General features: G+C 45.0%; 6 protein-coding genes, 1 long non-coding RNA gene and 9 other non-coding genes across 23 annotated transcripts in view; 5 read left to right on the forward strand and 11 right to left on the reverse strand.

Moving 5' to 3' along the window:
* Positions 1–21,535: 21,535 nt before the first annotated feature.
* Positions 21,536–21,607, reverse strand: TRNAP-UGG. The gene has a single exon. It is a non-coding gene; the product is annotated as a tRNA-Pro (tRNA).
* Positions 21,608–24,097: 2,490 nt separating this feature from the next.
* TRNAT-UGU lies at positions 24,098–24,170 on the reverse strand. Its single transcript has one exon. It is a non-coding gene; the product is annotated as a tRNA-Thr (tRNA).
* A 2,837-nt stretch (positions 24,171–27,007) lies between these two features.
* On the reverse strand, positions 27,008–35,374 carry TRIM7 (tripartite motif containing 7). Of its 3 annotated transcripts, XM_039224550.1 has the most exons (8): positions 34,752–35,374; positions 34,372–34,491; positions 33,781–33,876; positions 32,660–32,890; positions 31,110–31,132; positions 30,700–30,815; positions 30,015–30,050; positions 27,008–28,612 (listed from the first exon to the last, which is right to left on the reverse strand). In XM_039224550.1, the coding sequence occupies exons 1-8, from the start codon at positions 35,256–35,258 to the stop codon at positions 28,101–28,103; spliced, it is 1,641 nt and encodes a 546-aa protein (XP_039080481.1). In that variant the 5' UTR covers positions 35,259–35,374; the 3' UTR covers positions 27,008–28,100. The 3 variants fall into 3 exon arrangements, with proteins under 3 accessions (XP_039080481.1, XP_039080483.1, XP_039080484.1); XM_039224552.1 differs by lacking the exon at positions 34,372–34,491; XM_039224553.1 differs by lacking the exons at positions 34,372–34,491; positions 34,752–35,374 and adding an exon at positions 34,670–34,685.
* A 2,448-nt stretch (positions 35,375–37,822) lies between these two features.
* TRNAA-UGC lies at positions 37,823–37,894 on the forward strand. Its single transcript has one exon. It is a non-coding gene; the product is annotated as a tRNA-Ala (tRNA).
* A 435-nt stretch (positions 37,895–38,329) lies between these two features.
* On the forward strand, positions 38,330–38,402 carry TRNAK-CUU. The gene has a single exon. It is a non-coding gene; the product is annotated as a tRNA-Lys (tRNA).
* A 6,584-nt stretch (positions 38,403–44,986) lies between these two features.
* Positions 44,987–45,059, reverse strand: TRNAV-AAC. The gene has a single exon. It is a non-coding gene; the product is annotated as a tRNA-Val (tRNA).
* Positions 45,060–48,738: 3,679 nt separating this feature from the next.
* TRNAK-CUU lies at positions 48,739–48,811 on the reverse strand. The gene has a single exon. It is a non-coding gene; the product is annotated as a tRNA-Lys (tRNA).
* Positions 48,812–49,477: 666 nt separating this feature from the next.
* TRNAV-CAC lies at positions 49,478–49,550 on the reverse strand. The gene has a single exon. It is a non-coding gene; the product is annotated as a tRNA-Val (tRNA).
* A 1,534-nt stretch (positions 49,551–51,084) lies between these two features.
* TRIM41 (tripartite motif containing 41) lies at positions 51,085–61,368 on the forward strand. 3 transcript variants are annotated; one of them, XM_039224547.1, is made up of 6 exons: positions 51,085–52,178; positions 56,737–56,832; positions 58,864–59,127; positions 59,689–59,711; positions 59,912–60,039; positions 60,497–61,368. In XM_039224547.1, the coding sequence occupies exons 1-6, from the start codon at positions 51,369–51,371 to the stop codon at positions 61,096–61,098; spliced, it is 1,923 nt and encodes a 640-aa protein (XP_039080478.1). In that variant the 5' UTR covers positions 51,085–51,368; the 3' UTR covers positions 61,099–61,368. The 3 variants fall into 3 exon arrangements, with proteins under 3 accessions (XP_039080478.1, XP_039080479.1, XP_039080480.1); XM_039224548.1 differs by having other exon boundaries at positions 58,897–59,127; XM_039224549.1 differs by lacking the exons at positions 59,689–59,711; positions 60,497–61,368 and having other exon boundaries at positions 59,912–59,997.
* A 1,580-nt stretch (positions 61,369–62,948) lies between these two features.
* Positions 62,949–67,456, reverse strand: LOC120226360 (receptor of activated protein C kinase 1). The gene is made up of 8 exons (XM_039224554.1): positions 67,236–67,456; positions 66,034–66,205; positions 65,353–65,500; positions 65,010–65,105; positions 64,510–64,620; positions 63,947–64,087; positions 63,458–63,568; positions 62,949–63,059 (listed from the first exon to the last, which is right to left on the reverse strand). The coding sequence occupies exons 1-8, from the start codon at positions 67,342–67,344 to the stop codon at positions 62,994–62,996; spliced, it is 954 nt and encodes a 317-aa protein (XP_039080485.1). The 5' UTR covers positions 67,345–67,456; the 3' UTR covers positions 62,949–62,993.
* LOC120226367 lies at positions 65,650–65,728 on the reverse strand. Its single transcript, XR_005527001.1, has one exon. It is a non-coding gene; the product is annotated as a small nucleolar RNA SNORD96 family (small nucleolar RNA).
* LOC120226368 lies at positions 66,872–66,939 on the reverse strand. The gene has a single exon (XR_005527002.1). It is a non-coding gene; the product is annotated as a small nucleolar RNA SNORD95 (small nucleolar RNA).
* Positions 67,457–67,730: 274 nt separating the features above from the next.
* On the forward strand, positions 67,731–83,782 carry LOC120226362. The gene is made up of 3 exons (XR_005527000.1): positions 67,731–67,849; positions 81,970–82,174; positions 83,048–83,782. It is a non-coding gene; the product is annotated as an uncharacterized LOC120226362 (long non-coding RNA).
* On the reverse strand, positions 69,270–81,976 carry TRIM52 (tripartite motif containing 52). Of its 3 annotated transcripts, none has more exons than XM_039224556.1 (2): positions 80,864–81,976; positions 69,270–70,008 (listed from the first exon to the last, which is right to left on the reverse strand). In XM_039224556.1, exons 1-2 carry the CDS (start codon positions 81,674–81,676, stop codon positions 69,967–69,969), a joined length of 855 nt encoding a protein of 284 aa, XP_039080487.1. In that variant the 5' UTR covers positions 81,677–81,976; the 3' UTR covers positions 69,270–69,966. The 3 variants fall into 3 exon arrangements, with proteins under 3 accessions (XP_039080487.1, XP_039080488.1, XP_039080486.1); XM_039224557.1 differs by lacking the exon at positions 69,270–70,008 and adding an exon at positions 76,568–77,569; XM_039224555.1 differs by lacking the exon at positions 69,270–70,008 and adding an exon at positions 76,568–77,958.
* A 7,273-nt stretch (positions 83,783–91,055) lies between the features above and the next one.
* Positions 91,056–106,029, reverse strand: LOC120226363 (H-2 class I histocompatibility antigen, Q10 alpha chain-like). 2 transcript variants are annotated; one of them, XM_039224559.1, is made up of 9 exons: positions 105,976–106,028; positions 105,579–105,751; positions 102,444–102,551; positions 96,034–96,294; positions 94,661–94,936; positions 92,472–92,747; positions 92,251–92,358; positions 91,922–91,954; positions 91,056–91,661 (listed from the first exon to the last, which is right to left on the reverse strand). In XM_039224559.1, the coding sequence occupies exons 2-9, from the start codon at positions 105,625–105,627 to the stop codon at positions 91,597–91,599; spliced, it is 1,176 nt and encodes a 391-aa protein (XP_039080490.1). In that variant the 5' UTR covers positions 105,628–105,751; positions 105,976–106,028; the 3' UTR covers positions 91,056–91,596. The 2 variants fall into 2 exon arrangements, with proteins under 2 accessions (XP_039080490.1, XP_039080489.1); XM_039224558.1 differs by having other exon boundaries at positions 105,579–106,029.
* A 33,275-nt stretch (positions 106,030–139,304) lies between these two features.
* Positions 139,305–140,073, forward strand: part of LOC120226356 (immunity-related GTPase family M protein-like) — a 10,264-nt gene continuing 9,495 nt past the window's right edge. The window contains exon 1 of the mRNA XM_039224545.1: positions 139,305–139,584. The gene's annotated coding sequence lies outside the window, so the exon portion shown is untranslated. The remainder of the gene's footprint in view (positions 139,585–140,073) is intronic.

A 140,073-nucleotide genomic window follows, 5' to 3' on the forward strand; every position in this document is an offset into this window, starting at 1 on the left:
TTAGTCGGTTAAGCGTCCGACTTTCGCTTAGGTCATGATCTCGTGGTTCGTGGGTTCGAGCCCCGCGTCGGGCTCTGTGCTGACTGCCAGCTCAGAGCCTGGAGCCTATTTCAGAGTCTGTATCTCCCTCTCTCTCTGACCCTCCCCTGCTCACTCTCTCTCTCTCTCCTAGAAATAAAGATATTTAAAACAAAAAAACAAAATTCAACATAGTAAATTTGAAAATTTATTGGTTTTGGGGTGCCTGGGTGGCTCAGTCAGTTCAGCGTCCCACTTCAGCTCAGGTCATGATCTTGTGGTTCGTGAGATCAAGCCCTACATCCGGCTCTGTGCTGACAGCTAGCTCAGAGCCTGGAGCCTGCTTCAGATTCTGTGTCTCCCTCTCTCTTTGACCCTCCCTGCTCACGCTGTCTCTCTCTCTCTCTCTCTCTCTCTCTCTCTCTCTCTGTCAGAAATAAATAAAAAAACATTTTTAACAATTTTTGAAAATTTATTCGTTTTATTCCACAATTCATGAAGTGGGCAGCACCCCATCTTAGCATATAGAAAGAAGCTCTGAGGAACTGTACAAAATGGAAAGCTTTTATAGGCAGAAGGTGGTAGAAAAAGGAAGTTTCTATCAAAGGACATATTGTTTCAGACAGAGTCACCTTCCTTTGAGGGAAGTCAGAGGTCTATCAGGCAAATTATCTCAGTAATGCTGACCAGGTAATTCCAGATTGACTGGCTAAAGGTTATATTCCTGTAGGAATGAAACTAGGTTTAGTGTAAGTATTAAGTCTTCATTTGCCAATGGAGGACTTAGCACAAGTGACTCCATTTGTGGCCTATTATTTATTTTTTAACATTAATCACAGAGTTGCCCTGGATTTTTGACAATATCTAATCCAGAGCACCTGGGCCTGGAGTCTGGCATGCTATACCACTCCTGCACTCTGACCTTCCCATGTTCTTGGGATCTTGTCTTTCTCCCTTCGCAGCTGCCTGCCTCTTCAGCCTCTGCTTACTTGTTTCTCAATCTGAACGGATGTCTTGTCCATGAGTCCATGAGTTAACTCCTTGAGGGCAGGAATCTTTGTACCCTTAGGATCTAGACCAGGACATACCAGAGAGATGAGCAGGTCACATAAATGTTTGCTGAATAAATGAATAAGTGAAAAGTAAATAATGATGATGATGATAGGCAGTAATAATTTTTATTCAAAAAGCAAAACTTTGGGGGCCATGGACCCCTTGGGAAATCTGGTGAAAGTTATCAATGTCTTCTCAGAATGTTTTTATGTGTACAAAATACATAGGATTACAAAGTAATCAAAGATATTTTTAAGAATCAATCTGCAACATAGAAATAAATGTGCTGCTATGGGGCGCCTGGGTGGCGTAGTCGGTTAAGCGTCCGACTTTCGCTTGGGTCATGATCTCGCGGTTAGTGGGTTCGTGCCCCGCGTCGGGCTCTGTGCTGACTGCCAGCTCAGAGCCTGGAGCCTGTTTCAGTCTGTGACTCCCCCTCTCTCTCTGACCCTCCCCTGCTCACGCTGTCTCTCTCTCTCTCTCCTAGAAATAAATAAAAAATATTTAAAAAAAAAAAAGAAATAAATGTGCTGCTTTATTGGCACACTTAACAAGATATAGAAGCTTATCTAATAATTACAATAATTTTCTAAATACTAAGGGGCATAAATGGTAATTCAAGGTATCTACATCAACTATGATGTGATATGAAAACTTCTGAGGTTTCTACCAGCAATGAAGTTACAATTCCTGTTAATCTTACAAGGATCTGTAGCTTGCATTCATAATAAAAGACTTGATTTAAGTTAGTGATCAGGAAAAATATGAATTCTGTTATTTTGTCTCATCCAGGTAAACAGACCCCATGACTGTTAGTGATCACCCCCAGAAAAAGCAAACCTCTCTACCTGTTACTTGGGTGAGTCTTTCACTTCCAATGCTGCAACCACCACCTGTTCACAGTAGAGAGCGCCAAAACCAAGATGCTCCCTTGCAGGTCAGAAATAGGATCTCAAATAACTGGCAGCATTAGTTAGAGCCTGCAGGCTGTGATTGAAGATTGGTTGTATTTTATGAAATATGTGCATCGAGATAGTAAATTATTCACAAGGTATGGAGGGATTAAGTCTGTCCACACAGCTGCCCCCTGCTCTGTCCAGGCAAGAGGGTGTGCAGTGCCTGCTCTTTGCTTACTTATTACCTTCTGGTTTCCCCTTGTTTCCTAGCACTCATCATGAGTGTCTATTCTGTTTTATTTCTCACTACAAATTCTGGGGTTTTCTCATGCATCCCTTTGGACTTGGTTAATGGAGCAAGCACAGAAGAAATGACACCTTTCTGATGTGCTGGTGGTAGGGAGTGTGAGAGTCCTGACTAGAGGGGGTGCCAATAATCCTGGAGAGAGATGATTGTGGCAGTGGAGTTGTACAGAGCTACCTGGTGGGCATGAAAAGCCAGGAGCACGCTGGTATCATTTCCAGAAAGCGGGGTGGAGGAAAGGAGGAGCTGTTTGGAGAGGGCATGCGTTTATTCTGGTGTGGATCTGGAGCTTGTGGGCTGGGAGAGACTTGGAGTGAAAATGAAAGAGGAAGCCAGGTGATAGATCTGAGCTGGAGTTAAAAATCAAAAGGTGTTGATCCTACTGGCAGCCATGTCAGGGGGCATGAGAAAGAGTAGAGAACCAGACCCTTGTCCTGCAGAATCCCAACAAGAGGAGAAGAGTCAGACACAGAGTCTCAGGAGGTGAGACAAAACCAGATGTGGTCTCATACTACAAATTCAGTGTGTTGATTCTTCAGAGAATTGAAAAAGATGGTGACTAAATAGTGTTCATGGCTTTTACTGTATGGAGGTCACTGGCAACTGTTGTGAAAGGTGTAATGTATATTGGGTGATTCCCTCATCAACCAACAGGGATGCTACTGCTTCCACCCTGCCTGAACTTAGGGTTACAAGATGATCCAGTAATTCCACTTCTAGAAACATAACCAAAGAAAATATAATAAGTATTTTGAGAGATATCTGCGCCCCCCCCCCAACTTCATTGCAGCATTATTTGTAGAGGCTGCTTTTAGGCAATAAAATTTTATTGAGCAATAAAATACAGACAGGCCCATTAGGGAACCCACCTCAAAATATCGATACGTCCTAACTAACCAGTGGGCTACTTACAACTAGGCGCAGTTACCAAAAAAGGGAGCATTCCATAGGTCACCTTACCTACACAGCTTCCCTCTTTAAGAATGGTACCCACCCACTGCCTCCTTCCAGACAGCCTCTCTGCTGCTGACCTGCCCACAGCTTCCCTGCAGTGTGTCCAATAAATTCTATCTCCTTTTTTCTGCCTCAGGTGAATTCTTTCACCTCCATGCCATTGGTTTCCACCTGATCATTGTCCCACATTTGGGTGGACTCCACAATTATCCAATTGAGAGACACCATATTTGGTGGCCAGCACAGAGAGACTTTGTGTCCAACATCTGGAAGAACCCCACATGAGGAGTTTTGGCCAGTCTGGGACTCCCCCCAATTCTCTGGGAATTTCCCTGGACTTTTCTCAGTGGACCTACTCTAGTTCTCTTTGGGGAACTGATGACCTGCCTCTGAGGTTACTTTTGGGTAAGCATTCAAAGCCCCAAGCAGGAACCAGCCTGCCCCAAAGGGTGAGGGATCTCCCTTTTGCCCTTGCAGGGACTCCTCCCTCACTCTCTTTTCTCTTTCTGGCTCTTCAGCAGTTTAACCCTAGTACCTCACAAACAATGAAGGCCTCCAGCCAGGGCGACATCCGGTGTGGCCTAAAGGCTGATAGGTGAACAGGACTGACAGTACCTTATGATGAGGATGAAGAACCCCCTTCCTCTTCTTTCTCACTCCATCCACTGAAGTCTGCTCCCAGAGTCCAGCACAACTAGCAGCTTGCCCAAGGCAACTCTGCACACATGACACACTAGGTCAGGACCCTTTCCAGAGGCTAGGTGCTCTCAGCTGCCTCACTGTTTTGGGCCTCTGCCTCTTTTCCTCTGTTCCTGCAGATCCAGCCACCATTTTGATCTCTAGGCAAGCAAGTTCCCACCCATCTGAGTGGTAAGTCCTCACCTGACTTTTTCTGACCAGGTCTGGCAGAACTACTGTCTAGCTCTCCCTGGTGCTAGGGGACACCCCAACAGGAAGTGGTATGCCATTTGCAGTGACCCTCTTCTGGTGGACCCTCCTGCCCCCAACTGGGTGGGATGCCCTAAGAATCAGTTTCCCTGTATCTGCTATGACTCTCTTGGTGGGACACCCCAAAAGAGTCAGTCCCCTTATATAGATCCAGTCTTTTTTCAGGTCAGTGGGATGTCCTGAGCGAAATCGTGACCACCAGTTGGAGCTCCATTCCCTTTGGCAATCAACAGTGGGTCTTACTATGGAACCCCCTCTCTTCCTTCCACCTCACCCTTGGACTGTTTTCTTAAAATCTGGGACAAATTAAACTCCCAGATTAAGAGGTGTCGCCCTCTCAGGGAACTCTCTCTCTTGTAATACTAATTTCCAGCTTGCCCCCCTTTGCTGGAACTCCTCCAAATAGTGGGAAGTCCCACCTTTGTTTTGCTTAGTTTCATGGCCCTAAATCAGGACCCTGACTTAAGAGCCTCTTAAGGAAGTTGCTTGACCACTAATTAGGCTAAATAAAACTCCTCCTGACATATTGGAGGCTCTCTCACTGTTCCTTCTCCTAAGAGACCCAGGTTACTCTTGCTGTATGTCAGGCTTTTTCCTCATTCATTTCCTGGGTTAATATGCTACAATAATTGGAGCCAACTGTCTTTGGTTAGTTCTACCAGGGGAAGGGGACTCTATGGGATAATCCCAAGCAGCTGCACAGAGCCGGCATGGGGCTCGAACCCACGAACTGGAGATCATGGCCTTAGTTGAAGTCAGAGGTTTAACGGACTGAGCCACCAATGCCCCCAAATTGACTGACCCATAATTCAGTATTTAAACTAACTGAAACTTTTTTTTTAATTTTTTTTTTTTTTTATTTCTAGGAGAGAGAGAGACAGCGTGATCAGGGGAGGGTCAGAGAGAGAGGGAGTCACAGACTGAAACAGGCTCCAGGCTCTGAGCTGGCAGGCAGCACAGAGCCCGACGCGGGGCTCGAACCCACGAACCGCAAGATCATGACCTAAGCGAAAGTCGGACGCTTAACCGACTAAGCCACCCAGGCGCCCCTAAACTAACTGAAACTTTTACTCTACCAAGGTTTACTAATGGTCAAAAATAAGATTGTATCTGTGTTACAATTTGTCAGCAAAAAGATGACCTGGGGCACCTAGGTGGCTCAGTTGGTTAACCGTCCAACTCTTGATTTCGGCTCAGGCCATGATCTCATGGTTCGTGAGATCCAACTCCATATCCGGCTCCTCACTGACAGCAAGGAGCCTGCTTGGGATTCTCTCCCTCTCTGCCTCTCTCTCCGCCCCTACTCTGCTCAGACACACACACACTCTCTCTCTCAAAACAAATAAACAAACATTAAAAAAAAAAAAAAGATGACCTAAAATGATGGTTAATTTTATTTGTCTCAAAATTTTCGTGGGTGATTGTTAAGATAGTCTTTGCTTACCTGAAACTTTAAACTTTTGCTGGATGATAAATTGGGATTGAATTCATAGGAAATCTAAGTCTTTTCCAAATAAGATTAAATACAAAATCACTGATTACTGAACATAGGTTTGTGCTTTTCACTTCTTATTGCAGAGAAAGTAAGGATATTTGAGTCTGCTGTTACTATGTTTTGTGCTTAATTGATTCATAAATTTGTCATCTAAAGAAATCTGGGGTAACAGTTTACAACAGGCTACTACTTAGTTTTCACTGGCAACTAAGGTTTCTAGGAGTTAGGACTGAAGAGAATAAGGGAAGCAACTCTGTATGTAGGAAAGTGGGAGATACGTTAGAAAGGTGTAAGGAATGGGAATACATTTTTGTTGAAGGTAAGTAATTTTGTCCTAAAATGAGACCAATTGCTTGGAGAGAAATGGCTTGGGATAAAATCTAATTGCAAAAGAAAGTTGTAGAAAGTTTGTGAAGGGAAACCTTTGGAAAGAAATTTTATGCTGTCAGGACAGTCTAAGGTTAAAATGAATGGATTTTAAAAGTACGCTGGTATAAGATTAAAATTATACTTTTCCCTCTATTAAAAAGATAAAGTTTTCTTGTATCATTGGTCTGTTTTTGATAAGAAAATATAAACAAGGTTGTTTCTCTTTTTTCATCTGCCCAGAAAAACAAATTTTTACATTTTTTTCCTTATCAGGTCTTTGATTTTATCTGTAATCCTATTCAGGCATGTGCTTTAAAACTTTCTAGGGTTTATAACAAATTTCCCTGAGATTTAAATAGTAATCAAGTCTCTTTGAATAGCTAGGCTTGTTTATTTGGTATTTTAGTTTCAGATATAAGGTCATCACTTGATATTCTGATTTTTTAAGTATTATGTGTCACACAATAACCAAATTCCTTTGTCAGCTACTTCATAATGAACTCTCATATCAAATCATTAACAACGTCCCTTTCTGAGTTTTTGTCACTTGTAGTTATTGTTCTGATGCTCTTACAAAAGGAGTTTTGTCTTCAAGGAGATTCATGAAAAGGACTTTTTTTTTTTTTAACAAACACAGGTATTTGATATCTTTAAGATTGTAAAAGTGAAATGGGTAAAAATCTCCAGACCTAAACTAAAAAAGTTACATTCAAACTGAACAAAAATTAGTAACATAGTACTAAATGAACTAGAAGATGATTATAGTTTTGTCACTCTTGTTTGAAATGTTGCTGGTTTCTTTTTTTTTTTTAATTTTTTTTTAAAATGTTTTTATTTATTTCTAGGAGAGAGAGAGACAGCATGAGCAGGGGAGGGTCAGAGAGAGAGGGAGTCACAGACTGAAACAGGCTCCAGGCTCTGAGCTGGCAGTCAGCACAGAGCCCGACGCGGGGCCCAAACCCACCAACCGCGAGATCATGACCTAAGCAAAAGTCGGACGCTTAACCGACTAAGCCACCCAGGCGCCCCGAAATGTTGCTGGTTTCTAATGTTCTTCCAGATTAAGGAAATTTTCTCATAAGGTAACTGTGACTTACAAAAATGTGATAAGTATTCATTTTGTGAATTGGAGCATTTAGCTTTTCTCTACCTGAAACCCCTAAAATTCAAAAAGTCTCTGTATTTCTTCTTCCACATCCATAGATTCAGATATGACCAGACAGCTTTAAGGAACTAAGGTTAACTTTATGAAACATGGAGCCATAAAGCCTCTTGGAAATGTTGTCCTGATACCTTGCTGACAGAGTTCCTAGCAGCCTTACCGGGTGAGCAAATAATGTCACTTTCTGGTAGGTGCAGGAGCCTCAGGATGTTTGGGGGACCTTGAGAAGAGAAATTCACCCAAATCTGAAGGTATTGCAGGCATGTCTAATGTCAGGTGTTTGGTTTGGCTTCTGGTCTAGAAAGACTACTAAAAGTTCAATTGAGATTCCTTATAAAAAGTTCTAACAAAGCAAATTTTATTTTTTAAGTTTATTTATTATTATTATTATTATTTATTGAGAGAGAGAGACAGAGAGAGAGCGCAGGGGAGGGGCAGACAGAGGGAAAGAAAGAGGATCCCAAGCAGGTTTCATGCTAACAGTGGGAATCCAAGTTGGGGCTTGAACCCACTGTGAGATCATGACCTGAGCCAAAACCAAGAGTCAGATGCTTAACTGACTGAGCCACCCAGGTACTCCTCCAGCAAAGCAAATTTTAAAAGATCTATATGGCTAATCACTGTTCAGCTGAGCTTATGTAAATAATCGGGCCAAGTTTATTAAAACTGCATGGTTTTACAAGCATCTCAATTTGGCTATCTCTGGAAATAAGGGTGATTTTAGAGAGAAAAAAATATGCTTTGGGGTGCATGGGTGACTCCGTCGGTTAAGCTTCTGACTCTTGGTTTCAGCTCAAGTCATGATATCACAGGTTGGTAGTTTGAGCCCCCGATTGGGCTCTGTGATGACAGCGGCAGAGCCTTCCTGGGATTCTGTCTCCCTCCCTCTCTGCCCCCCCCACACTGAGTGTCTCTATCTCTCAAACAAACATTTATTTTTAAAAAATTTTTAATGTTTTTTTTTTTTTTGAGAGACAGCAAGCAGGGGAGGGACAGAGAGAGAGAGAGACACAGGATCTGAAGCAGGCTCCAGGCTCTGAGCTAGCTGTAAGCACAGAGCTCGACACGGAGCTCAAACCCACGAACCGTGAGATCATGACCTGAGCCGAAGTTGGGCGCTTAACTGACTGAACCACACAGGCACCCCTCAAACAAACATTTAAAAAAAATAATAAAATATATGTTTCAGGAAGGGGGCAAGATGGCGGAGAAGTAGGGAGCTCCATGCACTGCACTCGCCCCCATATCTCACACGGAAAAAGATCTGAAGCCATAGGAAACCTTACAGAACCCAAGAGATTGGGAGAGAAAGGACGCCGAATCCACTGAGAAAGCCTTCTAACGTGAGTGCGAACTGGGGAAGATAAAATCGGGCAGGGATCGGAGACTGGAGGGACTGGGCCATCCATCTCTGTGGGGAGTGAGATGGGAAAAAGATAGTCTGAAACTACTCAAGATACAGGCCCTGCCGCTAGGAAACAGAAAAACCTCCGCTCGGGGCATAGAAGGACGGTGCGCGCCAAATCCACTCATGGCATCTCATCCGAGAGCGGCTGCGAGCTTGTGGGCACAGCTCCTTTGTTCCTTTGTATTCCCAGTGCGGCTGGATTCCTGGAGGAGCCGTGCGTGAACCTCCTCACTCTGAGCTGGCTGGAACTTTAGAGGGAAGGCGAAGGGCTTGAAACTGGGAGATTTGCCTGCGAGCTCATGTTTTGGGTGACAAGACACAGAGGGACCTGATTTCCCTCTCTCCAGTGGGCCAGACGTGCCCTGCAGACAAGCCCCCACCCATGCTCACCAACCCGACCTGGAGAAACAGGAGCAGCGGCTTCTAGCTCCACCCCCAGGGCTAGACAAGAGGCTTGGAATTGCTCTGAGGTGATTACCTGCCAGGTTGTGGCTGCCACGGTTTCAGTCAGGGGCACAGACTGCACTTGGAAACTAGCTGGCCTGGGTTAAAGAGCACGACCCATCCCGCATGGGAGTTTACACACCCAAAAGAGCGAGGTGCAGCGCTTGGTTCAAGAAGGGACAGGTGCACCGCCACTCTCCTCATCACAACCGCTAAGACAGAACTCCCCCCTGAAGCATTGGATCACACCACGCCCATCCCTGCTAGAGAGCGGAACTCCTCCTTTTTTTTTTTTTTTTTTTTTTTTTACCCTTTCTCCCAGAACACTGACCCAATTAACTTAGGTCACCGGCTTGCTTAAACAGGCACAACTAGTCCATTCTGTAGATGTAAATTTTACACCTACCGACAATTTCATCTCTTTCTCACAGGAGTAATTAGACTATATAGTTTCTCTGGATAACACCGGCGTCCTTCTCTCGCCTATCCAACCATATTCCACCCCTTAGCTCTTTGAAAAAAGCTTCTTATCCCTTCTGCCTGTACATTCTATTTCCAATTTTGCCTCATCTCCCCCGCACCCCCTGTCTTCTCTATCTCTATGCTCTTCAACCAGCACTGCATACACACGGCATTTTAACTGTAGCTGGGAAATCTGGTTATATGCTTTAAACCGTTCTTTGTCCACCAGTTTTTTTCTTTTTTCCTTTTCCTTCCTTCTTTTTGACTCTTGTATGTATTTTTTACTCTCTATTATTCGCTCTCCCTCCTCCATCTTTTCTCTTGACTTTTTCATTATCCCTCTCGGTTTGCACGTTAGTTGAATTTGTCTGTGCGTTTGTGTGCTCCTACTCCCTATGTGTTTGTTTGTCTGTTCTCTTCTCCAGGGCTACCTCAAGAAATAAGCCAGAGTACACAAGGTGGAGAGTCCCAAATATCACTACGAGTAGAAAATAAAATAACCAAGGTCCCAACAAGAGACACCAAGAGATACCATTCAAAAAACACTCTCTAAGGATAGGCCCTGGACAGTCAAAGAGTCTTCTTGGATACAGCGGCGTTCATAGGTGCAGAGAGCATGACAAGTGTTAAAATCTAACAAGATCCAGAGAGCTAACTAAAATGATGAAACGAAAGAGCTCTCCTCCAAAGAAACTCCAAGAAGAAATGTCAGCTAATGAACTGCTCAAAACAGATATAACAGCATAACTGAACAAGATTTTAGAATAATAATGGTAAAATTAATAGCTAGGCTTGAAAAAAGTATAGAGGACATCAAAGAAACTATGGCTACAGACAGAATGGAAAATAAAAATAGGCATGAAGAATTTTAAAAAATGCGATAAATGAGATACATAATAAATTAGAGGCCTCCAGGGGCACCTGGGTGGCTTAGTCGTTTAAGCGTCTGACTTTTGCTTAGGTCATGATCTCGCGGTTCGTGGGTTCGAGCCCCGCGTGGGTCTCTGTGCTGACTGCCAGCTCAGAGCCTGGAACCTGTTTCAGTCTGTGACTCCCTCTCTCTCTGACCCTCCCCTGCTCACACTGTCTCTCTCTCTCTCTCTCTCTCCTAGAAATAAATAAAACATTAAAAAAAATTTTTAAAAAAATTAGAGGCCTCCAGTGCACGGACTGAAGAGACAGAGAGGAGAATAAACGATTTAGAAGACACCGTTATAGAAAACAAGAAGCTGACCAAAAAAGAGACAAACTGATCCAGGAACAGGAAAGAAGAGTTCGAGAATTCAGCGATAGGGTCAAACGCAACAATATCCGTATCACAGGAATCCCAGAAGAGGAAGAGAGAGGGAAAGATGCTGAGGGAGTCCTGGAACAAATTCTAGCAGAGAACTTCCTCAACCTGGGAAAGGAAGTAAATGTTGAAATAAAAGAGGCCAGGAGGACTCCCCTCAGACATAACTTGAATTGATCTTCTGCACGGCATATCATAGTGAAAATGGCAAAATACAAGGACAAAGAGAGAATTCTGAAAGGAGCTAGGGAGAAAAGGGCCCTAACATACAAAAGAAAACCTATCAGAGTGGTGACAGACCTATCTACTGAAACGAGGCAGGCCAAAAAGGAATGGCAGGAGATCTTCAATGTGATGAACAGAAAAAATATGCAGCCAAAATTCCTCTATCCAGCAAGCCTGTCATTCAAAATAGAAGGAGAGATAAATATCTTTCCAAATAAACAGAAATTTAAAGAATTTGTCACCACTAAGCCAGCCCTACAAGAAATCCTGAGGGGGACGCTCTGAAGGAAAGGTTGCAAGGAACAAAGATACCAGAGACACCACCACAAACATGAACCCTACAAAAGATACAAAGACTCTAAACCCACATATTTCAATAATAACACTGAATGTAAATGCGCTGAATGCTCCAATCAAAAGACATAGGGTAGCAGAATGGATAAAAAAACAAAATCCATCTATATGCTGTCTACAAGAAACTCATTTTAGACTGGAAGATACCTTCAGATTAAAAGTAAGGGGATGGAGAAATATATATCATGCTACTGGAAATCAAAAGAAAGCCAGGGTAGCTAAACCTTTATCAGAAAAAACTGGACTTTAAATTAAAGACAATAACAAGAGATGAAGAAGGGCATTACATAATAATTATACGGTCCATCCATCAGGAAGAACTATCATAAATGTCTATGCACCGAATATGGGAGCACCTAAATATCTAAAACAATTAATCACAAACAGAAACAAGCTTATAGATAAGAAAGTGCTAATAGCAAGAGACTTTAATACCCTGCTTACAGCAATGGATAGGTCAACCAGACAGAAAATCACCAAAAAAATAATGGACTTGAAAGACACATTGGACCAGATGGATCTGACGGATATATTTAGAACTTTACATCCTGAAGCCAGGGAATTTACTTTCTTCTCAAGTGCGCATGGCACATTCTCCAAGATAGATCACATACTGGGACATAAAGCAGCCCTCAATAAATATAAAAGAATAGAGATCATACCATGCACACTGTCAGATCACAATGCTTTGAAACTTGAAATCAATTACAGGAAGAAGTCTGGAAAACCTCCAAAAACATGGAGGTTAAAGAACACCCTTCTAAAGAATGAATGGGCCAATCAGGCAATTAGAGATGAAATTAAAAAATATATGGAAACAAATGAAAATGAAAACACAACAATTCAAAATCTATGGGATGCGGCCAAGGCAGTCCTAAGAGGAAAGTACATTGCTCTCCAGGCCTATTTCAAGAGATTAGAAAAAGCGCAAGTCCAAAATCTAACAGCTCACCTAAAGGAGCTAGAGGCAGAGCAACAAGAACGCCCTAAACCCAGTAGAAGAAGAGAAATAGTAAAAATTAGAGCAGAAATAAACAACATAGAGACCAAAGAAACAATTGAACAGATCAATGAAACCAAGAGTTGGTTTTTTGAAAAAGTAAACAAAATTGACAAACCTCTAGCCAGGCTTATCAAAAAGAAAAGAGAGAGCACCCAAATAGACAAAATTATGAATGAAAATGGACTTATTACAACCAACCCCTCAGAAATACAAGCAATTATCAGGGAATACTATGAAAAATTATATGCCAACAAATTGGACAACTTAGAAGAAATGGACAAATTCCTAAACACACACTCACTACCAAAATTCACACGGGAAGAAATAGAAAACCTGAACAGACCCATAACGAGTGAAGAAATCGAATCAGTGATCAAAAATCTCCCAACAAATAAGAGCCCTGGACCTGATGGTTTCCCTGGGGAATTCTACCAGACATTTAAAACAGAATTAATCCCAATTCTTCTCAAGCTATTCCAAAAAATAGAAGTCGAAGGAAAACTCCCGGACTCATTTTATGAAGCCAGCATCACTCTGATTCCCAAGCCAGACAGAGATCCAGCAAAAAAAGAGAACTATAGGCCAATATCCTTGATGAATACGGATGCAAAAATTCTCAACAAGATCCTTGCAAATCGAATCCAGCAGCATATCAAAAGAATCATCCACCAAGATCAAGTGGGATTCATTCCTGGGTTACAGGGCTGGTTCAACATTCGCAAATCAATCAATGTGATACATCATATCAATAAAAGAAAAGATAAAAACCATATGATCCTGTCAATAGATGCAGAAAAAGCATTTGACAAAATACAGCATCCCTTCTTAATAAAGACTCTCGAGAAAGTTGGGATAGAAGGAACCTACTTAAACATCATCAAAGCCATCTATGAGAAGCCTTCAGCTAACATCATCCTCAACGGGGAAAAACTGAGAGCTTTCCCCCTGAGATCAGGAACACGACAGGGATGTCCACTCTCACCACTGTTGTTTAACATAGTGCTGGAAGTCCTAGCATCAGCCATCAGACAACAAAAGGAAATCAAAGGCATCAGAATTGGCAAAGAGGAAGTCAAACTTTCACTCTTCGCAGATGACATGATACTCTACATAGAAAACCCGACAGACTCCACCAGAAGCCTACTAGAACTGATCCAAGAATTCAGCCAAGTTGCAGGGTACAAAATCAACGTACAGAAATCGGTTGCATTTTTATACACCAATAATGAAGCAACAGAAAGAGAAATCAAGAAACTGATCCCATTCACAATTGCACAAAAAACCATAAAATACCTCGGAATAAACCTAACCAAGGATACAAGAGATCTGTATGATGAAAACTATAGAAAACTTATGAAGGAAATTGAAGAAGACACAAAGAAATGGAAAAACATTCCATGCTCATGGATAGGAAGAATAAATATAGTTAAGATGTCATTACTACCTAAAGCACTCTACACATTCAATGCAATTCCAATCAAAATTGCACCAGCATACTTCTCAAAACTAGAACAAACTATCCAAAAATTTGTATGGAACCACAAAAGACCCCGAATAGCCAAAGTAATACTGAAAAATAAAACCAAAACGGGAGGTATCACCATCCCAGACTTCAGCCTCTACTACAAAGCTGTCATCCTCAAGACAGTATGGTATTGGCACAAAAACAGACACATAGACCAATGGAACAGAATTGAGAACTCAGAAGTGGACCCAAAAGTATACAGCCAACTGATCTTTGACAAAGCAGGAAAGAATATCCAATGGAAAAAAGACAGCCTTTTTAACAGATGGTGTTGGGAGAACTGGACAGCAACATGCAGAAGAATGAAACTAGATCATTTTCTCACACCATGCACAAAAATCAACTCAAAATGGATAAAGGACCTGAACGTGAGACAGGAAACTATCAACACCCTAGAGGAGAAAGCAGGAAACAACCTCCTTGACCTCCACCGCAGCAACTTCTTACTTGACACATCCCCAAAAGCAAGGGAATCAAGAGCAAAAATAAACTGTTGGGACCTCATCAAGATTAAAAGCTTCTGCACAGCCAAGGAAACAACCCAGAAAATTAATAGGCAACCAACGGAATGGGAAAAGATAGTTGCAAATGACATATCAGATAAAGGGTTAATATCCAGAATCTATAAGGAACTCACCAAACTACACGCCCGAAAAACAAACAACCCAGTGAAGAAATGGGCAGAAGACATGAACAGACACTTCTCCAAAGAGGACATCCAGATGGCCAACAGACACATGAAACGATGCTCAGCATCCCTCCTCATCAGGGAAATACAAATCAAAACCACACTGAGATACCACCTCACGCCAGTCAGAGTGGCTAAAATGAGCAAATCAGAGAACTCTAGATGCTGGCGAGGATGTGGAGAAACGGGCACCCTCCTACACTGTTGGTGGGAATGTAAACTGGTACAGCCCCTCTGGAAAACAGTGTGGAGGTTCCTCAGGAAACTAACAATAGAACTCCCTTATGACCCAGCAATAGCACTGCTAGGAATTTACCCAAGGGATACAGAAATGCTGAGGCATAGGAGCACATGTACCCCAATGTTCATAGCAGCACTCTCCACAATAGCTAAAACATGGAAAGAGCCTAAGTGTCCATCAACAGATGAATGGATCAAGAAGATGTGGTTTATCTATACCATGGAATACTACATGGCAATGAGAAACAATGAAATCTGGCCATGTGTAGCAACATGGATGGACCTTGAGGGTGTTATGCTGAGCGAAATAAGTCAGGCAGAGAAGGACAAATATCATATGTTTGCACGTATAGGAGGATTAGGAGGAACTTGACGGAGGAACAAGGGGGAGAAGAAGGGCGGAAATGGTGGGGGAAAGGGAGAGAGGCAAACCATGAGAGACTCTTGAATGCTGACAAAAACTGAGGACTGATGGATGTGGGGGGGAGGGGGGGATGGGCATGGAGGAGGGCACTTTGGGGATGAGCACTGAGTGTTATGTAGAAACTAATTTGACAATAAACTATTTGTAAAAAAAAAAAATCAATGTAATTCACCATATTGACTAAAAAAGAAAAACCATCAGATTATCTAATAAATTCAGAAGAAGCATTTGACAAACTCTAATATCCTATTTTTAGGGATATTTAAAAATGGGCTTTACTTATTCTCCAGTAGAAACTTACATAATGTTTATGATTAAACAACAAATTATATAGTTTACGCAAAACGTTTTCTGGATTCGTAACTTTTTTATTGAGGTACAATTGACTTATAAGAGTATATTCAAGTGTACAACATAATTTTTTAAAGTTTTTTTAAATGTTTATTTCTTTTTGAGACAGAGAGAGACAATGTGAGCAAGGGAGGGGCAGAGAGAAAGAGAGACACAGAATCTGAAACAGGCTCCAGGCTCTGAGCTGTCAGCACAGAACCCAGTTCGGGGCTTGAACCCACAGACCTTGAGATCATGACCTGAGCTGAAGTCAGAGGCTTAATCCGAATGAGTCACCCAGGCGCCCCCAAGTGTACAACATAATGATTTGATATTTGTATATTTGATAATGTAGTAGATATTACATCAGTACCTGTTTTCATTAACCAAAAGAAATCCAAAGAAGATTTCATTTTTAAAGAAAAAGCTGTGACCATACTAGTCCAGGTCTTTCGTAAAAGCAAAGTAGTGTAACTTGAACTTTCAGAAAGTGGGCAGTACTCTCCACTTTATGCCAGTTAGGTTTACAAAGGTCTCATAGGAATGTTCTACTTTCTTTTTTTTTCTCCCCCAAAGAAGGACAAGGATTTCCATGCACTTCTATTTAGGATTTTTCAAAAAATTTTATTCAGATTTTGAGACAGAGCGTGAGCAGGGAAAGGGCAGAGAGAGAGGGAAACACAGCATTTGAAGCAGGCTCCAGGCTCTGAGCTGTCAGCACAGAGCCCGATGCGTGGGCTCAAATCCACAAACTGTGAGATGGTGCCCTGAGCCAGAGTCAGGCGCTTAACCAACTGAGCCATCCAGGAAACCCTACTTGAGATTGTTTTAAACATTCTAGCTGGTGCAACAAGGTGAGAAAAGTATTTAAAGGCATCCAGATTGGAAAGGAAGAAGTACAATTTTCATTTGTCACAATGATGTAGTATCTGTGGGGAAAATCCAACAGAATCTCCACACATACACAAAAATACTGGAACTAAATGTGTTAGCAAAGTTGCAAGATACATCACTGATAGCTAACATAAATTGCATTTCTATATACTAGACATGAATAATTGGAAATTGTTTTGTATTTAAAAAATAAACTGCTAAATTCTGTTGTATTCCTTTTAGACATAGCTGAGAAACAAAAGTTGTGTGTAATTTCTGAAGAATTATAATGAGGAAAGTGGTGCAGACAAGATCTGCATTTCACAAGCATTACAGAGTTACAGCATACCTCAACAGCTGAGTACTCACAGTTTGGTTTGTTTCTTGGAGAAAACCGGAAATAAATGAATCATTTCCCCATAAGCTCAGTCAGCCCATTCAAGGCAAGCTCTACACTTGGATAGCCTCCAGCTAAGCAGGTTACCAATGAGAAAAAGTTCTTTTTTAAGACTGGCTGAGATGTTTCTCTCCTTTCTCTTCTCTTTCTCTTATAAATCCTACATGTGCCTTTATTTGAGAAAATCAGACAGTTGATTGGTCTCTGTCATGCTCATGTGCAAGGGGATCTCAACAAGTGAGTTTTGGAGCTATCTCCTGACTCTTCACACAGCCCCTGCTAACAGGTTGCAGTAATTCCTTTAACTAACCTCTGGGTAAAAGGTGGAAGGCTTCTTTTAAAGCCACTTGAAGTTTCTTAGAAGGAGCTGTGGACAAGTACAAAATAACATGGTTTTTTTTCTTTCAGTTTTTATTTAAATTCCAGTTGGCTTAGAGTGTAGTATTAGTTTCAGCTATGCAATATAGTGATTCAATGCTTTTATACAACACCCACCAGGTGCTCATCACAGCAAGTGGACTCCTTAATCCCCATGACCTATTTAACACATTCCCCCCACCCCCTGCCCATCTCCTTTCTGGTAACCATCTGTTCTCTACAGTTAAGAATCTATTTCTTGGCTTGCCTCTCTCTCTTTTTCCCTTTGCTTATTTGTTTTTTTCTTAAATTCCACATATGAGTGAAAATAAACAAACAAACAGAATTAAGAAAAATTCCTCATATGAGTGAAATCATATGGTATTTGTCTCTCTCTGACTGGCTTACCAAGAGGACATATGTAAATGAGCTTCTTTGGTTTAATTCCTAAGAGCTACACCTGCCCCACCTCCTTTGCCTATTGCTCTCTGTTTAAAATTTCATAAAAGTAGGGTGAAATGGCAGGAATTTATGGCATAAAAGTATAATAATTACACTTCCTGAGTATTTTTACAAAGGAAGTTACAAGACAGTGCAAACCATTTTTGTTAAAATAGTGTGTGTATTGAAATATGCATGAAAAGAATCTGAAAAGCTCTAAAGCAAAATATTAACAATTGGGTGGCATGGTTGAAGGTGATTTTCATTTTCTTTATGCTTCTTTATGCTAATTATTCTTATGCCTGTCTAATTTTTCTATACTGTGCACATATTTATGGAGTAATTCTTTTTTTTATTTTTTAATGTTTTATTTATTTCTAGGAGAGCAGCGTGAGCAGGGGAGGAAGTTGACCACCCACATGACACAAGCAGCAGGGACAGCGCCAAGGTGCCTCTGTTTCTGCCCACTTCGGTGCAGTGTAACAGCAAGTGCATTTAGTCTCATGTTGCCAAATGAAAACAGAAAGTTAGCCTTGACACACGGGAAGGAGGGAAAGCCAGAACTCCTTCTCTTCACTGCAGGGTAACGTTTTTAACAAGTTACTAAAATGAAAAGACTGAAGGAACTTGGAAAGGTTCTTTTTTTCTGGGGGATGTTTCCATATCTGGTTCTTGTGTCTGTAACTGTGGCAGGCAGAATTCAAAGATGGGCCCCAAGTTTCCCATGCTGGTGTACCCTGGATACTCCCCTTCCCTTGAGTGAACATGAAGGGATAGCATGCCCATGATCATGATATATTTTATGGAAGAAGAAATTTTGCAGATGTAATTAAGTCACTGGTCAGTTGACATTGAATGAATCCAAAGGCAAATCATGATGTATTGGCCTGGCTTAATCAGGTGAAACCTTCAGACAAAAGTAAAGTACTAGAGGAGGCTACACTCTTGGCCTCAAGGGAAAAGTAAACTGTCCTATTGTGAAAGGGCCAGTGAGCCAACAAGGGAGTTCTGAGAGCAGTAGCATCCAACCAACAGCCAGCAAAGCAATGGGGATTTCAGTCCTACAACCACAAGGAACTAGATTCTGCCTACAGCTAGTAAGGTTGGGAAAGAATCCTGAGCCTCAGAGAATATGGCAGCAATGGGCAACATCATGATTTCACCTGGTGAAACATGAGGAAAGAACCTTGCTAACTTGTCCCCAGACTCCTGACCCACCAAAACTGTATAATGATAAATTTGTGTTGTTCTAAGCCACTATATTTGTGGTAATTTGTTATGCAGCAATAAAAAACTAATACAATGACCTTTTGAATTAATGAGCTCATCTTTTAAAAAACTTGTTATTGGGAGTAGGGGAGAGGGGAAAGGGGTGATGGGCATGGAGGAGGGCACTTGTTGGGATGAGCACTGGGTGTTATATGGAAACCAACTTGACAATAAACTATGAAAGAAAAAAAAGAAAAACTTGTTATTGTGGAAAAGTATCTTTGTTGTACAAATATTTTTATATGTGCAAAGATCTTAAGTACACAACTAAGTGAATACATACACACACGTGCCCATCACCCAGATCAGGCAGTATGTTCCCAGTACCTGAAAATGTTTCCTCCTGTCGCTCTGCAGTCAGTATCTGTACTTTTTCCCCCCGAGGTAACACCATTTCTAACTTCTATCAGCAGAGTTTTGCTCATGGTTGAATGTCTTAAGTATGCAATCAACAGAAAATAGGATCTTTAATGCCTGACTTCGTTTGTTCAGTATTAATGTCAGTGAAATCTGTTGATGTTTTTAACAGTAAACTCGTTGAAGTCTGTTCGAGCTGCTGTAACAGAATACATGATTCGAATCTGTATCTACAGCAGGTAGGCTTACTGGTGCAAGAAAAATTAATGGAAAATATTGATACTGATCACCAAGTATTTCGGGTTTTCTGGTGAATTTTTTTTCTAAATTTTTTCTGGATTTGCTGAGGTGGTTTTATTTTTTTTTTAATGGATTTTTATAGTGGGGAGGGAACGGAGGATTCCCTGTATAGAATTCCATCTAGCATGTTTTCTCAAGATCCACACCTCCAGCCCGAACCCTTGTTTAAAAGGTATGGAATCGGGGCATTCACTTTCGAATGTCCCCTCTCTGTAAAGAGAGCTTTCCTACTATCCTTACTTTCTAATCTTGTACTCTAATAAACTTTTGCGTGCTGTTATTAATTAATTAATTAATTAAAAATAAAAATAAAAGGAGGAAAATCTCAGGTAGTAGAGTTGCACAGGTGGAGGCCTCTAAGATCTCGGCCACTTCTGAAAGTGCTAGTATTACTGCCAACCAAAAAGTGTTATTTATTTTTTTTAAATTAAGAGGGGGTGCAAGGTTCTTCTCATTTATTTAATTTCTGAAAATAATACACACAGTTTAATTCAAAAAAAATTTAAAAACAAGGTGAGATTATAGAAGGCCTCCCCTGCGTTCAGGCCCATCCCCCAAAGTGAAAGGTGGGCGTGACTTGTTGAGTGTCTTTCCCAAAACCAAGTCCTGGGGTGCTTCGCGTATCCTTCTCTGTCAGCGTTCGTGGAGCCTAGATTCTATGCCTGTGGCTCTGGTTAAACTAATCCTGAAAGTCGGGATATGGTTCTACTCTAACCTGTAAATTTTCCTGAATACTTTCTTTTCCTCAAAAACCCTTGAAAAGTTATCAGCGGTGAAAGAAGACACCCAAGAGTACTCCAAAGCGAGGTAGTGTAGCTGAGCGGTTTAAAGCGCTGGATCAAGGCTCCAGTCTCTTCGAGGGCGTGGGTTTGGATCCCATCGCTACTAACTTTCTAACATTGTTTATGCTACTTTGCTTTGGGTCACAAAAGAGGAATCCGAGACAGAATTGGGAGCGCTCCATCCTCAGTGTCTAGGATTCCGTTTTAGCCCCGTAAGGCTAAGGAATGTTAGGTGCTCTGTGCGGTCTCTATGTGCTCTGGTGTCCTAGACAGTAAGTGGGTTGGGATCAGGTATTTACAGGCGTACGTGGCTGAGGTGGAAAAACGGCTCTCCATCTTGGAAGAGCGCGCATCTCTGTACAAGCAGAAGTGATGTCGAAGTCCTGAAATGGAGCTAGGTATGTCTCAAGAGTCTCCAGGGGCGCCTGGGTGGCTTAGTCGGTTAAGCGTCCGACTTTCGCTTAGGTCATGATCTCGCGGTTCGTGGGTTCGAGCCCCGCGTCGGGCTCTGTGCTGACTGCCAGCTCAGAGCCTGGAGCCTGTTTCAGTCTGTGACTCCCTCTCTCTCTGACCCTCCCCTCCTCACGCTGCCTCTCTCTCTCTCCTAGAAATAAATAAAACATTAAAAAAAATATATTTAAAAAAAAAAAAAGAGTCTCCAAACGTACCTCCAAGTAATACATATCAAATAGTAGATGATGGTGGATATTCTAAACAGGGACCAAATTTGATTCATAGTCTCCAAATTTTAATAAGAAAAAGAAAATGAAGCGGCCTATGTTGTCTCCACCCGGTTTCGAACCGGGGACCATTAACCGTGTTAGGCGAACTTGATAACCACTAGACTACGGTAAACTTGTGTCAATAGTCTCCCTGTAAAGTTCTTGATTGTGAAGAAAGCCCCCGTGACTACACTACATGTGAAGTTCTACGGCTGAGAAATGACAATAACAGGTCCCATTATCTACGTAAAACAACCATGAGCGGCTCTGCACCCAATGTTTCACCTGCCACCCTCAGTTCTAGCGCGGTTCACTCACTCTTCTACCTGTTGTTCTTCCCAAACCCCAAGCCATCCGGGACTCTTGGGCCAACTGCCTGTTCAAGACCATAAGCGTCCACGTTAAGAAGAAACCTAGCCAGAAAGTTAGTGGAATTGAAAAAGTGGGCTCGTCCGGGATTTGAACCCGGGACCTCTCGCACCCAAAGCGAGAATCATACCCCTAGACCAACGAGCCACCCGACGTCTTTTCTTATTGTCAGTCTATAATCTGACTCTCCAAGGACTAGTTCCATCACCGCTAGGGACTTTTCTTTTTGACATACTGAAACTACTTTCTGGATCTGAGTCTCCCACGACCGACCTACCCCGGCTCCACAGTCTCGGCATCCGCCATTAATCTCATCCGTAGGCAGCTCTCCCAGTTTAAACGGTCAGTGTCCCTTTGTCCCTCTGTAATCTAGAATCCAAAGCGGCTTACTGGCAGCAGGCAGGGTCGTCTTTCCGCTTTGGGGACCGGGAGCCCCTGCCCAAGGGAGCCCAAGCAAGTCACAAGTCTGGAGCCCCAGGGTCGGGGCGCAGAGGCCGGGAGGAACCCCAGGGCTCCTGGAGAGAACCGTGCGCCGAGTTTGGAGGGGACGCGAGCGGGACGGACTGAGTCCTGAGCCGCGACAGAGAAATGAAGTCGAGGTAGTCCCTTCTGGTGTGGCGCCTGGTAAAAGGGCGAGAGCTTTTCTTTTTTTGTTTTATGAAAATATGAAAAGCAACACACACTTATTTGTAAAAGCTTCACAAAATGTAGGAAGTGTATGCAGAAACAAGATGACTAGAAACACCGCTCCCTTGGTGTGACTGGCTGCGGTTGTGGGTGCGCAGCCCGGGAGGCTCGCACTAGAGCGCGCAAGCACACTGGCCACGAAGGCTGAGTGCCCGGATCTTCGTCCTCGCGCTTTGTCCCGAGATTGCACTGGAGCAGCCATCCGCTCCCACCGAACCAGGGACCTGGGATGTGCGGGCGCTGCCCGCCCTCGTCTCAGGCTTGCTTTCCCTAAAAGAGCTTTAATCGCACTGGGTTATTCAGTAGTAAAAACAAAAACAAAAGCAAAAAACACAAAAACAAACAAAAACAACAGTGATTCTGATTCCCTGCATTAAAATTCACGAAAATCCACTCAGCGCTGGTCCAAAGGTTTATTTTTGTGCAGCCAGCAGAGAAATTTCCTACACAATGGAAGTTATAAAAAAGGAGTGAGAGACGAATGGTGGTTAAATTATTCCAAGGTTAAAAAAAAAGTGCTAATTTCTCTACTGCCACTCCACAATCTTGCTCATCTCTCAGCATTGACCCCCCTCCATTAGCCGCTCCTCTCGGCCTTTTTCTTAGAAAACACGATGCTAACCCGCCTCTTCGACACTCGGCGTTGGCGTTGTCCTCATCTCCTTTCGCACGCACAAAGCGTTAGATGGGCTCTCTTCTGTCCTAGGCCACCGTGTTTCCTTGGCCTCCATTACTACCAGCTCAGTGTTGTAAGCATTTGCTTCTCTTTATGGAATTGTATAAAGAAAATGCGAACAAACGTCCACAATTAGTAACACCTGCCCTAGAGACTTCCTGTCGCATTTACTTCTGGTCTTTTAACCATTTAGTTTTTCTTTTAAACAAAACAATAAAAACACAGAACTGCTGACTTTCTGAGTTTTATTTATTTATGCTGTTAAAGGAAGTCAAGTGTACAAAATGAATCTAAATCCCCAGTGAACAACGGGGCGCTGCCCGATAGGCAGAGGGGTTCTGGGGCATCCACGGGCCTTCGACCCGACTAGGCAGCCTTGGCTCAGGCAGAGGCGTGACCATGCCTCGCCGCGCTATCCCAGCCCGCAGGAGTCCTCTCCAGGTCAAACGGGACCTTCAGAAAGGTCCCCACGTGGAAGCGCGGCTGACTCCTGGCAGCGCTCTAGAGCCATTCGGGTTTCGAAAACAACCCCGGTCCGGTGCAACAGAGTGGAGAAAACCACTTTGCGGAAACCTGGGTAGATGCTGGAGAAGAGGTGAAGGGAGTAGGTGGGGATCTTGATGGGTGGGGGCCACAGGTCTTTGCACCAGCCCTCTCCCATCCGAAGAGCCAAGAGTTTTTCAAGACCCGGACAGACACGCCCAGGATAGACAGGGAGCTCACCGGCACCTTCCTGCACCTGCGCGTCCCGGGCTCCTGGGATTCATTGACCCCTATGTGCCTGCCCTACTGGACTACCACCTCACTATGGAAGCTAGATTGTGGAGACCAATGGCGAGCTAAAACTAAGGCTTAAACCTAGTGCCCTCCAGACTAAAACAGATTCCCAGGGTGCGTTGTTGAGAGGTGGGCACAGACAGGTGGTCCGCACGTAACCAAGAAGATAGAGAGACTAGGGCGAGTCCCTGGCCTGAGTGGATGAGAGGAGGGAGGCAGAAAGACCTGCCAGGAACTCGCAGAGAGCGCGCGAAGGATACGAGCGAAGGACCAATGTGGCGAAGGCGCGCGGAGCCAACGGAGCCTGTGATGGCAATACGGACGCAGTGGGCCTGGCTCTTCAAGAAGTAGAGCCGCTTCTAGTCGGTGGACATCTAAAAGTCAAGGAACAGGCAGCTCAGCCTAAGGCCTGGCCTCCCAGAAAGGCTGAAATTCGTATCTGCTCAAGTGTCTTCCGCTTTTCCACCTTTCAGAAAAGGATGGAAAAACAGGTGCGTAGGCCCCAGCGAGATTTGAACTCGCGACCCCTGGTTTACAAGACCAGTGCTCTAACCCCTGAGCTATGGAGCCAGCCATGACGCCTACTTTTGCGCAAGGATAGTTGATACAGTCACCGTCTGCCGCGCAGCCGCAATGAACCATAGGGAGGGGCTAAGCAGTAGGAGGCAGGCCGGAATCTCTCCGCCTAGAATCCAGTCCGGCCCTCGCTGCCTCCCCGGCGACATAAAATAGTGTCGGTACCGCAGGCCAAGCCGCAAATCCTGGGAGATAGGTCAGATCTTGTGCTCCCTCTGGCTGTAAGAGATATAGGGTGAAAGCACTACGGGACGTGGACGGGGGCGGGGCCTCCAGTGGGCGCAGCAGTCTCCCCCGGGCTTGGGAGTCTGGTGCAAAGTCCTGTTGGATAGAGAGGGCCAAGGCTTATCGTGTTTGAGAATGAGAGTCCGAGGTTAGGGTAAGGGTTTCAGTAGGCCTGTTCGGAAGGAATCCAGGTCCTGGCTGGTAAGGTGGGCTATCTGTGTGCAGTGAGTGAGAGGCTGAGGAGTGTGTTGGAGAAATCAGAAGGTCACGGTTTGAGGAGGTGGTGGTGGGAATAGGACTGGATCAGGGTTTGGGGGGGGCCCTAGCCCCTGCGGGACCTTTAGGCAAGTTAGGAAAAGGCAACCTTTGGGGCCCACCTTAACTCTGGAGGTGCTGGTTCTGTAAGAGTCCCTAAAGGCCGAGGAGATAGAGGGTTGGGGGAGAGTCCAGGTTAGAGACAGGAACTCTAGGCCTGCAAGGTCAGAAAGTGGTGGCTGTACAAAACATGGAAACAGCCCAAATGTCCATCATTGATGAATAAAAAAGAAGTGGTATATATATATATATATATATATACACACTATATATATAGTATAATGTATTATTATATACTATATATATAGTATATACTATATAGTATTATTGTATTATATTGTACTATATTGTATTATTGTATTATCTATGTATTATTATACTATATAGTATAGATATACTATATACTATATATATACTATAGTATTATAGTATAATAGTATATATATATATATATAACAATGGAAATTTATTCAGCCATAGAAAGTAATGAAATTTTGCCACTTGCAAGGACATGGATGGAACTAGAGAGTATAATGCTAAGTGAAATAAGTCAGAGAAAGACAAATACCATATGATTTCACTCATGTGTTGAATATAAGAAACAAAACAGATGAGCAAAGGGAAAAATTAAGAGATCAAGAAAAAGACTCTTAACTATAGAGAGTGAATTGATGGTTATCAGAGGGAAGGGGATGGGAGGATGGGTTAAATAGGTGATGGGGATTAAAGAGTAAACCTGTCATGATGAATACAGGGTGATGTATGGTCGTGTTGAACTACTGTACTGTACACCTGAAACCAATATAACACTATGTGAACTAACTCGAATTAAAATAAAAACTTAAATTTAAAAAAAAGATGGTGGCTGCTGTAAGTGATGGACTTTGATCTAGTGGCCCACCCTGCTTTATGGTTCCTGCAAGATCAGGTGACTTAGGTCCACAGGTACCCTCCAGTCTGTAAGCTGAGAAGCTATTTGAGGGTCTGTTGTCAGGGCACAGGCTCATGCAACTCACAAGCATATGGGACTAATGGGTGGGGTCAGAAGGATCCAAGTTAAGCCAGGCATTGCTTTCAGAGACCCGAACACCTAACAAACCTTAGGATCCCAAATGATGGGAGAGAAAATTACATACAATCACACATATCCTCACACCAGCATTGTGACATCCAAAGTCACTGCACTGCCTTGTTGACCAAAAGAGAATATCTCAATGTGTGATGGTTACTGTAACTTTTGTTATATTTCTTCAGATATGTAGATGTCTATGTAGTTATTTAACTCTGCAAACACACATACTTTAATAGACACACAATCACATTCACAAACACAAAAGCTGAAAATATACACACAGTCACTCGCACGTACAGTCCCCAAACCTGGCCCTACAGGCATCTCCACTAGACACCCACCTTATGTAACCTATAATATGTGTTGCAATACTTCAGCACAGTTGTGTGACCTTAAAGGGACCTGTGATACTCAATCCAAAAGCCATAGAAACCCAGATAATATCAGGGCTTGATGATAACATTAGGCAATCTATTTAGCAAGTGAATGTTAAAAAAAAAGTGGGGTGGGGGACTTGTGGAAATGAGTAGTATTCAAATACGTGGATTGGCTGCAGTGTTGTACACCTTCTCCACGTATGAACCCAACATAGGATTCACCCTCTGGAGTGATACAATGATACGGTAGGCTGGACATTTATATGATCCTGACCCCAGCCCATAGGACTTTGGATTCGGACTGCCTGGTGCTATGTCCACTGGGTCTGCTTCTAGAACAGTGTCATGCCTCTGCTGTAAGACCCCTGTATGCAAAGTGTGCTTGAAGCATCTCAGGGACAGAGCACAGAAACTCTATGATGCTTGCAGACCAAGCTATTCAATTGTCACTGTCCCCACACGCCAACATATCTGTCTAAACAGGACAGAATTAGGTCTGAGACCGGCTTTCATCTAGCCAGTTAGTTAGGCAGTGGGGGAGGGAAACTATGACCCTTACCTAATTATGGAGTGGCTAATATTTAACAACAAATGAAAAATAGGGTATTACCAAATTGACCTAGGTCTGTTTGCAATACCTAAACCTATGCACGTGCTGATAAAAGTTTTCCAAAATACACACACACACACCTGTCCCCTCAATCTGAAATATAAACACATGTGCACACATTTCTCACACACTTAAACACACCTGATCACTTAGTCTAGCAGAAAGCTTTACTTTTACTTGTGCTCTTGCACTCAGACTGGAGGAGTCAAGAATGAGCTAAGCCACCTAGAAATGAGCTCAGAGATTGTATTTCCATCTCCTCATCCCCCTTCCCTGGGGAGAACTAAACAGGAAATTGCCCACAACTGCCTCCCAAGAGCCTCCCAAAAAGAAGCTGGGGAACAATTAGCCAAGGGAATTACACCCCACCAGGGCACAGGCTGAGCAGACCTTGGCACCAGGGTTCTCTGCTGTTGGCACACATTTGGCAAGTTCCAGAAAGGGTATGTCAGGGGCATGTTTGTGCTCTGTGCATTCCCATGCTGATGTTAGTTGCATATGTAAAATTATAAGTGCTGTATCATGTTTCAAAATTCCATATCCTTTGGTCTTCTAACTCAAGGGAGACTATATTTTGGCATTTGAAAGGGGTTTAGGCATGTGTGAGAACACATGGCTGTCACTGTGGCAGAGGATGTATGTATCACTCTGTATCTGTATCAACATTAAGGGGTATTGGAAGGTAGCCATGACAAATGCCATTGTCTTGGGCTTTCCTTTCACGTACAGGTCAAGAATCTCCTTCCAGTTCTGTCCCAGGCTGTTCTCTGACCTGAGAGTACAGTACTCCTCCCTGAGTAAATGACCTCAGCTCCGCTGGATCCAGGTGTCTAAAGGAAGGGCTGGCAGCTGACAAGAAGGCGAAGCAGAAGTGGTCATGAACCTGGCTGGCTGGGCTTGAATTTTCCCCCTTATGCCTGAGACAGCACTAGACTTGGTATTGCTTCAGAACCAGAGGCCCTGCTAAGTCCAGGTAGTAAGCCCCAGTGATGGTAAACAGCTCTGTCAATAGCTGGACTCCTGTCTTCACCCACCTCCAAGTCCTCACAGCTCAGGCTAAATCCACATGTCAACAACAGGCAGAGGATGGCGCCACAGGTCCAAGGCATCTCCTTCCCCGCTCAGCTGACCACGGAAGACTTTTCCACAATCACTTGTTCTCTCCAATGTTGTGGTCTGCAGGAGCTGGGGCCAGTCTGGAGGGTAGGCCCACAGTAACCAGGAGGCTCCAACGGAGCGCAACATTGCTTCCCATGGGCAGCCAGGAGGGAGAGGCATTCACCCTCGAATGATTTCACCCTCTCTGGGAAGCCAGACAAAGACTCTCATGGCCAGATTCGCAAGTAGGTGCCAGTGGAGCAGACGGAGAAAAGGGGGAACACGCGCTCGTGGAAGTTGACGCGGAAGGTGTAGAGATGGCGCATGTCCTCCACGGCGAAGAAGGACACGGCCCCCACCTCCAGATCCAGGGCCACCCGCACGCGGGACAGGTGGCCACAGCTGAGGGGCGTCCGTTCCGGGCTAGTGACCGCCCAGTACTTCCCGCTGTTGAGCTGCAGCGCCCAGACGCCCTCCTCAGGGGTGAAGGGCGTGAGGCCCTTGCGGCGCACGCTTTCTCGCGCCACGCCGAAGGCCCAGCCGTCCTTGGAGCCCACTTCCACCTCCCAGTGGTGCCGCCCAGAGGAGAAGCCGCAGGACGCCAGGACTCGCGTGTTGGTGTCAAAGCGGCGTGGGTGGCACGGCAAGTCCTGCGCCCGCTGTCCCAGGCGTACGCTCTTAAGGTCCAGAGAGAGGATGAGGCGGGGGTTGGCAGTGTCGGGATCCAAGGTCAGCTCCACTGTAGGCAGAGACAGGGAGAGACGTCCCATGCAAACCACCTGCCCAGTTCCCATCAGTTACTTCTCCCCCACCGTCCCCCCAACACATGTACAAGTTGAAGCCAAACAAATGGAATATGTGAACCTAATTTGGATCACAATTTGAACAGATAGACAATACAATTTAAAAGACAATTGGAGAATGTCAAACACTAGCTATTGGAAAGCATCATTACTTTTTCTAATTGTGATCATGGTTTTGTGGTTATCTTTTAAGTCTATCTTTAGAAAGAACATGCTGATATTTATGGAAATAACTTATTCATGATTTACTTCCAAATAATCCAGTGGGAAGAAGTGGGTAGGGGTGTTTATGAAAAATATCAGCTGAAGATGTATGATGAGAACATAATATTCATTATGATCTTCTCTCTACTTTTGTGTATATTTAAATTTTCATAATAAAAACATAAAATATACACACTTGTCATAAGTACTATGTTCTAGGACTGCTCTAGGCCCTGGGAATCCCACAGTTCAGTATCCCTGACCTCCTGTAGCTTCCTTTCTTGGGGGAAGGGAGGAGAGACAATAAATGGTAAACAGGGACAATGAGAGGAGTCAGGAGAGAAGGCTGTAATTTCAATTAGAGTGGCCAGGGAAGGTGAAAGGCCTCAGTATGCATTTGATCAAATACATAAAGGAGGTGAGGAAGCCAGGTATGTAGCTGTCTAGAAGAAGCATATTCGAGGCTGAGGCCCAGCCAATGCAGTGCAAATGCCCTGAGGTGGGGGTGTGCTTAGTGCATTTCAGGAGCAGCAAAGAGCACATGTTGTGGCTGCACAGAGTAAGCCAGGGGAAGAGTGTGCAGTGAGGTCAAAGCCTGTGAAGCCTAGAAGTCTATAAGAAGGACTTTATTGAGGAAGAGGGCTGTCCTAGGGTTCTGTGCAGAGGAGGGTCATGATCTAACTTGGTTTAGATTCTTCCAAGGTAAATTCTGACATAGCTTGGCCAGTCATCATCATCAGGAATATGTGCCCTCGTCTGCCCTCCTGCAGGGTTGGATCCCACTCACCCCAGACCTCTGGAGTAGTAAGAGCCTCCTCCCTTCCTGTCTTCAATCTCCTTTTGCTTTGCCTGACCCCTGTACACAAGGCCTCTCCCCAGGAGAGATCTCTGTCCGTCTATAGTGGAGGGATGGGGAGAGAGGTGCATCCAGGTGTCTGGCCCACAACTTATAGGCCTACACGTCCCACTGAGACCTGAGGGAGCCAGAACTGGGAGGCAAGGATGAGGGGAGGGCAGAGGCAGGTAGGTAGAAGGAACCAGTCATGCACAAAACCCAGAGAAATAGTCATGGGCGGGGGTAGATTCTCTACATGGCCAAATAATGTGAACTCACTATCACAAGAACCATCTTACCTTTCTCTTCTTTCTCTAGCTCTCCCCGAAGATCCTCTGAGGAGGAGAAACAAAGCAGGGTATTCATAAATGATTTAGGACATTGTCTATCTGGCAATGACGATGAATACCATCTCCTCTGACATTTATAGCTCGACTGGCTCACTCACTCCCCAGATACTCCAAAGGCTGAGAATTGATGTTCAGACACTGCATCAAGTGTGAGAGGTCAGGAAGGGAGAGTATCCTAGGTCTACCTTTTCCACTTCCCTCTCGTTTGCCTGAGCTAGTCTGAGCTGAGCTCTTCCTCCTCATCCCTCTCTTTTCTCCAGTAGTCCTCTACCCTGATTATCCCTGGGGGAAATCTTTGTCCTCTGGGGGGCAAGGGCTGCTGAATGGATTTGCCACCACCATCTCCCTGCACCAATCTGGCCTTGACACACCCTACCTCCTATTTTCTTTTCTTTTCTTTTTTTTTTTTTTTTTTTTTTTTTTTTTTTTTTTTTTTTTTTTTTTTTTTTTTTTTTTACAAATAGTTTGTTGTCAAGCTGGTTTCCATATAACACCCAGTGCTCATCCCCACAAGTGCCTACCTCCTATTTTCTAACAAACCTTCTGGAAAGACATATTCCTGGGCCCCCAAACTATCAGAAACACACCATGGCCACCAGCACTGCATGGCCCAGCCCCAAGCACAGTCCCCTACCTTTGAACTTCTTGAGCAGCCCCTTTAAGACAAAGGTCTTGAGGGAAACATTCCAGACTTTATTCTTCATCTCAGAAGAGACTGTGGTTGGCTTGGGGCCAGGCACATTGCTGCATCTACAGGACAAAGACCCTGAGGAAGGCCCACAAACACTGTCCCACTCCCACCAGGCTGTGACAATTAGGATGGCAAGGTCCTCTTGGTGGGGAGAGCTAAGAAAAAAAGAGGCTGATCTTGCAACAGAATATCCATAGCCAGGCTGGTGGACTTTTGCTTTAGAAGGTACATAGGTAAGGCAGTGTGGGAGTTAAGAGTGAGAGGTCAGGGGTAAGGGGATGAAGAGAGAGAGCTCGGTGGAAAAGGAGAAGAACCAGCTTGGAAAGACCTAAGGAACTCTTAGGTCCACTCACCTGCTTAGTGTGTTTTTGAATTCCTGTTAAGAAAGATGAAAGAAAGCCAAATCAGCACCAGGTAACCTCCAGTTAATTTTGAGAAAATAAAGTGACCCATTGCCCTGCTTCCAGAGGAATATGCAACTTTTTTTTTTATTTTAATTTTTATTTTTAGTAGGCTCCACAAGCAGCTTGGAGCCCAAAGTGGGGCTTGAACTCACAACCCTGAGATCAAGACCTGATGTGAGATCAAGACCTGATCTTGGGGCATCTGGGTGGCTTAGTCGGTTGAGCGTCCGACTTTCGCTTAGGTCATGATCTTGTGGCTTGTGGGTTCGGGCCCCGCGTCGGGCTCTGTGCTGACTGCCAGCTCAGAGCCTGGAGCCTGTTTCAGAGTCTGTGACTCCCTCTCTCTCTGACCCTCCCCTGCTCAAGCTGTCTCTCTCTCTCCTAGAAATAAATAAAACATTAAAAAAAATTAAAAAAAAAAAAAGACCTGATCTGAGATCAAGAGCCAGAGGCTTAGCCAACCAAGTCGCCCAGGTACCCAGGGATCTACGTACTCTCAGAGGAAAAAGCAATAAGGTGCTTTTTCCCTACCACCTTTACGGGCCCAGGTGGCAATGGCTTCCTGCTGTGGCTGGTTTCTGGGTGTCTTATCAACTCCCTGCCCACAGCTTTGCAAATGCTCCCTTCATTACAGAGTCATCACTGGAGCCTTGTGCTGGGATCCAGTGTTGTCTCCCCTCTCTACACCACCCCAGATAAGTCACTGCTCTTATGTAATGACTGGTTACCCATACCAGCATCTTTCAAATGCCTATCTTGACCCATATGTGGATTGTGACTATTTTATTTTTTTAAGTTTATTTATTTATTTTGAGAGAGTGCATGAGTAAGTGGGGGAAGGACAGAGAGGGAGGGAGGGAAAAAGAGAATCCCAAGCAAGATCCTTGCTGTCAGTGCAGTGTTCCACACCAGACTCAATCCCACAAACCATGAGATCATGACCTGAGCTGAAATCAAGAGTCTGACGCTTAACCAGCTGAGCCACTCAGCGTCCCTTTTTAAATTTTATCAATAATTTATTAGTAATATTAATAAGTATTATTGAGAGAGAGAGAGAGAATGAGTGGGGGAAGGACAGAGAGAGGGAGAAAGTGTGACTATTTCTTTTAAAAGGAAGTAGAATAGAAAATGTCAAAGTGCATCCCATGTACTAAAGTTTTATTTTTCTGAGACTTTTGTCACAAACTTTATATACTGGAATATGATGTAAGACTTGCATATAGCTCTTTGGGACTCCTTTCTGTCTGCTATATTGGATGCTGCTCAATACATGAATCATTGAGTAAAGCCAGTAAGATCTTTATTGTGACTCAAGATCAAGAAAGCTTTATCACATCATTTTAGACCTTTAACCCCAGAAGAATCAGGGCAGTTGTCTCCAGTCTCCTTCTGCTCAAGTATGTGATTCTACTAAACCCACAGGATCTAACTCTGTTCTCACTTGCTGTTTATGATGTCTTAGGATAAATGATCCATATCTCTGGCCAAGCCAGACTCACCTGGAGAAAGTCTAGATCAGGCTTTCGAGATGTCTCCTGAATCTGGCTGCTGAGCTTGGAGAGCTGGGTGATTTCACCCTCGAGCTGAGCTATGTTCTCATTCTGCTTCTGTGTCACCTCCCGTGACAGCTCCTCCAGGCGGCCCAGAAGTCGGCCCTCCTGTTCCACCAGGAAGGCCCGCAGTGCCTGGAACTCTGCACCCACCTTCTCTCGCTCAGCTGCCATCTGCTTCTGTCTCAGGAGAGAAAGTTGGAGAGACAATGGGACACGGGCATCAAGATGTGGCATTTGGACAGTAGACTCTGAGCCATCCTACAGGACAGAGTTCCAACCCCCTCACTTGGTCAGGTGTCAGAGGCCCACCTACACATACCCAACCAAGCACATCCTGTAATTTAAATATCCCGCCTCTGAGCACAGAGCAGCTTCAACACATGCTCTTTCATCCCCTGTCACAGATGTGCTCTCCCATCAATCTAGGGCAACTTATACTTGGCCCAGAACCACCCTGGACGCAGTTTCCTCATTGGAAAAGTACTTTTATTAAAAAATAAATTAGTGCCTCCCAGAGCCACTGCAGGAATTAAACTGAGGTCACTCCCTCCCACCCCTGAATGCATTTATTTTGAGTTAAAAAACAAACAGGCCCAAAATGGAGTCACTCACACTAAGTTCCCCATCAGGAAACAGAGACTTAATTACAGTTTCAGTTCTCCCAGAAATAGAAACTTAAACCAGCCAATCAGGAGTCACCTGATCAGCATTAGTTGGGAAACTGCCTGATAAACAGGGAAAGTAATCTTCCAATTATCAATCTGCTTTTTGGCCCAGTATAACTTCCTTGTTCCTGCTCCCTAACTGCCTATAAAATCTCTTGCCTTGCATAGCTTTTCAGAGCTCTTTTTCTGTCTGCTAGATGGAATGTTGCCCGATTCATGAATCATTGAATAAAGCCAATAAGAACTGCAAATTTTACTCGAATTTTGTCCTTTAACATTTGTCACGCCTCCAATTTTCACTCTTCACTTTACTTCTTTTTAAAGACTGCACGCACAGTTCCAGGATGGTGGGGTCCTCTGTTGTCACCCAGAACGGGCCCACCTGGAAAGTGCCTTGCTCACCAGGAGCTCCTTGCTCTCCTTCTCTTCAGTGGAACGAAACACCTCATAGTCTTCCAGATCCTTCCTCAAGACCTTCAGCCTGGACTCCAGGAGTTCCTGCAGGAGGGTGAGAAGAGGACTCTGGAAACCCCTACATATGCCTTCCGGGAGCCATCTAGGAGAACGAGAAGGCCATCTTCATTGAAGAGGAGGAGGCAGGGTTGAAGGCCTATCTGGATACCGGGATGGCTTATAGCCTGCACAGACACACATAGGAGTACAGAGCAATTGAAGGGTGACTCCAAAGGCTTCAAGGTCTCATTCCCCCAAGACCATCTCTGTGCACAATCCAGGCAGAAATGCAGACCCTTTAGCAGCCCAAACTGCCTAGTTTTGTCCTCTAATTTCCTAATCACCATCAGAAGGACGTCTGGGAGGGAGTGCTGGGGAGGATTAAGGAGTAAAGAAAAACTGGGGGTAGTGTGTCTGAAGCCTCCGTGCACACACAAGTAAGGAAGCAGGAAAGAGAGGTGTCCCAAACCCATATCTTTTGACAGAGCTGAAGACAGCTTTTGGTGCTCTGTTCCACCCAGGAGTCACCCACTGCCTTACCTCAACCTTTTGGGAAGGTCGTCCCGTTTGGCCCCAGGACGTGGGGACGTTGCACAGAGCCACGCCCAGGGAAAGGGCTGAGAGTGGGCGCAGAGGAAATGTGGTGTGACGGAGACACCGCTAGAAGCAAAAAGAAAATCGCGAAGTCTGGGGACATTAATAAGGCAATCCAGTAGGGAGCCCAGAGGGAAGCTCGAGGTGGGTGGGAGGATGGTCCTGGTGGTGTGTGGGTGACACAACGAGTGCTGGAATCAGTCCCAGAGCCAGTGGAACAGTAAGAAAGTAGGGTCTGTCTCACCTGGGCATCCTGCCTGCCTGCGCGGGAAGACAGGACCCGAACTGGGGTCCTGGGAATCTGCATGGGTGGGACCGGCCCTCACCTTAGCTTCCTGCACAGCCTCGTCTAGCGGCAACACTGCGTGCGCTCGGTGTTCGCGGGCGCGGTCGCACACCACGCAAATGGCTCGTCCGTCGTCCTGGCAGTAGAGCTTGAGCGGTTCGCCATGCTGTACGCACCCGGCCACCGCCGCCTCCGGGGGCCAGTGTTCTCCTGGCGCGGCCGCAGGCAGGCTGAAGCGCCGCAGCAGTGTGGCCACTGAGGCCAGCTGCCTGTTGGGCCGCAGCTGGCCGGGACGCACGGGTTCTCTGCACTGTGGGCAGGGCAGCGGACAAGGCAGCGCGCGCGGTACCGCCGTGGTTCCTGTGCTGGGACGCTCCCAGCAGCGGGCGATACAGGCGCGGCAGAAGCTGTGACCGCACTCAACGGACACGGGCTCGCGGAAGAGCTCCAGGCAGATAGAGCATGTGGCCTCGCCCTGCAGCTCTGCCGCCAGCGCCAACGCCTCGGCCCCGGAGCCAGCGCCAGTTCGCGGTCCCACCGCAGCCATGCGCGCCCTTAGCGCACAAAGTCTGGCGGTGCTTGAAGAGCCGAGGGACCTGACAGTATGTGGCTCGGAGTGGGGAGGCCCGACTGGGCCTCCGAGCACCCACTGGTAGAAGAAGGGCGGGGCTGACGCCCGGCTAGCTGAGACTTGAGCTAAGGCCTGGCTGGGCAGGGAAGGGAGAGGGAAATGAGAGAGTTGTGGGCGGGCCAGACCTCACTGCTAAATCGGATCCAAGTGCCTGCTAGCGCCGAGCGCCTCGGCTCTGGGCCGCTTAATCACTGGATTTGGTCTGCGGCCTCCTCGGTCCCCGGGCGCCCTCTGTCAGTCGCCCTCTTCCCCTGCCCTCCTCAGCCCCGCAGCAGGCCTGTCTACTCTAGACCACCCCCAGCCTGGCCCAGTCAGCCGAGGGAAACGGGCCTGGACAGGTGGGAGCACACACCCAAGCCGGGCTCCACGCCTAGTTGCCGCCTAAGACTGACCCAGCACGCCCGGCCCATGGGCCTAGCGCCCAGGCTACAGTGTCAAGTTCCCGGAGAGCAGGTTTGTCCTGGTCCTGTGCTGAGCTAAATTTAGTGTCTGGAACCTGGCTCTTGTCCCCACCACCAAGCCTGGCATAGTGTCCATTTCTCACTGGTGTTCTCCCTTTCGTTTATTCTTTATTTAATTTTTGGCTTCGAATAAATAATGCATTTACAATGAATTTTCCCAGTTTAATCTCCCTCCCAAATCACCCAACCTTCTACTGTTCCTCCAGAACTGCCTGGAGTATTTGCTTCCACCCCCTTTCCTCATTCCCTCTGGAGGCCACTCAGGGCAGGCTTTAGCCACCACTCTCCTCAGAAACCGCTGTTGTCAAGGTCACCAGTGACCTCAGCCATCCTAACCTAAAGGCATAGGCTACTTCTCAGGCTTCGCCTCACCTGCCCTCTTCTCTGATGCTTCCTCCTTGGTGACACTCTTTCCTATCGCCTTCTAGTATACTGTACTCTCTGGTTCACCACCCACATCCGTGGCCTCCTGCCCTTTTCTTGGTCTCTGTCTAGTCTCCTCCTCCTCTCCCTGCACTTGCTCAGCCCTTAGACCTCTGTGTATCCTCACTTCTGATCTCTTCCATTTTCTTGGTTTGAAATACCCTCTCCTTGTGGATGCCACAGTACACATCCCTACCCAGGTTCCCTTAGGATGCCTAGCTCCCACATGCAACTCCTGGGAACGTATTTTAAGGGATATCACTCCACATTCACTGTATCCACAACTGTACTTCTAATTTGCTTCTCCAGTTGTTCCTTCCACAGTCTTCCCCACCCCACCCCATTTAATAGTGGCTCCATCCCTTCAAGTGCTAAGGCCAAACTGGGGAGTCCTCTCTGACTCCCAATAGGAAAACATTGCACACTCCACCCTCAGTCCTCAGTGTGTCCTCACTCTCTCATGTCCTCCACTGCACCATTTCCAATGATCTGATGATCACAACAATTCTCTCCCTTTCTGTCACGCTGTTATACCTTGTCTTCACCCAGCCATGAGAACAGTCCTGTTAAAATGTTAAGTCAGATCAATATTAAGTTCTCCTCTGCTCAAACCCTCCATTGGCTCCCACTTCTCAAAGTAAAAGTCCAAGTCTTTACAGTCGTCTAAAGGCCCTATCCATTCTTTGACCCCATACCCTGCACCCAGCCTCTCTATGGCATCTCCTATCACTCTCCCCTGTTGCCTTCTCTTTTTCCACATGGACCTCCTTGCTATTCCTGCAACGTGCCAGCAAGATCCTATCTCAGGGCCTTTGAACTGGCTTTTACCATTACTTTGACTTCTCTTTTCCTATACTTGCATGGCTTACTTCCCACCTCCTTCAAGCTTTGTTTCAAATAACCTCTCAGCCAAGCCTGCCCCGACCACACTGTTTAAAATCGCGCCTTACCGCACTCTAATCTTCAACGCTTGCTCTATTTTCTAACACTCTACCTCTTTCCTCTGGAATTTGAGCTGTTAGAGGGGATGACTGTGTCATTTTTGTTCCCGGCTGGACCCCCAGATATCTAGAGCAGTTCTTGGCACATAGTAAGGGATCGGTAAAGTTTTCTTGGAATGAACTGACTTAAACGTGGTTCAAAATTCAGATATACAGAGCAGTACACAGCGAAAAGTGTGTCCACGGACTACGCTCCAGTCTGTTCCCCATTCCAAGCGATCAACTTTGCAATTCTGAATGCTATTTTATACAAATATTATGTATTTTACTACACTCCCTTTCTTTTTGTTTAACAAACTTAGCAGTCTGCGTACGGTCTTCCTTACTTCACTTTTTCGGATCACAATTCATTTTGGGCATTGTGCCCAATGACTTCCCCCTGCCTTCAGGTATTTATTCCAGCCCTGTTCTTCCAACGAACGTCCCCTCCTTGGAGATCCACTTGCCTAGAGTCAGTAGAAGACTCTGAAATACAGCTCCAAGCGCTACAGGACCAGTTTTGCAATATCTGAGTTAGCTCCTTCGGCCGTACGTGCAGCCGCTCTCCGTGCTATTACACAGCCAAGGGAGCATGTAGAGACTTCCCCGGAAAGGTGGGGATGTAGCTCAGTGGTAGAGCGCATGCTTTGCATGTATGAGGCCCCGGGTTCGATCCCCGGCATCTCCAGCGCAGGCCTGCGATTACGTTTTTCCACCAAGTTTTGAAGCCTGGCGTGTTTGCAAATCCTGGGAAATAAACTTCCTATCTTGGAGTTTGTTCAGGTTAGATGAAGAGGCAGCGGGACCCACGGACTCGAATTCCCAGATACTACCTCTGAACTCGTGATTAAAATATCACAGGGAGAGCCCGTCCGTACCACAGTATGATCGCTTATTCCGTCCTTCGCGTCCTGCGTTTTCCGGGAATGGAAAAAGTTTAGGTCGCTGACAGAAGAAAACAGACCTAGGCAGGAGGGCAGTCAGGCACGATCTGCAGAGTTTGAGTTCAGCGGGCTGCCAAGCCGCCCGATCAGATTGCAACTAACCCAACCTTTAAATTTGGAACCACAGATAGTCAGAATATTACTTTGAAGTAAGAATTATTGAAAAGTCATTAACGGGTGCCCGGCTAGCTCAGTCGGTAGAGCATGAGACTCTTAATCTCAGGGTCGTGGGTTCGAGCCCCACGTTGGGCGTGTGTTTCGATTTTTTTTTTTTTGTACTTCAATTAAAAATTGATTCACTACCTCGATCTCTCTGAGACAAAAAAAACAAAAACAAAAAACAAAAAAACACACACAAAAAAACACACCTCGTTCTGGAAATTTCCTGTGTGCAGTAGTCACTGGGCCTTTTTTTCTAGCTACACCTTTGTTCATGGATTGATTTATCCTTTACTGCTAGCAAAGTGAATTTTATATAAGTATATGTAAATTAGTAGTTTTAAAAATTGTTAAAGTATGCAAAATAAACTTTACCATTTCAATAATTTTTACATGTACAGTTCTGGAGCTTTACACACATTCACACTGTTGTGCAACCATCACCGCCATCTACCTCCAGAACTTTTTCATCTTTTCTAACTGCAACTCTACCCAGGAACTACCGTCTCCATTCTCTCCTTTCTCCAGCCCTTGGCAACCACCATTCCACCATCTCTATGACTACTCTAAGGACCTAATACATATATTTGTTCTTTTGTGACTGGCTTATTTCACTTAGCTCAGTGCCTTCAAGTTTCATTCATGTGTGTCAAAATTTCTTTCTTTCCATCATATGCTGCATTATTATTAACTATTCATCAGTCTATAAACAGTTGGTTACATTCCTTCCACTTTTTGGCTATTCTGAATAATGCAGCTATTAGCATGGGTGTGCAAATATCTGAGTTCCTGTTTCCACTTTTGTTGGGGATATACCTACAAGTGGAATTGCTTATCATACGGTATTTCTTTTTTTCTTTTTAATTTTAGCTCCAGTATTATAACTTATGGTATTTCTATGTTTAATATTTTTGAAGAATCACCATACCATTCTCCATAGAATTACACAAATAAGTTTTTAAATATCTTTTGAGTAGGCTACACACTGGTTAAAAAATTGAACCATATATAAAAGAATTCAGTGAAAACTGTCTGTCATCTTCTCTCCTTAGGTAACAACTTTTGTACCTGTGTATATATTCTTCCACAGTTACATATTTTTTGATACAAATACTTTTCTATTTTCCTCTATTTTATACAAAAAGATAACTACAACTTTTATATTTGGAGATCTTTCCATCTCAATACATAGTATATTTTCTAAATCTTTTTTTTCTTTTTTTGCAGCTGCATCATATTCCCCTGTAGACAAATCACAGTTTATTTAACAAATCACCTGCTGATGGACATTGATGTTGTTTCCAACCTCTTATTATTATAATCAATTCTGCAGTTAATAAGTATGTTGTGTTGTTTTGCACTTTTGCACTCATATCTGTGGGGCAAATTCCTAGAAGTGAGATTGCTGGGTCAAAGCTTAAATGTGACTGTAATTTTATAGAAGTAGACAAATCACTGGACTGTGGATCTTAGAGGCTGATATTCTTTCCTACCAGCCATGAATCAGGTTGCCTGTCTCTCCACTGCTTTTGTGGCAATGGACTGCTTTAACAAATCTAACATGACTCCACTCCCATTAAAATTGCCAGGGTCCCTCACTACCTGTCCTAGATAAGATGACACCCATTGCAGGGCCTCCAGGGCACTGCCTGACAGGAACAGGGACCCTCCTTTTACCTCTCAGAGGAGCACAGTGTCAATCTCTTTATGGCTTTTAATACAGTTCTATAGGACAACATTATTTTTTCTTTTTCAGGCCTGGTTCTGTGAAGGATATTATGTTTCCTTCATTTGCAAAGCGACAACATCTTTGGAAAGGCAAATTTGGTTATTTCTTACTCTGCAAACTTTCTCCCTTGGACAGGAAGAATCCAACCAAACATAAGAAATTAAATTTGTATGTGACTTTCTGTTTGGTCTTGGTGTCACATGGGGCATGTATAAATTATTACATCATGGGGGTGCCTGGGTGAGTTAAGCATCCAACTTCACCTTAGGGCATGAGCTCACAGTCTGTGGGTTCAGGCCCTGCCTTGGGTTCTATGCTCAGAGCCTGGGGCCTGCTTCACATTCTATGTCTCCCACTCTCTTTGCCCCTCCCCCATTCATGCTTTCTCTCTCTCTCTCCCTCAAAAATAAATTTTAAAAAATTATTAGATCATGCAACTTGTGGTCTACAATAATAATTATATACAATTTATATATAAAGTATTAATTCACCATCCACTTGAATATTTTTATCTAAAACCTCATTTGAAACAGAAAGTTATCTCCGGGTTTAAAGTATTTATGGTTATTTTCTAACTAGTCTCAAAATTACTCCAGTATCAGCTCTTTCTTTAACAGTCAGTGATTTCCCTTTACTAGCTTGACAAAGTCATTCTCCTAGGGTCTGTGTAGCATCAGGAAAAATGGCTCAACCACCATCAAATGCTACCCTGTTATTTCATTGCTGTTTATATTATATCACATTTGTTAAGGGTACAAAGTCCCCTAAATAAAAGCCAGGTCTCAGTCACATGCTGGTGTCCTGGGGAATGTGCATTTGGGATCAGTAGGAAGACAAAATGTCAATCAGAGCAACCTAATTCTGGAAGACTGCATGCCAGAGGAAAAGTGGCCAAATAAATGACCCAGAATGACCTGCTCCTCCATTTTGTGACAGGACCAACTGGCTTAAAATCACCAGGTATTTTGGGAAACTCTCTGCTGTCATTTGAGATGTTTAATGTCTAAGGACTAGGGAGGCTTTTGAATATGGAAAAGAATACATACTTGTTCTGTGATTAATATTCAATGTATTACAGTTGTCAATGTTAAAGCCTAGTTTTTCTAAAGGTTTTAAATTCAACTTATAAATATTGTTGTTTTTCTTATAAAGCTAGCAAATTTTGGAACAAGAAAATCACTAAGTCCTTTCACTAGTTACTTCCTAGTGCCTTCATGAATTGTGGTTATCGAGAAAGGCATCTTCCCAAACATCTCAGCCACTGGTGATATTTTCTTTTAGACATTTCAGGTAACAGTTGTGGATGTAGCCATCTGAACCCTCATTGAGTGTGGAGGTAAGGGAGGCACCGATTAGATCACAGGTGCAGTGTAGAGCCAATACCTGAACCCTGGTTGCTGCTGCAATCTCCCTGCTTTAACCACCAACTCATAGCAGTTAGAAGCCCTTAAGTGCATTGTCTATTTGCAGTCTTCTGAATGAGCCTATGTGTTGTTCATTCATCTGTCCTTAGAAACTCCACATTAAGGTCCTACTGTATTTCTCATTAGCCTGAGAGTCCTCTAAGACTACAGATCTAGTGTCCTCCATACCTTTTTCTATCCACTTGTAAACAAAAACAGCTACTGGTATGGATGGAATAATCAGAATGCAGAGCCAAGGAGGTATAGCTGTGGCTCCTTATACTCCAGGTCCCAGGTCTTCCTTCCCTCACTGGATCCACCAAGCACACTCCTACTTCAGAGACTTTTAACCCTCTGTCCCCTCTCCCAAAGGCCTCTTCCCAAGATCTTTGAAAGGTTGGCTCTTTGTATCTCTGGACTCAGCTTATTGTCACCTCTTTTTTTTTTTTCTTTTTCTTTTTTTTAAATTTAAATCCAAGTTAGTTAACATATAGTGTAATAATGATTTCAGGAATAGAATTTAGTGATTTAGCACTTACATATGACACTTAGTGCTCATCCCAGCAAGTGTCCTCCTCAATGCCCCTCAAATGTTTAGCCCATCCCCCCACCCAGCACCCCACCAGCAATGCTCAGTAGCCCATCTCTGTTTGCTTACCACTCAATCAGATCTCTCTCATTAATTTTTTCACAGTCCTTATCACCCTCTGAGATAGAGACAGTGGGGTGGGAAGTGATAGAGATAGAGATAAAACTGGAATTGTGGAAGAGAGGAAATTGTTGAAGCTGGGTGATAGGTATTTGGGTTTCATAATACCAGTGTCTCTACTTTAAATTTTCTAATAAAAATTTTTAACAAATAAAGCAAAAGGGAATATAATTACTTATGAGTGAGAGATTAAAACTTAAGGCAGATAATTTTGTAGAGTAATGATGTTGAGGCTTATTTGAAGAAATGTAAAGATCTAGCAAAGTGACAATTAAATAGAACCCTCAGTGTTAAATCATATCCTTTAAACTATTTCCTTGGGGTACATGGAAGCAGGGAAGCCAGAAACTTGAGCTTCATGCACTGTCCTGGCACCTAGATTTGGCTTTTTTCTTTCACTTTTCACTGAAAAAAAAAAAAAAAAAAGGAAGGTCCCTAATCATTCTCTTGTGTCGTAAGGAAAAATTACAGATGGGTCCAAAGCGTGAGTAGCTTCCAGGAAACAAGAATGCTTTCAAACGGTCAGGGCAATGCTGAACAGATAAAGGGACCAATGTGAAGGGACTCCCACCGACAAGAAGCTACAATTTAAGCATCAAAAAGAGAATGATAATTAACATTAATTTAAACAAGAAGAGCCTAGGGAAGCTTTTAAAACCATGATGACAAGTTAGCATTAATTGTAACCCAAAAGAAATATGACTCAAAGCAGACAGCTTCCTGCACAGCTTGTTGTCCGGCCCAGCTGGGTTTTTAGTGTTCATTGTGTTGCTTTGGATTTGTTTACTATCGCCACAAGGAACAGGAATGAAAACTCTTAGATTAGCTGAGGCATAAATCAAAATTCTCCTTGTGAAGAGTGACTGAGTGATGGTACTGGCCTCCCAGAGTCCTGGGGCCACCAAGAAGATCAGTTTGGGGGGGATGGTTTTTGAGTGCAGGAGACACTCTAGCAGTGTAGAGCCTCGAGTGAGGAGCATGTACTAACTCGCCTCAAATCAGTCGGTAAAACATGAAAAAAAAAAAAAAAGAAAGAAAGGAGGAGAGAGAGAAAGAGGAAGAGGAAGAGGAAGAGGAAAGGAAAGGAAAGGAAAGGAAAGGAAAGGAAAGGAAAGGGAAGGGAAGGGAAGGAAAGAAAAGAAAGGAAAGGAAAGGAAAGGAAAGGAAAGGAAAGGAAAGGAAAGGAAAGGAAAGGAAAGGAAAGGAAAGGAAAGGAAAGGAAAGGAAAGGAAAGGAAAGGAAAGGAAAGGAATAAAGAAATGGGATCAGCAGGGGAAGGAGAAGCTTTCTCCCAGGTTTGATCCAGAAACCTTCACTCTTCACTTCTCTGAGTCTCTAAGTTCCAAGGCTGGGCTTTAGCCTTCTTGGTTGGGTGAGTGCATCTGTAAGTTCTGGGAAGGTATGTAAATAAGTATGAAAGAGAAATGATAAAGAAATAGGCAAGATATTGATCTTTTTCTTATGCTATTTTTGGTTATGCTTTGTCTGCACTTAAGATACGTGAAACTTTAAAAACAATTTGATTTACAACTTTGATGTTTTATTTGTCTTTCCAGTTTGACAAAAGTGCTGGGAAAGAAGTTGCTTGTCAAATATTTAAGCGGGTTCCATCAGGTATGAAAGCGTGAACCGTATTTTCCAGGGCATGAAAACAGGCTGTGCTGCAGAGGTCCACAAAGTGTGCATCTCTACCGACATCCCTCAAGTCTGAAACACTGGTCTGGGGGCCCAGAGCATTGGTGGACTGCTTCTCTGAAGCCTTTTCCCCCTTGACCTCTTGAGCCTGCTTCCCAACTGTGAGGCGTCTGTGAGGCGTCTGTCTCACAGGATCAAGGCTGATGAGCTGCAAGTGAGGATCCGTGAAGAGGGCGGCTGACCAAGACATCTTTTGACTGCTCTCCGCCACTGAGGACACACTGGACAGTGGGAGGAATGCAGGGTAGATACCAGGTGGGTCTGCATGAGGGGTCACGCTGGAAGCAAGGGTAAGGTGCCACTTGGAGAAGAGGAGGTGGCCCCAGTCAGGACAGGTGGATGCGGAGGCCCCAAGCTGGAAATGAAGCGAGTCAGCGTAGAACTGTTAGTGGCAGCGTCCATAGTGTGGATGGTGCAGCCATTGTCTTTGGTTCCACCTGGCCAATCACTAACGGTCCGCTGGCAGAACCAACGCGGCTTCCTCGCCTGTGCCTACTTAAATTTCTCCAAGTGCCCTGTTTGTTTTCCTCTTTTCCATTCTTTAGTTCAGACTTCTATTTCCTCTACCTCACGATTCCTCATCTTATGTGATGTGTCTGTGGCTCAGAAGCGTGACGTGTAAACTGGGAACAACAATATTAAGTACCTCGCAGGATTGTTAGGTTCCTCTCAGGCAGACGCCTGCTCTTAGGCAGACACCTAAAACAGGTATGGACATTGCAACACAACACATTGTAGGTGGTGTGGTCGTTACCACCTCAACGATCTTCCCTGTGAATACTTTTCCCTGACTTGACTTCCACCAGGCATTTCCAGCTCATTCCTTTTTGCAGTTTTCAATATTTCATTTGTGGTTGCGTCGCATTCTTTCCCTATTTTTGTCTTTTAACCGATCAGGCTTGTAAGTTCTCCGAAGGAAGGTCTAAAGACATAGACCACCTTCTTTGTACCACAGATCTAGAGATCTGAACTGCATTGGTTGAAGCGAACTGGTCATGAATTGGAAAAGACAAGAGTACATGAAAACTATGGTAACGTTTGTATACATATGTGCACATATATTCCAAGGCCAAATGACTGAAATAGAAAAATTCACTCAAACTGTTGAGCTAATTAAAAAAGCAAAAGATACCGCCACTTGTGTTTCCGCCCGGTTTCGAACCGGGGACCTTTCGCGTGTTAGGCGAACGTGATAACCACTACACTACGGAAACGCACGATGTTAGAGCTGTTCCATGCTTCCCCTAAGAAGTATGGTCATGTGAACTGTCCCGGTCTCTGCGCGGAAACCGCAAGGCAGAGCCCTTGGAATCCTTTTTTCCTGGTTTACCAAAGCCTCTCACCGCCACCGTGGCCCTGCGTAATAGTACTAACTACGGAGCGCGCGACCTTTTAGTAAGTCTTGAAACCAGTCACATTTTGCAATTAAAAAACCCGAAACAGCAGTGAATGAAAGCAGCGGGCCTCTCAAGAAGGAAGGTAAACGTGGCTTCGGATGTTTGATACTAGGTAACTCACTCCATTTTGTCTCTTTCTTCTAGGGAGACAGCGGGAGGGTTTAAATTCTGACTCAATTGGTGCTGGATTAAGACTAAAGATTTAAAAGATTAAAGAAATACTAAATGCATTCAAAGAATACGAGACTTGAATATATTTCGTTAAAATGTAAATATAAACAAGCCAAAAATAAAATTGGTTTTACATTATGCTTTCAAAATAATTGTTTAAATTATGTAAAATTATCTGTTAAAAATAAAGGGGAAATTGAAATTATAAATGTAAAGTTTTAACTCAATGTTATTTAAATAAAGTTGAATATTTAATTAAATTTTGAAATGTAATGAAATCTTATAAGTATTTTATAAAAATAAAACTAATCAGTTCTAGCATCCAACATCCAGAATTGAGATGAGGCTTAATGCAAGTATAGGTAGATCTATATACATGCAAATGTAAGAGCAGTATAGGTTAATATTGCAAAATGGTTTGTTTTGTTTTGTTTTGTTTTGTTTTGTTTTGGTAGCCTAAGCTGATTCTAGAAGACCTTCGGAGCCAGGAATTGGAACGGAATCTGAGTCCTGAGTCAGGATCCTTGAGTTGTCAGCAACAAATAAGCCTCTCTTCACCAGAGCACAAAGTGGAGTCCCTCTTGTCCAAGTCTAACTCTCGGATCAAGGTCACCAGGGGCCTGCTGGTAGCCCAATCCAATGTTTTACTGCCTTCCCTTACTAGAACATGTATGGAACTTGACTCTACCGATCTGTCCCTCCTTTTTTGCAACTCCCTTGGCCTCAGTGGAAGCTTCGCTGCTAGCTTTACTCCTATTTCGACTCTTCTCCATCTACAGAAGGCCATCTCTCTATAGAGTCACGTCCCGATTGACAGTTTGACTCAGCCTCTACCCCTACGTCTATGGCTCCAGCAATGACCACTCTCCCCAAGTTTCAAATCCACATGTTTTGGGGGCACCTGGGTGGCTCAGTCCGTTGAGCGTCGGACTTTGGGTCAGGTCATGATTTCACGGCTCGTGGTTTCAAGCCCCGCGTCGGGCTCTGTGTTGACAGCCCGCTTGGAGCCTGGAGCCTACTTCAGATTCTGTATCTCTTTCTCTCTTTGACCCTCCCCTGCTCACGCTGTCTCTCTCTTAGAAATAAATAAAAATATTTAAAAATAAAAAAAAAAAACAGCAAAGAAACCCCCACAAATCCACTTCTTGGACAAGACCTTTTAGACATCTCCCAACCTGTTCGAGACTGAACTTATTACTTCCAGCTCACCCACCCCACCCCACTCCTCAGTGTTAGAAGGTTAAAAGTCAGTACAAGCATCCTCTAAATTGAGAAGGCACATTAAGATGGAAAAAAGGAAGCAAGCTATTCCATTACTGCTTTCACAGAGTTTTATTCAGAGTAACTTACTGAAAGGGAGAATGGCTGAGCACAGACCACCCAGGCCATACCAGGCTATTCTTCGTCCACATTCTCCACAGCTATACTTCACCCAGTCCAGACCTTAATCCCTAGATTTTATGTTGTGAGGGACATGGCAGTAAGGTCATAGGGTAGTTATCTAAATTGATGCCTTCTGTGTGCCACTTCAGGGAAGATCAGAACAGGCTTTCCCGAATTCCAGTCAGGGAATACATTAACCTCCAGGGCAGTGGAACACGTAGTGGGAGGGAAGTCATTGCCTGGTTTGAAGAGGGTGGAGGGCTAAAGGTGGGGTCAGTGTTGCCAGTACTTTTACACACGGTCTCTGTACTAAACCATCTAAAGCAGAAAACTGGGAGCTCCCTCTCCTGTCCAAATATAAACAATGCACCTCCTTGATGCTTCTCCTTTCTGGCTGCTGCTTTGCCACTGCCAGGCCAGCCACTTCCTTTCTAGACCATGGCTGTGTCCGTCCAGTTCCTCTATCTAATGCAGTCTTATTCCTGTCACACGTCCTGGTCATCATTCCTAAAGGAATCCTTCTGGAATGTAAACCAGAGTGAATCCTTCTGCCTCTATGGCCTCCATAGCCAAGGAGAAAAAAGACCAAAGATCCTACTAGCATTCCTTTTGTTTGCTGTATTTTTGAACTGATGAACATTTGACTCCTTTGTACTACGAGTAGCCTGGATCACCTATCTGAGGGCATTCCAAACCAGGCCTGGCTGGAGAGGCAGCAGTGGAAAGGGTGGAGAGGAGAGAAAAGGAGGAATCGTAGCAAAAAGCTTGGAAGGGTGTGGTGCCAGTTGTTGGGAGATGGGCCAAGAAGCCTGTCCACCTGGGCTTCCCTTTAATGAAAAGCCAGGATTTTTAAGGAATGTTTTCCATTTCCAGTGAAGATGGCTTAAACAAACAAACAAACAAACAAACCTGAAACCATAATTTGCAAACAAATCCATACTTGTATAAGAGAAAATGTCAAAGTTGAAACTCTTGGGACACAATTTGATTTAGACCCATTAATTCCAAGATAAGACCATAGTAGGAGTAACTCTCCAGGAAGGCATGAATGAGCTAGGACTGTACCAGCAAATCTACCTATTTTACAAACTTTGACCAACTCCTGTCCAGACTGTCCTTATAGGGTGTCATGTGAAACCCTCCCTAATTCCCACATACTTCTGAGACTGAAGGCCATTCAATCATTTGCTTAGTCAGTAAACCAGCTTTACATGATCAGCAGACTTCTCTTGTGGTCTGGCGTGTACGTGAAGGAGACTTCTATGTCCAGAAAACAGAAAATAGGCTGAATTTGTGTGACTAAAAAAACCCAATTAACAATTGAAATAATTTCAATTGAAGCTAAGGAAGAACTTCATGACAAGTAAACTGAGGATGTTCATGTTGGAGTGTTCCAAAATAAAGGATATTTTTACATTCCCCTCTGTGTGGGGCAATATTTAAAAGATGGACCCTTAAGAAGAGAATATGCTGAAGATGAGTGTCTCAGATTGGGAAGAGAACCTCTTTCCTGACGAAAACAAACATAAAAACCGGTGGTGTCAAAAGCTCGAGAATACCAGCTTTTAAGTCACTTAGGTGATCACCACTCTGGTGGCCCTCAGGCCCCCACCCCCTATCTCCCCCCGCAGCTTCCGAAGCCACGCTGTAACCTTCCCTCCCTGCGCAGCTTGCCCTGGACACCAGACGCTTTTTTACCATGGGCGGGCGAATTTCAGCAAAGTGGTGGCCTGAGGAACAGGTCCCCAGGGAATTTGTACACCAGCACCCAGCCCTCACTCGCTCCCTTTTGGCCAGCGAGGGTCCTATGGCTGGGGCATTCTTATGTTGCGTTACTGCTTGGCCAAGGATGCGGAGGCCCACTTGGTGTGGGAACTGGAGAGAACCTTGCTGCCTGCCTTTGCATCAAAGGTTCTTCCTTTTTCCCCTTCAAAAGAAGCTACGCCCAACGTGGGGCTCGAACCCACGACCCTGAGATTAAGAGTCTCATGCTCTACCGACTGAGCTAGCTGGGCACATGACTGCTTCTTGGGTTCTATCTTAGAAAACTGAAATCCAAATGCAGAGATGATGTTACACTTTATTTATTATTTATTTATTTATTTATTTATTTTATTTATTTATTTTTTAAAATAGTATTATTTATTTATTTATTTATTTTTTAAAATAGTTTATTGTCAAGTGGGTTTCCATATAACACCCAGTACTCATCCCCACAAGTGCCCTCCTCCATGCCCATCACCCCCCTTCCCCTCCCCTCCATACCCATCAGTCCTCAGTTTATTCTCAGCATTCAAGAGTCTCTCATGGTTTGGATGGCACACTTTAGAAAGTAACTGCATAAGTATTATGGAGCAGCTACTGTATGTCTGATTATCCTAGAGACTAGGAAGATGATCGGAAGCCTAGGATCCCTGAACCTGGGAGAAGTGGCCCCATGGTCTTCCCTGGGGAAGGGCAAGACTGTTGAGGTGCCAGACCTCAATATACATTGGAGCATTTGTGGAGGGCCTGCTGTGAGCTCCGTCCTGCTGGGGTCCGGCTTCACGAGCATCTCCTAGAATGAGAAATAGACATACTCATGTTCCTCTCTCTCTGAGAGGGTAGCGCTTTCTCCTCCAGAGACAGAAGCGTGGACAAATAGGTGACCCTCCAAACCAAAGGGAGGCTAAAAGAGCTACTGTTTCCGCCCGGTTTCGAACCGGGGACCTTTCGCGTGTGAGGCGAACGTGATAACCACTACACTACGGAAACTCATGCCCCTGGTATGTAACTAATACCATCTAGAAGCTATACTGGGGAGATTACAGGGTTGAATGAGACCAGATTTGCGTGTGACAGTCGTTCCCTTGGCTGCCGGCTGAGCTGTGTTCAGGTCTCGTAGCCACACTTCTTTTGAAATGGCCTCGTACAGTTGTTTACCCACGAGGATTCGTGGTTTTGGGGTGTTCAGGCTACCACTCCGAGGAAGCAGGTGTTCACTCGGAGTTTCCCCACTAGGTGGGAAGCGTCTCGAGAACAGGGTGAGTTCTGCCTGCGCAGCCCTGGCATCCCGCAGCGCCCCGCACTCATTGGGAATTCTGTACATGAATTACGTTCCTGTAACTACCCCCGCAGTTTTCTTTTCTTAAAAAAAAAAAAGAAGCCTCAAGTATTATTTCAATCACCCAAATAATCTATTTCAGAGATGCTCTACGTACCAAAGTGGCATCTTTAGTGACAGTTCTACAGCCTGGATGAAATTTAAAAAAAAAAAGAAATTAATGCCACAAACCCAATTTGAGCCCATGCTCTTACACTGAGACTCCATGAAGACAGACCTCGAGGTGGTCTGGACGCAGAGCATGCATGGTGCCCACTCTGAAAGTGCTGAATGACTTAACTATCTGTTAAGTAAGATAGCTTTGAAACTGTGTTAACTCTTATTTCACAAAACCCTCTGATGGCAACTATTTTATACGAGTAAACACAGGACTGCAAAGATATCAAATACCTTTTTAACATCCTCCTCTTTTTCTACACTTTTCATCACCTTGCTTTTCTCACTTCAGAGTACATTGTGAAGGATTCCCTTTTTACAGCTAAACAGTGTTCCACTGTGTGAATGTTTATGTAATGATTTCACTATTCCTTTATTGATAGGCAGTTAGAAAAGTTCATCTAAACGATACGAGAGTGACCAGGCGGCAGTTTCTAAAATGCGTGCAGAAATACCAACTATAGCAGGGAATTTGGGGAAGATCTCCGGTCGCCTTCCAGATTCCTCTCCGAGGAATTCTGAATTCCCAAACAACTAAGTCTTCAGCCTAGAAGGGCCGGAAGTACTTGAGGGCGCACACCGGGACCCGCCCCTCCGCTTCCGGCATCGGCTGTGGGGAGTCCCTGGCGCTGTCCTCCTTGTCCGGTTAGTAGGATGGCGCCGGGCCGACGCGGTCATACCGCCGAGAACGGACGGCCGTTAAGAGCCTCCACCTTCCCCCAAAGTTTATTCCCAGTGGCGGGGGATGGGGGAGGCCGGTCTTTCCAGGTCGTCCGCGTTCCCTGCTCCTTCGTATTACAGAGACGTGGGCCTCCATCGTTCTAGCCCTCCCGTCCTGTTCCCGTGTGCCTGCTAGAGCGTCTCCTCGCCGTTTCCTGTCGCCCAGGGGCCCGGGAGGAAAGAAAGGGGCGTAGCGCCGCCGCGGAGGGAACTCGCGAGCTTGGGTGACTCGCAGACACCGGAAGTGTTGAAGGGGTGGCCGGAAGTGAGGGGGCGGGGCCAGGAAGTGAGGAGGGGCGGGGGTTTATGAGGAGGCCAAGGGAGCGTTGGGACAGATTTGCACTCAGGGCCACCTGAGGGACTTGGCTGTAGCGGTCAGCTCTGTCCCGTCCCCTCGCAGAGACACGGTTGTCGTCTAGGAGTAGGGAACTCTGGAGGGGTGGGTTGTCGGGCGGAGCTTTCTGTGTCTGCGATTGAGGAAAGGTGTGGAGGGGTGGGGTGGGGGTGGGGCAGGGTCGTCAGGGCATCTGAGTGGGAAGACCCCCGCCCCCACCCCCCCACCGCCCATCTACACTGGCTGACTGGACACTAAGATGGCTGCCGTTGCCATGGCACCCAACCCTGTGCAGACCCTTCAGGAGGAGGCGGTGTGCGCCATCTGCCTCGATTACTTCACGGACCCCGTGTCCATCGGCTGCGGGCACAACTTCTGCCGAGTGTGTGTAACCCAGTTGTGGGGAGGGGAGGATGAGGAGGACAGGGATGAGTTAGACCGGGAGGAGGAAGAGGAGGACGGAGAGGAGGAGGAGGTGGAGGCTGTGGGGGCCGGTGGGGGGTGGGATACCCCCATGAGGGATGAAGACTATGAGGGCGACATGGAGGAGGAGGTCGAGGAGGAAGAGGAGGGTGTGTTCTGGACCAGTGGCATGGGCGGGTCCAACTGGGACAACATGGACTACGTGTGGGAGGAGGAGGACGAGGAGGAAGATTTGGACTACTACTTGGGGGACATGGAGGAGGACCTGAGAGGGGAGGACGAGGAGGACGAGGAGGAAGTGCTGGAGGAGGACGAGGAAGAGGAGCTAGACCCCGTCACCCCACTGCCCCCGCCTCCAGCCCCTCGGAGGTGCTTCACCTGCCCCCAGTGCCGAAAGAGCTTTCCCAGGAGGAGTTTCCGCCCCAACCTGCAGCTGGCCAACATGGTCCAGGTGATTCGACAGATGCACCCAACTCCTGGTCGAGGGAGCCGTGGGAACGAGCAGGGCATTTGTCCCAAACACCAGGAAGCCCTGAAGCTCTTCTGCGAGGTGGATGAAGAGGCCATCTGTGTGGTGTGCCGAGAATCCAGGAGCCACAAACAGCACAGTATGGTGCCATTGGAGGAGGTGGTGCAGGAATACAAAGTGAGAGAAGTAAAAGATGGGAGTTTATTGGGAGTGGAGAGGAACTGGGAAAAGGAAATATGTCCCATCCCACTCCCCAGGACTTCATGCACTGATGAGCTGATTCTCCTTTTCTAAGCATTTACTGGCATCAAGGTGGTTTGGAGTGAGAAGGATCCTGTACACAGACAAAGCAGACCTGTGTAGAAGATAAGGGAAGACCCACTTCCTCAAAAAATTTGGGCAAGGCTGGGGATGCTGTATCACTGGGCTGCATCTCTTGGGGAAAGCCACTGCTGTTTCACACTTCCGTTGTCCCTAAGTGTAGGAGTACAGGTGACAGGCCCCTCAGTCTTTACCATCAGTCTCATTTTCCTCTGGGTGAGTCTTCAGTCTCTTCTTGACTCAGACCCCTAAAGATGGGAAGGGCTTGGGGCCTCAACAGCAAAGGGCCCCAAGGAGCAGAAGTTTAGGAATGACTACTAGTGTCAGACCCACATGCCCTGCAGTTGTCTTTTAATGGGTTTTCACCTACCCCATGATATGGCTTGGTTCTGTCCCTGAGGACTTTTATTAGGTCTGCATCAGTCTGATGTACTGACAAGAGGCTCTTACCTTTCCTGAGAATGCAGATAAAAGGGAGCAGCTTTTAAGTCAGAAGACCAGGCTCTGCACTTACTCACCTAGGCATCTCTAACTTTAATTTCACCAGGATTAAAAGTTAATATTTACCGAACAGGTAACTTACTATGTACACCAGGCACTGTACTAAGCATTTTTCATGAACTATCTCATTTAAAACTTCAAACAATCCTGTAAGTTTGATACGATTTCTGTCCCTGTTTTACAGGTTAGGAAATAGAATTAAGTAATACACACAGGGCCACATAGCTATTAGTAGGTGATGGACTTGGTTATGACCTGCCCCCATGCCCTTGCATGCTGTTAACAGTGTCACCACCATATAGATGTCTGTTGTAGACTTTCCTGACATGTGACTTCTTGGAGTCTGATTCTAGTTTGGTTAATACTTTGCACCTTACTTCTGGCTCTTACTCCTTTGGGATATAGGTAAAGAAGATTGGTCTGTGAGACAGCCAACACAAATAGCACCACTTAGTGAAGCCTGGTTTGGGTTTGAAACAGTGGGACCAGGAGAAATAGAGGGTAGCTCCTATGTGGTCAGTGCATTACCCCAATTGTAGAGTAACTCTAAATTTAGAGTAACATAGCTTAGAAGCAATGAGTAGTACAGCTAAGACAATCTTACATCCTCTTATGACAAGTCACTATCCAACTAAGGGAGTTTTCATAAGTACAGTGGGCCCTGCCACTAGAAATTCTGAGTCAGAGACAGGGAGAGTAACTTTAAGAAAGCCCAGCCTAGCATTGGAATCACTGCATTGGTAACATTACCTGTTGTTTAAGCTCTGGTTATTAGGTGAGGTTGTGATTTCCTTTTGTCCTTTTTTTAAATCTCCTTTTGGCTCCTATTTAACTCTACTCATCAATGGGCAGTTTGTTAATTAAATGTTGGGATGGACTATTCATGGGCATTCCACCCTTTTTCACCGTCCTCCTATAGGACTCTTCTGAAGGGCTTCTGAAACTGGATTTTAATATGTGAATTTGTGTTAGCCACATCTGTTGTATGCCAGTCTCGTAGGGCTCTGCAATTTGAGGAGGTCACATAGATGCAAATAATCTAGCGTTAACTTATCAGCAAATGTAAATACATAAATTTTATTATTTAGAACTAATTTGAGTGATTCTTTTTTTTTAACTTACAGGTTACTTTATAAGTAGATAGTTTATTCCTTTCAAATATGTACACTAACTAGTGCTAGTTTGGAACAGTGTTGTTTTGTAGAAATATTTCTTTATTGAATAGGTAATTATATGGATGTATAAATAAAGCTCCTAAAAAGGTGAAAGCGCTTGAAAATTTCTCTTAAATAGTATTGTTTGGATTTGTGCTTATAAATTTGCCAGTAATTTATGAAAAATATTAAATGGTAAACTAAATATTCTGAATAGGGTTGGAGAAAAATAGAAGATAATATCAAAAGCAAAAGTTTTTGTAGTTTATGCTACTTTCATGTTAGGGAGTGATTATAATATTATTAATGTAATTTTTTCTAGAACCACTCATCCTGTGTACAACAACCATTGCCTTTTGTACTCTCTCTGGGTCAGTAACCTCTTTAGTTCAAGGGTCGTTATCAGGTTGTCACTGGCAGTTTAGACATAGGTAGAGAATACTAGATAACATTTATTGATCTTTACCATGTGCCAGACATTGTGTGAAGTGTACTGTCCATAATATGCATTCTGTTATTCCCAATTCCCATGTAAGATAAGGAAATTGGAAGTGTTACTTGCTTCAGGTCACATGGCTACATTCAGGTTTAGATTGGAGTTTAGGCTTGAGTTCTTCTGCTCTGTATCACCCCTAAAGGAAAAAGGCAGTAGTCATAGGAGACATAAAAAAAAAAAAAGAAAGAAATCAGCTTGGGCCTATTTCTGGTCCCAAAGAAAAAGATTCTGGGGGTGCCTGGGCAGTTCATTTGGGTAAGCCTCCTGAGTCTTGATTTCAGCTCAGGTCAAGATCTCCCTGTTCATGAGATAGAGCCCCACGTCTGGGGGCAGGGAAGCTGCTTAGGATTCTCTTTCTCTCTCTGTCTGCCCCTCCCTTGCTCACGCTCTCTCACAAAATAAATAAACATTTTAAAAAGGAAAAGAGGGGCGCCTGGGTGGCTCAGTTGGTTAAGCGTCCGACTTCGGCTCAGGTCATGATCTCGCGGTTCGTGGGTTCGATGCTGTCAGCATCGGGCTCTCTGCTGACAGCCAGCTCAGAGCCTGGAGCCTGTTTCAGATTCTGTGTCTCCCTCTCTTTCTGACCCTCCCATGCTCACGCTGTCTCTCTCTCTCAGAAATAAATAAAACATTAAAAAAATTAAAAAGAAAAAAAAAAGGAAAAGATACCCTTACAAGGGATTGGAACATAGAGCTCAAGTGCATATTTACTGTGAAGGTTAAAGTCTTAGGAAGAGAGAGTTTTGTTTTCCCTTTATATTTATTTAAAAATAATTGAAATGTTTTTTTAATGTGTATTTACCTTTGAGAGAGAGAGAGAGAGACAGAGTGTGAGCAGGGAAGGGGGAGAGACACACATACAGAATCCGAAGCAGGCTCCAGGCTCTAAGCTGTCAGCACAGCATTCAGCTAGGGAGCAGTGAGATCATGACTTGAGGTGAAGTTGGACATTCAACCAACTGAACCACCCAGGTGCCCCAGTAATAATTTTCTTTTTATTTATTTATTTAAATTTTTTTTTAAAACTCCTTCATTTATTTTGAGAGAGAGAAACAGCATGAGCAGGGGAGGGTCGGAGAGAGAGGGAGACAGAATCCGAAGACAGGCTCCAGGCTCTGATCTGTCAGCACCAGAGCCCAATGCGGGGGCTCGAACCCATGAACTGTGAGATCATGACCTGAGCCAAAGCCGGATGCTCAACCAACTGAGCCACCCAGGTGCCCTAATAATTTTCTTTTTAAAGTTTATTTATTTTGAGAGAGATCTTGTGCTGGGGTGAGGCAGGGAGAGGGGGAGAGAGAGAATCCAAAGTAGGCCCTGTGCTCTACTCAGGACTTGAACCACAAACTGAGATCATGATCTGAACCAAAACCAAGAGTCCGATGCTTAACTGACTGAGCCACCCAGGTGCCCCTTATTTCCCATTTAGTAAGTAATTGAATGAGAGAGAAAGCATATGGACAGGCATAGAAATTAAAATATGTAAAGTGGCGCCCTTGCCCCATAAGGAGCCATTGTGTTCTGGCAGAGACATACTGAAAAATCATTATAGTGTTTAGGAAGTATTGTAAATGTCCCTTGGGATGACGGAAGAAGTTGGGGGCAGGGAGAACCATGGTACTAGGTAGCTAGTATTTTAAAGGAAGACTGCCCTGGGCCAGGTGGAGAAAGGAAATGCCAGGAAGAGAAAACAGCCTGGATGAAGATAATGGAATTACACTCAAGAAAAGACAGGAATTTTTTTGTGGCTAAAACTAAGAGTCTAGGTCAGAAGAGGTAAATGTAGTAGAGGAGGCTAGAAATGTAGAGGGAATGAGAGCACCTCATATTTTGTAGGTGGTGGAGAACCACTGAAAGATCTTTAGCACAGGTACAAAATCATCAGAGAAGTATTTAGAAACGAAAGTTATGAGGAAGATTACTGATAAGGGCTGGAACATTCATATGGAAGGACCTTATATGGTGAGGGGCTCAAGCCAGGTCCACCCCAGCTCCGGGTATGGGGCTCTGTAGTCATCAGGATCCTACCTATAGATAACACACTCAGGGCTTCTTTATATGAATGCAGGCAGAGGGTTGGAGGCCTTTGTCATCATCTGAAGAGAAGGAAGGGGAGGAAGAGAGTATGATGCTCGTCTGATACTTGTGATGGGGATCAGGCTTTGAGCCCTAACCCAATGCAGAGAGGGTGGGGGAAGTGGGCACTGAAAGCAGGTGCCTCTCCTGTCCCAGGCTTCTAACCTTCCTTTTCTCACTCCCTCAGGCCAAACTGCAGGGGCATGTGGAACCACTGAGGAAGCATCTAGAGGCTGTGCAGAAGATGAAGGCCAAGGAGGAGAGGCGGGTGACAGAACTGAAGGTGGGTGAATGTCCTTGATAGGGCTTACTGGCTCTGTGATCAGGGCAGGGAAGATGGGCTGCCTACTTTCACAGGTGGTGACAAGATTCCCTGAAGAGGAGCCTGGGAGAGAGGTAGACACATTCCCAGGGTCCTGAAGAGTGAGGGGCCTTAGAGGGTCAGGGGGCATGTTTGTTCCTAAGTTCCAAAATGGAATAGAAATAGTTCTAGTGCGGAGAGGTTGGGTCCTTGGCCCAAGGCTGCAGAACAGGCTTCCCACCCCAGACACCTCACTTCAAGGTGTGTGCCCACCAGGCTGGATAGCACAGAAGGCAGAAGTGGGCAAGGCAAAATCCACATAACAGCCATCAGAGAAGCTCCAGGTCCCAGGACGGATGGTAGGTGGTAGGCAGAGCAGCCGTGAGCCTGACAGGAGGTTGGGGGGCATGGTATTTAGTGGAGGATAGGAACTTGTGAAAGTTACAGAGACCTGGTCTTCTCTAGTCCAATGTTTCTCAGTTGTTTTTCTTAATTGATCACCTCTCCCCAAGGATTATTTTTAGATATTTTTTCTGTAATACCATCAGCTCAACCCCCAACTCTACCTGTTTTTGTAAGATCAGCAGAAACTGGAATGGCCTGGCTTTGGACACCAAGCCAGGATAGCTTTCTTGTCCGACCTCTTCCCTCATCTTTCCCACGCCTACCACCCTGGCCAGTGGGTGGGTCTTGCCACTTCCCAAAGCTTGTGATTATTTTTTTTTGCCACCTACACATTAGGGACTCTACTGCTGGCAATTGTCACACATTGAGTGGAATCTGGGTCTAGGAGTCAGAGAGTCCTCTTAGCCAGATGCTCAGATTGAGACTTCTGGGGTCCTGGGATGCAGAGAGATGTCAGGATATGAGTGTCACTGGGACAGAGAGTAAAGCTGACTTTCCTTCACCTACTTGGCCAGTCAGAACTTCCTTCTCCACTCTGGCCTGTCCCTCTTTGTTCCAAGAATGTCTCTAGCTGATGATACCTAGGTGAAAAGCATGCTCACTATCTGGGATTGTCCAGGCCAGGCAAATGGGTTGAGAGTAGGCAGAAGTTTTCTCTGATTATGCATAAAGTACCTACACAATGGTATCCATGATTTAGCCTCTTGGCTTTTAAAGTGTAAAGTAACATTTGGCCATTTGCAGAGAAAGTTTGCTAGACTCCTGATCTAGAAGGATTAGGTGACTTTTCCAAGGTCATTAGTGGTATAGTCAAGACCCTAACTTCATATCTTTATTCCTGAATTTTTAATTTATTCATTGCAAAAAAAACCTCTTAACTAAGTATTGGTGGTGTTCTGGGGTCTGAGGACCCTGTGGCAAACAGCTTATGCAGTGGTGGAAAAGGATGTTAAAAGATACTTAAATGTAAACTACATTTCAAATAGATGTTAATGCCATTAAGACATATATTGATATTTATGAAAGATACGATATTTATGGGGGTGGTTCTGATTTAGATCTGGCGGGGAGGGAAGGCTTCTCTCAGGGAATTAAAAAAAATTTTTTTTTAAAACGTTCATTTATTATCGAGAGACAGAGAGAGACAGAGCATGAGCGTGGGAGGGGCAGAGAGAGGGGGAGACACAGAATCTGAAGCAGGCTCCAGGCTTTGAGCCGTCAGCACAGAGCCCAACACAGGGCTTGAACTCACAAACCATAAGATCACAACCTGAGCCAAAGTTGAATGCTTAACCAACTAAATTTAAAAATACTCCCTGAGAGGAGTATTTTTAATACTCAGGCTACCCAGGCACCACTCTCAGGGAGTGTTTTTAAATTTAGACCTGAAGAATGAATCAAGTTAGGTAGCCAGGGTGGAGATAAGTTGCAGGCAGAAGTTAGCAAGTTTGAGACCAGTGTGCTTGGGAGTGTGGGAATGGTGCCTGGTAAGGCTGGGAGGTTGGGGAAGGGATAGGGGCCTCTTTCCATTTGGGATGCAGAGCTCCATTACCTTGGACTGTGGGGCAGCAGTTGCAAAATTGGAAGTTTATGTTTCTGTGTGTTGAGGTGGTATCCACCATCCCCTTTGCATCATCCCAGAGCCAGATGAAGTCAGAGCTGGCAGCTGTGGCCTCGGAGTTCGGGCGGCTGACACGGTTTCTGGCTGAAGAGCAGGCAGGGTTGGAGCGGCGCCTCCGAGAGATGCACGAAGCCCAGCTAGGGCGTGCAGGAGCAGCGGCCAGCCGCCTGGCGGAGCAGGCTGCCCAGCTGAGCCGCCTGCTGGCAGAGGCCCAGGAGCGGAGCCAGCAGGGGGGACTGCGGCTGCTCCAGGTGAGCAGTTCCCCCTCCCCTGTCTCTCCCCACCTGCCCCCCAGCACCCTGTATTTGCTCTGTCAGGCAGTGCTTACCAAACGTCTGTCCAGAGCTGCCTCTCTTCTCATTGGGAGGACCGATGATAATTTAACCTAAGACCAAAGGGTTTTTTGAGGCTGGAGACACGGTTAATGCCAAATGTTGGTGTGTGTGATTATACCCAGTGAAAAGAAAGAAATTCAGTTGCATAAAGAGGGTTTTAAAGTAGAGTCCAGGGAAGAATTTTTGACAGACATCCTGAGAAAGATGCCCAAGTTATGTTGTGAAAATCCTTTTACTGGGGTTGAAAATTCCATTATTGGTCTCACAGCAGGATGAGATAAGTGTGCTAGGGCATAGGGATGATTGAGATGGATACACACTTATTGAGGGTCTTGAGGGTGCTTTTTCTTACTCCCTGTTCAAGTTCAGTCCTTTCTCTGGCTGGAATCATATTGGGAGAAAGGAGCTGTCTCTGTGCAGCTGACTCTCTCTTTGTCTCTTTTTCCCTCTCCCTCTTTTTGTTTCTGTTATTCCCAGGACATCAAGGAGACTTTCAATAGGTGTGTTGCCACCCTTTATCCTTTGTGACCCAGTGGCATCTGGTTCCCCATCCCTACCTCTCTTGGATATCCCGTTCCTTTCCTTCCTTCCCCAGGACCCGAGTTTCTGCCTCCTGGACCCTCCTCTCCTTCCCCTCAGCTTCTGCTCTTCCCTCTGGGAATATCATGGTCCCACCCCCTGCCCGGTCCCCTTCCTCCAGGTGTGAAGAGGTACAGCTGCAACCCCCAGAGGTCTGGTCCCCTGACCCGTGTCAACCCCATAGCCATGACTTCTTGACAGATGCCATCGTGAGGAAAATGAGCCGGATGTTCTGTCAGGCTGCTCGAGGTAGGGAGGTCACCTGTACGACCTTCCTTTTCCTTTCCCTTCACAGACCTGAGATTGGGTTCTGGGGGGAAGTTGGGCCTGGGGCAGGGGTGGGGGACGGGGGGGAGATTGTGTCTGAGGTGGAGCAGGATACAGGTAGGCCGCTTGGGGCTTCAAGCCAAGAGTAGTTTTTGTCCTAGCCCAGGTAGGTGTTGATGGTGGGAATGGAGGGTGGATAGCAAGAGCCAGGGCCAGAGGGAAGACCTGTCTAGTGTCCTGAAAACAAGAGTGGGGAAAGAGTTGGAGCCCATAGGAACTGAAGTCTGGCCTCTAAGATGGGGTGGGGTGAGGACCACTGGAAGGCAGGAAGGGAGGGAGACAAAGGGGAGGGCATCAGGAAAGGCTGAATCTTGGAGTTGGCTACTGATGGGGAACAGTTGTTCCAGCCCTGGCATATTTGTCCTCCCCCCTCCCCAAGTGGACCTGACGCTGGACCCTGACACAGCTCACCCGGCTCTGATGCTCTCCCCTGACCGCCGGGGGGTCCGCCTTGCAGAGCGGCGGCAGGAGGTTGCTGACCATTCCAAGCGCTTTTCAGCTGACTGCTGCGTATTGGGGGCCCAAGGCTTCCGCTCTGGCCGGCACTACTGGGAGGTAGAGGTGGGCGGGCGGCGGGGTTGGGCAGTGGGCGCTGCCCGTGAATCGACCCATCATAAGGAGAAGGTTGGCTCTGGGGGGTCCTCTGTGGGCAGTGGGGATGCCAGCTCCTCGCGCCATCACCATCGCCGCCGCCGGCTCCACCTACCCCAACAGCCCCTGCTCCAGCGGGAAGTGTGGTGTGTGGGCACCAACGGCAAACGCTACCAGGCCCAGAGCTCAACGGAGCAGACACTGCTGAGCCCAAGTGAGAAACCGCGGCGCTTTGGCGTGTACCTGGACTATGAGGCTGGGCGCCTGGGCTTCTACAATGCGGAGACTCTAGCCCATGTGCATACCTTCTCAGCTGCTTTCCTGGGCGAGCGTGTCTTCCCTTTCTTTCGGGTGCTCTCCAAGGGCACCCGTATCAAGCTCTGCCCTTGATTAGCCTGCCACCCGCAGGGGCCCCTCTGATTAGCACTTGAGGGGCGGGTGGTGGTGGAGGGTGTCCCATAAGTTTGGGGGCTCAAAGGCTCCTTCCACTGTTTGTTGTTCCCCGCTTCCCTTTGACTCGAGGCCCACTTCTCCCTCTAGGAGCCTAAAGAACCCTCCTGGCCTCCAGCTCGGCCTTCTCTCACCTGCAATGTCTGTCCAACAGGTCTGCATGGGTCCCTGACGAGAACAGCTGCCTGGTTTTTTTTCCCTGTCCACCCAGGGTCCGAGTTTTGAGTAAGGGTGGAGGGGAAATTTAACTCCATTATTTAACTTCCCTTTCCCTGCCCCTACTTTTCACCGTGTCAATTCTCAGGCTGGGATATTTGGGCAAGACTCCTGTCTGTCCCCATTCCAATTCCATTTTCTGATGCAAATTTTAGCTAAGGGATTTGGAAGCTTTTGGGGGAGGCAGGTTAGGCAAAAGGGTAGAGCTGAGTAATAAATGTCTACTCTCTGGGGAAGTAGGAGGGATTCTAGACTCCTTTCATCCCCAACTTCTACCTCCATAGACTGGCCAGAATTTAGCTTGAGATCTGGAATGGTCGACATGATTGAAACTACATACCATTGTATTACCCAATAAATTATTTTCTCCCTCATCCTTCTTCCAGCACTCACACTAGGAGTAAAGCTCACCCCACCCAGCCCCTCCAGATCTTTTCACTGCCAGGCTCCTTTCCCCTTTGTCCAATGAAGTTCCTTGTGTCAGTATCCAGCCTCATGTCTTTAGTTCTCTCCATCTGGTGATCCCTGACTGGAGCCTGGGGACAGGGGTTTGGATCCCCAGGAGAGCCTTGGGTATAATCTATTTTTCTAGTAACCCCTTGCCTTCTGTCACTTGTCAGCTTTTGTCCTTTGCTTTGATGGCGGAGGTCAACTTCTGTTATGGGGGAAAGGGAAGACGGGTTGTGTTGTGGCAATAAAAAGATTATTTGCTTCTTTTGTGGAGTCCTTTCCTTAAGGTGGGCAAAAATAGGATGTAGAGCCAGGGTTTCTTACACAGCAAGCCAGTCCCTCCAATGTGATGTCACAGAAATGAGGACTGATTGTACTTTCCCCATATCTTGCTTTTTGCACAACTCATATTATCTCCACAGATTAGGGCATTCATTCTCTCACCCCATTTGAATAGCCTATAGTTTTAACTGGCACCCTCTTCAGCATGCACTTTAAGATTGTTTGCCACTCCTTGTCTATCACTGCTTTGAGGCTTTAGGATTCTGGCTTTCCCAAGAATCTTTACATTTCTTAAGTCTTTCCATGTGATTACATCTGGCTGAAATCCCAGAAAATGGAAGCTAAAGTCAGAAAGGCCTTGTCACCATTAGGAGTTGATGGAAAAGGAAACTGATTCTGTACAGCTACTTCAACATGCTACTTATTTTTGTTACTTAGCCACTACCTGAGAAAAAGCCAGCCATGATTGTACTCATGAATACCTTCAGACTATATAATTTTTAATCTCCAACAATGGAGGGAGTAAATCTTAAGCAGCAACTTTTGGGAAGAGTTTCCTTACCATAGATGAAGGGTTCAAAAAATCTCCATAAATCTCCATTTTAACAAACACAACTTGACAGACTATACTAAGTTTCAGAATATTTTATATTACCTTCAGGAATAGCAAAATGTCTATTCAGTTATTTCTTATGTTATAAGTTGGAACTGAGATTTTACTATTCCCAAGGAACATTTTCTCCAGGCTTAAGGGAGACCCAAAGGACCTACACCTTAGGCACAGGACATTGTGATGCAACATAGCATTAGAAAGTAGTTTTTTGGTTATCAGAGAAAGACACTAAAAGCAAATCAATGTTTTATTTCCAAAGCTCTGCCATGTATTTCTAGCGGGTGCCGATGGTCACCTGCCACACTCGCACCAGGTTGTCCGTGTAGCCAGCAAACAGAGTCTGCAAGGGGGAAATGACAGTGATACGTCATGTCAGAGCCACGGAACTCTGAATTCCTAGTTATAAAGATGGCCCTTCTTTTAAGACCCCCAATCTTCTAACCACCAGGTTGTAGGCTCTATGTATTCTTAGGCAAAACAACAGCTGGTAGTAAGCAAGCACTTACACTCTTACAATATGATTAAGTTATTCAAAGTGTTAACTGAAGGTAGGTAATTACTGCCTATTAGATCAAGTTTTCTTCCAATGCAGGAACATTACTCTGTTCACTGGCAGAGGTAATTTGGTCCTCTCAAACCTGGCTAATTTTGTCATTTCATTTTATGTCAAAGACACTCCAAGGGCATAAAGGGGGAGAGAAGGTAGAAGCTGAGTAACTTAACCAGAGACCCACTTACCTGGCCATCAGCAGACCAGGCCAGAGAAGTACACTGGGGTGGCTCTGCCTTGCTGCTGGTACTGATAACTTCCTGCTTCAATTCATCTACAATGATTTTGCCTTCCAAGTCCTAGGAAAGGGGCAAAATCAAGGTTAGGAGGGATTCTGCTAGAGGCATCTAGAAAATAGAGGCCAAGGATGTTGCTAAATAGCCTAAAATGCATAGGACTGCCTCCCCTGACCCCCATCAGAACCAACAAACAGGTCAGCTATGCTGAGATTGAGTAAACTGCTGTAATTTGCGATGCCCCTTAGTAGGCAAGCATCTGGCACCACTGCAAATCCCAATCCTGGGAAGTTGTAACTTGCTCTTGATATCCACTGTTAGCCTGATGACAGCAGCTGTTAGAAGCTCAAATCCCAGCAGTAACGTATCAGGAAATCACAACATTGCCATGGCTCACAGAGTACAGCCAGGCACTTGGCCTCAACTGTAGCCCACACTCACCCAGATCTTGATGCTGGGGCCTGTGGCGGCACAGAGCCAGTATCGGTTAGGACTGAAGCACAGGGCATTGATGATGTCCCCACCATCTAGAGTATAAAGGTGTTTGCCTTCGTTGAGGTCCCACAGCATGGCCTGGCCATCCTGAGAAGATAGGGAAGGGGAGTCAGGACAATATGAAACCTATTCCAGGAGTTAATCTCAACTGTCTCAAGATTCGGTCTTAATTCTTACCTCCCTCTCACAGTTTCCCAAAAGCTAATGATTCAAATACCAGTTATTGATCTCTGTATGCCATTACTTTAATGCGTGACACCTCATCAACCCTACCAAGGCCCTGACAACTTCTAAAATCGCTACAATAAGTTATGAAAACAGAACCCAAATAATACCAAAAACCTTTAAGAAACCAGCTTTACTGAAAACCTTTTAAACGGTATGCTTTATCTGTGTTATTTTAGAAAACAATCTTCACAAATTTACTCGTGGATTGCTACCTCATTATCTTAAGTATTCTTTCTAAAACACTACCCCCATTGAGTAAAATACTCTCAGCTCCTTAATACCTTCCCTCCAGAAGCACAGAGGGATCCATCTGGAGACACTGTCACAGTATTCAGGTAGCCCGTGTGGCCGATGTGATTGGTCTTCAGCTTACAGTTTGCCAGGTTCCATACCTAGATTTGGGAGGGTGGGGGGTAATAGGTGAAAAACCTGGCTCCGGTCAGGAGGGCTCAGAACAAAGGCATGGCACCTTCTTTAAACGCATTTTTGGATATGGTGGCCATTTTTCATTCTAGCAGTAACAAGAAATGTTAAAGAATTTGTCTTGGTCACCTAAGGACAATCAAGATTAAATAAAAAAGGTAACAAATGCCTTGCTTTCCAAGGGATATTGGTTCAATTAGCTACTTCACACCAAGTATCAAAACTAACACTCAGAAAATAGCAATAGGAAACGTCAACTGAAGGACAAAACTTTCAAAGTTAGAGCCTATGACCACCTAGGAGGCAATGGGAACACATTCTGGCTGGTAAAGGCCCTACACCCTGACTCCAAGCTCACCTTGACTAGCTTGTCCCAGCCACAGGAAACAATGATGGGATTGCTGCTATTGGGCGAAAAGCGGACACAAGACACCCACTCCGAATGGCTCTCATCCTACAGAGGACACAAAAGAAATAAGGAGAAACTATCCTGTCCCATGAAACTAGACCCCTCCCCCCTCCCCTCAGTTACATAGCAGGTATACTGATGGCTTTGCACTACCATCTCCAGAACCCAAATCTTTAATATTAACAGAACCCCTTTAGAGCCCAAGCCAGGCTTGAAATCACTACATAATGCCAAAGTTAAGAAGAGTAGGAGAGAATCTTCATGTACTTTCTGCATGTGCCTTCACGGTTACCTGGACAGTATATTTGCATACACCCAGAGTATTCCACAGCTTGATGGTTTTATCTCGGGAGCCAGAGACAATCTGGCGGTTGTCAGACGAGAAAGCCACGCTCAGCACATCCTTGGTATGTCCTACAAATCTGCGTGTGGTGGTACCCCTGAAGAGGAGGACTTGGTCAGTCTCTAGACTCTGCAAACATTCTTCCACATCAGACTGTTTCCCTGGTCTTACTGGAGCTGCCATTACTCACATGACCGTGGATATGGGTCTGATCACAACAGGCCTGTAGTTGAGCATGTGTCAGAGAATCCCTTCAGAATTGCAGGACATGTCCTCACTCCCACGTGGGAATTGGCTGACAATGTCTTCTGTCATCACTAGGATCCTCCATTGTGCCTGACCATCCAAAGACTGAGCTCCCAAGATAAAACTGTTCAAATCCTTGCCTACTCTCAACCACAGTATGTGGCAAAACTGCTCAACCAGCCCACTCTGAAGCAATTCTGTGAAACTAATTAAAAGGAGCAAGGATGGAAGCCAAACAACCCAACTATCTTCCCTAAGAACTCCCTGCCTTACAGTTCCCACAACGAACTTCACTGTCCCTTAGAAACTACCTCCCAAGAGCATCTACCTCATTTCTGCCCAGTTTTTTCCCAGTGCCCCAGAGTTAAATGAGCAACTACTTGCGTTGTGAGATCCCAAAGACGAAGGGTTCCATCCCAGGAACCTGAGAGGGCAAACTGGCCATCTGAGGAGATGACCACATCACTAACAAAGTGGGAATGACCCCGAAGAGCACGCTGTGGGATTCCATAGTTGGTCTCATCCCTGGTCAGCTTCCACATGATGATGGTCTTATCTAAGGGGAGGTAACACAGAAAACCCAGTGAGAATCCCGCAGCCTACTAACTGACCTACTGGATAATCCAGGATCCCTCAAGGTCATGGGTGGATTTACAAGAAATTAAGGACACTCAAGGAGGGAGGGGAATTGTAGGCCAAGAGAGCTGTTATTAGTCAAAGCCAAGTTGATTCACTACTCCAAAAAAAGTCAAGTAGAACTAAGCAACACCACTAGAATTAAACTCAGGTGTGCAGAACTTTATAGCAGATTATGGATGCCCTTTTCTGACATTCAGATCAATTCAATGTCTGAGTCTTATCTGAGGTGTAATGCATTATAAACACTACTGCTTGGGTGTCCGAAGACTGAATGTGGGCTTCCTACAATTACCACTGAGGGGTGTCAGAAGTGCTGGATTTAGTTGCTTTACACCCTACAGGGCTGGAAGCTTTCACTGAAACGTGTTGGACTACACACGCTTTCCGATGAAGTGTCATACATGATCCTAACCTGAGACTATTTTTAATAGAAGGGGGAGCAAACAATAGCGTGTTCATTGAAACAAGGAAATAAATGACAAGAAAAAAATGAGGACGTTAAAGAAACGGGCCTGAAAGGAGACTGGAGTTACGACGTCCCCTTGGGAGTCTATCCACAAAAACCACGCACAGGGCCGGGCGTAAGCTCAGAAACAGCCTCTGGGTCTCAGCATGTGCACTCAGATGGCATGTTGGGGTCATCACCGCCCCGCCCGACCCGTAGGCTCCTGCGCACACTCAGCCACACCTGCAAGGAGGTGGGCGAGAAATAAACCCCCAATCCTGAAATCTTGGCAGCCACGAGCTGACCTACGTCTCGGGGCCTCTGCAAGCTGCAAAAAACCTCACGGGCTAATCCGGGCCGAGGTTTAGGCCCGGATCCGCAAGCCCCAACTCACATGCGGACGGAGTTTTCCGAGCCGCCAACTCGCGCGCCACTGGCAAGGACAGGCGACACGCGCAACCCATTTATCCGTCAATCCCTTGCCCTAACCCTCAGCCCGTACCTCGCGAGGCGGACAGTATCATGTCCGGGAACTGGGGAGTAGTGGCGATCTGAGTCACCCAGCCGTTGTGGCCCTTGAGGGTGCCACGAAGTGTCATCTGCTCAGTCATGCTGACAGCGAGTGCGGGTGTCGCCGCGGCGACAAGGATGAAGTTGGATAGCTCAGACACTAGCACCACAGCCGCTCCCGCCGCGGCCCTGCGGAGGAAAAGAGAGAGAAGGCCCCCACCGGAACCGGAAATACCCGCCCGCTCGAGCAAAATGACGGCCCCCATAATTCATTTCTGCTTAAAATGGCGGCGCCAGGTAAGGCATACGGCCAAGAGAAATGACAGAACTTCACAGTCCCCTACCGCTGCGCAATATAGTTTGGCAGTGCCATACAAAAAATTCTGAAACCAACTCGGTCAAGTGTTTTAAAAGACCCATCAAACGTTCACTGGGGCGTGATGTCTAAAAAGCGGAAGAAGGGAAGGGCACGGCATATTCCCGTCAGGATCGCATAGCACCTTCGGTGTTTCCACGTGGCACAGCCCGCGCCCCTCCTTTTCCGCGGGGTGGCTCCGAGGGCAACACTGAGAGAGTGTAATATCTGGGTGAGAACTGCGAGTAACGGTAAGCGATATGAAAAATATGGCATTAAATTTTTTAAAATACACTGTGCTCAGGCGAATTATTAAATCCTAACAGATTGCTATCTCAGAGAGCAGCTCTTCCCTCAAGAGGTTTTTGCTCTGAGGGAATTGGCTGAGGCACTCCCTGTCCGGAAGCACTTAGTGCAGGCAAGAGTAGGACGAAAATGGATTACGGAGCGGAAAACCTGGGAGGAACGAAAAATCGGTCTGTGGGCTGCTTATCGGCCACCGAGTTCTCGCCTAGGCAGGAGTGCGGAGAGCGGTCGCAGAAACTGATAGGCCGCGAGAGGAACGGCCTCCGGGTTCTGAATTCTGGGGACTCCGGACCAAAGCCGCCACTGGGTCTAACCACCTCACAGAAAGGCCGGCCAGTCTCGGGTTCCAGCCGTGCCCCCAAGGAGGTGCTCTCAGACTGAAGCAGTGGAACATGCTACCTATTTAACCTATTTATACCATGCTCTCCTATTTAACCGCATGGTATAAGAGTATTTAGTGCCTCCCACTATGGCACATCCTTGACATTAATATATGATGCTGGCTGGGAGCGCCTCTCTCAAGTATTTTTAATTTTAATATTTTTATTTTTTTAATTTTTTTTTAATGCTTTGTTTATTTCTAGGAGAGAGAGAGAGACAGCATGAGCAGGGGAGGGTCAGAGAGGGAGGGGGAGTCACAAACTCTGAAACAGGCTCCAGGCTCTGAGCTGGCAGTCAGCACAGAGCCCGACGCCGGGCTCGAACCCACACCGCGAGATCATGACCTAAGCGAAAGTCGGACGCTTAACTGACTAAGCCACCCAGGCGCCCCTAATTTTGCTATTTTTAAAATGTTTATTTGTTTTAAGAAGAGAGAGAGAGCGTGCACATGATTGGGGGTGAGGGCAGGGAGAGAAAACCCAGGCAGGCTCCATGCTCTTGGCAGAACGCTGGTCACAAAGCTCGAACTCACTAACACTGAGATCATGACCTGAGTCAAAATCCAGACTCAGATGCTTAACTGACTGATCCACCTAGGTGTATATTTTTTAAAAGGGGTGGGGGGGAGCACACAGACCAGGATGATAGCAGTGGCTATCATCTATGCAAAACAAGGGTGGATTATACATAAGTATTTTATTTGTAATGTGTATTAATTTTAGTTTCACATCTGTAAAATGAGGTTGGAAATAATAGTATCAACCTAAAATGGTGTTGAGATTAAATGAGTTAAATAAAGCACCCAGGGGCGCCTTGGCGGCTCAATTAGTTAAGCGCCCAACTCTGGATTTTGGCTCAGGTCATGATCTAACGGTTAATGAGTTCGAGCCTCATGTCCAGCTTTGCAGAGATCATGGAGCCAGCTTGGGAATACTCTCTCTTCTCTCTCTCTGCCCCTCCCCTGCTTGCTCTCTATCCCTCTCTATCAAAAAGTAAACTCAAAAAAAAAAAAAAAAAAGGGTAAAGCTACCTAGAATGATGCCTGGCAGAGTAAATGCAGGCAAACTTAGCATTTCTTTGGTACCAGTTTCTGTTTTATGTTTTGGGAAATTCACTTGGGAGCCAAGACAATGGGGACCTGGATTTTGGATTTTGGGGTTTACAGTTGATGGGGTGAGTGGAACGGAGATTGAGAGGGAGATTGGAGCAAAGAGAGGAAGGACAAGTAGGATATAGACCTGTGGCTATATGGAAGGTTAAAGTTCCAATAAGGGAACGTATGTGGGAGGAGATGTAGCTGGAGAGAGAGTCAGTGCAAAAATCTTGAACTCGATTGTTGCAGGTGCTGAAAACCAGTGAGATGGAGGTAAGGGGCAGTTGACAAGAGGGTCAGCAGGCTTGGGGAAGGACCATGGGTCCTCAGGGTGCTGCCCTGACTGTGCTTCAAGGGTCCCAGTCATGTATGTCACCTGACTCCATAGCACTCTCAGTTAGCTGTCTTTTTGCTTTTCCAACACTACAGTCCAACTTGACCTCGACCCACACATTTGGTTTCTCCTGTGGTCGTGGGAGACTCTTACCTTCACCCACACCAATATCCAGCTTGCTGTTGATAATTTGGGTCATGCCAAGTGCCCTGGCACTTGGCACAAATAAAGAGGTGAGAGATTCCATGCATTGTCTAGTGGAGATGCTCAGCGCAAGGACTCTCCTGATGCTTGACCTATATAGGTAGAGGATTTAGTCTCAGTTCAAGAACATAAGTTCTTCATCTCCTACCTCCACTACCTAAAGAGATCATCACTCAGTCACATTATATTTACCCGCCTGGAGAAATATCATTTGGCTGGCTGTTTTCTTGAATTTTGCCAGGGAGCAGCTGTGGAATCAGTATCCCTGAGGTAGGGCCAAGGGTGCAGGTTTAAAACAAGCTTCCCAGGTCTCTCACACATGCTCAAGGAGATGCTTTTAGGTGTCTCTCAGTTCCTTTCCAGAAGAGGGCAGTTCCCAGGCTAGCCCTGCCCTACCCCAGTCCTACTTGTGCCTGGCCCCTTCCCCCACCCTGCAGGCTCCCACGCCCGAAATTTCTGGAAGTGCCCTTGGCCTCCCCTTATTCCAAGGGCCTCTCCCTACACCAGCCCCTTACTCTGTAAGAGGATTGTGCCAGTGCCCCCTCTTCTGGAGCTAAGGGGAGGAATTCAGGTTTTCTCCTGGAGCCTATCAGTACCGGTCTGGCAATGCCAGGGGAGGAGAGGGAGAAAAGGAATGTAGTGGACTTCCCCAGACAACAGATTAAACCTTTTGGGCTTTCCACCTCAGAGTTTTCCTCCAATCACTGCCTGGCCTGTGGGCAAGCCACAAAGCCATTGAAGAGCATTCCTGAACCAAGGGAGGCATGGCCTGGACTCTGGGTGTACTGAGGGTCAGGGTGCAGTGGCAGCCTTTCCTTCTCAGTTCCAGCTGGAGTTGAGCCACATATGCACCTGCTTCCCTCTAGGTCTCCACAATTCCCTGCTAGGCATATGGGCCCACCTGGACTCCTCCTGCCTGAAGCCCTGCCCCTTCCAGTGGGATGATTCCCCTTGGCTACAGGATGTGTGCGCTTCCCTTCCTTTAACAGGTCTATTTCCTGTGCAGGCGGTCCTGGGCCGTACCCCTGGGCCTTTTCATTCCAAGTCTTTTATCTGGCCTCTAGGAGGTAGAAGCCTGCTGGAGAGCCCCAACTGGCCTTTGGGAAAGTCTCTCTGCAGAGCCTTCTTTCTGCTCCTCAGGCTGTCCCTCCTGGAGGGTTCCTTACCCACTTCTAGTCCCAGCCCCTGGGCTGCCCCTCCTCTCCTTCATCTCCACTGGCACCACCTCCATTCCCACACAAGGTAAGCATCCCAAGGGAGAAATTGGAGATGCTCTTCTAAGGAAGTCTGTCTTTTCTGCTGGGAATTCCCAAGACCCACCCAGCTGGGAGAAGCCCCTCTGGTTTCCCTGCTAGAGGGCCATGACCTCTCCTCTAGGAACAGAGACCTCTATTCCATCCTGCCAGCATTCAGGAGGTGAGATAGGTCTTCCTTTGAATGTGTTGGTGATGACTATTGTGGGTGATAGGATAGGTGAGGGGCTGAGAGAAAAGGATGTGGCCAAGACCAGAGGGCCCACTGTCAACTAAAGCAGGTGACTTCCCTTCATTCGACTGTTCCTTGGCAGTTTCAATGTGGTTGGCTCTGGCCTATACTCCTTTTTGTGAGTACATTGGCTCTCCCCTGCTCCTTTCAACTTTCAGTTCTTTCCCACAGAGAACATACCTTGTTCTGCCTGAAACGCCCACCATATTCCACCTCCACTTTTCTTTTTAAATGTTTATTCATTTTTGAGAGTGAGTGTGTGTGTGTGTGTGAGAGAGAGAGAGAGAGAGAGAGAGAGAGAGAGAGAGAGAGAGAGAGAAAGCGCGAGTGAGCAGGGGAGGGGCAAAGGGAGAGGGAGACAGAATCAGAAGCAGGCTCCAGGCTCCAAGCTGTCAGCACAGAGCCTGACACAGGGCATGAACTCCCCAACCACGAGATTGAGCCAAAGTCTGATGCTTAGCCAACTCCTCACCCCCACTTTTCTTAATCTAAGCTTCCTTCAGGTCTCAATTCAGGTTGCCACCTCAGAGAAACCCTCTGTGACCTTCAAGTCTAGGTTAGGCTTCTTGATTCATGCCCTCATAGTGATGGTGTGCTGGGCCTTCATAGCCGTTAGCTCAGTTTGCCCTTATTTGAATCTCTTAGGGCTTTTCTCAGTGCCCTGAGGTCAGGGACTGGTCTGTTTGGGCTCATATGCTGCATTTGCTGGTAGAGGGTTTGGTTGAAGAAGATTCCAATCTTGGTAACCAATCTCACAGGCTGAGTAGTTAAGGGCAAGTAGTTAAAGGGTGTTCCAGGCAGAGGGATCACCATGGGGAGAAGATGTTAGAGTAATTGCATGCAGAATTTTTGGAGGGATGGTTTCAAATGGGAAGGTAGGAGAGCGTGAAACCCAAGGTGGCCAGGGAGTCCCTATCAGGAAGGAGTTGACTACTAAGGAATCTGAATTTGTCCTGAAGCCTAGGACTTTCCTCTTTAGGATTATCTCATCCCTTTCCTGCCTAGACTTGATTTTGTTGTAAAGTGTTTGTTCTCAGAGTGGAGGGTAAGTTGAAGGTTGAAGGAAGACTGTAAGAGTTCAGAAGTTGGACAATAGAGTCTGTAGGACAGTCATGAGAGTCCTGAGTAATGGCTGAGTAATGGCCTTATGATGAGGGATTCAACATCTCCTCTAATCTGTCTCTCTCCTCCCTACCTTCTTCACTCCAGTATCTAGAACTGGGCTCTGATTATAGAAACTAATTCATGATTGAGGCCTAAAAAATTAAGCTCAAAAAGATTGGAAGGAAACATGGAAGTTCTGTTCCTATTGTAGGTTCTATTCCATTTTTCTTGTTGAAAGGTGGGGATATGTTATTAAGTCAAAGCCAGCAACAGATCTTAGAAGAAGTCACATATAATTTCCTTATGTCTCTTGAAAATATTCGTTGCCCATCTTAGGCAGAAATCTGAGGTCTCATCGTGAAAGCTGCTAAGGCATACTGTTGGGCTTTCCCTGGGAGGTATGCTGTGGGGTTCCCCAGGCCCTAGGTGCTTCAGCAGATGTGCAGTGAGAGGCTCTGGAAGTGGGTGTGGTCCAAGCAGGTGACTATAGTCCAGGTAAAATTATAAGACATTAAAGGTGAAGTCAAGCCTCTGGCTTGTTAAAGGATTTAAAACAGCATTAGGTGGTAGGGAGAAATTAAAGGTGATCAAGTTGCCTTTTATCAGCTTTTCCTGGAAAAGAATTTCATATGAACTAGGGTCAGGAGAGTATGTCAAAATGGAACCTTGAGACTAGCTAGCTTACCATATGGTAAGAGGGCTGAAGAGGAAACAGTCCTTTCTGCTCACACTTGGTTAACTAGCTGGAGCTTGCTGAAAAATTCCATCCTTTGCTGGAGAGGGGAGAGAGAGGATTCTATCTGATTAGGAAATGGCAGACAAAAAGGGGGCAGGATCCCTAGGGATCTTCTTCCAGGTGACCTGGGTCCTTCATCTTTGTGGGGCCCTGTTTAGTACCAGGTGGAATTGTCAATGAGAACTCTCTGACCAACTCTGCATCTGAGTTCTTTAGGATTAGGTAAAAGACTAGGAAGGCCTAAGCATGATCTTCAGTAGCTATGGAAGAATAAGCCTATATATTCTTTAAGGCTGTTTCTAGTGCAAATCCCTGAGGTATCCATTTTCCTCCTTCTTTGGAAGGGATAGATATGGGGAGAAGAACAGTAACTTAAGAGGCCATTTCTTTGCTGGTCCCCTGTCACATCTCCTACACTTCTCACGTTGTAAGATGAGCTGTTTCCCTATGCCCAGGGTCCTCTCATACTGTACCTCTGAGGACTCTGCTTTGTGGGCAAAGACTGTATAATTAAAAGTTAAATTTGTCATCACTTTTAGTTCTCCTCCTTTTTGGCCCTGTTATTCCTAAAACCTCTCACATCCCCCCTTTTTTTTTATTTAGCACTGCCAGCACAAACTGCTTTCCCTTCTGGGACTTCATGGATTCCTTACCACTCTCTGCCAGGATTTAGGTACGAGAGGAAAAAGGGAAGAAACCACTTACCTACTTTAATGCTAGGTTTTGCTCCATATCCCATTTTCCATAAGTCAGGCAGCAAATAAAACCTTATTTATACTTCTTCCCCCCCCCCACCCCTATTTTGAGGCCCCAGCTCTGGCTCTTTTTGGGAAGAAGGTAATAGTTTCTTTTTCAGCTGCCTTCCCACTAGAGTTCTCCCTTATCACATTTCCCACGTGTGATTCACATGAATCACAAGTGGAACTGTTCAAGGCTGTCTTAGTCAGATTTTTAAAAAAATGTAAGAAGGTATTTGTTTCTTTTAATGTTATTTATTTTTGAGAGAGAGACAGAGTGTGAGCAGGGGAGGGGCAGAAAGGTAGACACAGAATCTGAAGCAGGCTCCAGGCTCTGAGCTATGAGCACAGAGCCTGATGTGGGGCTCGAACTCATGAGCTGCAAGATCATGACCTGAGCTGAATCGGAAGCTTAACTGACTGAGCCACCCAAGCACCCCTAAGAAAGTCTTCTTTTATATATTTCTTCTGTGCCTAAAAATAGCGCCTTTGAGCTTGCCTCTCCTGATGGGGAAAAGAAAGTTGTCTCATTTCTTTTTCATCTTCCCTTTGGACTTGCCTCTATTCCTGAGTCCTAGAAAGGACCAGAATTCAACCTGCCTCCTTTCTATGGAACCATACAAAAAAATTTAGTTGTACAACAAAAAGGTGTACAATTGTACAATTCAATAAGATTTGATAGCCGTAAGCCATGTATGGCTATTTAAATTATTTAAAATTGAATACAATTAAAAATTCAGTTCCTGACTTGCACTAGACACATTTCAAGAGCTCAAGTCATATGTAGCTACTATATCAAACAGCATAGCTTTAGAATACTTACATTGTTGGAAAGTCTTTTTAGACCTGGTATAACAGGCTAATGTGTTCACTTTTGTAATCCTCTTTTATCAGTCAATAAATATTTGTAATAACTTAGTGTTCTGGGATTAACTTTCAGGGGGATCAGGAGCTGGTAATGGCACATCTGTGGATTAGAACACTATCCCTGAATTTAGACCAATGATTCTTTTTTTTTTTTTAATATTTTTATTTATTTCTATGAGAGAGAGAGAGACACCGTGAGCAGGGGAGGGTCAGAGAGAGAGGGAGACACAGACTCTGAAACAGGCTTCAGGCTCTGTGCTGGCAGTCAGCATAGAGCCCAACGCGGGGCTCGAACCCACGAGCTGCGAGATCATGACCTAAGCGAAAGTTGGACGCCCAACCGACTAAGCCACCCAGGCGCCCCACTAGACCAATGATTCTTAACCACGGATGATTTTGCTCCCGTCAACCCTCTCCATAAGACATTTGGAAATGTTGGGAGACATTTGTGGTTGCCACAGCTGGTGGAGGGGTGCTACTTTCATCTGGTGGGTAGAGTCCAGGGATGCTTCTAGGCATCCTATAATGCACAGGACAGCCCCACCCTGCAAAGAATTATCTTACTCAAAATGTCAATAGTGCCGAGGTTAAGAAACACTGGCCTAGACTACAGCGTGGATCAGTTCTTCATGCCAAGACTACTCATAAGGTCCAGGGTCAGCAAGTATATTAAATTAGGAAGGAAAAAATTTAGATGTCAGTAAACTGTGGCTTCCACAAAACTGAAGAGCAGGTATAACTTGAGTGTATTTAACTGCACTAGAAGGCAAAGAGCTAAGGTCATAGTGCAATTGAGGGTGAGGATTTCAGATGTGTAGCAAGTCTGTTTAAAGATGAGGTCCCAGGTACAACCACAGGAGTAGCGAGGACCAAGTTTAAACAGTCTGACTTGTGATACAGCAGTCAATAGCTGAACCTGGTAGGGAAAACATTCAATAAACAAATGACTATCTAGTGAATAGGGATATACCAGTTTTTTCTCAATGTTTGTGGAACCATAGCTCTACTTTTCATATACTTAAAAATCTCAAAATTTCCCTCCAGTGTTATTTAAGTTATTTAAGTTATTAAATTTCACATTTAAGTATGACTAAAAATCAAAGCAATGGTAATTTTGGAAGGCAAAAATTTATTCAGATAAGGTGATAACTATGTCACTGTTAAGCCTTATCTTTCTTGGGTGGTGTAGAAGATGTAACAAAACACAAACTGCTTTAACAATACTCTTGGACTATTTTCTCCCCACAGCTAGATATACTCCCCTCAAAAAAAGCTTCTAAGATGTAAAGAGAAAATGGAATAACAAATGGAATAAAGTCTTCACATATTTTTAGACATTTTATATCCCAATTTTTCTAGAGTGCTTATCTGGAAGTTTCTAGTCAAAACAATCAGACTTTAAGTTCCACATACTCCTCTTGAAGCTCTTCCAGTGAGGACTAAACATCAGTTGAAAACACTCTTTATAAAACTAATAGAGGTTGTGGGGCGCCTGGGTGGCTTAGTCGGTTAAGCGTCCGACTTTCGCTTAGGTCATGATCTCGCGGTTCGTGGGTTCGAGCCCCGCGTCGGGCTCTGTGCTGACTGCCAGCTCAGAGCCTGGAGCCTGTTTCAGTCTGTGACTCCCTCTCTCTCTGACCCTCCCCTGCTCACGCTGTCTCTCTCTCTCTCCTAGAAATAAATAAAAAATATTTAAAAAAAAAAAAAAAAAAACAACTAATAGAGGTTGTTAAGAACAAGGCCAATAACAATCACCCAAAATAGTTCCAGATGTTTCATATTTTTGTCTTGAAATAACATTCAGAAATCTAGTCCTTGAAAGATTGGCCAAGCATATTCGAAATTGTTAGCATGAGTTTGCTATGTGTAGCTGGATTTTTGGCAAGTTTTGCTTAAAGTATTTCATAATAAGCAGTGATGTTGGTGTTTGCCTTTTGACATTTCAGGGTCAATGTATTTTAAGCTTCAATCCAATACATTCTGTCAAAAGTTTTAACTCTTGAAAATTTAAAGTACAGATTCTCTTTAGATGGTGTTCCAAAATCAGAGGGTTATTTTGTCATTGGTGTTTCAAAATCAGTGCTGTTCATAAATTCAGCTGAATACAATTGTTTAACAACTAAGGAACTGGAGTATGTAACAGAAAACACTCTCAGTGGCATTCTGAATAGATCTTCAAAAATCAAGGCAAACTGGGATCAAATCTACTGTTTTCCACAAGGGTTATGGTGACAGCAAGGTGAAGATTTCCAGTAGATTATGGGCCAGTCGATGGAAGTGGATGCTTGGTGGGGATTGCTACAATACATCTTAAACACAGTTTTCTTTAGTTCTTGCCAAAAACCCAGATTTAGAACATTCCGTTACTGTAGCACCACCAGTGTATACTCTTATAATTTTCCTCCAACTCAGTTCATTTGATACAGTTTCAAAAATACTTGTCTTTAGTGGTCAAGTATTATGTTTATGAAACCACCACACCCACACTTTTTAAAGCTTTATTTTAAACATAAGCAAAGCACACATTTTTATCAGTAGATTCATCTCAACAGCAAAGAAGGATGAGCTAAAGTTTTTAAAACCTGAAGTTTGATATGTTCAGTCATCATTTCCGAGTTAAGACTGTAGAAGTAGATGACGAAAGTCTGGAATTCCTCAATTTCCTCTCAAAGTTGTGGCAGCACTTGGAATGCAAGGCTTCACAAGTTTCTCCATTTTTTTCTCCTTTGCAATTAAAAGGGCTATTTATTGTGCTTTCATAGCTTTTGAAGATTGTTGTCCAATCTTAAAGCTTCAGAGAATTGTGCTTTGCAGAATACTCCACTGTTTTTAATGGCATAAATTTAACAGTGTTTGGCATGGTGTCACTGCCCAACATTTTCAGGTAACTGGTAACTCAACTGAAGAAGATGACCCTATCTTCTGCATCATAATGTGAATATATACTTGATAAAAGCCTCAAAAAAAATTTTGGCTGCCATCTTTAGCTACCTCAAAGGAAAAAACAGAAAAAGGAGTATTGATGATGGAAGCATCTGGTCTCTCTTGCAGAACGATGAATGATTTTATTGGTGGCAGCTGGGTAGCAGGGCAATACAGGCATCCAGTTGTGCCTGAACCCCAACAAGTGAAATCTTTGTTTATTTCCTTTTTATACACCCTTCCACCGTCTAAAACCTGACACCATTTAATGGTGTCCTTGGTCAGTCTAAATGCTTTTACTTTCATAATCCTCTGATTCTAGCTTGAAGAGTCAAGATGAACTCTAACTCATGGGATGGACAAAATGGAAGATGTAAATAAGTAAGCTTTTCAGAGCTAAAAAGGCTCTTTTTATACACAATTAAACTTTAAAAGTACATTGACCTCGAAACAATATAACTTGTCTTGGATATGCAATAAAAATAGCAGTATAAATATTTAGCATCGTACCCACAATGAACATCTGTGGCTACCCAACCTGTGTATATACCTCATTAATTACAGGCCTTACTCTGAATGTTTCTTGTTCTATCTTTGTATTCTTAGCAGCCAAGGAGTTCTTTTATAAACTATAACACTCCCCATATGTGCAATGCTAATGTAATTTGTGAAGGGAGAGAGAGAATGCCTTTTTCTCCTATTCCTGAAAATCACTGACATATTCCCTTGATTCTATGAGTAACAACTCCCTAGTCAGTCCCTAAAACTAAACAGCCTGATTATCACCAAAGTAGATTTAAAAAATGTGTTCAAGTGGTAGCTGACAAAAATTCACTGTAACCAGAACTGTGTGATGGATAATGCACAATATAAAATAAACCATTATACAAAAATAGTTTCTTATAATGTTACCTATTATGTAAGTCTCATTCAGTAAAATTCTAAACTATGCTACTGGTATATGTTGACCAATGAAAGGCAGTAACAAAACTACATCCCCAATTACTAAAAGTTTATATATACATACAATAAAAGTTTTAACCTCTTCAGTGTAATTCCTATGTTTGGCAATACCGTCTACCTAAATTCTGGTATATATTTGAAAATAAAGTTTTCTTTTCTTTTAAATATTCTATATTTTGAAAGGAATTTTCCCCAATTTGTTTAACTTGGTTTTGCTGTTTATATTTACTGGTATGCTTTATACAATATACTTAAAAAATTTTTCTTAATGTTTTATTTATTTCTGAGAGAGAGAGAGCGTGAGCAAGGAAGGGTCAGAGAGAGACGGAAACAGAATCTGAAACAGGCTCCAGGCTCTGAGGTAGCTTTCAGCACAGCCCAACGCGGGACTTGAACCCACGAACCATGAGATCATGACCTGAGCCAAAGTCAGACGCTTTACTGACTGAGCCACCCAGGTGCCCCACTGGCATGCTTTGTAAATAATTTCCAAGTTTCAAGTGAGTGTTCTCTGGCTTCCCCAGTTGAAAAACCATCTCTTTTTTTCCTAATTGGCTTTCAGTAAGAAATTTTGGTTTCAAAATCCTTACAGAAAATTCTAACAGAGGGATGAAAAGTTACCTTCTTTATTCAGCTTCAGTGTACTAAAAACCAGAAGTATAAGATGTAGTTTCTTCTGGAGGCAAACTTTATTACCCTAGGGGAAAGCGTGATGCTAGGGTTGTCCCTAAAGTCAGGTTCGTATGATGACATTAGCAGGGATTTGGAGTTAAGACTGTAGGGTCTTACTGTGCACTTACCAGTAACTAAATTGAAGGGTGATGATAATAGCTAATATATGACACTTTAGGACAATGTTTGTGTTTTGACTGCAACCCAGAGTAAGCAATACATTTTACTGTGAGACCAAGTATACATAGGTGTACATAAAATTTAAAACTTTCATAAGACAGTGTTTACCTTACTATGTTCCATGAATCTGATATTTTCATTTAATTAAAATAATGCTAGGCATGACACACTTACTTTATTGGTCAAAATCCACAATTGGAAAACCACTGCTGTAGGAGAACGTGAGGAAATAGATTTTATAAACTGTAAAGCACACTGAAATTTGAGCAGCTGCTAATGAATATCCAGGATAAGACTTTTTGGGCCTGAGACATCTCTCCTTCCTTGAGTACTGGGAGAAGTCACATTCACCTAGGCTTTTGATAAGGAAGACATTATTTAAGCGGTCACTGAGACAGCTCTCTACTACTCAAGTCAGGAGAGCAATGTATTAACTAAATCAACCCAAAGCAAAGACAAACAGGAAGATCAAATAAAAAAGCAAACATTTGTTTAGTGTTTTATGGTTTATAAAAACCTTTCATATACATGGTCTCTTAATTTTAACAAGCCTAGGGGAAAAGTAAAGGTAAGAGGTGAAGACCTGTCCAAGGTTAGACAGTAAGTGGCAGAGCCAGGTCATCTCATCCTAAATCCATCACTCCTTTCACTATGATAAAATACCAGGAAAGGAGAGTTATCAAGACAGAAGGCTTATTCTGATCCATCAAGAAGATGTTTATGTCCTCTGCCTCTCTGTACAGGGAAAATAGATAGTCCCTACTGAAGCACCCTCCTACTTTAGGAAGGGGGTGTGGCCAATTGCACTTATTTTCAGCCTACCAAAACCAGTCACTTCTTTTGTGTATGTTTTCCCCCAGTCATCTCTTTTGACCTGGTTGTACTCCAAGGTCTCAAATGTCTATTATGTACAAGTACTTAATTGCTTTCCATTCCTATGTGGTTAAGGGTCCTGGAGTCTTGGTAAGGTACAGTCTCAGGACTCAAAAGACAGAATTTGGTACTAGGGATATGTCATCCATGCTCAGATTGAAATGGAATAACAAGAGTAGTCAGCTTTGGTGCCTTTGCTCAGATTACTTTGGAGAAGCCAATCAGCCTCAGCCAGTGTGTCTCTTATCCACATATGCCCATCTCTCTCCACTACTGTGCCCTTATCTCTCACAAAAAAAAAAAAAAAAAAAAAGATTCAACTAGCAAGTATCCGCCTCCCAGCTCCCTTTGTTTTTCTTTCCACTCTCCTCAACCCCCCCACCCTCTTTCCCCCCTTGTGCCTCTCACCTTATACTCTTGCACCACCTCCTCCACTGGCACCACGCTGTGCTGTTTGTGGCTCCTGGATTCTCGGCACACCACACAGATGGCCTCTTCATCCACTTCACAGAAGAGTTTCAGGGCTTCCTGATGTTTGGAGCAGATGCCCTGATCATTCCCCCGGCTTCCGCGATAAGGAGTGGGGCTCACCTGGCGAATTATCTGAACCTTGTTGGCTAGCTGCAAGTTGGGACGAAAGCTGCGACGCGAAAAGCTCTTTCGGCACTGGGGGCAGATGAACTGACGTGAAGGGCCCGGTGGAGGGGGAGGAGGAGGAGCAGGCAAGCGGGTATCAGGATACAGCTCTTCGTCGTCCTCATCGTATTCTTCCAGTATCTCCTCCTGTGGGTAGACGTCAATTCTCAGGTCATGTCTCAAGCCTCCCAGGTAATAGTCCTGATCTTCCTCCTTTTCTTCCTCCTGGTCCCACACATAGTCCATGTCCCAATTCCCGATGCCACCATCACCAATCCAGAGTTCATCATCTTGGTCCTGAAACACCTCGTCAGCACTGCCCTGGTACAAAACCTCTCGAATAGAGTTGTCCCATCCATCGACGGCCCCCTCCGCATCGTCATCCTCGTCTTCCTCCCATCCATCATCTTCCTCGCCCCTGTCTTCCTCATCTTCCTTGCCCCATAGTTGGGTCACACACCCTCGGCAGAAGTTGTGCCCACAGCCTATAGAAACGGGATCCTTGAAGTAATCCAGGCAAATGGCACACACTGCTTCCTCCGGAAGGGTCTGCATAGGGTTAGGAGTAGTAGCATAGCCAGCCATTTAATGCGCAGCCTGGGGTTGTGGATGCGTCTACTCCGGAGCTACGTAGCGGGGACGAGCCTGCAGCCCTGCCTCCAAGCTACGCTTGTGACCCAAGGCTGTTCTTGCTGCTCTTCCTCCTCTAGCCGGCAAAGGAGCCTTACGCCTCTCCCCCAGGCTCTTCCCAGCTCAAGGCTGTCTGGAATCAGCCGCTCTCTAAGGGGAGCGGGGGCGGAACCAGGCTACAGCTTCCACTTACTTTCAAGGCTCAGCTTGCAAATTCAGGTCCCAACACGTTTCTTGCCTTCCTCCAGGTTTGCCCGACCCAGAGGTGTCCTCCTCCGGTGCTGGCACTCCCCACCCCCAGCCGGAGGCGATAGAAAATGACGTAGGCGCTCTAACCCACGCTCGGAAAGGGTAGACTGAGCCAACGGAGGACCACATTGTCTATGATGTCCCAGGGGACGAGACAGCTGGGAGCCGTGACAGCCATCCAGCCGGCGCTGATAGGAAAGACTGGTGAGAATGGGCAGAGGTGGAAAGAGAATCAATTTAAGCCATTACGCCGCTCCACACCAGCCAGACACAGAGTATGCGGCGGTCCCTCAGCAGGGCCAGTTCCCCGGAAACGGACCCAAAAAGTGCGGTGGCCAAGCTCGCGCTCTCGTGCACTTCCGGCCCTTCTAGCCAGAAACCTTTGTGGTAGTGAGAACTCCGTCTCTATGGAGGCCACGCTCGGGGGCGTGGCCTGCAGGAAAGCAGTGGGGTGGTGCGCGCGGTGGTGTGGAGTGGCTGTGAGATCAAACGGTTTTGCGTGGGACTCATACCTCCAACTTTTCTCCTCAAACCATTTAACCCCTTTCTAACTACCTGCAGAGCCTCGGCTTCCTAGCCTCATGTATCCCGTTACTTTTACTTCTATGTCCATCTCCACTGTCCTGCGACCTTTCAGATACGTCAGACTCAGCATGCCTTATGCTGACTTATTCTATAGATCTTTTTGCCTTCATCGGTAATGCTTCCATTCACCATCCACTCACTTATCCATGCCTGCTTGCGTGCACGAATACAACCATCCATCCACCTGCCCATTCACTTTAATTCATCCATCACATACATGCATAACCCATCCATTTATCCATCCACTTTATTATAGGAACATATAAGGCATGATCAGTCCCTTAAAGGTGTTCAGAGTTATAGGCGTGTTGTTATCCTTATCCCAAGGTTTTTGCAAGGTTTGTTTTTCTTTCTTTACTTGACCCTTACTAAGGAGTGCATTGCACATGTTAATCCAATACAGACTTGCACATATGTAACAAATAAAATTTCTGAAAATTGTTCTTATGGCAGTCAAGACACCCTGATATGTTCTATTCTATTTTGCTTCAGTAAAATGCTGTTCAAGATCCACGGGTATGATTGCACCCCTCACGAATTGGTCACTGGTTTGAGGAACACTACCTGTCCTAACGGAATCTTCAAGGCACCCTAGAACTCCTGCTCTCCGTCTCTGGGCCTGAACTTGAAATGTAAACTCTACAGAGCAAGAATGGTAAATGTGCTGTTAATAATGTACATGCAGCTCCTCGATCATAGTGCTGAACATACAGCAAGTACTTCTTGCATATCTGCTGAATAAATAACAAACCCAACAAATTGAAACCATCAAGACCTGCTGATTTTTATCTCTTCAAATCTAGGCCACTTTCTCTATCTCTTCCTTTCATCTTTGATCTGACCCTATCAGCTTCCAACTGGACACAATGTTTCCTAAAGGGTCATTTGTCCTCATTTCAGTCCATTCTGCAGCCACCAGAGCCATCCACCTGAAATGGGACTCTGACACACTCATGCCAGGCTGTTGCCTCTATGTCTTTGGGCATGTTCTTCCACATGGAAGGCTTTTTTGTTTCACTGCTTCACCCAGATATAACTCCCTAATTATCCTTCAGGTCTCTGCCCAGGCATAATCTCCTGAAGGAGACTCTTCCCTGAGGCTGGCCCCAGGCTATGTTAGCACCCCAACTCTGCCACTTAATTCTGTGTGTGACCTTGGACTAGTTTCTTAACAACTGTGCTGCCATATCCCCATCTGCAAAATAAAGATGCACGTATTAGAGTTACTGTGAAGTTGGAATAATTGACATCTGTAAAGTAATTGGAACAGTGTCTACTGGGCCTATCTTTGTGTCCCCAACACCTACCATTATATGCCTTTCCTATAGTAGAGGAGCCATAGAAGAAAGTCCTCCTCTTTGCATAGGGTAAGGACATTGGGACGCTATGGTGAAAAGTAGCCCACTGCCTGCCATTTAGTGGTTTGGAGAGCATTATGTTTGGAGAGGGAGGGAGTTGAACCCAGGCCTGACCTGCCTACAGTGGGACATCTTTGGTAGTGTTTATTTGTTAGGAAGCTAACAAGTAAATTCCCAGTATACAATCTGGGAGCATTCCTAGAGGTCATGACCCAGCCAAGGAGCCATGAAGGCAAATCTGAGCAAGAAGGACTGAAACTGTGTTTCAGGGCTGAAATACCACTCTCTGAATTCAGGTTCTAACCTACACATGTAATGATAGGGGAACCAGCTGGGGAGCAGAACAAAGGAAGAGGGGGTTGCTCAGAGAGTTGCATGCTCTTTGGACCCATCCAGCCAGGCGCCCCTCCCACCAGCATTTTTAGGTTGGAGAAGCCCGCACAAGAGTTCAACTGCAAATAATTAAATTCCAGTTCATGGTGACAAGGCAAGCCCTTGTCACACAGACACTGGGGATCATTTGTCAGAGGTACTAGAGAGGCAGTCTAGCATTGGTTTGGTGCACAGGGGTAGACAAATCTGGCCCTCAGTTTCTTTTTGTAAGCCCCAAGAAGAATGGTTTCTAAATTTTATTTCATTTTTTAAGCTTACTTATTTTGAGAGAAAGAGTGCAAGCATGCATGCATGATTTGTGAGGGGCACCGCAGAGAGAGAGGGAAAGAGAGAAAATCCCACGCAGGCTCCACACTGTCCGCACAGAGCCCGAAGCGGGGCTCAGTTCCACAAACCATGAGATCATGACCTGAGCCAAAATCAAGAATCGGGCTCAACTGACTGAGTCACCTAGGGCACCTCAAAAATGGTTTTTAAATTTTAAAGGATTAAAAAAAATAAAGATGAATACGTGAATGGAGACTATATTTGGCCAGAAAATTCCAAAGTATTTACTCTCTGATACTTTGCAGAAAATGTTTGCTGACACCTGGGCTAGGAGGCATGGGATAGACGACCTCCAGAATGCCTTTGATGTGATTCTGGCTTGTTTCTCCCCTCTGAGTTCAAGAGCCAGGCTCTTTTCCTACCACTCCATACCTGAGTCAGATTCCAGAGATCTTGGCTGGACAGGGTGAGTGCGACTAGTAAGTCTGCCTTGAGTCTGGTTGTGAGTTTGTGGGTGGTTTCACTGTTACAGACTCCAGAAATACTGGTAGTTCTTTCACTCCCCTCCACTTGAAAAGTAACATCCATACAGAAATGCACAAATCATAAGTTTATAGCTCAAAAAAAACCTCAGAGTCATACATCGAGAACAAAAGATGGGCATCCCCAGAAATCCCATGTCCACTTTCACTCATTCCCCAAAGCAGGCAAGCACTATCCTGACTTCTGTAGCCATGGATTAGTTTTGTCTTTTTGTGAACTTCACTGAAAAGGAACATACAGTGTGTGCTTTTATGCTTGGCTTCTTTCACTTTACTTAAATTCAGGAGATTCATCCATGTCATTGTATGTAGTAATAGATTCTTTGTTCCAATTTGGTATAAATATTGCATTGTGTAAGTAGAGCAAATTTGTTTACATGTTTTTCTGTTGAGGAGCATTTGGTTTGTTTCCAGTCTGGGGATGTTATGAATAGTGCTTTGAACACTTGAATCTGTCATTTAGTGAACATATGTATGTATTTTCTTCTTCTGGACCTAAGATTTAAGAGTGGAATTACTGGGTCAGAGCGATACATAGGTTTTGTTTTGAGTACATCTTACTTAACCGTTATTATTTAAACCTTGGAATTAAGAGCCCCCTGCACTTTGGTCATTTCACTGGGGTGGGGTGGGCTGGACCAGAGTGGGACACTGAGGCTGAGTGAGAGGCTGTAACTAGGCCTCTGGAGTGCTACCCCAGGCCTCTTCTTGCTGGCACCTCCCCAGAACAGATTAGGTCAGCTAGCATGAGGTACCAATCCTCAGGCAGCACACAAACTTAGGGATCTCAGGAGCAGCATGTTCTCATCATCAGGAATTTTAGGGGATACCTCAAGCTCAGCCTGTCCCTCAACTCATTTCTTTCAAAGGGCATTCTCTTCACCTCACCACCTCCTGCCCATCTAGTCTTTAAAGTTGAAGATGATGAGCATCAGGTACCCATTTTCCTGATGGGGACAGTGATGGATGGAGGACAAGTGATCCAGGATAGTTCCCCTGTGTCTTTTCCTCTGGTGCCCAGGTGGAGAAGAGCAGGAAGCGTTTGTGGGTAAGTATCCACCCTCCCAAACCCCCAATCCCCATCTGATTCATGGTCAGGCCTAACTTAGAGCCTGAAATATTCTCCCTGCTCCCAACCTTCTCAGATGCTCCCCAGCTCCCTCCCACTGGCTGTTTCTTCGCAGGTGGTTGCAAGGACAGATTTTGCCTTCTGAGCTTAGTACTCTGTATTAGCAGAAAGTGGATTTTGGCACAGCCTTCCTCCTCCTTAACTCAGGCCCAGCTTCTCCTCCATTTCCACTGCAATGCTTTGGCTCTCTGGGTTTCTCCCTATTTGGACTTGCTCTAGCATGTGGCTCTGTGAATGTGGCCAGGAAACAGGCCTGGAGAAACCTGACTGAGGGTCAACCCTTTGGTATAGGGTGCTGGCAGGCTGACTCCCTTATCCCCAGATGTTTGCCTTGAGGTGAAGCTGTGTGATCCCATTCTGGAACTTACTATTCAGTTACGTGGCAGTATGGGGGCTAGGCTAAAAAGACACAAATGAAACAGACTATGCCTTCAATCCTCTTCTGTTTACATTGGTCTGTGAGCTTCTTCAGGAAGTTAGAGGGAAAAAAAAATGACTAGCACAGGGCTGGGCCTTCCTGCTGGCCTTTGTTGCTGGCCAGGCCCTGACTGCCTGGACATACCCGAGAGACATACGCTGGGGGCGTTGTTGGACCCCAGAGCAGGGATAACTAGGAGGGCTTCTGGGAGCATGGCTTGAGCACAAGTCTCAGAGAGTTCCTGGAGGCTGTGGGGAGGGCAGATGTGGCATTCTAGGATTGGAACAGTGCAGTTATTTGCAGGATTGAGGCTGCAGTGGATGTCTTGTTAGGAAGCCTTGTATTTGGTGGGCATAGAATCTAATATTATTTGTTCAATACCCACAATTTATTATTTATTAATCAATGCATTCCTTTGATGCATCATCACAAAGCACAATTCCAGTGAGGCCATGCTGAATTCTGCCCTAATATGGTGGCCTGGAAATAGTCGTGGTTTGGGACCAGACTCCAGAGGGTTAGCAGGTAAGATTTGTGTCAGTGGAGAGCCTGAGGATTAAAAATCTGACATAGCATTCCTTCCACAGGGAAGGTGTCTTGGCCTCTGTGAGTGAGGGGATGGCCTGTGGATGGAGACCCCATGGTTCTGACCCAAGGCCAGGCCAGTCTGGGCTGAGAGAGAGAAGCAGTTCTCAAGAGAGCTAGTGGAAGTAATGCCCTGCTGGGTGAGAAGGTTGCTTTTCCTGTGGGTCTGCGAATTTTTGCAAAGCTGTCTCCCTGTCCTTGCCAGATTTGGAGGCCCCTTTACTGCTTCCAAGGGTGCTCAGAGCCCTTCTCACTTGCCCTCCTGGCTCTGTCTATGCCTAAGACTGTGGTAGTGATCAGGGGCCACCCAGGGGAACACTTAGGGCTCAGATGAACTCCCTCTGTGTTTGCCTTCTGTTTCTCTCATGAGTTTCTCTCCTGGCAGGAGTAGTTGAGGAAAGAACCAGGGAGGCAGGCAGACATCTGGGCTGGTCCAGCTGGGTCCAGAGCCCCGTCTTGGGTTGAGATCACTGACCAGCCATTGCTAAGCAGAGAAAAAAATTGGAAGAAGGAGCAAGGCCTGATTAAGAGAGACCACCCTACTTTCTGGGCCTGTTCATCCCTCTATGGAATTAAACTCAGGACTCCCAGATCCACCTCCTACCTGGCTGTGAGGTGCTGGTTGGATCATGTTCCTTTGCCTCAGTTTTTGCAGGTGTACCAGACTTAAACCAATATGTGCCTGGGGTGTGGGAGGAAGAGAAAGAGAGATGTGCACTGGAGAGAGCTATATCCTGGACAGGAAGGACTCTAACATGAGAGGCAGTGGGAGGCAGCATGATGGTGGGGGTTGTGGGGGGAGAGTGTGTCAAATTATCAGGGGCTTGTAGAGGTGCTATATGGGATCCCTTTAGGTCTAAAATATATTTTATGGCTCCATGGGCAAAACGCTGAACTAGTCTGTAAGGGAAATATGATTGAAACAAAATAAAGCTAAAGGGATGTGCAGTTGCAAAGATCCCATAACCCAGTTATAGAGCAGATACTTCCTTAAGGTCAGGATGATGGTGCCCTTGGCAACAGGAAAACAAGATTCTTTCAGGGGTGTGAACTAGAAGTTGCTGGGTTAGTAGGACTCAGGAAAGGGGAGAATAGCCCCCCAGGCCAGGGGACAATGTAGTGGCCACCCCTCTCTTGGAGACTCTTTTGTCTACCAAGCCCTATCCCCAGAGCCCTAGGTTTCCCTGCAGATATCAGGTCCCCTGCTACCGGGAAGATCAGGTAGGTGGAGGTTGAGGAAAAGGAAGTGAGGTAAAAAAAAAGGAATGGATAGCTAGGGCAGATACAGACAGCATAGCCCAAGCCCTCAGGCAATTTCTAAACCAAGTAGCCAATGAGGCCACTCTGATGAGTGAAGTGACCCTATCTTTTGGGTGGCAGGTGGATGGGGCTCTGTTGCTAGCCTGTAGGCACCGTTCTGAAACTATATCAGCCCATGGCCTCTCTCCTCATCAGAAAGATGGTCCTACAATCCTGCAGCCCCAGAGGTGCTCAGAGTTCTAACACATAGAGATGTGCAGAACTGAACAGGAAATTCTAGCCCATTCTGTCCAGGGCTCAGGCTTATAGAAACCAGTGTCAGTGGGATAAGTACCTTGTCTACGTCTCCCTGAGATGGGGGTTTACAAACCCCCTGCATCAAAGGAGCCACACAAGCTGCTGGTCTAAGGCCTATGCTTTCCCAGGTGGGACCAATGCTGGAGGATGGGGTGGGTAAGGTCAGCTGTGGATGAAGGATCCTGAAGTCTTTGGGATAGGGGGACAGAAATGTGACACAGATATACCAATTCAAAGTGAGACTGACTGATGAGAGCCTCCTCCCATCTACTTCTCCACAAATACACTGGGCCCTCATCCTCGTCAGGGATGAAGTTTTGACCTTTGCTCAGGAAATCCTAGGCACATCTTCAAAGGTCAGCCAGGTGCTTGTGCCTTCCATTGGTGTGGGCCAGATCCACCTTGTGCCCCAACATTTTCACTGTACAAGCAGACAAGTGTAAAAATAAAATATCTATTACCACAAAACCTTATTAATACAGGTCCACAAACCCTTACCTGAAACCCCTTAGACCAGATGTATTTAAGAATTTAAAATTCTTGGGCTTTAGAAAATGACAAAGTGTAGAGGCACCTAGGTGGCTCAGTCAGTTAAGCATCTGACTTCAGCCCAGGTCATGATCTCACGGTTTGTAGGTTCGAGCCCCGCGTCGGGCTCTGTGCTGATTCTGTGTCTCTCTCTCTCTCTCTGGCCCTCCCCCACTCATGCTCTGTCTCTCAAAAATGAATAAATATTTTTTTTAAAAAAAGAAAATGACAAAGTGTAGATCCTGAATATTACATCAAATCTCCAGAGGTTGGGGAGATACCCCATAATCAAATAGATCAATATTTTTATGGAAAATTGCGAAAAGACACACTGGCCTACAAATAGCCTCACTTCACTTCACTTTGGGTTTTGATGCCAAAATAAGGAAGGAACTTCTGGTTTTCAGTTTTGAATTTCAGGATTGCAGATAAAGGGTTGCAGACCTGTACTTATTTACCCATTTACAGATTGGCACAGTTGTCATTGAGGTTTTCAGTGCAGTAGTGAAGTGCCCAGACTGTAGCCATAGACGTCCTGACCTAATATCCTGGCTCTGGCATGAACCAGCCATAGGACCTTGGGCTTCAATGTCTTCACCTGTAGCACAGGATTATTAATTGTCCTGGAGAGGCATGCTATGAAGATTACACAGATTAGTACATGTAAAAGTGCTCAGAACTCTGCTTTGAATGTGATTAGCACAGCATGGATCATGATGGCATTACTAAGACAGGCAGACAGACATTTAAGACACATTTTCAGTACAATCAGATAGTTACAAGTTCACTGCTGAGGTCCTTCAGGCCACCAGGGCAGGCTGACTCTTTCTAGTATCATAAATCTTTCACATCCTTTGTTTGGGGCCTCACAGGGCTTCAGACATGAAGGTTTCAGAAGTCCCCACAAGGGGCGCCTGGGTGGCTTAGTCGGTTACGCATCCGACTTTCGCTTAGGTCATGATCTCGCGGTTCGTGGGTTCGAGCCCCGCGTCGGGCTCTGTGCTGGCTGCCAGCTCAGAGCCTGGAGCCTGTTTCAGTCTGTGACTCCCTCTCTCTCTGACCCTCCCCTGCTCGCGCTGTCTCTCTCTCTCTCCTAGAAATAAATAAAACATTAAAAAAAAAAAAAAAGAAGTCTCCACAAGAGGCTCAGTCATGTGTTGGGGTCCTACGGAGAGGCAGAGGGTGCCCTGTGAAGGGCCCAGGCTTGTATCCTTTATGCCAGTGGAGTGGTCCTTCTGCTGTGGCTCTGGAGTCCTCTCCCCTTGCATGTCAGCTGGCCGTGAGATTGGAATTGTTCTCTGAATAAACAAAATTGTGTGCTCTCCAAGAGATTCTTATTTACAAAGGAGACATGGGGTTTCTGCTCCACTGAAATATGGAGAAGGTGAGGCCAGACCTTCCCCAGACACACCCTTAACAAGAATACTTAAGCATTTCCACAGGACATAGTGAAACTTCTCTTCCCCTTATTGTAAAAGTAACACGGGCCTATTGTAAAAATTCAAATCATTGAAGAGGACAGGATGGAAAATACTGACTGTATTGTTTCCCATCCTTCAGCTGTCCTGGGCTATCAACAGTTCCCTGGGCACCTGTCCCCCTGAACTTCTCATACACACAAAGACACCCCCTGCCACACACATACCCTCACACACCATCACTCCCTACACACCCTCACACATCCATCCTCGCCCTCCTGGAACCACATACTCTCACACACCCCCAACATTTCAAACTTCTTTATAAAAGAAAATTTACATACACACAAGAACACACTTATAAAAGGAGGTAGGCATTTGGCCACTTCTTCCAGCTGCCAGCAGATGGATGCAGGATGCTGCCCCCATAACTCTTTGACTGTTCTTCTGGTTCTTCTTTAACTTCCCGTGGCTATGGTTTTCATGTTGGGGAATTGGAGGTGAGAATACCACCACTGAACTCACAGAGTACCTGAGAAGCTCAAGTGGGATTTACACTTAACATGAAATTATTGTGCAAATTGTCAAGTGTGAACCGATCTGTGGAATTATACTGCCCTCCTTCCCACCCTCCAAACTGGAGACCATTACTTTTAAAAGGACTTCAGGAAGATGGCAAATCTATCTTAGTGGCCCAGACTTCTTGTGATGAGGCTGGAGCTGAGGAGGGCTGTTTTGGGGTGCGGTGGGCCCTTCACAGTTGGATCACCACTGCCAGCCAGCTAGCATGCTGGAGGCCCCCAAACACTATAAAACACTTCCTTGATCTGTGACAGTGAACTTGTGTCAGCAGAGCAGCTGAGCAGCCTCCATGATGATTGGGCTTTGGGAATTATGAGGCTCCTCTCCATCTGCAGAGAGAAAGTAGGGACGTGACCCAGATTGCTTCCTAGCTCTTCCTGAAACTCAGCAGTGGCTCCCTGGAGTGCTCCCTGCCCCCTCCATCTGGCTCCCAGATGGTGGGAGGGAACAGAGAGCGAGGGATGAGGACATGCTAGAGACTGAAAGCTCCCACCCACCACCCTGCCTCCATTTTTGGTTTTCAGGCATCTTAGCCATGCTTGAGAGCACGTGGGGCTTCTTCTCCCCAACCCACCCATCCCACACTCACCTGGGGCTTGTTTGCAAGATTCCTTATTCCTGGCTATGGGAAAAAGAACATAAAAGGAGAGACTAGGTGGGTGGTAGGCAGAGGTGGGGTCTCGGGTGCCCACCTTCCATTTCCTCTTCTCCCCTCGGGCCTTTTGAAGGTCTGGCCTAGTGATCTTTAGTGTCTTTAGGGCAATGTATGGCTATTCTGTGAGGGTACTTGGGCTTTTCCACAAACAGGGACAGGAGGGAACAGTTCTGGTGGAAGGGATGGGAGCAGAGCATTTCTCCCTACAGGGTTGGGCTGGCTATGAGGACCCTCTACCACTTTTTTTTTTCTTTTCTTCTTACCTTGAGAGTATTGCTTGATGAAGATCAAAATTCCAGCCACCAGCAAGAAAGTGATGGTGAAGATGGAGAGAACCATGGCACTGGTTATCCACTGATGAGAGGGTGCTTCTAAGGTAGGCAAAGAAGAGGAGGCACCAGCCCCAGGCTATGGGACTGTCTCTGGGTTCCCTGGGACACTCCCCTGCTCCTCCTCATTCCCTCTTCCAAGCCCATCTCCTCACCCCAGGCCACAGTGAGAGTATGGTTCAAGCTGGAGTGCTGCACATGGCAAATGTACTCATTCACCATCCTGGCTGGCACCCGCACAGCCGTCCATGTCTGGTAGGTACCGTCTCCGCTGGGGCGTGTCTCCACATACTCAGTCTCTTGAACCAGCTCCTCTTCCCCCAGCCACCAGCTCAACGAGATGTCCCGTGGGTAGAAGCCCCAGGCCCAGCACCTCAGTGTGATGCCACCGTCGTCGGCTGTGTGTCTTGTCACCTGCACTGTGGGAGGCTCTGCAGAAAGAGGTCGAGGGAGGAAGGCTAGTGAGAAGCTGCTATGTGCTCATTCCTCATGCCTGATCCTGGGCTCCTCTAGCATCTTCCATGGTGGAAGACAGGAGATGGAGACAAGGTCTCTCTCCAGGGGAGGTACTCAACCAATGTTGGAGGAAGGGATGACCCACTGCCAACCATTCCAAAGGGGGATGTTCTTGCGAATTTCCATAGGGGAGTATGTGACTTCCTGACTCTAACCTCAAAGGAGGTCCTGGATGGAGCTGTTGGCTGTGTTGACAACCCCCTTCTACCCACAGAAACCTTTTGGTTTTCTCAGACTTTACATACTTCACCTGTGACTTCTTGCACATGGTAGGTGCCTAGCAAGAGGTTAAGTGAAGACAAGAATGGTGGTCCTTCCCTCACTTTGGAATGAGGTGGTCATGAGTGTAGCTCTGGAGCCAGACAGCCTGGAATTGAAGCCCAGCCTGACTCCTGTCCACAATCCCCCAGTCTCACAGGCCAGATGGGGATTCTTTGTTCTTTCCTCTCAGGGTTGTTCCAAATGACAATCCAGGGGAGATGGTTCATTTCATGTGTCAACTTCACTGGGCTACACTGTGCCTACGCATTTGGTCAAGTATTATTCTGGGTGAGATTCACATCTGAATCAATGGACTCAGTAAAGCAGATTGCTGCCCCCAATGTGAGTGGACTCCATCCAATCACTTGAAGATCTGAACAGGACAAAAAATCTGAGTGAGAGGGAATTACCCCTGCCTGACTATCTTCAGCTGAGGCTTCCTGCCTGTGGACTCAAACTGAAACACTGGCTCCCTTTGGTCTCTAGGCTTGCCAACTGCAGATCTTAGGACTCCTGAGCCCCCACAGTCACGTGGGCGGATTCCTTAAATATGTCTCTTTCTCTTTCTCTCTAAACACATCCTGTTGGTTCTGTTTCTGTGGAGATTCCTGACTAATCCATCAGGTGATATGTGTGTAGAACATCCCCCTGGTGCTGGATGAGAGCTCAACATCATTTAAGACACCAATATGGTGCTTCTTGGAGGCAGGGGCTATTATTACCATCTCTGCAATACTGATGAGGAAACTGAGGCACAGAAAGGGCAAGTAACTTGCCCAAGGTCACACAGCTAGCAAGTCCTGGAGCCAGGATGTGGATCTTCAGGCTAGGCTCCGGTACCTGAGCCCTGACCTCCCCACACTCGGCTCTCATAATCACATCTTCTCTTGATGTTATTTGCCCTGCTTTCCCTTGAAGGAATGGCCTTCCCATTGCCTCAGCTGATTCACATTCCACCATTCCATCACCAAATACCCATGGTGTGTTGGGTGCTCTGACCAGCCCTACCCACTAGCAGCTGGTGAGGCATGCACTCACCTTCCCTAGGGCCCATCCTAGTCCTTGTATCTCCAGCCCTGCTGGCTGCAGTCAGGAGTTTAGGGATGCACCTAGAGTCTGAGGAGCATGTTTAGCATGAGGGGTGTGGGGGTGAAGAGCCTCAGCTTCAGTAGTCCAGGGACTGGCCTAGTGATGGGTGCTATCCCCTGGGGCCTGAGGTGCACTTTCCAAGGAGAACCACAGAATGTTAAACCCACAAAGGGCTTTATGGGCCACCTAGTTTAACCTACTTACTCTATACATGAATAAAATGAGGCCCAGAGTCAGGGCCTCATTCGCCAAGACCATACTGTGTGGCATAAACTTCCCATTCTACCTAACCTGGAATGAGGGCCCAAGATCCAGGCTTCTGTGCTGCCTACATGGGGAGGCCGTTGGCTACTCAGCCTTCTTTCTGGGGCCCAATGGGCTTGTCTGAGCCAGGAGAACACAGCCTGTCTCCTCACCCTCCAAGACCCTTGAGAACGGGGGTGTGGGCCCCTCTGTGTTGCCACAGGCTGCACCTTACCTTTCCGGGTGAGGCTCTGGCCTCCCAGCTCCAGGTACCTGCGCAGGGAAGTGAGGCAGAGGCCCTCCAGATAGGCCTTGTCATACTCGGCATAGCAGCGCTCTGTCTCCCACCAGCGCTTGGTCTGCACAGCCACAGGCTTGGCTGACACCCAACGCAGAGTCTCCAGGTCCAGTGACAGGTGGTCCTGCCCATCAAAGCCAAACTGCCAGAAGCTGCTGGTATGGCCGTCCTCCTGGATCTCACAACCAAACGCTCGTTGAGTGCTGTGCATACCTGTGCACATGGGCAAGAAGGCTCTGGTTTCCATGGGCTATGGGTCGAATCCCTGAGAGCTGGAAAGAAGCCCACCACCCATGGGTGCCTCCGAAGGGGGGTTGGGGTGGTGCTATTTGCAAAAAATGTTCCCTGGGTAATTTTCATAAGCAGGTCAGGGCTGAGAAACCTGTCGGGCTTCTCATGTGAGAACACTTGAGTACATAACTACAGGCATCATTATTAGAAGGAAAACTCTGCTACTTATGGATGTAAGATGTCCTCAAAAGACACTCGTGGTTAAGATGATTTCACACCCCAATTTCAGAGATGTAAAAGAGGTGTTAAAATGTGAGCCTGGCTGCTACCACAGCACCTGGGGGCTAGTCGTGCTTATTATCCTGGGACTCCTGGGCTAATGTGTAGCTTGTCCCAGTCTTGTGCTTTTACATCTACTCCTTCTGAGGCCTCTGGGAACTGCAGCATCAGTTGTTTGGGTTTCCAGGCACAGGATGGGAAAGGGCTGTGAACAAGTGCTCCACAAGCACTACATTCAGCATTAGCAGCAGCTGGCAGGGAGCATGAGCTAGCCTTTGCTGAGATAAGGAAGCGGAAGCCTGTCAGGAATGCCATTCCTCACGGACACTGGGTAGAGCAGGTGTCTTTAATTAGCTTCTCTTTCTCACCTTCAGCTGTCTGCCTAGTTCAAGTTCATTGGGCTTCCCTCCCTGCATGGCAGAGTTGGTGTCTGAGGGCCTGGGGGTGGGTGAGATTTAAGTGTTTGGTGAGGATGAGGGGATGAGGAAGGGAAAAGTCTCTGCCTCTGCCAGTCTGCTGAGGTGTGGAACCCTGGGTATCTGAACAGGAGGCACTGTGGGACCCTAGCTTCTGTGGATGCTTGCTGTGCTGGCCGCTGGGGCCACAACTGATTCTGAAGGACCCTATGGCCCCTACTTGGCTGTGGCAGAAAAGCTATGCATCAGGAACATGCTTTGCACCCTCTTACAGGCTCAATGGAGTGACCTCTGTTCCTGAATGGAAGGACATGGCTGCCTAGGAGGTCAGCATGCGGAGTGTGAAGGAAGGAGGATGTAGGGTGGTAGGAGCCTCTGACGCACCACTGCTCTGGTTGTGGTAGCCCATCACAGTCCATGTCTCCACCTGCTGCACCTGTGCCCAGGCCCTCTGCTTCTGCGTCTCTGTTTCCCAGTACTGGGCGTCCATAGCTGCCATCCATGGGGCCTGAGGCTTGGCTCTGTCCACATGACTGTCATAATGGATGAAGGGCTGGTCATCCATGTAGCCTACAGCCAGAAATTGAGGAAGGCCTGGGCCTGGCTCTGACAGGGCCAGGTAGTGGTAGTGGAGAGAGTGTGTCCCTGTGAAGATACGAAACAATCAGGCTCCTATGCACTGCCAGGATCTGCACCACAGGTTGGGGTGACTGAAGGGGTTGGCAGTGGAAACTTATCCAGAGTATTTGCTAATCAGTATGAGCAAGAACTGGGAATTTTAGTTAAAAAAAAAAAAAGGTATCCAAATAGTTTAATTAAAGCATCAATCAATCAATCAGGCAAGCAAGCAAACATTGAAGCCAAAGTTTATATGCTCAGGGCTGTTGACTTTATTTCTAGGAAGTTTCTCAGCTCCTCACTCAGGGCTTACTTACTCATACTTTACACTCATTTCTGTGAGTACTGTGATGGTTTCCCATCACAATAAGAAAGGGAGGATTTTAAAAATTGATTGTTTTTAAGCTTAATTTACGTGAACTTATTCATTCCCCCAGAGACGCCTGATCAAGCTGAGCCATCACTCCTGGCTTGAACCATTGCTGCCAAGTTGGTGGCATTCTGACTGCACTCCCCACTTACTACTCTTCCCACAGCAGACAGTGCTAGTTATTTCTTCTCTTTACATCCAAATGCTGCCCTGAGGTTTGTTCTCCACCATCTCCTGAAGCACCAACTCATCCATTCAACTTGATGCTGGAGATGAAATCTATTTAGCAGCCAGGCCTGACTCAAGCTATGAAAACAAGTGCTGTATCTTTGAGAAAAACTCAGCCTACCTTTCTCAGACACTCACTCCCAGAGACTCACCCAGGGCTTACTCCCTTCATTTTTAAAAAATGCTGCTTTCTCAGTAAAGCCTTCCTTGCCCACTCTGTTAAATACTTATACTCCCAGCACTCCCAACAGTATTTTTCTCTAGAGCATTATTACCACCTCCTGGCAAATGTGCACTTTACCTGTTTATCTTGTTCATAGTCTGTCTCTCCCCTGTAACGTCTGTTCCCCAAGGGCAGAGATTCCTGTAAGTGTCATTCTCCTGGGGTGCCTAGGCAGCTCAGTCAGTTAAGCATCTGACTCTTGATTTCAGCTCAGGTCATGATCTCCCAGTTGGTGGGATTGAGCCCTGTGTTGGGCTCTGCACTGACCGCATGGAGCCTGCTTGGGATTCTCTCTCCCTTCCTCTCTGCCCCTTGCTCTCACTCTCAAAATAAACTTAAAAAAATTTTTTTTAATGATCATTCTCTCTTCCCAGCCTGTAACAGCTGCTGGCACACAATAGGTGCTTAACATTTGAATATTCACATGTGAGGGGAGGAGTCAAATGCATCCCCATCTTCACTGCTCCTTCTGCAACTTTACGGCCACATCAAACTCTGCCCAGGCCCTTTGTACCTGCAGTTCCTGCTGTTCCCTCTCCTCTCAGCCAATGTCTTCTCAACCCTCAGGTTTGAAGATCAGGTGTCCCTTCCTCCATGAACCCCTTCTGATTCCACCCAGACATCCCTCAGGGGTCTCTGGCCTCCCTATGAAACTGTGGGCTCCATGAGGGTGGGCAATACATTTGACTGTGCTACTAGTGTTTCTATGGGTCTTGGAAGAACACCATGCTTGGCATACAGTAGACACTTCCAGCATTTATTGAGTTGGACAGAAAACAAGAACATGAAGGGCAATGATGATGATCAGAGCTGTCATTTTTGGAGAGTGACCGCTGTGTGCCCTGCACCAGTCTAACTGCTTTTCATTCACTGCCTCAGTTAGTCCTTAGGATAAACCTAAGAAGTTGGTGTGACTGGCCCTGTTTCACAGATGAGGGAACTGAGGCCCAGGGGAGGGCAAGCACAGAACCCAAAGTCATGTACTAAAAAGAGAGGAGCCTGGATTCTCTCCTCAGATCCTGCTTTTTCTTTTTTCTTTCTTTCTTTTTTAATGTTTATTTACTTTTGAGAGAGAGAGACAGAGACAGAAGGTGAGTGAGGCAGGGGCAAAGAGAGAGGGAGACACAGAATCCGAAGCAGGCTCCAGGCTCTGAGCTGTCAGTACAGAGCACGATGCACGGCTTGAACTCACAAACTGTGACATCACGACCTGAGCCGAAGCTGGATGCTTAACCGAATGAGCCACCCAGGTGCCTCAAGCCTGCTTTTTCTAAGTTTAGGAAGAAGACAAGGGAGCCCTCTTCTCGCACTGGTGAAACCTCCTTATGGGAGGTGAGAGGGATCAATGCTGAAAGTGTTTGAGTGAAGAGCTTATACCAGGTCTGGACTGCTATGGGCCTCCTGGGAGGTGACTGAGTCTCAGAGTGCTGTTTCCTTGCAAACCACTGAGTTAAGATTAGTGGGATGCTCCTGGGCTGGGAGCTGTGAACAGGCATGCAGGCTTTGAAAGGAACAGAGGCCGTGGCTTCTCTATGTTAAGGTGACCCACCTGCTCCTTGGCTCTGATTTGTAGCAGCTCTGCTTGTCCTGGAGGTGATGGAAGGCAAAGAGCCTGTACCCTTGGGTAGCTGCTGGGCCTCCTGGGTAGCAGGGGAAGCCACGCATGTCGTAGTTTTTGTCCTGCCTCCTCCACAGCTAAGGGAGCACAGTATGGTAGGCTGAATCATGGTCCCCAAAGATATCCCTAGAACCTATGAATGTTACCTTATTTAGTAACAGGGATTTTGTAGATGTGATTAAATTAAGGATCTTGAGATGGGGAGATTATCCTGGATTGTCTAGGCAGGCCATAAATGTGTTGTTATGAAAGGGAGACAGAGGTAGACTCCATGACTATCAGAGAAGATAGTCTAGACATGAAGATGGAACAGAGAGTCAGGAATGTGCCATGAGCCAAGGAATGAAGTTCTAGAAAGCTGGAAAAGGCAAAGAAATGGATTCTTCCTGAGAGCCTTTGTAGGGAGCTTTCCCATGGCACCTTAGTTTCAGCCCAGTGAAGCCCATTTTGGACTTCTGAACTTTAGAAATCTAAGAGAATAAATGTATGTTGTCTTAAGCTGCCAAGTTATGGTCCCCTTGTTTTTTCTTTCTAATGTTTATTATTTTTGTGAGAGAGAGAGAGCTAGTGAGCAAGAACGTGCATGTGCACAAGCAGGAAAGGGGCAAAGAGAGAGAGAGAGAGACAGAATCTTAAGCAGAGAATCTGAAGGAGGCTCCAGGCTCTGAGCTGTCAGCTCACAGCCTGACGTGGGGCTTGAACCCACAAACTGTGAGATCACAACTTCAGCCAATGCCATCCAGGCACCCCATGGTCCCCTTGTTATAGCAACTATAGAAAACAAATACACATAAGATGAGACTAAAGTCTGTGTGTCTTATGAGTTTGATGGGCAGGTTCTGCTGCCCTGAAACAGAGAGAAGGATACACACTCTGGGAAGAGGGATGTCCTCTGAAAGCTATGCCAGTCTTCAAGCTGCCACTATTACTGAAGCCCAAGGGACACAGAGTGAGGGTGCAGGGACCCTGGTATTCCCATCACTGAAGCAAAGAGGCTGCAAAGGTGCTGACATGCTCTTCCCTAGGTGTGGGAAGGTGGGAAAGAACAAGTGATCCAAGTTCAGGCCTGCAGGAAAGAGAGCAACACACATCTGGTTGTTCCGTTGGGGCAAGTACACAATTTTCTTTCTAGGTAATGTTACTATTTATTAATGTTAGCTGCTTTAGTGGCCGGTTACTTTTGTTTAAAAATGAGGGGAAGGGGCGCCTGGGTGGCTTAGTTGGTTAAGCGTCCGACTTTCACTTAGGTCATGATCTCGCGGTTCGTGGGTTCGAGCCCCGCGTCGGGCCCTGTGCTGACTGCCAGCTCAGAGCCTGGAGCCTATTTCAGAGTCTGTATCTCCCTCTCTCTCTGACCCTCCCCTGCTCATGCTGTCTCTCTCTCTCTCCTAGAAATAAATAAAAATATATAAAAAAAATAAAATAAAATAAAAATGAGGGGAAGTCTATCAATGTATTATTTTTTTTAATTACAAAATAGTTCTAAAGCACTTAGGTGCTGGGCCCTGTCCTGAGCACTTTATAAAATTTTGGCTTCAGTGGAGGAGGGCACTTGTGAGGATGAGCACTGGGTGTTATATGGAAACCAATTTGACAATAAACTATTTGTAAAAAAAAAAAAAAAAATTTTTTTGGCTCCATTAATTCTCTTAACAATTTTATCAGGAAGATACTATTGTGCCACTATTGTGCCTGTCTATGACACATGAGGAAACTGAGCCCCAAAGAGGCAAAGTCACCTGCAAAGCTCACACCAGTAGCAAAAAATAGGGCCAGACTGCATATCCAGATTCTCAAGGTGTCCCCTAGCCCACACCCGCCCTTTAGTGAACACACTATAAAGACTGACAGTATGTGGCTGGCTGGGGGCACATGAGCAGCATTCTCCCCAAGGCATCTCTTCACTCTCTACCCTCCACAGACACCACCCTGGACATGGTTTAAGTGGCCTCAGCTCTACCCACCCTTGCCCATATGGTCTGGCAGGGCCCTCCCTGTTGCCCCACACAGTAAGTACTTTCTGAACACCCGCTGTTTGGCCCTCTCTGAGGCCCTGGGGATGTCGGGAAAGTGGCTGCTCTTAGGAAGTTTACATGAATGTAGGATAAGCAAAACAAATGAATAAAATGTATGACAGGCTGGACAGCAATAGGTTCTGAGAGGGAAAAATAACACAGAGATATACAAAATGTTAGGAGTGGGGCTTAAAATTTTAGATAGAATAGACAGGGAAGCACCCCTCCCCGCAAAGAAAACTCTTTAATAAAGACCTGAAAGAGCCAGCCATGTAAAGATCTAGGAGAGAGCATTCCAGGTTTTCAGAAGGGAAAGTCAGTACAAAGGGCAAAGGTCCTGAGGCAGTAGCTTTCTTGAGGTTTTTGTAATAACACAGGGGAAAATTAAAATGGTGGTGTTACTCAGTAGCTATATAGGTAGTAGCAGTAGGGGTGAAAGAAGGGGTTGGATCCCAAATCCTTCCCAGGCTTGTCCAGATGGTGTCTGGAATGACCTGGATATAGCCTCTGGACTAGCCCTCCTTGCCATGGGGTTTCTGGCATCTGCTCTGCCTTGGACTTTTCACCCATGGCCTACACCTTGGCATCTGGTCCCCATCTGGGAGTCAGAGAACTATTTAAGGACAAGTTCATGATTGTAGACCCCTTGTTCAACTGACTTCCAGGTACTACCTCTCACGTACCCAGTGAGGAGTCCAACATTCCTTCTTCCCTGAAAATCCCATTGCTGTCTACTCCACCTACTGGATGGTCCTGGGGGCCCAGCCTGCTCTCTGTGGGAGTTCACATGCTCCCATGCCCATACCCATCTTTTTGTTCCAAGAGGATGGTTTGAGCTGGGACATGATTCCTACTTGCTAACTGGATCCAAGAGGGATCCTCATACTTTGGGCTCCAGCCCACAGTAAGGCAAAAGAAGCTGAACAATCATCAGGCTACCTCTGCAGCTTTGGAAGTAATACCCCTGACAGGCTGGGGTCAGTGCCAGGCACTGTGAGGTCACAGCAAGAAGAAGTGGAGGCCACATGACAGGTGTCCAGGGGACTCTGCTCATGCTGTGACTTGGCCTAAGTGGCCACATGCACATTACTGCCTAAGGCCCTGTGTCATCAGCCACCCCTTCCCTCACTGCTCATTCCTGGTCACTGGTCCACATCACCAATGCCCCACCCCCACAAAAGGGGCAGTCCTGCCCTCTTATGCACAGCCTCCCTCTTTCTCTGACTGTGGTGGGGGATGAAGTGCCCTATCCCTTTCCGGCCCCAACCTCTGGAGACATTTTTGTGTCTGCTCCACCTCCCTACAATCCATGTGGATTGCAACTCTCTAACTGTGTGACCTTATTTCACAGCTTCAGACTTTGGTTTCTTCATCTGTGACCTGCTCCACTGGAGCATTTGGTGAGGTAATAAACATAAAGAAGAAGTATAGGCATGGAGGAAGGGTTCTGTGGACATCATTTTCTTAGCTTTAGTTCTTTCCTATCTGGTAGGGAGAGGGAGCATGGGAAAAAGAGAGCTGGAGTATGGGGGCATGAGGGTGGGGAAAGATACCTGAGTGAAGCCCCCTCTGGGACACCCTCTGGCCTCTGTGTCGCCCACCTGAGCAAAGACAGTCTACTAGGTTCCCAGACTCTGGACATGCCCTCCTATAGGCTTGGAAGGAGGGGTTCCTGGTCTCTGCCATCTTGCCTTCTTTTTTCGCATGTGGGCTGAGCCTTACCTCCAGGCCATGGCTTGTTTTCTAACTTCAGGTCGGCCAGTTCTGCCATTACCACTTTTGCTAAGGAAGCTGGGCCATCAGCTACCACAGGCAGCCCCCAGGGACTCTCTGCATGGAGGACAAGGAAAAAGGAAATATGAATCTCAAGGCATAAGCATCCTACACATCCTTGTCTGCTTGGAGAGATGGTATGAAATGACAGAGTCACATTGGAAGGGAAGAAGGACATGGGAACCTTGCCTCAGGAATGACTGGAAACTTCCTTAGCATGCAAATGTAAAATCAACAGGGCTGAATTCTGAATCTTGGTGCCAGAGCTTTATAAGTATTAATTCATGGCATTTTTACTGCATTTCTGTGAGGTAGGCTGTTCCACTTAAGAGGGAAGCCAGGGCTGGGTTGCTCATATCTCTGCCAGAAGTTTCCACACAGCTGCCCCCACACCTCCTGGAAGCTTTGACAATTCTGCTATGGATATGCATTTAGTTGGTTTGAAAGGAAGAGGAGAAGACACTAGCAGGCATTGATACCTCCCAGGTGGTGCCATGCTCTCTTGACTCTGCCTGGCTCTGCCCAGATCTGTCCACTTGCTCACCTGGGCGGGTCCTGACCTCTCCCCTTGCAGTATTATTCGTTTGGCAAACATCTGTTGAGCACCTACTCCGAGCCAGGCACTGAGCTAGGTGGGGGTGTGTGTGGGGACAGAGAGAAACCAAGACAGACATGGGCCCAAGGAAGCTCAGGTCTGACAAGGAGGTGGCAGGTGAAAAATTAAATAAGTAGGTCCAATAAGGTGAGCAGGGCTGATGAGTGTTGTACAGGAAATACCAGGCACCAGGAACACCCTGGGGTGGGAAGGTGCTGGGGTCAAGGGCCTCATAGGCTGAAACCTGGAGGGGATCTCACCAGCTGTGAGTTTCCAGGCAGTAGGTTTGTTGAGGAGGGAAGAAGATTCTAGGCTAGTGAATCTAGTGTGGTTCCAGGACCAGCTGCATTAGTATCACCTAGGAACTTTCTAGAAATGCAAATTTGCAGGACCTAACCTAGCCCTACTGAATCAGAAGCTCTGGGGGTGGGGTCCAGCTTTCTGTAGCTCAACAAGCTCTCTGGGTGATTCTAAGGTTTGAGCTACTTCAAACTGCCCCACTGCAGCACTCATGATATCTGCCCCCATGAAAGCCACTTCCTCATTCCCTAGCTTCTAAAGGGAAAGCTTGGCATCCAGGAGTGTTGTAAGCAGGCCAGCCGAAAACCCCTGGCTACTTCCACTCTGTGTGCCATCTCCCTCCTACAGTTGGGTAACCCCTGGGGCTATCCCTCCACATTTTTCCTCCTCTTTGGCTTGGGGTCCCGTCTCCCTACATCAGCCCCAGCCATTCCCTACCATATGGCTACAGGGCCTAAGTGCACACATTCATGACCATTCCTGCGACGCAGAACTAGAATCACCCATATGCTCCTATATCACACCCGAGGACTTGGGGGTGCTGTAAGTAGGATCTCCAGAGGCTGTATGTGACCTGGTTATACAATATTGGCCCAAAGACACAGTGGCCTATGCCATTGGGGTCACTGTTTCAAGGACCAAACTCTCCCCCAATCTTCTTCCCAGACATCCAAGGTGATTGTCCTTCAAGTGTTTTCCATGGGGAGCTGAGGGCTGAATCCTGTAGATGCATCCTGTTGAGTTTGGGAGCCTCAACTTGGAGGGGAAAAGTAACCTCTTTATTTTCACTAACCTCTGGCTGAAATTCAGCCTTTCTCTCATTATGAATGAAAGCGACAAAGCTCAGCAGGATTAGCAGGACCTGTGCTTTACTCTCACTACTTTCAAATTCTGGGAATTGTTGCTATTCAGTGCATTATTTAATGTGTTAACTTAGAAGCATACATACTACATCTCACACACTTATATTTCTAGTTAAAAGATTTTAATAGCTTTTAAGAAACAATCAGATTCCTTGGCAATCCTATATATTTCATTTTATGTATTAAAAACATTCTAAGACCAGGTCTAAGGCATAAAAAAGGTTAAGAATTCCGACTTTTGGGTCGCCTGGGTGCTCAGTCGGTTAAACTTTATACTTAAACGCTCAGGTCATGATCTCACTGTTCCCAAATTCCAGCCGTGCATCAGGCTCTGTGTTGACTGCTTAGAGCTTGGACCTCACCTCAGATTCTGTGTCTCCCTCTCTCTCTGCCTCTTCCCCGTTCATGCTCTGTCTCTCTCTCCTTCAAAAATAAATAACATTAAAAAAAAAATTCCGACTTTTGATCCTGCCACCTAGCGTCTTCTCTGAGCCGTATATTAAATCTGTAAACAGTAAATTGAGAAGTGTTTTGTGATTTGAAATGGCTTCTTGTATGTGAAGCACTTAGAATAGAGCTCGGCGTAAGGGTGCCCAGCTATTGTTACTTCTATGCTGGTGGACACTTCCAGGTCTGTGCTAATAAATGTTTGGCCATACGTGCGCCCCGGGTGGGCGGTGCCCTATGGGAGCCGGGGGACTGGAAGGGGGGGAAGTCCAGGATGAGGTCAGGTCCAGCCACTAATGCCGGAATAATTAAAATTGGGAAAGAATGGAAATTCCGGACCAGGCCAGAGCAATCCTCCTCACCCAACACCCACGCTAGGAGACGCTCGGGTAACCCAACGGAGCGTCGCCAAGGCTCCACGGAGACCTACCGCGAAGGGCGGGCGCCGGCCGGAGCTAGCTAGCAGGGGGCGTGTCAGTCGCTCTCACATTCCTGACCCCACAAGAGCTTCCCCAGGGCCTTCTTGGAGGACCTAGCCCCAGAAACCGAGTGGAGTCCAACAGAGGTGTCCAAGGGAACCCCCAAGAAGGTGTGGCATCGGCTGTGTCCCAGGCCGGGGTCACCGCCAGCACCCCGCGTCCCTCCGGTTTCCCGCATGCTCTAATCCAGACCCCTATGTCACAGTGGGAGACAGCAAACAGGCGCTCTAACCCAGGGCCTAGCGTCTCCTACAATCCTGGGTCGGCTCTCCAACTCACTATTCGCGTTCCCCAAACCCGGAAGTGGCCTATCTATCCCTGCCTCCCCCAGCCCCACCCGCGCCCTGGTGGGCTACAGCTGGGGTTCTGCCCCAGGCCCTCCGCCTCTCCGCCCAGTCACCTGCGGTGAGCTCCCGCACTAGCCACGACAGTTGCAGGAACAGCAGCATTCTCCGTGGCGGCGTCCAGACGTGCGCGTTCCCGACGATCCTCGAGCCGGGGTTCGCGAGCCTAGCGCGCTTCCCCAGGGTGTGGATTTCCCTGGAGTGGGTTCTCAGCTGCCGGGTCGGTGGCCTGGCGCCAACCGGGGGAGAGCGAGAGCTCAGCTTTGGGAAGGCACCACACCAACGACCTCCCCACCCAGCTCCGGCTCAGCTCAGTCGCGCCCGGCCCCTTCAGGCTCGGGCTCCGGCTCCCAAAGCCATTGTCCCCGCCCCGTCCCGCACAGCTCCTCGATGGTCCCTTTTATACATATATAGGAAAACCAATCGTGTTGTAAATTGTCAAATACAGCTTACGTGCTTCTTCACTCCCTCATGAAAACAAGACCCAGCGGCGGAGCTAATGTTACTGTCATTTGGAAATTCAGGTGTTTGCATAACTGTCACGTGATTCGAAAACACCAGTAGTTTCCGTTGAGGACACCAGCACAAATCTTGCTAACACTGCTGAGCTTTGCTACTTCCACCCATCATGGAAGAATGGCTAAATTTCTTTTTTTTTCCCCCTCCAATTTTATTTATTTATTTATTTATTTATTTATTTATTTATTTATTTATTTTACAAATAGTGTATTGTCAGATTAGTTTCCTCATAACACCCAGTGCTCATCCCCACAAGTGTCCTCCTCCATGCAGAATGGCTAAATTTCTGCTAGAGGTTTAGTGAGAATGAAGGTTACTTTTCTTGTCCAAGTTCACAGAACCCCCTCATGGTTTTTGAGATTTGAAAATTTCGTAGGGAGGACTTTGGTGGTCCTGACTGGGATGGGTCTGGGTAGTTCGTCGCACGTCAGAGGGCGGGGCCAGAGATGCCAGAACCTTGTCCTACCGGGTCTCTGAGCCGCTATGCGATGCCCATGATGTCTTGCAGGCCCTTCACTAAGGAAGAAACCAGATTGTAATGATCCGAATCGAGAGCACATTTGTCAACTTTTAATATTGCCAAAGGAATACTTGGAGAGGATAGAGCAGAGATGCAAGGAAGGTGGGCATGAAAAGTCCAGTTAATCAAGTAAAAAAATATTTAAAGGAATAAAACTGTAAAATTCATGTTTGTGTTATGATTGTTATATTCACAAAGGTTGTTACATATCTGCATATTAGCACTGCAAAAATCAAGGAGAAAGTTGTTTTTCTAGGCAATCCAGGTTTATTTTGGGGGCCAAACCAAACAGAGCAACCCAGTTAGTCTTGGTTTGTTTCAAGGTATAAAGGGTGACCAATTTGTCCTGGTTTTAGTACTGAAAGTTCTGCATCCTGGGAGCCCCCTCAGTCCTGGGCAAACCAGGACAGTTGGCTGTGGGGAATGATGGGTGTAGTCATAAAGAAGCAGGCCAAAGGCATTTTTGCTTCCACAGTACACACTGCATCTTCCAGGAAGGCAGCTACACTACAGATGGAAGGGAACTTGGTGGAGTGGGGGCACCTGAGTGGCTCAGTTGGTTAAGCAGTTAAGCTTCTGACTTTGGCTCAGGTTATTATCTCACAGTTTGTGAGTCTGAGCCCCACATCAGGCTTGCTGCTGTCACTGCAGAGCCCACTTTGGATCCTCTGTTTCCCTCTCTCTTTGTCCCTCCCCTGCTCTCTCTCTCTCAAAAAATAAATACACATTAAAAAAAAAAAAGAAAAGATGGAAGGGAGGTGGTACTTTGTATTGTAGGTTACTTTACTGAGAATGGCTTACCTCCTGAAGCACTGGATGGCCCACACAGCACATTGATCAATGGCATTTGTAGCTGTTGTATTTATAGACATTTTACATATCCAGCAAGTGCATGACTATTCATCATATTTTCTATTTAGTCAAGCCAAACATTTACCTTTTTTAATTAAAAATGTTTTTCATGTTTACTTATTTTGGAGAGGGAGAGAGAGACAGAGTGCAAGTGGGAGAGGGGCAGAAAGAGAGGGAGACACAGAATTTGAAGCAGGCTTTAGGCTCTGAGCTATTAGCACAGAGACCTACGTGGGGCTGGAACCCATGAACTGTGAGATCATGACCTGAGCTAAAGTGAGACACTTGATCATGACCTGAGCCAAAGTCAGATGCTTAACCAAGTGAGCCACCCAGTTGCCCTCAAACATTTACATATTGAAACACATGTTATTATTGAATTATAATTTAATTTTGAATACATTCTGTTACAATTAGGTCATTATTTTGATTTTAATTTTTAATTCTATGTGTATTAGGTTATCTTCGGGTTTCCCTTCAAGATGGGGAAGAGTATTACTAAACCTTTGTAATAAGGAGAGCCTTTCTGGTGCACCTCTGTCACACACCTACACCTGCCACAGGTGAAATTTAGACCCTGGACAGGAAGAGGGACCAGGTAGGGGACAGCCTCTCAGAGGTGGTGACAGTTGACCTGAGCCTTGAAAGAGAAGGTAAGGAAGATGAAGGTGTAGGATGAAAAGCAGTTTGGGAGACGTAAATGCAGGTATACCTCAAGGAAGGCAGAGAGGTGTGTGATGAGCTGAGGTAGCTGATGGGAAGGCCATCACAGAGGGCCTTGAGTGCCAGGCTAAGGAATCTGGATGCCAGCTTCAAGGCTCTGTAGGGTCACTGAAAAGTGTAATCTTCCAGACCAACCCATTTATTCAGCTGGCAAGGGTATATACCCTGCACCAGGCACCCCATCAGGCACTTGGGACAGGCCGAGACCAGCTGAGTTCCCTAACAGTACAAAATCCACAGTCTGGAAGGAGGTAGAATTGCATTAATTATCCTAAATCAAGAGCCAACACCAACACTCAGATAACTGAGGATGGGCTGCACAGGCCCTGTTTTAATCCCTTTTCTTACAGCTGTCATTCAGTCTGCTCAATAACCCCCTCAGACAGGACCATCATTATCTCTATTTTACAAATGGGGAATGAGGCAGATTGAGGTTAAGTAAACTCCCCAAAGTCAGGCAGCTGCTAAGAAGCTGGGCTGGGATTTGAACCCAGGCAGTCTGGTTCTAGCTGCCATGCTCTTAACCATTCCATTTGTGAACTGGTAAGGGATACATAGCACCCTGAGTATGATGATAGAGATTCCCAGGGGACACTAGGAGGGAGTAGCCTAATGGGGGTTCCACAAAGTGTGTCCTGGTGGCTGCCTTTGTGTCACTGGAGGATGGGAGACCAGCTTTGTGAGAAAGGAAGAGAAAGACCCCATAGGTCAGCCTCCCTCAGCATCTCCATGGACAGGGCTTTCTGAGAGGTCTGGTGAAACACACTGGCTGTGTGCTCAGTGTTTCCTCTGGGGAACAGTGTCTCTGGAGCTGTTCCTGGGCCCCTCCTTCTTGCCTGGTTACAGTCTTGCCTCAGAGACACAGTGGCCCACTCTCCTGAAGCCTTTGTTCCAGGGACATTGGCCAAACTCTCCCTCATCTCTGGCTCCACTCTTTCCACTAATCTCTTGCCCCGACATTCAGAGTAATTCAGAGTAATTCTCCTTCAAGTTTTTCTTAGGAGGAACTGAGGGATGAATCCTCCTGTCGGTACATCTCAAACCCTCAGAATCCAGATCACACCCTGTGGTCACCTTTCAGGGCTGAGTGCCCAGGCACTGGATCAGAATCATAGGCCCACTCCTAACAGGGTGGAGAGGCTCGTCATCAAAGTCAAGTTGTTAAAATCAGTTACCTTATAGATCAAACAGTAAGCTAAAACCAAGTCAGTTAACAAGTTAACCAACAATTATGAAGTTAGCAATAAAGGCAGGAAAAACACTACTTAATTTTACAGAGTGCACTGGGCCGGGATTTCTGCTGGTTGCTACATTTATAGGCTTCTGCAGCATATGCCAGCCTCTGCTGAGAGAACCCTGAAGACCCAGATTCTCTGAGACCTCTTTTGCTTGTCAAAACCTCTTGTTGCAGGAAGAAAGGACCACTCAAAATCTGAATCTATTTTGTGCTTAAGCACTGGAGAGCTTGTAAGACAGTCTCTTTGAGCAAAGCAGTTATGACCTGGCATAGATTTTTGAGAAGCACAGTGCTCAGGGATTGGGGGATTTTTCAGAGTTGAGAGTGTTAATATTCAACTTCAGAGTGGTGGCTGACATGTGTCAGTTGCCGATGAGTTCATCTTCAGAAGTGTGGTCACTGGGGCAAATTGTCACTGATGGCTGATCACATACCTTGAAAACAGGATCTACAGGCCTACATGGTAACAAGCCTGTGAGAGTTATTAATTCTCCTCTTTCACAACCTTTAGCTAAGGTGTCATCTACCAATAATAGGTTCCTTGGCCAACATCTTCCCTGCTCTGGCCTGAGACCTTCAAGAGGAGGAAAAAGCATGGACGATGGCAAAAGAGGACACATTTCTCCTAGGTAGTATCAGCTGGCACCACGGAGTGCAGTGTCCTCCTGTAGGGGACTTCTGTGTACCTTTGCCCAAGAGCAGGAGGAAACCACAAAATGCTTTGGGCCACAGCCCTTGCCTTCTCTCATGCCTCCCTCATCTCCCTGGTCTTCTTAGCCCACCTTTACAGAAGGATGAGGCAAGAGAAGAAATACTAAAGGTTGTGCAGGTCCACAGTCAAGAGGGATGCTGGAGGATGGGTGGGGAAGAAGGAGAGAAAGGAGTGGAAACAGATGAGGTCTCCTGCCTGGTGAGGATACAAAGCTGAAGTGAACATGTCCTGGCAATCTTGTGCTGGGGTTGCAGCACCCGCAGCATCAGGATGATGTGTCCATTCCAGAATAGCAAGGGGCATAGCTGGGACCCTGCAACCCTGGTGGGGACACATAGCTTTTCAAAACTCACAGACCTCTTGGAAGGGCCAGCTACACACTGAAAGGCAAGAATGAGTCAGCACTCCTGCCCCCATGCCTGGCCTGATTGGAGAGGAGCCATTCTCTCCCCACCTCTACTATATAGTGACGTCTCTCAACACTTGTGTTTGGAGGCAGTCACTTATCTCTGACCCTCCAAAGAGAAGGAGGGATGGGGAGTGAGGAGGGGCAGAAAGACTCAGAAACTGTGGGCAGCCCTAGCCCAAGTATCTGCCACCGAGGAAAATCATCCTGTGATCCTGCGACCCCAAACAGTAACTCTACTTGGCTGCCCCATGATGCAGCCCACACCGGTTTCCCAGAATGCTTGGGAAGAGGATGGGCGGTTGGAAGGAGGTGAGAGGAAGAAAGAGAAAAGTGTTTCCTGCTTGTGCTGTGGGAAGTCTCACAGGCATTGGGCAGAGAAGATCACTGACTGTGGTCATTGACTATCTGTGGTAGGAGGCCACTCCTCTGCAAGAAGGACCTGACCTCTGCCCTCCTTTGGTAGGGCTCCTTCTCATACATTTCAAACCACCCCAGCACACTAGGTAGAAAAGGAGGATGAATAGGACAGAAGGATAGGAGGATAAGGAGGATTAAGAGAAGAGGAAGCTAGGGACAGAATGACAGGAGGACAGAAAGACAGTGGATAAGGTGAACAAGAGGACAAAAAAGACAAGAAGACAAAGAAAACAAAAGGACAGGCAGGCAGAAGAATGAAGAGGACGGGCAGATGAGGAGGATGAGAATAGGAGGGCAGGTGGTGAAGGGGGACAGAAGGAAGGGAAGTCAGAGGATGAGAAAGAAAGGAGAAGGAGTGGCCCAATGCTGACGAGCAGCAGCAGAAGGAAGTGGTCCCACAGAGACTCCTGTAAGGGCAGGGCAGGCCAGTGATCTCTTCCCCAGAACTTAGTCCTCAGCCCAGAAGGTATTATGAGACATAAGGCTGGCCATGTGGTTAGGTTCTGGGACAAACTAGAGTGCTTCTGAAAGGAAGGAAACCCAGCCTCATGGAGATTTGTTCAGGAAGGGTGCCTTCTGACCACCCCTTGGGCCCCCTGCAAGGAATCCCTACATGTGGGAAAGCAGAACTGGACCAGTGGACTGGACCAAATCTCATGATTTGGCTGTTTGCTTTTCTGAGGGATCATTAAACTTGCTTTCCTACCTCTGGGATTTCCTTCATGTGAAAATTAGCTCTAGGGTTCATTTTTGCTTTCTGTTTTGTAATAATTATTGTCATTGAAGGAGACTGCTTTTTTGTTTTTGATATTATTAACTCAGATGTTGTTTATAACTTACCAAAGGCAACATTCTTGTCTCTGGAAGAGCCTAGGCTAGAACCTGGGATGTTGCCAAAGAGAAACAGAAAATTGATTCAGACCAGGTCTCCTGGGTTCTGTGACTACAGGGGATTTAAGAACCCTCTGAAATTGTCAAATATTGAGTGTGCACTTTGGGGGGGGGCATTAGGGGATGTTGTTGCTTAAAGATTTAATGATATTCTCAAAGTGTATTTGACTAAGAGAAGGTGTCAACTGGATAGAAAGGATGTTGCCCCAAATCCTCTCAAATGGAACAATTCTGGAATTCCATGGATTAAAGAGAGAAGAGAAAAAGAGAGAGAGAGAGGAAGGTAGAGACAAAGACTGAGAGGAGAAAGAGAGTTAGGGGGAAGGTAGGCACTGTGACTCACATCTCTCAGGACAGGCAGAGGTAAAAGCCTGCCATTAATCTCAGGCTCCATGGACTCTGCCTGTGTTTTAAATCCAAATCTCTGTGGTGACAGCATTGGGTTAAAAAACCAGCCTGGGGGCCAAGGATTGGCCTAGTTGGAACCACATTGTCCAATGAAAAGCAAAAGCCAAACTAATCATGCATCATCAGCTACCAGGCATATTAGTCCTAATAACTATTAATGAAATATAGACACATCACCAGTTTTAAGGTTAGGCTTGTCCTAACAGTTTAGGAAAAAAGAGAGTGTAATTCAAGTTGTTGATTTACTTATTTATAGGAATACTCATTGGTTAGCTGACTAGTTAGTCTACCAAGTAAGTGAGTAGTAACTGACCTTTTACTTTTTCTGAGCCATCATACACTTTTGGTCTGGTACAGCAATCTGACAGTTCAACATTCATATAACTCCTCTTCCCCAATGTTCACTTGTTCTGGAATATTTGTTTTTATCCCTTCTGTGAGAAAAAAATATCTTAAGATGCTGGAAAGGGAATGGGAACATAGAAGTGGTGTTTTAGGGGCACTATTGAAGTTTAATGGGGACCATTGGTTTGGGGGAAGAGGCCAAGAAAGGGCTAGATTGTCTGAAGGGGGTGCTTTCAGAGTGACAGGTGTGTGTATGTGTTGTGTGTGTGTGTGTGTGTGTGTGTGTGTGTGTGTGTGCACGTGTAGGAAGTTTGAAGAGGGATCAACTTCCTTCAGGTGGAGGGTTAGTCCCATGCTGGTGCTAAATGTGTTTTGGTGGGGAAAATCAGGCTCAGGCCAATGAGGATCACATGGTTCAAGGGTGTTTAAAGGTCATGGGACTTCTGCCATTCCTGCTACACCATGTGCCCACAGTAACCTAAAAGTGGAACTGAGGGCGCAGCACCTACAGCATCAGGGGGATGTGTCTGGACATGCAAGGAAGCACAGCTCTGATCACTTCCAACTGGAGGACAACAATACAGCATCAGCAACAGCCTGGACATGAGGGTACTCTGGCTGGCAGTTCTGGAGAGCAGAGGGGCAGGGAGCCTGGACTCCCCAGGTTCTTTCCTGCCCTGTGCTGCAGTCTCACTTCCCTCCCTCTTTTTTTCCTCTCTTTCTCTTCCTCCACTCTCCACACTGGGCTCTACAGAGAGGTTCCTACAGGCCTGACTGTGTCACCAGGCAGGTATATCTCAGCTCCTCCTTTGGTACACCCTCCCCTGTCATTCACTTCTAGTAGGTAAGTCTGGTGTCTGGTGTCTCCTCCCAGGTCCTGTCTCCATGTACTCTGTATCTTGGATCAGCTCTTTCCTGTCTAGTAGTCATCCAAGCATGATATCTTGAGGGAAGGAGCCAAGAGCTCAGGCTTTAAAATGATTTCTTCTGCATCTTGGTAAGTGTGTGCATGTATGTATGGTCACCTATGCTGATGGAGAACTGGAAGTAGAACAGAAAAAATGAGGTTAAGGTGAGGCAGAGACTGGAGGGGCTGTACCCTAGAGCTTTAACCCCCACTCCCATAAGCTGGAAAATGGGGGGCTAGATTAGGAGAAACCACTTTCAGAGCCAGACTATTTTCTGAGTTCCTGACCTCGATTAATGCTGTGGCTCACATGCCAGGTTAAAGGAGGAGTGGGGAGTCAGACCTCAAATAACCAACATCATTCGTTATAGCTTTAGTATGGATGGAAACAAACCCAAAGTGCATATGTGATGATACATTTTGGATGTAGGTAGAGTATTATTTGTCATGAAACAATGAGAATGCTCCATATGTATGGACATGGAAAGATCTCCATCTATTGCGAGAATGAGTGTCTGTTATGTCACTTCTTCTGGGCAAAAATAAGAATTCTTATTTATTTTCTTGTATATGCATAAAGGAATTATAGAAAATATTTGGACAAGGAATTAAAGCCAACATATAAAGAAGTCTTATGCCATATTCACATATCAGAACCTTCAATATTGTAGCTGTCAGTTCTCCTCAATTATTCCTAAAAAATTACCTTCCAATTTTATTTTTTCATTTTTTAAAATTTGAGTATAATTGACAGACAATGCTTTTTAGTTCCAGGGTACAACATAGTGATTCGACAAGTTTATGTTATGCTATATTCCCCACAAGTCTCCACATATTACTATTACAATATCACTAAATATATTTCTCATACTGTGCCTTTTATTCCTGCGACTTACTCATTTTATAACTAGAAGTCTGTATCTCCCTCTCCCCTTCACCCATTTTGTTCAACCTCCCCTTCTCCTCTGGTAACCATCAGTTTGTTTATGTATTTATAGGTTTGATTCTGCTTTTTATTTTTAATGTATTTTATCTTATTTTTTTTTATTTTTTTTATTTTATTATTTTTTTGGAGAGAGAAGGTGAGTACATGATTTGGGAAGAAGGGCAGAGGGAGAGAGAGAATCTTAAGCTCCTCCCGGATCCCAATACCAGGCTCGATCCCACAGCCCTGGGATCATGACCTGAGCTGAAATCAAGAGTTGGATGCTCAATCAACTGAGCCACCCAGCTGCCCCATGTTTATTCATTTTTTTATTCTACTTATGAGTGAAATCCTATGGTATATATCTTTCTCAGTCTAACTTATTTCTCTTAGCATAATACTCTTTAGGTCTATCTATGTTGTCTCAGATAGTTAATTCTCCTGTATTATTTTATGGATTCAATTCAATACGAATCAACAACAGCAGGATGTATGTATGTATGTATGTATGTATTATTTTTATTTTATTTATTTTTTGTTTCAAGTCTTAATTTAAATTCCAGTTAGTTAACATATAGTGTAGTATTAGTTTTAGGCAGAGAATTCAGTGATTCATCACTTACATACAACACCCAGTGTTCATCACAAGTGCCCTCCTTAATACCCATCACCCTGGTAGGGGCATTTAGTCCATTCACAATGTTATTTAACCTCTATCTAGTTCTAAATAATTTCACTGGAAATGTTCCAAACCATTTCCATCACCTGAAAAGGAAACCCTGTACCCGTTAAACATTTGAACCTACTTTTCGCCTCCCCTTGACACTGGTGACCATTTGTATTTGTTTCCCATGACTGCTGCAACAGAACCACAAGCTGGGTGTCTTAAACACCAGGAATTTATCTTCTCACAGTCCTGAAGGCCAGAAGTCTGAAGTCAAAGTGTTGGCAGAGCCATGATCCTTCCAAAACTCTAGGGGAGAATTCTTCCTTGCTTTTTCTAGCTTCCTTGTTTTGTGGCAGCCTCACTCCAATCAATCTCTGCTTTACCTCTGTCTTCACGTAGCTGCCTTCCCTCTGTGTCTCTTCTTTTAATAAAGATACCAGTTACTGAATTATGGCCCACCTTAATTCAATACATCAGCAAATACCCAATCTCCAAATAGTTACATTCACAGGCACCGGGGCTTAGGACTTCAGCATATCTTTCTGGGAACACTATTCAATTCATTCAACCACCAAATGCATTCTGTCTCTGGATTTACATATTCTGGGTATGAGATTTCTGCACCCTACATGCTAATATAAAGTTACCACTCATCCCGGAATGAAAAGCCACTGTACTTTGAACTCCTAGTTTTCTCCAATGGACTTTTCTTTTATAACAGCTCCTCCCACCTTCCCTGTTATGTCTGTAAAAGAGCAGCCCTCTCCTTTGTTCTCCAGACTTGCCTATTGTTTTGCCATAGCTTGATTGTCCTAAATTGTAATTCTTTGCTCTTCCCCAAAAAGCCATTTTTGCTGATAAAATAACTGATAGTTTTATCTTTAAAGATAACAGCTCTTTATTAAGTCAAGTCCCATTCCTGTCCTGTCCCTTCATTCTACTCTCCTCCCACACAATGGCAATTGTCTGCTTTGACATGACATCATTAAATTCATTTGTATCTTTAATAAATCTGTGTTGTAGTTTATATTTTATTTATTCATTTATTTATTAAAGGTTTATTTATTTGAGAGAGAAAGAGAGAGAGAGAATATTCTAAGCAGGTTCCACACTGTCAGTGCAGAGCCTGACTCAGCACTTCACCCCACCAACCCTGAGATCATGACCTGATCTGAAATCAAGAGTCCGATGCTTAACTGACTAAGCCACCCAGATGCCCAGTATTTTTATTTTAAATTTACACAACTAGTACTATTCTCTGGAACAGGTTCTTTTTTACTTTTTAATCACAGCATTATAATCTGCCTGTGTCCATTTTGCCATGAGGACAGTGGGAACAGAGTTACAAAATCAAATTATAATTGCAAGGGGGTCCCAAAATGGAGCTGGAAGGTCATTGGAAACACAGAGCTTATGCACATCCACTCCCTCATGGAAAATAAACTCTCACACCTGGGTCTTAACCACATAACCATATCCTGGAACATTTCCAGGTATTAGATAGTCAGCTTAAACTTTGTCAGTATCAATCACAATTCTTTCAAAAACAATTTATATAACCTTGCAGTTTTGGCCTTTATAACCCCTAATTTCTTCCCCAAATTGGCACACCCATTCAATTCCTCTTGAATCTGTGTCTCCTAAAATTGCAACTCCTAAGACCCCAAATAAATGCACTGTTGGTTCTTACAGCCTCAGTCTGAAATTTGTTAACAACAGACATCTACATGATATCCCACTGTGGTTCTCCCTGCATCATTCCCCCTCACACATGACCTTCTCACCTTTCTCATCTTTGGTAGTTATAGAGGAGTGCCCCACTTTTGTTTTAATTTCCATTTTTTCTCATGACACTTGATTTTGAGCAATCTTTCATATACCTATTGGCCTTTTAAGTTTCTCCTTGTGTGAATTGCCTCTTCATAGTCTTTATTTTTCCATAGTGCTTCCTGTTCATTTCAAGTTGTATAATATATCTGGGCCACTGACAGTCGCTTTAAATATCTTTTTCTCATCTCTTCCCTTCTGTATGTATATGGTGACTGTTATTGAAGAGGAAACTTCAGTTTTGATGTCATCAAAGCCAACAGTTTTCTTCTTAGGTTTTTGCTCTAGGGGTTAAAAAAAATATCTATTTTATTATTGTCTTAAATAAAAATTTGCTTTGAAACAACTGTAGATTCATTTCTTGTGCTTTTATTTTTAGCCATTCTGACAGGTTTGAGGTGATATTGTAGTTTTCATTTACATTTCCCTGTTGATGAGTGATATTGAGCATCTTTTCATGTATCTGTTGGCCATCTGTAATGCCTTCTTTAGAAAAATATCTATTCGGCACTTGTGGGGATGAGCACTGGGTGTTATATGGAAACCAACTTGACAATAAACTATTTGTAAAAAGAAAGAAAGAAAGAAAGAAAGAAAGAAAGAAAGAAAGAAAGAAAGAAAGAAAGAAAGAAAGAAAGAAAGAAAGAAGNAGAAAGAAAGAAAGAAAGAAAGAAAGAAAGAAAGAAAGAAAGAAAGAAAGAAAGAAAAAGAAAGAAAGATATCTATTCAAGTCCTGTACTCAGTTTTTCTTTTTAAAATTTTTGTTTATGTTCTAGTTAGTTAATATATAGTGTAATATTGGTTTTAGGACTAGGGTTTAGTGATTAATCACTTACATATAACATCCAGTGGTCATCAGAGTGCCCTCCTTAATACCCATCACGTATTTAGACCATCCCCCTCCCATCTCCCTTCATCAACCCTCAGTTTGTTCTTTATCATTAAAAGTCTCACGGTTTGCTTCCCTCTCTCTTGTTTTCCCTTCCTGTATGGTTCATCTGTTTTTTATCTTAAATCCAACATATGAGTGAAATCATATGGTATTTGTCTTTCTCTGACTGACTTATTTTCCTTAGCATAGTACACTCTAGTTCCATCCATGTTGTTGCAAATGTGAATATTTAATTCTTTTTGTTGGCTGAGCAATATTCCATTGTATATATACAACATCTTCTCTATCCACTCATTAGTTGATAGGCATTTGTACTCTTTTCAGTAATCATTTGGCTCTTATTGATAATCCTGCTATAAACACTGGGGTGCATGTAACCCAATGAATCTATATTTTTGTATACTTTGGGTAAATACATAGTAGTTCCTATACAATCCTTTTCATCTCCATAATTTATTTATTTTATAACCAGAAGTTTGTACCTGCCGCACTGGCCTTTCTGGATGTCAATCACAGCAAGGAAATGGCAATGTTTGCACAGCTCCTGCCATGAGAAACAAAACTGGTATCTCCTTCTGCTACTACTGGCTCATGCTGGAAATAAGCCTGCTGGTATTGACCAGGCCTCACAATATTCCATAACAGACCCATATTCTGAACACAGATACCTCATAAGGAAAAGCATATTCCTGCCTTTACAAAAGAGATTTTAGATAAAAGCTCTATGGATCATTGTCAAAAGGCTTTTCCTATGGGCCTTGCAGATCCAAAACTTAGATAATAAAGGGGGTTAAGAACACAAGAGTTACTACTGAGTCTGGTCCCATGTCAGAAGAAGCTAATTTATAGTTAAGGTACAAATAAGGGCAGAACATAACTTACTAACTGGTGATGTATGGCAGTCCCTTCCTCAAGGCCTACATTCCACAAACATCCTCCCTTACACTGGCAGCTGGGATGAGGATAGATAAGAGTAATTAAAACATAAACCCAGATGCAAAGACTGATACATATAGAGCCCCCTTGGTAGTTTCCACAAACAAACCAATTCAGAATCATTCATCTTCTTGAGAGCCAGACAGAATGACTCCTAGCTTATCTATATACAATTTAACCTATATGTTATCCTGTTTTTCACTAAGAGCATCCTGTTATTTCCTTGGTCGTAAATTCACTATGACTGGGATAATTCTGCAATTGATATCACAAAAGGCCTTTCATTATAAGAAATTCCCTTTCTCTGACCTCATATTGTTGTTGAACCTTTAAATAAAGACACCAAAACCGACAGGACAGAGATGCCTGCCTGGTGATCAGAAAGAATCTCGGGGCTCTCTCACTCTCTCTCTCGCTGATACCGTCCATCCTTCGGGGACCCCTGGGCCTGCCGGAGCCAGCCTCCAGCATGTACCTCTTACCCCCTTCACCTATTTCCCCTATTGCCACCTCTACTTTGGCAATCACCAGTTTGCTCTCTGTTCTCTGTATTTGTACCCAGCTGCATGGTATGCTCACTCTGCACTATCCTAAGAGAGAGAGATAGGTTGACCTGGTGCTCAGCTTCTGTGTTTGGGTCCCTCTTTTACAGTAGTTTTGCTTGTATCCTAGATGGTATCATGTCTTTTATAATTAATACATCTTATTATAGTTTTAATTAATAAAATTACATTGTTATTGTTAATAAATAATAGGATATATGTTTGACTGACTACTGTGTCAGAAGGAATAAAGTAGATCTATGCACATAGAGAGATGCCCCAAACAGTACTGAGTTAGTAACTCAGGAACTGACTCAGTTAGGGGTTTTCATGGAATCATAGACATGATTGATGAACTCATTGATCATTGGTGATTGAACTCAAGTCTCTAGTCCCCCTCACCTCCCTGGAGGTTCAGGGTGAGGGGAGGAAGGAAGGAGGAGGCTGAAAATTCCAACCCTTTAACCTTAGGTTGGTCTTTCTGGTCATCACCTCCCATCCTGAAGGCTCTCCAGCCCAGAGTCATCTCATTAGCATTGGTCAGGAAATTCCAAGTTTCAGGAATTCCTTCTAGGAATCCCCTCACCCCCAGCCCTCCTGTACCTTGTATGCAAGTGAGAGCTGTGACTGTCATCTAACCAGTACATAACCACATCATTTGAAATTTCTATGTGATGGTTTGCCTTGAAATGGAGCAGCAATTGTTGCCATGCCTCAGCCAAAAGTGAGAAAGGAGCAGTCCCATTCCGATGTCTATTACACTTATCTTTTAACTATAAAAAGAAAAAGACACTTGAACAATAAGAAGCCATTTCATTTCAAAGGTGGAAGAAAAATCAGATGAAGAGCCAGTTGGTTAAACCAAAGCAGGAAGTGAGTAAGACTGAACTTGCCTTGCTTTGTGTACACCTTCTCCCTACAACCAGATCTAAAATTTGAGGTGTCCACAGGCTCAGTCCTTCTTTACATGCTTCTGTTAAAAAGAAAAATCATAGGCCCCTAATGGAATCATTTAAGTTAAGGTCCCCATTCCTGGCCAGTGGTTCCCTGAGAGACCTTTCTTCCTTAGGAAGGCAATCTTGACTAAACAGTGCATTCCTTGCTAATAAACCCCTTACATTTTTAAGCCTTCTCTCTGCCTTCAAAAACATTTTCTTTGGGCCCCTGTTTGGCTCAGTCGGTTGAGCGTCTGACTGTGGCTCAGTCGCTTGAGGGTCTGACTTTGGCCCAGGTCATGATCTCACGGTTCATGGGTTCAAGCCCTGCGTGGGCTCTGTGCTGGTGGCTAGCTCAGAGCCTGGAAACTGCTTGGGATTCTGTGTCTCTCTCTCTCTGACCCTCCCCTGCTCACATTGCCTCTCTCTCTCTCTCAAAAATAAATAAAAAGATTTTAAAAATTAAAAAATAAAAACATTTTCTTTTCTGCAACTCAGCAGAGCTTTCTGTTTGCTAGATGGGTTGCAACCCAGTTCATGAATTCTTTAATAAAGCCAGTTAGATCTTCAGATTTACTTGTTTGATTTATTTTTTAAACGTATCTATTCCCTTGGTTATCTTATCTTGTTTTATGTCATCCAGTACCAATTATAAACTGTCAACTCTCAAATTTTTCTCCTAGGCCTCTCCCCTGACTCCAGACCTAAACATTCCATTGTTTATGCAACATCTTCCCCTTGTTATATATGTCTAGGATGATCTGGACTAATTGAAAATGCCCAAACGTAACCTGAGCACCTGCACCTTTTCTCCTTCCACTTAATGGCAGTGTCACCCCCCCATTTGCACATGAGCCCTTCTATACAATCTTTGTTCTTTCCTGTTCCACGTCCACAATCCTGCAGCTAGATCTTCCAAGTCTATTGACAATCCAGTGACTTTTATTCTTGCCACTATCACCCTGGTCCAAACTATCAACATCTCTACCTGGATGATTGTAGATAGACTCCTAGAAATGATCCATGAAAGAGTTCAGGACACGCTGCCCCTAAATAGATAGCTTTGGTTATCCAAAGGATACAAAAATACTGATTTGAAGGGATACATGCACTCCCCATGTTTATAGCACTGCTATCAACATTAGCCAAATTATGGAAAGAGCCCAAATGTCCATCAAATGATGAATGGAGAAAGAAGTTGTAGCATATATATACATATATACATATACACACACACACAATGGAATACTACTCAGTGATCAAAAAGAATGAAATCTTGCCATTTGCAACAATGTGAATGGAAGTAAAGTGTATTATGCTAAGCAAAACCAGTTAGTTAAAGAAAGATAAAATATTGTATGATTTGAGTCATATGTGGAATTTAAGAAACATAACAGATAAGCATGAAGAAGGTAAGCAAAAATAAAATAAAAACAGAGAGGGAGGCAGGGCACCTGTGTGGCTCAGTTGGTAAGTGTCCGACTTCTGCTATCAGCTGAGGTCATAATCTCATGGTTTGTGAATTTGAACCCCACATCAGGCTCTGTGCTGACAGAGTGGAGCCTGCTTGGGATTCTCTCTCTCTCTGCCCATTCCCTATTCTCTTTCTCTCAAAAATGAATAAATAAATTTAAAAAAAAAACAGAGAAGGAGGCAAGTCATAAGAGACTCTTAAATAAAAAGAACAAACTGAGGGTTGCTGGAGGGGAGGTGGGTTGGGAGATGGGCTAAATGGGTGATGAACAATAGGGACGGTGCTTGTTGGGATGAGCACTAGGTATTGTAAATAAGTGATGAATCACTGGGTTCTATTTCTGAAACCAATGCTATACTGTATGTTAACTAACTTGAATTTAAATAAATAAATTTTAAAATCACTGCTTTGGTGGTATATTGATTATTTTGTGCTGAAGTCACTTGAAAAAGAGCAATTGCAGGAAGAAGCTTTCTCTGAATGCCCTTATTTGTGTAAAGACAAATATTCCAAAAGGAACTCAATTGTCATAACCACCCTGCCTGTGATTTCATCAACCATGGAAGAGTGACTCATTACAGGAGAAGAGAAGTTCATACCACATGCGAACAAACTTTGTCACAAGCTGTCATATCTTCTATCTCTTCTTCAAAGACCCCATTCATCTTTACTAAAAACCATTCACTCTCACCTAAGGACTACATTTCCTCTCCCCTTTCCCTATTAAGATGGCAAATGAGCTCTCAAACCTCTCAAATGTTTGAGTAATCGATTTTTTTTCCCCAGTGGTACCCTTATGGTATGGTATAGTAAATATTAATAGATTTGTATACCTCTGTCCTGTTAATCTTCCAGTTGTTAGTTTACCTCACTGATCCAGCTATGGAACCTAAGAGGGTGGAGGGAAAGTGTATCTTTCCCTACCCTACCACTGCCCTGGCCTTTCTTCAGGCAATCTTACCAGAAATAGCAACTGGTGACCTTTTTTTTTTACAGGACTCCTTTCTGTCCATAACCTGCCACTGACTTAGGCCTCACTGGTGGAAAAACATACTCCTTGAAGTCCCTTCCTGTGTCTTGTCTGCAATTCCCTCTAACTTCTGCTTCCTCCTCTCACTGTGTTTTGCCTCTCTGTTACCTCCCTATTAACAATAGGCCAGACCTGTTCCCACCTGTTTCTCTGCCTTTAGGGCTCCAGATAGTCCCCAAGTTCACTGACTGCTCCCTTTCAAGGGTGCTTCCCTAATCACCTTAATTAATCTGTAGCCCCCTCCTGCTGGTCTTCCCCACCACTGGCATATTTGACACCATCTGAAAGATTATATATGTTCCATTTTTATATACTCCTTTCTTTATCCTTTTTTGAAAAAATGTTTTAACATTTATTTATTATGGACAGACAGAGAAAGAGAGAAAGAGCATGAGCATGTTGAAGGCAGAGAGAGGGGGAGACAGAATCTGAAGCAAAATCCAGGCTATGAGCTGTCAGCACAGAGCCCCATGTGGGGCCTGAACTCACACAGCATGAGATCATGACCTGAGCCAAAGTCAGATGTTTAAGCAACTGAGCCACCCAGGTGCCCATTGTCTATCCTTTTTGGTCCCACTGTCTCTCCACTCATGAGGGCAGGCATTGTTGTCTTGTGTTCATTCCTTTTCTTTTTTCTTTTTTTTTTAAATATAAACTAAAATTTATAAAGTAAAGTTTTAGTTATTATTCAAGTTACCCTATTTGTATCCATGTGTTGAGGTCTGAGAAAGCTTGGGCTACATGTATTTGAAAATTTTTATACTTTAGCATATATTGTATTTCTCTTTCTTTTCTTTCTTTCTTTCTTTCTTTCTTTCTTTCTTTCTTTCTTTCTTTCTTTCTTTCTTTCTTTCTCTTTCTTTTTTTACAAATAGTTTATTGTCAAGTTGGTTTCCATATAACACCCAGTGCTCATTCCCACACATGCCCTCCTCCATGCACATCACGCCCCCCCCCCACGTCCTCAGTATGTTCTCAGCGTTCAAGAGTCTCTCATGGCTTGCCTCTCTCCCTCTCCCCACTATTTCCCCCCTTCTTCTCCCCCATGGTCCTCCGTTAAATTCCTCCTAATCCTCCTATAAGTGCAAACATATGGTATTTGTCCTTCTCTGCCTGACTTATTTCGCTCAGCATAACACCCTCAAGGTCCATCCACGTTGCTACACATGGCCAGATTTCATTCTTTCTCATTGCCATGTAGTATTCCATTGTATAGATAAACCACATCTTCTTGATCCATTTGTCCGTTGATGGACGTCACTTAAGCTCTTTCCATGTTTTGGCTATTGTTGAGAGAGCTGCTATGAACATTGGGGTACATGTGCTCCTATGCATCAACACTCCTATATCCCTTAGGTAAATTCCTAGCAGTGCTATCGCTGGGTCAAGGGGAGTTCTACTGTGAATTTTTTGAGGAACCTCTACACTGCTTTCCAGAGGGGCTGCGCCAGTTTACATTCCCACCAACAGTGTAGGAGGGTGCCCGTTTCTCCACATCCTCGCCAGCATCTAGAGTCCTCTGATTTCCTCATGTTAGCCACTCTGACTGGCGTGAGGTGGTATCTCAGGGTGGTTTTGATTTGTATTTCCCTGACGAGGAGGGATGCTGAGCATCATTTCATGTGTCTGTTGGCCATCTGGATGTCCTCTTTGGAGAAGTGTCTATTCATATCTTCTGCCCATTTCTTCACTGGGTTGTTTGTTTTTCGGGTGTGGAGTTTGCTGAGTTCCTTATAAATTTTGGATATTAACCCTTTATCTGATATGTCATTGGCAACTATCTTTTCCCATTCCATTGGTTGTCTATTAGTTTTATGGATTGTTTCCTTTGCCTTGCAGAAGCTTTTAATCTTGATGAGGTCACAATAGTTTATTTTTACTCTTGATTCTTTTGCTTTTGGGGATGTGTCAAGTAAGAAATTGCTGCAGTAGAGGTCAAGGAGATTGATTCCTGATTTCTACTATAGGGTTTTGATAGTTTCCTGTCTCACGTTCAGGTCCTTTATACATTTTGAGTTTACTTTTGTGTATGGTGTGAGAAAATGATCTAGTTTCTTTCTTCTGCATGTTGCTGTCCAGTTCTCCCAGAACCATCTGTTAAAGAGGCTGTCTTTTTTCCATTGGATACTCTTTCCTGCTTTGTCAAAGATTAGTTGGCTGTATATTTTTGGGTCCACTTCTGAGTTCTCAATTCTATTCCATTGGTCTATGTGTCTGTTTTTGTGCCAGTACCTTACTGTCTTGTTGATGACAGCTTTGTAGTAGAGGCTAAAGTCTGGGAGGGTGATACCTCCCATTATGGTTTTATTCTTCAATATTACTTTGGCTATTCAGGGTCTTTTGTGGTTCATACAAATTTTAGAATAGTTTGTTCTAGTTTTGAGAAGTATGCTGGTGTAATTTTGATTGGGATTGCTTTGAATGTGTAGATTGCTTTGGGTAGTAATGACATTTTAACTATATTTATTCTTCCTATCCATGGAAGGATAGGAAGCATGGAATGCTTTTCCATTTCTTTGTGTCTTTTTCAATTTCCTTCATAAGTTTTCCATAGTTTTCATCATTCAGATCTCTTATCCTTGATTAGGATTATTCCTAGGTACTTTATGGTTTTTTTGTGCAATTGTGAATGGGATCAGTATCTTGATTTCTCTTTCTGTTGCTTCATTGTTGGTGTGTAAGAATGCAACCGATTTCTGTACATTGATTTTGTACCCTGCAACTTAGCTGAATTCTTGGATCAGTTCTAGTAGGCTTCTGGTGGAGTCTGTCGGGTTTTTGATGTAGAGTATCACGTCATCTGCGAAGAGTGAACGTTTGACTTCTTTGCCAATTCTGATGCTTTTGATTTCCTTTTGTTGTCTGATGGCTGATGCTAGGACTTCCAGCACTCTGTTAAACAACAGTGGTGAGGATGAACATTCCTGTCGTGTTCCTGATCTTAGGGGGAAAGCTCTCCGTTTTTCCCCGTTGAGGATGATGTTAGCTGAAGGCTTCTCATAGATGGCTGTTATGATATTTAAGTAAGTTCCTTCTAATCCGACTTTCTCGAGGGTCTTTATTAAGAAGGGATGTTGTATTTTGTCAAATGCTTTTTCTGCATCTATCGACAGGGTCATATGGTTTTTATCTTTTCTTTTGTTGATGTGATGTATCCCATTGATTGATTTCCGAATGTTGAACCAGCCCTGTAACCCAGGAATAAATCCCACTTGATTTTGGTGGATGATTCTTTTTATCTGCTGCTGGATTCGATTTGCAAGGATCTTGTTTAGGATTTTTGCATCCCTATTCATCAAGGATATTGGCCTGTAGTTCTCTTTTTTTGCTGGAACTCTATCTGGCTTGGGAATCAGAGTGATGCTGGCTTCATAAAATGAGTCCGGGAGTTTTCCTTCGATTTCTATTTTTTGGAATAGCTTGAGAAGAATTGGGATTAATTCCGTTTTAAATGTCTGTTAGAACTCCCCTGGGAAGGTATCAGGTCCAGGGCTTTTATTTGTTAGGAGATTTTTGATAACTGATTCGATTTCTTCACTCGTTATGGGTATGTTCAGATTTTCTATTTCTTCCTGTGTCAATTTTTTTAAATTTTTTTAAAATTTATTTCTAGGAGAGAGAGAGACCGCGTAAGCAGGGGAGGGTCAGAGAGAGAGGGAGATACAGACTCTGAAATACGCTCCAGGCTCTGGGCTGGCAGTCAGCTCAGAGCCCGAAGCGGGGCCCAAACCCACGAACCGCGAGATCATGACCTAAGTGAAAGTCGGACGTGTAACCGACTAAGCCACCCAGGCGCCCCTCTTCCTGTGTGAATTTTAGTAGTGAGTGTGTATTTAGGAATTTATCCATTTCTTCTAAGTTGTCCAACTTGTTGGCATGTTATTTTTCATATTACTTGAAAATTGAAATACTGATAATTACTTGTATTTCTGAGGGGTTGGTTTTAATAAGTCCATTTTCATTCATAATTTTGTCTATTTGGGTGCTCTTACTTTTCTTTTTTAGAAGCCTGGCTAGAGGTGTGTCAATCTTGTTAATTTTTCAAAGAACCAACTCTTGGTTTCATGGATCTGTTCAATTGTTTCTTTGGTCTCTATGTTGTTTATTTCTGCTCTGATTTTTTACTATTTCTCTTCTTCTACTGGCTTTGGGGTGCTCTTGTTGCTCTGCCTCTAGTTCCTTTAGGCGAGTTGTTAGATATTGCACTTGCGCTTTCTCTAATTTCTTGAATTAGGCCTGGAGTGTAATGTACTATCCTCTTAGGACTGCCTTTGCCACATCCCATAGATTTTGGGTTGTTGTATTTTCATTTTCATTTGTTTCCATATACTTTTAAATTTCTTCTCTAATTGCTTGATTGGCCCATTCATTCTTTAGTAGAGTGTTCTTTAACCTCCATGTTTTTGGAGGTTTTCCAAGCTTCTTCCTGTGATTGATTTCAAGTTTCAAGGCATTATGATCTGACAGTGTGCATGGTATGATCTCAATTCTCTTATATTTATTGAAGGCTGCTTTATGTCCCAGTATGTGATCTATCTTGGAAATGTGCCATGTGCACTTGAGAAGACAGTGCATTCACTGGCCTCAGGATATAGAGTTCTGAATATATCCGTCAGATCCATCTGGTCCAATGTGTCTTTCAAGTCCATTCTTTCTTTAGTGATTTTCTGTCTGGTTGACCTATCCATTGCTGTAAGAGGAGTATTAAAGTCCCCTGCTATTAACACATTCTTATCTATAAGCTTGTTTCTGTTTGTGATTAATTGTTTTAAATATTTAGGTGCTCCCATATTAGGTGCATAGACATTTATAATAGTTAGTTCTTCCTGATGGATAGACCCTGTAATTATTATGTAATGCCCTTCTTCATCCCTAGTTATTGTCTTTAATTTAAAGTTCAGTTTGTCTGATATAAGTAGAGCTACTCCTGCTTTCTTCTCATTTCCCGTAGCATGATATATATTTCTCCATCCCCTTACTTTTAATCTGAAGGTATCTTCCAGTCTAAAATGAGTTTCTTGTAGACAGCATATAGATGGGTTTTGTTTCTTTATTCATTCTGCTACCGTATATCTTTTTATTGGAGCATTTAGCCCATTTACACTCAGTGTTATTATTGAAATATGTGGTTTTAGAGTCTTTGTGTCCTTTGCAGAGTTCATGTTTATTGTGGTGTCTCTGGTGTCTTTGTTCCTTGCAACATTACCTTCAGAGCATCCCCCTCAGGATTTCTTTTAGGGCTGGCATAGTGGTGACAAATTCTTTCAATTTCTGTTTATTTGGAAAGATTTTTATCTCTCCTTCTATTTTGAATGACAGGCTTACTGGATAGGGATTCTTGGCTGCATATTTTTTCTGTTCATCACATTGAAGATCTCCTGCCATTCCTTTCTGGCCTGCCAAGTTTTAGTAGATAGGTCTGTCACCACTCTGATAGGTTTCCCTTTGTATGTTAGGGCCTTTTTCTCCCTAACTGCTTTCAAAATTCTCTCTTTGTCCTTAGATTTTGCCAGTTTCACTCTGATATATCGTGAAGAATATGGATTAAAATTACGTCTGAGGGATGTTCTCTGTGTCTCTTGTATTTCAACCTTTACTTCCTCAGGTTGAGGAAGTTCTCTGCTATAATTTGTTCCAGGACTCCTTTCAGCACCTTTCCCTCTCTCTTCCTCTTCTGGGATTCATATGATACAGATATTGCTCCCTTTGACCGTGTTGCTGAGCCCTCGAACTCTTCTTTCATGTCCCTGGATCAGTTTGTCTATTTTTTTTTTGTCAGTTTCTTCTTTTTCTATAATGATGTCTTCTAAGTCACTTATTTTCCATTCTGCCTCTTCAATCCGTTCATTGGATGCCCCCACTTTATTATATATCACATTTATCACATTTTTAAATTCATCATGCCTATTTTTATGCTCCATGTTGTTTGTAGCCATAGTTTCTTTGATGTCTTCTATGCTTTTCCAAGCCTAGCTATTAAACTTATGATTATTGTTCTAAAATCTTGTTAAGTCATGTTGGTTGTATCTGTTTTGAGCAGTTCTCTAGCTGTCAATTCTTCTTGGAATTTCTTTGGAGGAGAGCTCTTTCGTTTCGTCATAATCATTAGCTTTCTATCTCTTGTTAGTTTTAAAGACTTGTTATGCTCTTTGCACCTGTGAGTGCTGCTGTACCCTAGAAGACTCTTTGACTGTCCAGGGCCTATCCTTTCAGAAAGTGTTTTCTGAATGATATCTCTTGGTCTTTCTTGTTGAGACCTTGGTTATTTTATTTGCCTACTCATAGTGATATTTGGGACTCTCCACCATGTGTACTTTGGCTTGTTTCTTGAGGTAGCCCTGGAGAAGAAAACATACAGACAAACACACAGGGAGCAGAGGCACAAAAATGCACAGACAAATCCAACAAACATGCAAACTGAGAGGGAAAACGAAGATGTTAAGAGAAAAGATGGAGGAGGGAAGGAAAATAATATAAATTTACAAATACATAAAAAAGTCAAAAAGAAGAAAAGGAAAGGAAAAAGAAGAAAACCGATAGACAAAGAACGGTTTAAAGCATATAATCAGATTTCCCAGCTACAATTAAATAGCTGGGTGTATGCAGTGCTGGTTGAAGAGCATAGAGAAAGAGAGGGAAGACAGGGCGGGGATGAGGCAAAATTGGAAATAGAATGAACAGGCAGAAGGGATAAGAAGCTTTTTTCAAAGGGCTAAAGGGTGGAATATGTTTGGATAGGTGAGAGAAGGACGCTGGTGTTATCCAGAGAAACTGTATAGTCTAATTACTCCTGAGAGAAAGAGATGAAAAGGTAGGTAGGTGTAGAATTTACATCTACAGAATGGACTAAATGTGACTGTTTAAGCAAGCCGGTGACCCTAATTCATCAGGTTAGAGTTCCGAAAAAAAAGAGGGGAAAAAAAAAAGAGAGAAAAAAAATAAGAGGGCAGCTCTCTAGCAGTGATGGGGGTGTGGTTTGATCCAATGCGTCAGGTGGGAGTTCTGCCTTGGCGGTTGTGGGGAGGAGAGTAGCGGCCCTCCAGTCCCTTATTGAACCCAGCAGTACATCTCACATTTTTGGGTGTGTAGACTCCCCATGTCGGGGGTGCAGCCAAGTGAGTCGTGCTCTTTAACCCAAGCCAGGCCTAGTTTCCAAATCCCAGTTCGCGCGTGCCCCACTGAAATTGCCGTAGACACAACCTCGCAGGCGATCCCCTCAGGGCAATTCCAAGCCTCTTGCCTAGCCCTGGGGATTGAGCCAGAATCGCTGCTCCCTTCTCCTCCAGGTTGAGTTGGGGAGCACGGATGGGGGTTTGCCTGGGGGGGTGCCTCGGTCCACTGGAGAGGGGGAAACCGGATCCCTCTGTGTCTCATCACCCGAAATACGAAATTGCGGGTAAATATCCCAGTTTTAAGCCCTTCGCCTCTCCTCTAGGGGTCCAGCCAAGCCAGGAGCACAAAGGAGCGGTCGGCACGCGGCCCCTCCAGGACGATTTGGCACACAGGGATTTGGCGCGCAAGGTCCTTTGTGCCCCAAGCGGAGGTTTTTCTGTTCCCCAGGGACAGGGATCATGTCTTGAGTAGTTTTGGCCTCTCTCTTCCCCTCTCACTCCCCGAAGAGGGGAATCGCCCCCATCCCTCTTAGTCTCTAATCCCGGCCCGATTTTATCTTCCCCAGTTCTCACTCACATTAGAAGACTTTCTCAGTGGATTCTACATCCTTTTTCTCCCAATCTCTTGGATTTTGTAAGATTTCCTATGGCTTCAAATCTTTTTCTTGTGAGATATGGGGGCAAGTGCAATGTATGGAGCTCCCTACTTCTCTGCCATCTTGCCCCTCCTCCACATTTGAGCTATTTTAAAACTGTGCACTTTCTTTGTTGAGATGAGCATCGCATGTTGTATATAAGCGATGAATCATGGGAATCTATCCCTAAAACCAAGAGCCCACTGCATACAATGTATGTTAGCCAACTTGACAATAAGTTATATTTTTAAAAAAACCTTGTGTTTTCATAATTGGCAGCAATTGAAAACAATTCTTTTGTTGTTTCCTTCCCCACCTCACCCCCCTATTTTTCAGGCCCTAACAAATTCCACAGACTGCAAGGCTTATGAGCAGAAATTTATTTCTCATACTTCGGGATGTTATGAAGACTCAGTTCAAGGTACCTGTAAATTGGGTATTTGGTGATAGCTGGCTTCCAAGGTGGACATATCTTCTTTTCAACTCATATGGCAGAATGGCAAGCTAACTCTCTAGGGTCTCTTAAATGGCATTAATCCATTCATGATGGTTCTGGCTTTGGGATTAAGGCACTGCCCAAACATCCACCTACTAATTACAGAACTTTGAGCTTGCATTTCATCTATGAATTTTGTGGAAGACATAAACATTCAGTCTATAGAAGTCATATAGATAACATCTGTCTGTGGAGGTTCAGTTGACTTCCCACCTTCATCTTAGATAATGGCTCTCTTGCCCTATTTTAATATACATTTCAATATCCCTGAACTACAGTGTGCATTGGTGGTGTAGTGGTGAGCATCTCTGCCTTCCAATATTCCTGAACTATAAATGTTTCTTTTTAAAGATTCTTCATTCTGGGGTGCCTGCGTGGCTCAGTCGGTTAAGCATCCGACTTCGGCTCCGGTCATGATCTCACGGTTTGTGGGTTCAAGCCCCGCATCGGGCTCTGTGCTGACAGCTAGCTCAGAGCCTTGAGCCTCTTTCAGATTCTGTGTCTCCCTCTCTCTCTAATCCTCCCCTGCTCACGCTGTCTCTCTTTCTCTCTCAGAAATGAACAAAACATTAAATTTTTTTTTTTTAATTTAGAAGAAGATTCTTCATTCAATTAGTAATATCATCTGCCTGGGTCCTTCATTAATGATCAGTTAAATAAAATCCTGAGCATATTCATTTTATATTTATTTAGGAGTCATGATTCTCCCTCTTTTGAAAATTGTCCTTGCAAGTCATGTAGGATGGTGATGAACACTCAGCAGGATTCTACTGGTAGAAGCGCACTGGTAATCCTTGAGATAAACTTACGTGCATAAATGTTTTTATTTTTATTTTTTATTTTTTTAACGTTTATGTCTTTTTTGGGGGGGAGAGAGGCAGAGAGAGACAGACAGAGAGAGAGAGAGAGAGAGAGAGAGAGAGAGAGAGAGAGAAGCATAGAGAGAAAGGGAGACACAGAATTTGAAGCAGGCTCCAGGCTCCGAGCTGTCAGCACAGAGTCCGATGGGAGCTCAAATCCATGAACTGTGAGATTATGACGTGAACCAAAGTTGGATGCTTAGCCGAATGAGCCACTCAGGTACCCCAGTGCATAAAAATTTTTAAAATCAGAGTTTCCTCCTCATAGTGGATGATAAGAGACTCCATCAATAACATAGTAATGATTACCTTGAATTGCCATGATTTAATCAGATGGGTATGTTTCAAAACTGTGCAGAATTGAATAGGGAAAATTGGAATGTTTATCTACTCCCTCTGCTACTACCTGTCACATGCTTTAAATCCCTTCCAGATTCTTCCATGAGGTGAGGTAAATGGACATTAAGCCGGCATGGAGCAATTCATACTACAAAGACTATGTGCATGTCAATCCCCCTTATATAACAAACATCCTGGTGGGCTTTTCTCCATCTCCTGCTTCTCCCACAAGACAAGTCTTGTCCCTATTTGCTACAGGAGATGGGAACTGAGGTATGTCTGCAATTCTTCTGTACTTTCTAATGTGCTGGTTTGACTGATTATTCCTGCAGAATGGGAAGGTGTTGGGCTCTGTATTGAGGTTTCAGAAATATGCAGAATGTCTGTATTAGTTTCTCATTGTTGAGTAGCAAATTGAAACAAACTTAATGGCTTAAGACAACAACACAGATTTATTCACTTCTAGATCTAGAGGGGAGCTGTCGAAAGTGTATCTAAAAGGAATTAAAATCAAGGTGTCAGCAAGGCTGGTTCTTTCTGGAGGCTCCAGGAGACAATCCTTTTTTTTTTTTTTTTCTCCAGCTTTTAGAATTCCTTATCTTGTGGTCCTTCTTATGTTACATCTTTCTGTATCTTCACTAGAAACTTTGCTTCCATCATCCCATCTACTTTTCTTTGTTTGGCCTTACCTCCGTCTTAAAAGGTCCCTTGTGACTGTATCACCACAGTGATCAGTAAGGCAGGAGGAATCGTCTCTCCAGAAATGCCTGCTAGAATTCAAGCAGCCCATCAAGAGGCCAAGTTAAATATGTGGCTGACATAATTCAGGAATCAGTTGTGAAAACAAATAATGCTTCCTTGGATGTGGCTGTGATTGGGGAATCTGGCACTGTGAAGTCCAGTTTCACTGATGCCATATGGGGCTTAGTTATGGAGAACACGGCTCAAGAATTCATTCTTTTTGTAGTGTGTTCTTTAACCTCCAAGTATTTGTGGTCTTCCCAATTTTTTTTATGGTGGTTGACTTCAAGTTTCATACTGTTGTTGTCTGAAAATATGCATGGAATGATCTCAATCTTTTCATACCTGTTGGGGACTGATCTATGACACAGCATATGATCTATTCTGGAGAATGTTCCATGTGCAATCGAAAGAATGTGTATTCTGCTGCTTTAGGATGAAATATTCTGAATAGATCTCTTAAGTCCATCTGGTCCAGTGTGTCATTCGAAGCCATTGTTTCCTTGTTAATTTTCTGCTTAGATGATCTGTCTCTTGCTGTAAATGGGGTGTTAAAGTTCCCTACTATTATTGTATTATTATCAATGAGTTTTTTAATGTTTCTTATTAATTGATTTATATATTGTTGAATATATAGATCTTAATTGAATTGTTGAATTAGATCTTAATTAACTAATTAAATTTCAAGAATATAATTTAGTGATTCATCACTTACATATAACATCCAGTGCTCATCCCAATATGTATCCTCCTTAATGACACTCACCCATTTAGCCCTTGCTTTCACCCAAACACCCTGCCAGCAATCCTCTTTGTTTTCTGTATTTAAGTCTCTTATGATTTGTCTCCCTCTATGTTTTTATACTATTTTTGCTTCCCATCCCTTATGTTCATCTGTTTTGTATCTTAAATTCCATATAAGACTAAAGTCATATGATATTTGTCTTTCTCTGATTGACTTATTTCACTTAACATCTATATATCTCACATAAGACAAGCTGGTTTCCTGTCTTACATTTGGGTCTTTCATCCATTTTGAACTTCCTTTTGTGTATGGTGAAAGAAAGTGGTTCAGGTTTATTCTTCTGCATGTCACTGTCCAGTTTTCCCAGTACCATTTGCTAAAGAAAGTGTTGTTGTTTTTTTCCATTAGATACTCTTTCCTACTTTGTTGAAGATGAGTGGGCTATATATTTTGGGGTCCATTTCTGGATTAGAGAAGAAATGTGTTCTTCTCTATCATGTGATCCTCTCATTTATGTGCTTGCTTTTATGCCAGTACCACACTGTCTTGATGATCAGAGCTTTGTAATATAGCTTGAAGTCCAGAATTTTGATGCATTCAGCTTTGGTTTTCTTTTTCCACATTACGCTGGTTTTTTGGAGACTTCTGGTTCCATACAAATTTGAGGATTGTTTGTTCTAGCTCTGTGAAGAATGCTTGTGTTATTTTGATAAGGATTGTTTTGGGGACTATAAGACATTTTAACAATATTTGTTCATACAATTGATGAGCAAGCAATGTTTTTGCATTTCTTTGTAACTTCAATTTCTTTCATAAGCTTCCTAGAGTTCTCAGCATTCAGCTCTTTTGTCTTTCTGGTTATGTTTATTCCTAGGTATCTTATCATTTTTGGAGCAATTGTAAATGGAATCGATTCCTTTATTTCTCTTTCTGGTGCTTCATTATTGGTGTATAGAAATGCAACCGATTTCTGTGCATTGATCACAGTATAAACTGTGATTTTGGTGAAGTCATGTACTAATTCTAGCCATGTTTTTGGTGGAGTCTTTTGGGTTTCCCATATAATATATCATGTCCTCTGCAAGGAATGAAAGTTTGACTTTTTCTTTGCAAATTTTTATGCTTTTTATTTATTTTTTGTTGTCTGCTGAGGCTAGGACTTCCAGTACTATGTTGAATTTATTGTCAAGTTGCCTAACATACATTTTGGATTTAGGGATAGATTCCCATGATTCATTGCTTACATACAACACCTGGTGCTCATCCCAACAGAGAAAGCGCACGGTTTTAAAATAGCTCGAGAGTAATGAATGACCAAATTGCGTTACAATGTGGCATAGTTTCCAATTGTAGTCACCCAGTAAACATTCAGCTACTTCCAAATTTTCTTACAATGTTCACATTTAAAAAAGAAGAAGAAAAAGAGACATCTTCAGATAACATTTCTCTCTTCTCCAAAGAGGATGGCATGAGCAGCTTAATGAAATCTTTGCACTTCACTGGCCAGCCCGACCACTCACTTCTCCAAGCTCAAAGTGAGTATCCCATCATTGCATGTACACAGTTTGTTCATTCACCACCTCCAAAGAGAAAAAAAGGTTTCTGATATCAGAGACCACAAATGCTTCCACGAACACAACAGAAAATGCTGAGTCTAGTGAAGTGCTCCCTGGAGCCCCTGACACAGAAACACTCCACAGACCTGTCCTCCATGGGAAATGCAGGCACTGGATGCCCCTGAGGTCACTGCAGTGAGCAAGGAGCTGGAGAACCCCTGTACAGCCTGGGTAAAGTGCAAGAAACAGTGGGAAGGATGACAGCCTCTGACTTGGGCGCCTCTGTCGGGAAGACTTGACTGATAGTTGAAGGACCACATTTACAGAACATGAAACTGAAACCATGGTTTCTGCACAGAACAAGCAGTTCAGGTAAACAAACATGAAGGTCTTGGGACTTCAGGTGGCTCAGGGAGTGAAGGGAGGGCAGAGGGACACCAGGAGCAATGGGACACAAGTCTCCAACGTGAGGCCCCTAGTCTAGGCTCCTGTGAGAGCACAGAGGATAGAGAGGAAGGCAGTGAACAAGATTCCAAAGTTTCCAGTTAATGAAAGAAGCATTTCCCATCAGAAAGAAGAGGGACTCTAACTCTTCACTGCCTTCTGTTGTTGTTGTTGTTGTTGTTGCTGTTGTTGTTGTTGTTGTTGTTTTCATTTTTTTAGCCCTGTTGCCAGCCACCACGTTGTCAGACTTGGGCACGGATGACCCTGGCAGGTCATAGGAGTCACATGTCATGAACAACTTAAACTACCAGGAGTTTCTCTGGGGAAATTTAGTTCGATACCAGGGAAGGAGACACAGAGAGGGAGGAAGGTGCTTGGATTCTAAGATTTGTGTGGAAGATCAAGAGGAAAATAACCAATCTTTCTTTAAAAGAAGAGGAACATAGGAGGATTTGCTGTATCAGATAGCATTTATTTTCAATTCTATAGTATATAAGACAGTTGGATGCTGGCACAGGGATAGACCAACTGACCAATAGAAAGGAACACAGAGCCATGGATAGGATTCAGGCATGTGTGGAATTCTGTTGCATGAGAGAAGTGCAAGGGGATGTCAGTCGGAGTAGAAGGAACTACCTAGCAGGTGGAGCTGACAAACCAGCTCTCCGTACAGAGGTTAGTGAATCTCTACCTTCATCACTTATGATAATCAACTCCAGATACATTTAAGACCTAAATTTCAAGTGGAAATGAGAATATCATAGTTACTCTTAGGAAAAGATTTCTTACACAAGATGATACCTATAAAGATGACAAAATGATAGTTGTATAAAACAGACTGACCAATGTGATCCCTTTGACTACATTAAAATGAAGTTTCTCTTCATGAGAACAAATGCAAAAAGAAAGTTTAAAAATCTTCACAAAACTGGGGCACATGGGTGGCTCAGTCGGTTAAACATCTGACTTTATTTTGGCTTAGGTCTTGATTTCACAGTTCCTGAGATTGAGCCCTGCACCAGGCTCTGCACTGACAGCACAGGGTCTGTTTGGGATGCTCTTTCTCCTTCTTTCTTTACCCTTCCCCTTTCTCTCTCTCTCTCTCTCTTCTCCTCTGCTCCTCCCCTCTTTCTGCTCTCTCTCTCTCTCAAAACTGAATAAATTAATATTTACAAAAAGAAGAACCAGTTGAATACCCCCTAAATAAAGCTTCAGGAAAACTAAACCATATATTGTTGAGGCATGCATATGTAAGTGGTAACCCCACAATAAAAGAAAGGAATCATAAACACGTACTTAATGAAATTGTTACTTCGGGGGCTATGAACAGAACTGGAGTGAATAGGAACAGAGAGATAGGCATAAGTTGTTAGAAATGTTCTATTACTTGGGATGATTGTTCAGTGGGTAGGTGATCATTATATTACCCAAGAAAGTAAAAGAGCTTAAAAGAGAAATATCTCAGTGATTTTCAGATTGTTGCTGTGCATATTCTTTTATGTGTAGTCAGTCGTCATTCTCTCCCTCGCCATTTTTGGGGTCGACAGAGAAATATTCTCTGTCTGACAAAGAGAGATAATCATTGCTATGATGGGAGAAAGACTGAGAAATCATTCAGGGGGGAAGCAGGGGACAAGAGAGACTGAAATTCCAGGTAGAAGAACTGCAAGGCAAAGATGCAAGCTCACAATTGAACTTGACAACTAGCTGTGGATGTAGATGAACACACACAGAGAGAAAATTACAGTCCTCAATAGAAAGATAAGAAATACCTCTGAGGGGCGCCTGGGTGGCTTAGTCGGTTAAGCGTCCGACTTTCGCTTGGATCATGATCTCACAGTTCGTGGGTTCGAGCCCCGCGTCGGGCTCTGTGCTGACTGCCAGCTCAGAGCCTGGAGCCTGTTTCAGAGTCTGTGACTCCCTCTCTCTCTGACCTTCCCCTGCTCACGCTGTCTCTCTCTCTCTCCTAGAAATAAATAAAACATTAAAAAAAATAAAAAAGAAAAAAGAAAAAACAAATACCTCTGAGACTCAGGTAACCTGGCAGTGAAAGGGCCCTTTGTAGTGGGTGACAGAAATCTCCCACTTGGGGTAGCTCCATTGCAGGGCTGTGTGTGAGAATCACACTGGTGCCCTGTTTGGTTGACTCTGGTTTGCTGTGTCTGCAGCACCCAGTGGGCTGGGGTCTGATGCTCTGGTATGCACACCTCAGGGTCCAGAGAGGGACTTGATGCTTCTAAGACAACGCTAGGAAATCCAGAAGTATGATTTATGAGGATATTGTAACATTACCTCTGTTCAGAAAAGGGAAATCAATTCTAGGAATGGATGGGTTAGGAAATAACCTCTCTCCTGGTCCCACACAGGTGACAGAAGTTCAGTCTGTGTAATATACAATGTCCACTCTTGTAGAATGGAAATTTCCCCAGGCCTGGCTTAGTCCCTCCAGTAACTGAGTGATGCACCTGCACTAGAGACAGGAAAAGAGTCGGCTTCTCTCCTCTTTATTCCCCCCACTGCCCCCATTACACAGAGGAGCATGGTGTAGGGAAACTAAACAGTAGGAAAGAATTCACTCAGGTGGGACATTTGCAATCCAGCGGATGGCCTGAGGTGGTCAGTGTCCCTCAGACAGGAGGGCCCATGGATGGCCCATGCTGATGTCCCCACTGGGATCTCAGGACAGGCACAGTCCAGACCTTTCCAGCTTCTACCTTCTCCGTGGTATTGGGCACAGGAGGGCAGCCCCGTCTCATGCTCCTCAGACCCTCCTACCCAGGAAGCCCTCAGTGTTGGCAATATCCTTTGCAACAGGGCTCCCTAAAATAATCCTTGCCGTTCTTCTCTTTGTAGCATCAGCTGTCCTTTTCCGACCCAGGGGAGGGATCAAGGATGGCAATGCCAAACTCACACTCTCTTAGCCACAGAAGGACTTCCTAACTTGTAATGGATATTTGCAATCTTGGCAGAAACATTGTAAAGCTGATCTTCTCTTTCACTCGGTCAAGGTCACACACACCCCTTGCTGGGGCCTGTCTCTTGAACACAAACACCCAGGGAGCTTTCCCAGATTCCCCCACATGAGAATGAGAACACGACAATCTCTGAGAGCTTAAGCAGCTGTCCAGAGTCACCCAGTCAGCAGTAAGCAGTGCTGGGACTCCGGCCCTCCCCTGGTGGAAACAGGGGCATTGACACAAAGTAAGTCACAGCGGGGTCAAGAAGAGAACTCCACTGTGTATGTAGCATCTACAGTCTAATTTTTGAGAGTGAGAGCGAGTGAGCCCCTGAACTGAGCAGGTTGGGCAACCCCAGGAGCAAATTTGCAGGCAGTGTCCGCATACATCTGCGAGGCCAGCCTCATGGGGGCTGAATGTGGACTTCTCACTGGTCTGGGCACTGACATCTGAAGAAGAATGTCAGGGGAGAAAGCAGAGCTACTCACAGAGCACCCCTCCCCCCTTTCAGGCCTCTGTGCTGAAGATACTCAAATAACCCTGCATACTTAAGCCTCAGACAGATGCGGCAGTGCCCCCATCCTCCGGAATCCAGAAAGTGAAACTGGTTCGCCCCTGCTTTGAGAACTGGGGGCATTTCTGGGAATAGAAACTGAAAATGCCTCTCCCAGAGCCCCTCCTCCTGTGTCTGGGGCGCTGCCACCGACCTTTTTTAGAAAACACAGAGCACTGAGCTGGGGAGGCACTGGAGAAGAAAACCCTAGAAGAATGTCGTCTTCTTCCCAGCTCTTCTTCCCCGCTTCTGTGTAGGCTCTTCCTAGGACAATCCCAATACAAAGCAACCCTCTTCCTTCCTTCTGGAGCAATCTGAGTCTGGAACCAGATTTGGACGGTCCCAGAGGGGAAACTGTCTCTGCCTGAGAACTGGACCCTTCCCCAGGAAGTGGTAACGTGCCAGGAGGACCACTGACTTCTGCCTCATCAGGTCACCCTCTGCTTCCCGGAGCAGGTAAGTGAAAGGGCTCCTATAACACAATTTGGCTAATAACCCGCTAATGTGAAGCTATCGAAGGTGGAGCCTGACATCAGGGCAGGAGAGCTTGGGGACTGGCTTATCCATTTTAATGAATAAACACAGCAGGTCCCCTCTCTGACAGTTTTCAGGGCCAAAATTTAGCAACTAACTCTTGGTCTGCTCTAAACCCATGCAACACTTCGGTGTGGAGACAAGGTGCCTATCACCTCCATGTTCATAGCGTTGGGTGTCTTCTGACGGAGACCATGTTTGGAAAATGATGGAGGGTTTGCCCTTCATATTCTCTTAGAGTGCAGCAGGAAGCAAGACAATGGCAATCGGGAGAGTCTATCTGGAACACTGCCTGGACCTTCTGTGGAATAGGGACTGGGGTGGGGTTTCAGGGACAAGGTGTCCAACAGACCTTAGACAATGTATAACAATACACATGTGTATCTACATTGGAGAAACAGTTTCTATTGC

The sequence above is a fragment of the Hyaena hyaena genome, unplaced genomic scaffold (genome assembly GCF_003009895.1).
Source record: "Hyaena hyaena isolate Hyena2069 unplaced genomic scaffold, ASM300989v1 scaffold_1662, whole genome shotgun sequence".
Lineage (NCBI taxonomy): Eukaryota > Metazoa > Chordata > Mammalia > Carnivora > Hyaenidae > Hyaena > Hyaena hyaena.

What these genes read in the sequence shown, in the direction of transcription:
- TRIM52 (XM_039224557.1), bottom strand. Translation starts at nt 81,676, where the DNA reads ATGGCTGGCTATGCTACTACTCCTAACCCTATGCAGACCCTTCCGGAG. An exon ending in AGGTGGTGCAAGAGTATAAG is followed by an intron (nt 77,570 to 80,863) that starts GTGAGAGGCACA and finishes TTAATTGCAAAG; the next exon opens with GAGAAAAAAATGGAGAAACT.
- TRIM41 (XM_039224547.1), top strand. Translation starts at nt 51,369, where the DNA reads ATGGCTGCCGTTGCCATGGCACCCAACCCTGTGCAGACCCTTCAGGAG. An exon ending in AGGTGGTGCAGGAATACAAA is followed by an intron (nt 52,179 to 56,736) that starts GTGAGAGAAGTA and finishes TCACTCCCTCAG; the next exon opens with GCCAAACTGCAGGGGCATGT. An exon ending in GGGGACTGCGGCTGCTCCAG is followed by an intron (nt 59,128 to 59,688) that starts GTGAGCAGTTCC and finishes TGTTATTCCCAG; the next exon opens with GACATCAAGGAGACTTTCAA.
- LOC120226360 (XM_039224554.1), bottom strand. Translation starts at nt 67,344, where the DNA reads ATGACTGAGCAGATGACACTTCGTGGCACCCTCAAGGGCCACAACGGC. An exon ending in CGTCTTTGGGATCTCACAAC is followed by an intron (nt 65,501 to 66,033) that starts GCAAGTAGTTGC and finishes CCTCCTCTTCAG; the next exon opens with GGGTACCACCACACGCAGAT. An exon ending in GCCCCAGCATCAAGATCTGG is followed by an intron (nt 63,569 to 63,946) that starts GTGAGTGTGGGC and finishes CCCCTTTCCTAG; the next exon opens with GACTTGGAAGGCAAAATCAT.
- TRIM7 (XM_039224550.1), bottom strand. Translation starts at nt 35,258, where the DNA reads ATGGCTGCGGTGGGACCGCGAACTGGCGCTGGCTCCGGGGCCGAGGCG. An exon ending in CTGATCTAGACTTTCTCCAG is followed by an intron (nt 31,133 to 32,659) that starts GTGAGTCTGGCT and finishes CTTTCTTAACAG; the next exon opens with GAATTCAAAAACACACTAAG. An exon ending in GCTAGAGAAAGAAGAGAAAG is followed by an intron (nt 28,613 to 30,014) that starts GTAAGATGGTTC and finishes CTCTGCCTACAG; the next exon opens with TGGAGCTGACCTTGGATCCC.
- LOC120226363 (XM_039224558.1), bottom strand. Translation starts at nt 105,627, where the DNA reads ATGCTGCTGTTCCTGCAACTGTCGTGGCTAGTGCGGGAGCTCACCGCA. An exon ending in AAACAAGCCATGGCCTGGAG is followed by an intron (nt 96,295 to 102,443) that starts GTAAGGCTCAGC and finishes GTATCTTCACAG; the next exon opens with GGACACACTCTCTCCACTAC. An exon ending in CATCAAGCAATACTCTCAAG is followed by an intron (nt 91,955 to 92,250) that starts GTAAGAAGAAAA and finishes TTTTTCCCATAG; the next exon opens with CCAGGAATAAGGAATCTTGC.